The sequence below is a fragment of the Myzus persicae genome, unplaced genomic scaffold, assembly GCF_001856785.1.
Source record: "Myzus persicae strain clone G006 unplaced genomic scaffold, MPER_G0061.0, whole genome shotgun sequence".
Taxonomy (NCBI): Eukaryota; Metazoa; Arthropoda; class Insecta; order Hemiptera; family Aphididae; genus Myzus; species Myzus persicae.
Genome location: NW_019104211.1, coordinates 579,746 through 723,924, shown reverse-complemented (window position 1 = coordinate 723,924; position 144,179 = coordinate 579,746). Strand labels below are relative to the sequence as shown.

The 144,179-nt window shown below is 29.0% G+C and overlaps 12 protein-coding genes across 24 annotated transcripts in view; 5 read left to right on the top strand and 7 right to left on the bottom strand.

The window, feature by feature from the left end:
• The window catches only part of LOC111040058, a 51,223-nt gene extending 37,931 nt beyond the window's left edge, over nucleotides 1-13,292 (bottom strand). The window contains exon 1 of the mRNA XM_022323776.1: nucleotides 13,045-13,292. Coding sequence (XP_022179468.1) covers nucleotides 13,045-13,046 — 2 coding nt within the window. The 5' untranslated portion in view covers nucleotides 13,047-13,292. The remainder of the gene's footprint in view (nucleotides 1-13,044) is intronic.
• Nucleotides 13,293-36,595: 23,303 nt separating this feature from the next.
• Nucleotides 36,596-68,857, bottom strand: LOC111040054 (G protein-activated inward rectifier potassium channel 3-like). Of its 4 annotated transcripts, none has more exons than XM_022323766.1 (8): nucleotides 68,131-68,856; nucleotides 55,656-55,697; nucleotides 43,288-43,402; nucleotides 40,344-40,578; nucleotides 39,825-40,099; nucleotides 39,268-39,460; nucleotides 38,219-38,437; nucleotides 36,596-36,981 (listed from the first exon to the last, which is right to left on the bottom strand). In XM_022323766.1, the coding sequence occupies exons 1-8, from the start codon at nucleotides 68,364-68,366 to the stop codon at nucleotides 36,782-36,784; spliced, it is 1,515 nt and encodes a 504-aa protein (XP_022179458.1). In that variant the 5' UTR covers nucleotides 68,367-68,856; the 3' UTR covers nucleotides 36,596-36,781. The 4 variants fall into 4 exon arrangements, with proteins under 4 accessions (XP_022179458.1, XP_022179461.1, XP_022179460.1 ...); XM_022323769.1 differs by having other exon boundaries at nucleotides 68,123-68,191; XM_022323768.1 differs by lacking the exon at nucleotides 68,131-68,856 and adding an exon at nucleotides 56,087-56,252.
• A 14,433-nt stretch (nucleotides 68,858-83,290) lies between these two features.
• Nucleotides 83,291-88,854, bottom strand: LOC111040059 (DNA excision repair protein ERCC-6-like). The gene is given in 17 exon segments (XM_022323778.1): nucleotides 83,291-83,984; nucleotides 84,060-84,273; nucleotides 84,355-84,880; nucleotides 84,941-85,111; nucleotides 85,176-85,379; nucleotides 85,446-85,556; nucleotides 85,630-85,746; nucleotides 85,825-86,106; nucleotides 86,179-86,376; nucleotides 86,540-86,697; nucleotides 86,810-87,090; nucleotides 87,164-87,329; nucleotides 87,407-87,538; nucleotides 87,637-87,815; nucleotides 87,907-88,148; nucleotides 88,215-88,349; nucleotides 88,580-88,854. Coding segments are annotated over 17 exon segments (3,411 nt in total). The 5' UTR covers nucleotides 88,598-88,854; the 3' UTR covers nucleotides 83,291-83,707.
• A 103-nt stretch (nucleotides 88,855-88,957) lies between these two features.
• On the bottom strand, nucleotides 88,958-92,273 carry LOC111040060 (sarcolemmal membrane-associated protein). Its single transcript, XM_022323779.1, has one exon. It carries the CDS (start codon nucleotides 91,949-91,951, stop codon nucleotides 89,852-89,854), a length of 2,100 nt encoding a protein of 699 aa, XP_022179471.1. The 5' UTR covers nucleotides 91,952-92,273; the 3' UTR covers nucleotides 88,958-89,851.
• A 193-nt stretch (nucleotides 92,274-92,466) lies between these two features.
• LOC111040064 (protein KRTCAP2 homolog) lies at nucleotides 92,467-95,319 on the top strand. Of its 2 annotated transcripts, none has more exons than XM_022323784.1 (5): nucleotides 92,467-92,851; nucleotides 92,919-93,073; nucleotides 93,660-93,723; nucleotides 93,969-94,035; nucleotides 95,055-95,319. In XM_022323784.1, exons 2-5 carry the CDS (start codon nucleotides 92,933-92,935, stop codon nucleotides 95,167-95,169), a joined length of 387 nt encoding a protein of 128 aa, XP_022179476.1. In that variant the 5' UTR covers nucleotides 92,467-92,851; nucleotides 92,919-92,932; the 3' UTR covers nucleotides 95,170-95,319. The 2 variants fall into 2 exon arrangements, with proteins under 2 accessions (XP_022179476.1, XP_022179475.1); XM_022323783.1 differs by having other exon boundaries at nucleotides 92,468-92,784.
• Nucleotides 95,320-96,033: 714 nt separating this feature from the next.
• LOC111040065 lies at nucleotides 96,034-100,111 on the top strand. The gene has a single exon (XM_022323786.1). The coding sequence runs from the start codon at nucleotides 96,976-96,978 to the stop codon at nucleotides 97,276-97,278; it is 303 nt and encodes a 100-aa protein (XP_022179478.1). The 5' UTR covers nucleotides 96,034-96,975; the 3' UTR covers nucleotides 97,279-100,111.
• LOC111040062 (BLOC-1-related complex subunit 8 homolog) lies at nucleotides 99,556-101,575 on the bottom strand. Of its 2 annotated transcripts, none has more exons than XM_022323781.1 (4): nucleotides 101,184-101,574; nucleotides 100,927-101,104; nucleotides 100,732-100,839; nucleotides 99,556-100,314 (listed from the first exon to the last, which is right to left on the bottom strand). In XM_022323781.1, the coding sequence occupies exons 1-4, from the start codon at nucleotides 101,230-101,232 to the stop codon at nucleotides 100,164-100,166; spliced, it is 486 nt and encodes a 161-aa protein (XP_022179473.1). In that variant the 5' UTR covers nucleotides 101,233-101,574; the 3' UTR covers nucleotides 99,556-100,163. The 2 variants fall into 2 exon arrangements, with proteins under 2 accessions (XP_022179473.1, XP_022179474.1); XM_022323782.1 differs by lacking the exon at nucleotides 99,556-100,314 and adding an exon at nucleotides 100,321-100,525 and having other exon boundaries at nucleotides 101,184-101,575.
• A 127-nt stretch (nucleotides 101,576-101,702) lies between these two features.
• LOC111040061 (DNA methyltransferase 1-associated protein 1) lies at nucleotides 101,703-103,863 on the top strand. Its single transcript, XM_022323780.1, has 8 exons — nucleotides 101,703-102,171; nucleotides 102,233-102,396; nucleotides 102,466-102,693; nucleotides 102,758-102,859; nucleotides 102,920-103,129; nucleotides 103,192-103,333; nucleotides 103,390-103,544; nucleotides 103,612-103,863. Exons 1-8 carry the CDS (start codon nucleotides 101,958-101,960, stop codon nucleotides 103,780-103,782), a joined length of 1,386 nt encoding a protein of 461 aa, XP_022179472.1. The 5' UTR covers nucleotides 101,703-101,957; the 3' UTR covers nucleotides 103,783-103,863.
• Nucleotides 103,864-105,574: 1,711 nt separating this feature from the next.
• Nucleotides 105,575-108,322, bottom strand: LOC111040074 (mitotic spindle assembly checkpoint protein MAD2A). Its single transcript, XM_022323803.1, has 3 exons — nucleotides 108,037-108,322; nucleotides 107,101-107,247; nucleotides 105,575-106,130 (listed from the first exon to the last, which is right to left on the bottom strand). Exons 1-3 carry the CDS (start codon nucleotides 108,107-108,109, stop codon nucleotides 105,736-105,738), a joined length of 615 nt encoding a protein of 204 aa, XP_022179495.1. The 5' UTR covers nucleotides 108,110-108,322; the 3' UTR covers nucleotides 105,575-105,735.
• A 286-nt stretch (nucleotides 108,323-108,608) lies between these two features.
• Nucleotides 108,609-121,561, top strand: LOC111040077 (brachyury protein-like). 2 transcript variants are annotated; one of them, XM_022323807.1, is made up of 7 exons: nucleotides 108,614-108,849; nucleotides 116,804-117,071; nucleotides 117,203-117,312; nucleotides 118,298-118,562; nucleotides 119,374-119,505; nucleotides 120,181-120,301; nucleotides 120,368-121,561. In XM_022323807.1, exons 3-7 carry the CDS (start codon nucleotides 117,290-117,292, stop codon nucleotides 120,601-120,603), a joined length of 777 nt encoding a protein of 258 aa, XP_022179499.1. In that variant the 5' UTR covers nucleotides 108,614-108,849; nucleotides 116,804-117,071; nucleotides 117,203-117,289; the 3' UTR covers nucleotides 120,604-121,561. The 2 variants fall into 2 exon arrangements, with proteins under 2 accessions (XP_022179498.1, XP_022179499.1); XM_022323806.1 differs by having other exon boundaries at nucleotides 108,609-108,849; nucleotides 116,804-117,312.
• Nucleotides 121,562-123,208: 1,647 nt separating this feature from the next.
• On the bottom strand, nucleotides 123,209-128,972 carry LOC111040049 (CLK4-associating serine/arginine rich protein-like). Of its 5 annotated transcripts, none has more exons than XM_022323757.1 (17): nucleotides 128,793-128,972; nucleotides 128,225-128,351; nucleotides 128,062-128,159; nucleotides 127,812-127,984; nucleotides 127,522-127,749; nucleotides 127,278-127,453; nucleotides 126,996-127,069; nucleotides 126,750-126,911; nucleotides 126,460-126,600; nucleotides 126,122-126,169; nucleotides 125,958-126,050; nucleotides 125,858-125,894; nucleotides 125,604-125,679; nucleotides 125,351-125,456; nucleotides 125,184-125,288; nucleotides 124,631-125,122; nucleotides 123,209-123,414 (listed from the first exon to the last, which is right to left on the bottom strand). In XM_022323757.1, exons 2-17 carry the CDS (start codon nucleotides 128,321-128,323, stop codon nucleotides 123,393-123,395), a joined length of 2,130 nt encoding a protein of 709 aa, XP_022179449.1. In that variant the 5' UTR covers nucleotides 128,324-128,351; nucleotides 128,793-128,972; the 3' UTR covers nucleotides 123,209-123,392. The 5 variants fall into 5 exon arrangements, with proteins under 5 accessions (XP_022179449.1, XP_022179446.1, XP_022179445.1 ...); XM_022323753.1 differs by having other exon boundaries at nucleotides 123,393-123,414; nucleotides 125,184-125,291; XM_022323756.1 differs by having other exon boundaries at nucleotides 123,393-123,414; nucleotides 125,184-125,291; nucleotides 128,801-128,953.
• On the top strand, nucleotides 128,628-134,845 carry LOC111040050 (origin recognition complex subunit 3). 3 transcript variants are annotated; one of them, XM_022323759.1, is made up of 16 exons: nucleotides 128,628-128,706; nucleotides 129,399-129,607; nucleotides 130,050-130,196; nucleotides 130,302-130,410; nucleotides 130,475-130,647; nucleotides 130,726-130,901; nucleotides 130,990-131,149; nucleotides 131,429-131,542; nucleotides 131,606-131,770; nucleotides 131,845-131,961; nucleotides 132,038-132,157; nucleotides 132,237-132,419; nucleotides 132,501-132,743; nucleotides 132,806-132,928; nucleotides 133,254-133,324; nucleotides 134,189-134,845. In XM_022323759.1, the coding sequence occupies exons 2-16, from the start codon at nucleotides 129,581-129,583 to the stop codon at nucleotides 134,292-134,294; spliced, it is 2,034 nt and encodes a 677-aa protein (XP_022179451.1). In that variant the 5' UTR covers nucleotides 128,628-128,706; nucleotides 129,399-129,580; the 3' UTR covers nucleotides 134,295-134,845. The 3 variants fall into 3 exon arrangements, with proteins under 3 accessions (XP_022179451.1, XP_022179450.1, XP_022179452.1); XM_022323758.1 differs by lacking the exon at nucleotides 128,628-128,706 and having other exon boundaries at nucleotides 129,116-129,607; XM_022323760.1 differs by lacking the exons at nucleotides 128,628-128,706; nucleotides 131,429-131,542; nucleotides 131,606-131,770 and having other exon boundaries at nucleotides 129,116-129,607.
• Nucleotides 134,846-144,179: the final 9,334 nt, after the last annotated feature.

Below are 144,179 nucleotides of genomic sequence, written 5' to 3'. Positions count from 1 at the left end.
TGATCACAATTTATTGCATTGAATATGATAGGTAAGTAGCCAAAGTACCTGCCACCCGGTGTACGTATTGTACCTATTATGTATGATATATTTTATGAGAAAAGTGAAAAATATTTATGAAAAACCAAACTTCAATGAAAAATAGATAGGTAACCATTAGATAAGCAATATAAAAACAAGTGGTTAATAAAAAAATATTGATTATTGCACTTCAAAAAATACGATATAAAAACATTTTGTACTAAAATAAATAAAGGAAATGTTTTTATCAGGTTGGTTTTATGCAGGGCCGTTTCAAGGGGGTGGCAATTTGAGCAAGTATCCTAGGGTGGTAAAAGTTGTAACCTTTTAAAGGTTAGTAAATATTTACATGTGTATGTCTAATAATGGTGCCAATGAAGTTAGCACGACCCTAGCTTTATAGATATTTACAAAGTTTTTCTAACCACACAGAGTATTCAATATTCATTAACTTAGAGTTCACCACGCCTGCAAGTGTTGATTTCGCCTTATTACAAACGTCACAGTAATCATACAGTCAATTTGTGATCAGCTGAACCAATTTTTTGTGGTTAAATTTGAAAATGAATGTTGGGTCCTATCAAAACAACAATCAATATAAATTATTTCCCTCCTCAAGTAAATATCAAAAGATATGTGCATACACAACGCTATATATGTACAGTATGCAGTATACAGTATACACGTGCCCGAGTGGATCGTTGGTGACAAAAAACCAGTGTTTAAATAACGTGTACGGTGTACCACGTCTCAAGTGTAATATCAAAGAACCATCAGTATAAAAAAAAATTTGCAAGGGAATTTTTTAATTCACAAAATTCTTTTAAAAAAAGTTTTTAATGATCCTATGAGTCTCGTCGGATGTATGCGCACAAGTATAATATAGTTTAACGAATATTATTAAATGGCGCGGCGTTTACTGAGGGAAATAACAACAACGATATTATTATACGGTACAAATTGTTTCAGACATAGTGATGAAAATTACATGCAATATAATGGTTCTTATAGCTCGTGCTACGGATTGTAATAATATTTTCCATCAAATCGATTCTAACCTGGTTTGTGTCCCATAATAATAGTCGAAGTCAGACTTCCATTCAAAAAAAAAATATATATATATGTTATTATTATATTATATACATATTGTATGATATTAAAAACCGCTTTTGATTCCAGTGTGTGTGTGTGTGTGTTGTGTTTACCTTGTGATTAACATTATACCGGCTACCGTACATGCATCCAATGCACACACACACACACACACACACACGCACACACACACACACACACACCAGAACGCGCGTATTTATAAAATATATATCTTTATATATTCAAATATGTATATATTTATAGTATATACACACACGCGCGCGCGGGACACACACCTTAGGTATGGTGTGCATACTGCAGCACAGCATCTCATCAGGCCACCAGTGTTATTGTTTTACCTCCTTATTATAAATATATAAGGTACACACGGAATATTTCTTTCCCTCTTTGTTTTTCTTTTTATATACCTTACTTATATATACATATATATATATATACTGCACCTAAATAGCGGCCCATAATTATCATCGACCTTGGGCTCCGTTGGGTGGTCTCTGCCGGACCGGTTGTTTCGCTTTTGCCTTCTGGGGTACCCCCCGACCACTCGACACAGAGCGGGCAGGCGTGCTTGTGTGTCTGTTAGTATGTGTTTGTTGTGTGTACGCTGTACGGTGTATATTGTATGATATACATGTATACTACATCTAACCAAACATCACATACGCGAGGACGCTTCGTTTGCACGCGGATTCGGATTTTGCGGTGTGCACATCATTTGCACTCTTTTTGACACGATCAGTGATTGCGTATTTATTAATCGGTCCGGGGAAATCGTTTTATTCTCAAAACCACCGTCTGGTGTCCGTGTATAATAATTGCAGGACATCCCATCCTGCTATCCCCCTGCAGGCAGTGGAAACGACAACAAACGAAAATAAAAACGTGCACCGCACCAATAATAACACGCCGCACCGGTTTGTTGGCTCATAAAACACACAAGCTAGTATTCCGATGATAACATGCAGCTCGTTAAACAATGCGTGTTAGTTACACAGAATACAAATTACACTATGCGTGTAGACGCTGATGAGCCAGTCGGGAATTTTTTATACGTATCATTTATACATATAATATATTTTATATAAACATGTATGTTGTGCCTGTGGAATCTGCTCTGGAATTACGGGCAAACAGTGGCCATGTGACGTTATTGTTGCAGTATAGGTACAACATTTACAAATATTAAGGATACCTATACCCTATGTTTAGGTAGGCATAGGTAGGTTACATTGCAGCGCTCAAAGACGTAATTGGAAAATCGGAAAAACCATTAATGGTTCATCCGTATCTCCTGGTACAGCAACTGCAGGTGCGTTGACAAGGGTCTTGTTCAAAACCATAAAACATTTTTTAACTATAAAAGTTTTCCGAGAAATCCCACTACAGGCTATGAGTTTCATTTTCAGGTTTATTGCGCTATGCAAAAGTGGAAGTTTCACCGTGATTGCGTTGACTATAAGAGTCTTGTTCAAAATCGTTAAACATTCTTTAACTATTATATATATTATATGTATAGGTTTTCCGAATAGTAGCTCGCAGGCTATGTGAGTTTCATTTTCCCGTTTATTACGCTATTCAAAAGTGGAAGTTTCGCCGTGATTATTATAATATAGGCATCTATAAAATAAATTATATTAAATACGTAATAGGTATCTACTCGATTACTCGAAACGTTTATAGGCGTTTAGCAGATGATCAATGGCTGACTCACGGCGTGTCAATAAAAAACAGATGATGGTATAATGACGATGCAATAAACTATGGAAAATTATGTTTATAATCGTAATAAAATAATTATATGGTGTGATTTTATCTCGGCGGTGATATAAAAGCTCTTCCAGTGTAAAATTCTATAATCAACTGCATTTCGATAAACAGAGGGTCAGCACATCTTTGCGCGGTGAAAGTTAATTTTGTGTATTTACTTTAATTTTAAAGCTACTAATAATATAGATAAGCAAATTATAGTTGTAATATATAATATATATGTTATTACCAGGGCCGTAGACACGGAGGAGTAGGTAGAGGATTCAAAACCCCCTTACAACATGAAAAGTTATGTATTTATTATATAATATGGAATTATTATGATAGCCCGCCCTCACATTTTAAATTTCTGTCTACGGCTCTCACAATTACAATCTTGAAATGTTCCCTTATAAACTATCAACAATATAATAATTGTATCTACACGACTACACAATTAATATTTGTTTTGATAATAATATATGTAATGTACTTACACAGAAATAATTAATAATAAGTGATGAATACAACTTCAAACTATGGCATCTGTCGGTTTTAGATCTGAAGAACCATTATGTTCGAACTAAAAACATCTAAATATCTTCTTATATCTTATGAACAGTAATGAGGTAGTAAACAACAATTAGACATATTATCTTTCTGATAAGTCTCACATTAAAAATAAATGATGTGCTCTTCCTTCTCTGAGTAATCAGTACGAATTTATTGAAGTAGGTTTACAAATATTATAATTTATCGTGTAAGTTTAATACTAGAATAAAGTAATAACCATATATATTGTTACCTAAGTATAGTGTTAAGATGAATATAAATATATTTCTTCGACAATTTAAGTCTGGTGACACTTGATGTTCGTTCATAGCTTATATAAATCATTCATTATTAATTTTTAAATATTTTAAGACTATGTTATAAGGATTACATTAAAAAAAAGTAAAATTGTTAACATTTTAAATATTTAAGAGTTCGAAAAAAAACTGTTTTTAATATTATTGTGCTTAAAGAATTTTAAAACGTATAAATAAATAATGTTTATTTTAAGAAATGTTTTGTTGTAATATAAATTTTTCAGATGACATATATAATATATATATATTAATAATCTAACAATAAGATTTACTCGTTGATTGCATTTTTCTCCGACCAAAAGAAATGCCCATTGTAAGAACATATAATAGAAATACATAAAAATATTATTAGAGGGTATATAATATGGCATAAAAAACAGCTTCCGGGGTTGAAGGTAAAAACAATAAGAGATATTACGCGAGAACACGACGTGTGACGCGATAGTATATATTAATATAATATTATTATTTTCTTTCGTCTAAACCCGAACGCCACACAAAAAGAAGGAAATGCGATATTACTGCGGTTCAGTGGTTCTGTCATATTGCAGTTATATGCACATAAATAAATATATAAATTCTAATATATATATTATATATATATGTATATATATATTGTACGCTTCACAGCGTGTGGTATACCACTTTCCAGGTACAAATGTATAAAACACAAATGCTTCTCTCCGCGGCTGCAGTCGACCGTCCCCTGCGAACGACCACCGTACGAATGAACGCAATTACCGATAATGCAATATTATAATATATAATGTGTGACGTGTGTTGGTACGGCGCGGCGGCGTAGTTCGGTGAAAACTTCTAAAAAGCCAATAACGATCGAACGTGCGAACCAGTGGACACCGCGGCGACGTTCGACAATAGAAAGCAACACGAGCACGCGAGGTGAATGTTTTTTCTTCTTTTTCAAATGACCACCGGTGAAAGTTTTCTCAAATGTATATACATGTACATAATAATATTGGATATAATGTATACGGCGGCGAATGGGACACTTTTATTACGGCCGATTATTATTCCATACACGCGTTATCTCACGTATTGGGTTGTACTGCGCGTACGGCGACGACGACTGCAAGACGCAGCCGCAGCGAGAGAATAGAAAGATAGAAATAATAATATTAAAAAACATCGACACCGTCGAAAAACCGAAATGATATTTTAACACGACGAAATACCTGTACATGGTAACCGCCAGTGACAAGACGTTAACGCGGTTACGAATAAAATAATGCGGTTAATACCGTTAATATAATGTAACGTCGGGGGAGGAGGAAGAGAAGAAAAATAAAACATCGGCTGAATAAAACCCGTTTTCGATCTGTTCTATTTCAATATCACTATAATATATTATAGGTACCTATACTACTATTATAATACTCGTGCGTATACCTACGTATGTGAAGTATTTCTGTTTAATTAGCCGGCGTATTAATAATTGTTGGCCGCCGTATATTAAATAATCCCTGGCCGGCTGCCGCCTGTAATAATAATAATAATAATAATAATAATAATAATTGCTTTCGGTGGCTGAATTATGTGGCTACCTGAAGTTACGCCCGGTAGACGGTAGTCCCGAAAGGTGGAGCGTATATACCTACCTATATTCCGGCCCCGGGGGGAGATGCTCTCCGAGACGTGTTTCTCCGCGATCGAGAGTACACACGAGCCGACGGGCGGCGAGCGGGTTAACGTGCGTAGTATAATATATAATAATATTATATTATTATGTTGTATACACATTGCCGGAATATATGAGCCAGAAGATTTATCTTCGATTCGGGTAGTGCGTTAAACCGCGAAGTGTAATAACGTTTGGTGCGGTGCGGCGCGGTGTAGGCATAGGCAGGTACATATCTCGCGCACTGCAAGACACACGGAAATCGAATTTGTTTTTCATATAAAACACGCTGGCATCGGGCGGGCGAAAGGTGAAAAAAAAATAACCCGCAGATCCACGACCGCTTGTATTATAGAAACGTCGACTCATGCAGGTTTCTGACAAAGTGTTTTTTCAACAAACCGTATTGCGATGATGTACGCACCTTTATAGCAATATAATAATCGTAAAATTGTGTATACAGGGTGATTCAACAGGAATGTACACCCTCTTTTGCTTCTTCGAGATGATGCCATTATTCAAAATTTGATTTTCGGAATTCTTAAATATACTTAAAACTACGCTACACAGGTACCTATTTGTTGTCTCCTTCTTACAAGTGTGTAACACACCGCACATGTACGGTCATCAGATCACGTTTTGCTTTGTTAGTTTAAAAGTTAGAGTGAATCGATCTATTACGAAACTTGATGGTAAGAACATTATCTGCGTTCTTATGTTAGTTTTGTGCTATAATTCGGTTTTTAAGTGAATTATGAGCATTTTGTATTGACGTAGTATTATATACTCAAAACTTGCTAAAAAATTGAACTATCGTTAAAAACCCTCATACAAACACGAATAATATTCTTAGCATCAAGTTTAATAATAGATCTATCCATTCTAATATTTAAACTAACAAACCTAAAGGTGATTTGCTGAACATACGCTCAAATTTACATTTGGCATGTCACGCACTTGTAAGACGGGGACAACAAATGTCCGTGTAACGTCCTCTTAAGTAGGTTCCATAATATCAAATTCTTGAGATGTCTTGTGCTACTTTAGGTGTGTCTGGTGGAGATACAAAGTTCTATTTTTCAAATAACAACTCACCTCCCCCCTAACCCTTTTATATTTTATACTGTAAACTGTTCATATTTCGTGGATAATTTTTCTGAAAATGACAATGTGTCAAAATTTAAACTCGAGCTAGTGGTTTTTGAGTTATTGAACTTTACAATTCACGGTAAAAAAGCGGGGGGGGGGGATTCTTATTTTGAAAAACAGAAGTCTGTAACACCATAGAACAAACCCTTCAAGAGTTTGAATAAATTCATTGTTCAATAAAAAATAGGGGTAAGCGTGGTCAGTGAATCACCCTATATTATAGGTATGTTATATTATTTGTATGAGATTGACTGATTCGCGTGTGCTATCTCTCGCTTTTTTCACGAGCTCCTCGAGCGTCAGTGTTGTGTGCACTGCACATATTATTACGTTGCTGGAAATATTATAATATTGACGACCGCGAACGGCCAACGCGCATTCCGTTACGGCCAACAACGTTGTAGTGTTGCACACACCTTATAAGAGCCGCATGCTGCAGTGCGTATGCAGAAATCGAAATTTTACGTCGATATGCCCGTGTGTCTTTATTATGTACACTAATATATTTAGGTATATTATATAGTATCAGTATGCTATTATAATATATATTGACGTCCAAGAGGGCAATAGAATGAACAATATAAGAGTTGCTGGATTGCTCTGCTTATGAATTTAACTTAAGTATACATAATATAGTGTAATTGACAATTATTTTATAAGAAGATTTATGAATGTAATATCTCAAATTTATTATCAACAATTTAAACATAAATGCCTAGGTTTGAATTCACTATATAATAGTATAATATATCAACGTTGGAATCAAGATCATCAATACCACATACTGATATTCCTCGCCGCTTGTTTTCGAAAAACCTTTGCGAGGGTCGTCAAAAGACGCTCTTCGTCGTGCAATTGCATCATGATTAATTATCGTCAGTGGGTGGCTACCTGTATATGGAATAAAAATAAATACACCGTCCGTGTTCAACGCATATATGGATACATGGTTAGGCTGGAAATGTAATGGCTTGGACGAGTTTGAACGAAAATGATCGTGGGACGTGTGTTAGCTGCTGCGATAGGTGAATAGATTATAGATCTTTATCAGCGGGGGCGTCGATTTGAATTCGTATTAATTTTGGATTTAATAGCTGCGACTCCAGTATGGGTATCTCATGTATAGTGCGTATACCGTAAAAATCGTTTACGTTGACAAAAAACGGATTGTCGCGCGGTGCTCGGGAATGAAAATAATATAATATTATTAAATTGTATTTTTGTGTTCGATTCGTAGCTTTCGCCATTCGGTATAATATTATACATGTCTGATGCTGCGTCTGCTCCTGGTGGCAGTAAAAACGTTCGTGTACGGGTACGTTCCTTGAGAATCGACGTCGTCCATTGTCCCGTGTCCGATCATTAGTGGTCACGGCACAACGATGTATACTAATATTCTGTACCTAGCTATATATTATTATTATTATTATGTTCATGTATATATGATATCAGAAACTCAGAACTAAGAAGGTACACGTCTTCGATAATTTGGTATATTACCTATACAGGAAACTCGTTACGTGTTTTAGTGTTTATATATTAGATAGGTATTCGATCGATCGATTACGGTTGCAGCATATAATAATGACAGCAATGCGTTCCGTTTAAATACATACGCCGAGACTAACGTCATTTTTTTAGTTGTAATTCTGCCACACACACACACACCAGAGTTCCACATACAATCGCGAGAGTTTCGCGGAAATACGAAACGTGCTCACACGGTTACACCTCATGCTGTCCGCCACTGTCCTCATCTACATAGTACTTACAAATGGACAATTGATGTAATGCGCAGGGGACGATCAATTCGGTGAATGAATTTTTTTTTGTCCCTGTCATGTGTACAATAATATATAACGTTATTATTTTAGGTGCCGGTTAAATGAAAACGGCTGTATTTTTTACGCGGTCATCCTGCAGCGTATAATGTCGTTGTAGGCCGTAGCCGTGTTTCCGACTAATCCGGAAGCGACTTATTTTTTACGCACCCGTCGACCGATCACAGAAAGCGACAAACGTGTTGTTATACCGGTACACGAAACGCGGTGACGACACGAGCAACGAGAAGAAGAAGAAGAGGAAAAAGGAGTCGGTGGACCGTGAGATAAACGCGGGGAAAAAACCGTCTCGGCCGTTGTAGTCGTCTCGCTCGACGATAGATAATATTATTTAGGTACGTATATAAATTAGATTTTATTGTCGTGTTACAGGGTCGGCGTGTATTAGGTACGTTCTCGCGGTCGAGACGCATCGTTGCAGTTGTGGGAGGGACACATACGCGCGTACATCACGCTCGACACCACCTAGGGGTAGGTCACTGTGTATAGTGCGTGTAAGACGCATAATATAATAATAATGGAAATCGGTCGTTTTCGTTGTCGGCGGCCGCCGTCGCAGGCCGGTCGTGCAGTCGTCGTCGTCGTCGGTCGGGCTAATGACGACGACGCGGTCGTTACCAGCGGTATTATTATATACCTAGGTAGTGTTTGCACCGGGCGACGTGTGATCTATAGCGCGCGGGGTGTATATATAGGTACGCAAGGAGATCGATCTTTGACCGACCGTATCCGTCGACGTGCACACCGTATTATATATTGTGTTATATAGGTACGCATTATTGAGTAGATATATTATGTACAGTCTGGTAGTTGCTCCACCGCGATGCGGTTATCGACGCGATTATACCTCGCCGCAAACGCTTAATACGATATTATATATTATATACACAGGTATATACAGCATGTATATTACAGGCACATAACAGCCGTCAGTGCCGATCGTGATTCGTGGCTTACATATTATTATTATTACTATTATTATTATGCAGATAGGTACCTAGCTGCCCCGTGATAATGTAAAGTAATACCGCCCTCATAAGTGGCGATGTGCAGTCGTCTACAAACAAATAACGAATTTGACTTTTGAAAAAACGGGGATTTTTCACATTCCCTTTTCTTTTTCTTTTTTTTTTATTATTAAATCTCTGCAGTTGTGGTTAATACCTTTCGTCTTTTTTTATTTTTTATACACATATTACTCGGACTTACTGGCTGTTACGACGGTTGAAAAAATTGTTTAAACCTCTTGCGATAAATACTAAATAGATACTTTTTAATAATAAGATAACGAATCATTGGCACCGAATGTTAGGCACGGATTCAAAGCAGAGATCTGGGGGGGGGGAGGGGTGCAATTTTTTGTCAAAGTAAAATTACAATATTGGAATCACTGTCCACCATAAACTAAGATAGTATACTATATAAGTAGTGCACCAGAATGAAACGTATAATAGTATATTATATTATCAGACATACATGTAACTTGAATTATAGTAATATCAGGATCTGTAGAGTTATTAAAAAAATTTGGAAAATAATATTTTTGGGGGGCCTGGGCCCCTAGGCCCCCCCTGGATCCGTCCCTGCCGAGTGCAGAGTACGTGGGTACTTCAGGGCTCGCCCACTCACGGAGTGTCCTGTTTCTTAGTTTAAAGTACCATGTATTGCTTTCTTATTGCCAAAAAAACTAAAGTTCACCATAATACTTCAATCTAGGAAATTATTAAGATGTGATTAATTATATTATATGTGAACAACATAATCTTGGGGCCTTATTGTTCCTTCAAAATATACAAAAAAAAAATAAATAGATTTTATTAAATTCTACGTTCAACTATTTTATAGCTGCTCGATTATGAGTGTTGCATATTCACATTAAACCTAACAAAATTTCTTCAAAACCCAACTTTATACTAATAACTCGAAAAATGAATAAATATGTTCTTAAAATGACTAGAAAACTCTAAAAAAGCAAGATATAATTGTAATTTTTGAAGTATTTGTTAAGTAAACCAATGAATGTATTTGGAATTTCATTGTTCTAGAACGACCAAAAATAAAACATGATAGAAATGCTCTGTGCATTGAAATTCGAGTCCTAGTAATGGAATATTTTATACATCATATATGTATTAAAAAAATCAATGATTATAAATTACTTATTATATGAAGTGTAAAGTGGTGTATGATACTATCCTAAAACGTTATATCTCAAGTTACATATTATTATGTAAATTCCCAACTAAAGACACTCAAAATATTAATATTCAATATCTTTACGAAAAGCTTTATTTCTTAGCTTAGGTGTGATGTATTATGAGATACATTGTACTACATTAAACTAATGTAGACTATATACCTATACCTAAATATGTAACATAATATGGGCAGTATTTTAGTGGATATTATTATATAGCATTTTTTTAAAAGCATTTTTAGTTGTTTTTACTGCTGATGTTAAAAAGTTTTCATAATATAATAACCGTTTTCACTTTTCTTTAAAAGCCCCTGTCTCGTACTGCATTATACTGCACCCTCCGATGCTGCATTGCGGTACAATGTGACGGGAAACAAAGATCCGATAACCACCGAGTTATAATCGTATAGTATAGGCACCTATATATATATGTTTAAACATATTTATTATATATATATATAGTACGTAGGTTGACGACAACGCCGCCGTGGCCGTATAAGTCGTTTTGCGGTTTTTTCTTTATTTTATTATTATATATATATACATACATATATTTTTCCCTTCAGGGGGGCGTGGCGCGTTTGGAATAAAATCTTGGTTTATTTTCCAACCTGCTACATTCGAATTCCACCGGACCGGGTCATCGCGTTATGGGCCCACCTGTCCACCTGTTAAAAGGTGTACACACACACACACACAGACACACACACACACACACACACGGTACGTGAACATACGCGATCCAGGAGACATTCGATATGTTCGTCGAGTGGTACCACGCAGCAGCCAGCCACCTCGGCGGTTCAGAGATGTTGTTACTGTACCGCGATAACGTTGCGGCTCCAGTAATACACTCTTGTCGGGGGAAAAAAATCTCCAAACGCGATAATCATAGTAATAATAATAATAATAATAATAATAATGTTATGATATCAAATTGGCCAGGACACGCGTCCGTATATTGTATGACGCAACGTGGACCGGAAGCGTCAATCCGCATTCTTCAAATCGGATGTACATTTTTATTCAGTGGGTATACATACATTGTAACTACTATCGTCGTTCACCAATATTTTATCTCAATGTTTGTCTCTATATTTTATTTTTTTTGCTTTATTATCTATCTCCCTTCTTGGCGTTAACGCCATGCGTTTATCTATAAACATCATGATCACTGCGATATTGTAGTTATATTATTATAATATTATAGCACGTACTATTGACAAGATTGTTAATATCTCGGTTGTTGTTATTATTATTGGCATTTATATTATAGTTAACGAGTATATTATACGTCACCACCTTTGACATTGATCCTTTTTTAGTTGATCAAACCAATTTTTTGTTCTCGCGGTGAAAGATTCAAACCGTTTCTCGAAATGAATGAACGCAATTATTTAGAATTCATTAATTGTTTTGGAATGCATACGTGCAATACAAAGGATGCCGCCGAGAATTGTTTCGCCCACAGACATCAACGAAAAAAATTTGATCATCGATCAACTGACAAGTACAAAATAGGTTTACAAAAAAAAAAGAGCCAAATCACCGTTTGTCTTTTATTTTTTTCTTTAAATTTTGTATGTAAACATTTAGTTGTCCAGTAGTAAGTGCTTCTTTGTCGTAGAGAGGTAAGTATTTTTATTTTATTTTTGCTACTCTAAACGATTATATATAGTTAGATAGGTACTCAAATAACACAACGTCACACATAAATAATGTATTTTGACGGGGTCGTGCGTGTTACGCAATTCCATTGACAAATACAATTAAGTTTGATTTTTTTTTTTATCAAAAATGGGTATCTGATTGAAATTTAATTTTTTTATGTAATTAAATTTAAATAACTTCTTGTTTGACATACGTGCAGTAATTCGAAAGTGTAACAACATTAAGCGCCAATGTTGCGCACTGGTGCAAACTAGTGCACGTGTACATAGATTTCAATGTGTATAACAAATAATTAAGTCTACAGTAAAAATAAAAAACGTACACTGACACTAGTTATAAACTTATAAATAATTAGGTTATGTAGGTGCTATTACAGTTAGTAGTTTTAGTATTAATCAACGGGTTTACTGGACCCACAATACCTATACATAATATTATGCATTTGGTTGATATAACGATAAACAAGAGCGGATATAAAAAAGCAGTTGTATTAAAATTGCAAATAAATTTGAGTTTAATGTCAAGTATTATTATGTTACTGGGTTATAAAACCTTTAAATAGACTGTATATTTATTGGTTCGCTCGTAATCTTTAGCTTAGTGTCCTGGTGCTTCGTTAGACCATAATACCTATTACCTAGTTATACTATTGAAGATATTTTATTTGTTTATGAGATTATTTAGAAAACAAGGTTTGCGTTCATGGTCAAATAATAATTATTCTAATAGCGCCTTTAAGCGTTTAGCTTGCCAATCGATTATAATAAACAAAATTAAATTATAAATAAAGGCATTACTTACATTTATGAAGTAGTTAGCTCGAGTCTTGGCATTCGTTTCATAACTAGCACATTGCACAATTTGTTTTTAAAATATATTGCACTTCAATGGTACTATTAAAAAAAATATATATATATTTGAAATTAAAGCACTCGATCAGCGATATTAAAATACCTCGTATTTAAATCGTGTATGTACAATGACACAGAGACACAATCGACCGTGACAGACGAACACCGCCGGTGCGTGTGGAAGACTCAGCTCCACCATCAGACGCACATGCCACCATGAGTACATAATATTATAGTTGTCGAAGTAACAACCTTCGCGCCATCTGACGGATAAATGTAATTGAGATTTGAGAATATTGTTCTTTGGCGAAAATCATCAATCTTGTGGATACTTTTTTTTTAAATCCTGTGTTTTATACAATTTAATAATTTTAAGGTTTAAAAAAAATTTATACAATTTAAATATTTTTCATTATATGACCAATTATTTTACATAATATTACTAAAAATTAAAATACTAAATACTAAAGAACTAAAAAATTATAAAGAACTTTATAATCGTGGTATCTACATACTAAAATATTATTTAATAAATTAATCATCTCTTAAAAATAGCCTAATTCATAACACATCAAACATGAGTATTAAGAATTTATGTATATTAGTATTTGTAATCGCTAACTAAGATAGTTATACATAAACATTTTTAAGCTTAGTAAAGGTCAGAGATACATTTTAAATTGTAATATTTTAATTTATATGTGCTTCTATTAACGATTATTTAAATGTTTAAATATTTTGAACATAATATAGTACTGTTATCATTAAAATAAATAGTATCAAGATTAATGATTTAAACTAAGTACATAAATTAGACAACCAATAGCAATTACATACTGATAGGAATTTATTTATAGAAACTGGTATAAGATAACAATGAACTAAAAATTGTATATAATTTATTTAATGGGTATTGATTAAATTGTATTATTTTTATAAATAAAGAAACGACTTTTATAATGCGTATACATACTGCGTGTATAACTACAAGTAATTATCTTAATTTTGTGATTCGGCATTAGTTTTTAATATGTACTTTTAATGGTTTAACTTTAAAAATATCATAAATGTATGCCTTTCGAAAATACGAATATATTGATGCATTATTAATTGCTACTTATTAACATATTATTATTTCGTGTTATATACGTAAAAATATAGGTACTTAGTTATGTCACTTCAGATCGTTATTCTAAATACGTTATAACTACACATTATTAATGTAATAAATAAAAAATATAATTCATGAATATCATTATGTTTTTATAGGTTTATTGAATAAATTGTGGTACCAATATTCCCAACTACATATTTGTAAAAAAATACAGTACTATTTGTTTTTAAATTATAAAATTAAAATATTTGTATAAAAACGTCATTATTAATTTATTTTATATGTAAATTTCAATTTTTTTATTACTTAAGATAAACGGAAATGTCGGTAACACAGAATTGCATTGAACGATCAAATATTTTTATATTTTTAAATAGAAATCTTTGTCGAAGATCAAAAAATGTAATTTCACATTAAAAAAAAATCTGTAGTTCAATTATAGCTCAACAATTGATAAATACTTATATATATATATATATAAACATTTTTAAATAACCAACATCGCGAACATCAAATTTTCAATTCTTCAGAGAGTATAATTACACTTTAGTATACTATACTATTCTAAAAGTGTAATATTATTTATAATTTGTTTTATATACATCACCAAGAGCTAAGAGTATTAATAGTTAACATTTTAAAATGCAAAATTAGCCAAAATAAAAATATGTGCTTACTTGGTACTTTATAGAACACATCCAGTGCCTACCTACATATTATTGTAATTCATTCACAATCAATGCAAATGTAAAAATAATATTAAATCTAATTTATTTTATCATACTATAGAATCCAATTCACAAATCCCTGGTTAAAAAGCACAATATAATAATAATTGTTAAAATGCTTCGCTCATTCAATACAAATGTACATAATAGGTATTAGCAAAATATTAACCAATTGAACTTTTTTTTTTTGGAATTTTGACAAGGGCATGTAAAAGAAATGTATGTAATTGTATTTTTTTTTTAACCTGAAAGATATATAATTTATAATGACAAAAGTTAATAAAATAATAACTCTTAGGATAATGTATACCCTGCACACACCTATACTACATAGGCTGCAGGCTTGAATGGAGAAAACATTCATTAACATCACTCTATGGCTTTTATTTTATTTGAAACTTATCACTTGACATTTATGTATGTTTAAGATTTAAGTAATAGTTCTTTATTTTAATATAATTGATTTAAGGAGATTGAGATCTTTTTAACAATGATACTCTGTGGATTTGAAGATCCGGTTTTCGGTTGAAGTCGTTTTAAGTCATTGGGATGAATGATTATAAAATAGACTGAATATTATAGAATACACTTTATAGTAGCTACAAGGTCAGAATTGGTCAATTTTAAAATAATGGCAACGGATGTAACTATCCAAATATCGAGAGGGGCTCTGTCTCTCTGTCTTCCTTTGATCAGTAAGTAACAACAGCAACGATGACTTATAAGCAATAGAATAATAAGGGAATAGTTTAGGATACCGGGCATATTGTACCACCGAATGGTTTACAGCATAGGTATTAGGTGCCTACCGCTGAGCATACTCAGCGATTGTTAACTTTTATTACAATTAACACTATAGTGAATGGTAATACATTATATGCTTATATTGTTGTATAAATGTATTATTAGTACTTTGTTGTGTAGAATGATAATACTTGACGCAGTTTATAAAGATTCAGGTCAAGTGATGTTTGTTATTTTCTCGATAAAAGAGATTCTCGTATATTATTGTTAGCTCTAAGCACTAAGTCAACTTGCTTAATGAAATTGGGGTATTTTTATATGATTTTACATTTTAAAGTGTCAAAATGTTTTTAAGAAAATTTGTAGTTTTTAGGATAATATTGCTTATTTAATTGTTTGAATTATTTATTTATACAAAGCATGCAAAGGTACCAGCTATAGTATAGTTTAATATACTTTTCAAAATGTGTAGGTATCGGTGTATGTATCATAAATCATAATATTTCTATCTAAAATTATTTTATGAATCATATCATAATATGTTAAACAAGAATAGCTCTACGTCATGTTGTCATGTTTTCTGACAAATATAATATGATACACTACACTCACACAGTCACACATTTAAAAGTGTAGGTACTAGGTAATGGTAATGCATATACTTATTATAATATATGATACGTTTCTTTTCGGTTTTTATTATTTTTTAGCTAGAGAATACTACACTATCATCATTTATTCATGTTTCAGCAAACTATTCTGATATAACTTCCTTTTCATACAATTTTATTTTTGAAGATCATTTTCACTTCAACGAGTTTCGTATAGGCATATTACTTACAACCAACAAATACAAACATAATAGTATATGTATGGCAACATAACCACAAATTCTTACTTTATGACACAAGCTCACATTAAAATTCTACGAGTGTATATTACAGTACATCATAAAATATGATTTATAATTTACCTACTCGTTGGTTGTTTTATATTTTTGGCGCCCAATGTAGAAGTTTAATTCAATAAAAAAAAATACTTAAATATATTATACCTATCCTATTATCCACACCAAACCAGCATTGTCACGTTTATAAAGCGGAAAAGTAGGAATCTATAAACCTCGGCTGTATAATAGGTGTCGAGTGTACCTTGTCAATAAGTAAGTCACTGCAATTTGTGTTTCCCGACCTTTTTGATTCCACCGGACCCACTCAGAACATTAAATAACGGTCATTTCAGGACTCACTCGGGAAACCACCTTATATAGTAGGTATTCCGACAAAGATTACGTGAAACGAGTGACCAGCAATACGTGGTAACTGGTCATTATTAATTTTTCTCTTTTTTCCCCATTTATATAAATAATTAAAAACAATTTTAGGCCTCCGTGACGACTGCTTGCACCTCCTCGGCAATGGCATAGTGTCCGCAGAGAGCAGTTTGGAAGTCCCAGGGAATTATTACAACAAAATCGTTTTTTTTATTTTATTATTATTAAAACTGGGTTTGAGTAAAGATGTTGGTTTTTTCCAACTATTTTTTATTAATGTATTTTCTCATTATACAATATTTTTAAAAATGTAATAATGATGTTGATGTATATATCTATATTACCTATTATACCTACCTATAGTAGACACAAATAAATAATAGTATAATGATAGGTTATTATTCCAAATTTTACTTTGAAAATAAGACACCGCTGAAATTAATAAAATAAATAAAGATACCTTCAAGTTCGTGAAAAACGATCCTGATCGGATTTAAGTTACTAAAATCACAAGCAGAAAAAAAATTCTAAAAATAACATCGTTGTGAAATCAATACATTTTGCTGTTAATTAAAAGATGTAGGTAACTTGATCTTTCAATTTTACTTCTAATTAAATCCTTGAAAATCCGAACAGTGGACCCCTTGAAATTAAAATCCGTATTTTCATTCCATTAAACCAATATAATATTACAAGCAGTTTCTTTGCTATACCTATAGTATGAAACATATAAAACATATATTCTGTAAGTATGCCTATTACACAGTTTACTAAATAATTTTTATAATTTATTAAATAATCAATCCGTCAACTACTTTACTATACTTCACTATTGTGTTATATCTTATTACATATAATGTAAGTAAAAACTTTTTTTTTATTAAATAATAACTTGAAAAAAATCTTAAAATAATTTAATATCCATACAAATTATATTGTTAATGAAATGCTTAAGTATACTATTAAGATAATGTATATTCTAAATTTTTATATTTTTATGCGTTCGAGGATTGCAATTAAGTTTTCGTTTTTGGCATAATTGAAATCGTTGTTATTGGTGTAACTTAATTTTAGTTGTTTGAAAATCAATACAAATAGGTTTAAAATAATAAATACTTTTATCAAGTTTATCATGCACGCATATTGCAGTAGGCATATGTCAGCACGAGTACCTATAGGTATTTATAAAATCACTGGAAATACGACTACCTAGGTATAATATGAAGTTTTTGTTAAGATCCTGTTTAAGGCAACGGCGAATCGAATCAAAGAATTCTATCATTGTGCAAAAGAATCCGGGAATAAGTGTAGGAAAAAAAAATTATTACATTTATTACGAGCCGCAGTAATCAGCTGCAACAGTAACGTACCGCCGTGGTCTCTTCAATATTATACTTCAGTAAAGAAATTCAACGCCGCAGATTTATGACCAACCGCTTGGAAAATGTCACAGACACGACATGTCTATGATATGCCCCGTTTTTTTTTTCTTACCTGCCGTTATTGTGGCTCCCCCTCTTTATTATCCTTGAAGTTCCTGCCTTATGTGCGTCTCTATATATTGTACTTAAACGCCAATCTTTCTGCGAAATCATTACCTACGAGCTGGGGTAAAAACCTGTTTAATCATTATGTGAGTACCTATATATAATACACCACGCATATATATATATATATATATATGTAGATATATATATTATATAAATACATATACGATATACATGTATATATTATGTACTTCGCTAAACTGCAGGCCACCATATATCCGCCGCGCTTACAAAATTTTATCGCGTCATTTTTTTCAGTACCATCAAGTTTTAAGCTTAAGTACGTAATAATATAATAATAATATTATGATCATTGATAACATCGCCGGAAACGTCGTGTGCTCAGAGGAAATGTACGTCTTATAGGCTTGGTCGGCAAAGATGATTTAAAAAATAAATAACGATTTTTTTAATAAAAAAAGCTCTTAACCTTAATATATTATTTTATCGTATTATACACAGGTTTAAAATGTAAAAATTATACATTATTTTATATTATCAAGTTAATATAAATACAGTCTAGTCGCCATAACTCTAAGTCGTGAGGAGATGAAAATTCACTTTGAGATAATTGCTCCTCCAACTCGGTACATCCGTGCTTATAATAATAATATGTACCTGCAGGTACCTATGCAATAATTTTTGTAATTTTATTTTGTCGGATTTTATCGGAATATTTTTTATTATGTACAACGATAATACTTGCGTACAGTACCATAAATACGATACGTTTATTTATGTGTAACGGATTGCAGAATTGTCCCAATCACCATCGCACAGTTCATCAAAATCCTGAGGGCCTATATCTGCCGTGCGTCCGTGCTCACGGTGCAGAGACCATAATGGGCATTTTGCCACACGTTCTTATATAGGTATATACCTCGAAGCCAACTTATATCAGCACAACTTATAAAAATGAATTTTAAAACATATTTTTGGGCACTTTGCCATGTTTTTATAATAATATGTCATTGCACGGCCATCGGTTTATACGCGTATCGTGTTATGTGGCTGTTAATTATTAAATGTGATTAAATAAATTATGATATTACACATTATTCAAGAATATTTTAAATATATATTATCGACTGTAGATTGATGTATATTACTATATTATAATTATATAGGTACTAATAACAATGATGGCCTGCGCTTAACAGACTGCAGTGAACGCGTTTGGAACCAACCTGCAGGCTGCAACGTAATTTGTCAGTCACCGAATTATTCACAAAACATTTTGTCTCTTTTTCTTTTAATATCTAATTAAACTGGTAACAAATAAATCAGTTTTTAGATAAATATTAGGTGGTTTCGAATAATTATCACAAGTAAATATGTTTATTTTTCATGCTAATAATATTTCTTGTTTCATAGTAAATATTTATACATCTCAGTAATCTTATATCTACAAGCAATGCTATTGGTGTTCAAATTAATGAAAAAGCTTATTTATTTAATAGTATACTATTGTATAAAGTTTTGATTTAATAAATATATCTAAAAAAAATCCCTGAACATACGAATATTAATTTAACTAAATGACGTGCAACAAGTATAGACAATAAAAAAACATTGTTCGTTTTATAGATAACTACCAAGATAATTACTAATTTTTAATATGTCATTAAATTAAACCGATAAATAAGTGGCAGTCACTAGTACCTATTCATATAGACTACAATTGATTTAAAAAAAGAAGTGATCTATGGATAGGTAGGTACCTACTCAACTAACTAGTTTTTATAAAATAAGAGTTTATGGTTATACCGCTATTTCAATCAGTAAATAAGAACTACTGTTGTTACTTGTTACTCATCCTTTATATTGAACGTTTTACTGAAGGCTTATCTACAATTTTATTTTTATTTTTTTATAACTTTTAAGCCTATAGCTAATTGTTAGAATAAATAATTAAAATGAATACAATTATAATTGTTATAATTCGTGTCTAGTAATAAACGAATAACAACAATGGTTAATATAAAATAATGTAAGGTATTTTCCAGTGAGAATCAAGAAACTTTAGAATGTGATTAACAATTATCTTTATCCCTGTATGGATATTTATAATATTTTTCTTATAAATTTTCACTGAATTCTTCCTAAACGGTATAATAGTAATAGGAGATATTAGGTTGCTTTTTTTTTAAAAAATGTTTTTAAAAGATAAATGTTATGGTTGCCATTGGTTTCTCGGGCAGATGAGGTAAAAGCATGCATCAAATCGTCGAGTTAATGGTTTCGAATAAAATAATTATAATATCTTAAACAAATGTCAGCGTTGAATATGATGTTTGTAGCTCATATAGGTAGGTACCTACTCGAAAACTACTTATCATATTTTGAAAACATTTCAAAATAGTTTTTTTGGAGATATCAGGAGAGTTTAGAGAGTAGTTTTTTGGACACCATTCGGTGTATACTAAGTGCTGTATCCAATTGCCATTGGCGAATTATCCATCACAGCCGATTTAGTTCACAATGCGAGATTCACCGTTTGCCCGGAATTACACGAATTTGCCAATGAACTGAGATACATCAAGACTAAGATACACCCTTGTGCTATATTTTATACTTTTCGCAGGAGAAGTCGGGTTATACAACTAAAAATGGATGTTGGTTCGAAGTTAATAGACTCAAAAACTGCTGGACCGTTTTCAATAAAAATTATATCATTGGGCGCCGGGCGGTACAGCTATTATAGTTACCTATACAAATCATTACTATTGATGCCTGATGGCTGTTAAGAACATGGTACAGACACTGTAACACATTAACATGCTTGGTGACTTATGTTTAAATAATTAATAAATAATAAACAAATATCCAAGACTAAAAATTCTAATAAAATAAATCTAAAACTAATATTACCGCAATAGACAAACTTTCAAACTTTTGTAGCTAATAGTTGAAAAGTTAAAAGTTAAAAGAGTAATAAAAAATTATGTTTTTGAAATGTATAAATGGGTAGGTAGTGTTTAAAATATTAATTTTACAATTTACCATAGTTCAGATGATATACTAACATACAGGTACTTTTTATATTCCTACCTAATATAAAAATTACCTTTTTAACTAGAAAATGTGATGGCCACAGATTATACTAATTGCAGTTATCAAAGAATTATTTGTAATTCATAACAACTATAATTAAACAAAAATATAAGCTTATTACTTACTATAATATTATGTTTAAACTACAAGAACAAATAATTGTCCAGCTATAATTTTATCTAGCCACGATCAAAAGTATATGGTTGAAATTATTTTGCCTCTTTATATAGGTATATTATACGAAGTAATAAGTAAGAGCTAAGAAAAATGTTTGCCGACAAAGAATGTATTAACAGTTATCTCAGTAGATAATATAATGGGCTGAGAAAATTGTTAATGTCCCATATGACCACATAGTATGCTATTAATTATTATACGGTTGAATAGTTTATAAAATTGTTATATTTATCACATAATTGTTTTGAATAATTTAATTTACAACATTTAAATTATTTAAAATAATATAAATTTAAATAATTAAAAACAAATTATAACTCTTGAATTGGGTGTTAGGTTGAAAAAAAATAATTAAAAAATAGTAAAAGATAAGTTATAATAATATATATCATCACAATGAATACCGGTTGAATATACATACATTTTAATATGCGTGTAATATTTTACTATTTACTTATCTATTTAAGTAACTTTTCTAAACGTCTTAAAATGATATACCTTATATCGTACATGTTTATTGAATATAACATTTTTTTTTATAGAATTGGGTAGGTAGGTCATCATGTAGGTATATACTAAGTAATTACTATTATTAGTACCTACCACCTTTGTATTACGTCCTATACTGGCTATACTTACATGCATGTTATTATGGCGACCAATACATTCAAATACATCGTCTTAAAGTGCATCTTAAATTGTTTATGGTTATAAATAATTATACACAGGTTGATTAACCATTCGTGCTCACTCCCATTTATCCGTTAATATTGCATTTATTAAAATTCTGATAAGTAATTATAATTACGTATGGACAATATTATACTTAAAAAAACTTATTTTTAGAATTGTTATACCATTTAAGAGCTAAAGAGTATCCCGTGGCGGTGTGGCGATATTAACTTATTATATTCAAATTAGACCAGGTAAGTTGTTTAATTTAAAGTGTAAATGTTAGGCAGATTTTTTATATTGCTTAATGATCTTAAAAATCTACTTAAGATGTAATAATATTTAATCTTTATTAATATAAGTATTTATTATTTATTCATTAATACTCCTAAAATTTTAAAAATTAAAAGATTTTGATGAGGTGCTACTCTATACGACTATTAAACTCCATATGGACTGTAAGTCTTACAACTCAGGAGGAGGTGATTTGAAAATCCACTATACATACGGCTGCATCCGAATTGCATGCCAAAAAAAAAAAATTTCCGAATTGCATGCCGTCTCCTGTAGGGGTTTGTCCGAATTGCGTGCCATCTCTTGGAGGGGTCTGTCCGAATTGCATGCCATCTCTTAGAGGGCTTTGTCCGGATTGCATGCCGTAGGTACACCACACGTTTATTTACTATGCAGTATGCACTTAACAACTTAAACTTTTTTTTGGACTTTCCTAATTTTTTTAAAAAAATGCTATTATACTATTTTATTATTCAAAAAAAGATGTTTCTAAATTGACATATTATGTTATTATGAATTATTATTATATATTATTTTGTTTATTTAAATTGTAATATTGTGTGCAAAATGTCAAAAAACCACCAAATTTAAAAATAATATTTAAAATACACTCACTTGATTACCCTAAACTACAATAGTTTTATTTAACTAATGGCCTTTGTTGTCGATGAAAAAAAAATAGTTTTATTTTAAGATTCTTATTCACAGTGTCACTTACTACAATATTTATATGTTTTATTGTAATGTAACAAAATCCCGATCCTCCAGTTGAAAAGTAAGTTATTTATTCGGATATACCCCTCTAAGAGATGGCGTGCAATTCGGATATATCCCCCTCTAAGAGACGGCATAAAATTTGGACAGACCCCTTCAAGAGACGGCATGCAATTCGGACGACCCGATTTATATTTGTTTTTTTGGCATGCAATTCGGATGCACCGATACATACGTGTCTCTTATCTAAACAAAGAAATTATACATACATATTCAAAAAGCTGGATTTTTTTGCGATTTAAATATTATAATTAAAACATTTTAAATCAGCGTTGAACACATCAATTAATATTTATTAACAAATTTTAAATTTTAAAGCTTGAAACTTAACATTTAGTTAAATTAGTTTTAAACCCTTAGGGAAAAAAATATTTGATTAAAGATTTTTGATATTTTTGAACTGTAGTTAAATTAAAATATAATGCCATTCTACCATTAAAATGTTAAGTCCTATTGCAATTATAAATTGTCGTTTTGTGTACTGAAAAAGTTCGTTCGACGTCACAAGAAGTTATTTGGGCAAACTTCATAATATTTGTTATACGACCGCCGGTTAGTTCTTCAGATATATCGTCTCGAGTTGTTATATTTCCCTCCAAAATATTGGAAATATTTTTTATTGTTTCTTATCCTTTATTTTTTTCAATTACATTTTCAAATTTTTGATTTATAGGTTTCCTTATTTCATTCTTATCTATTCCGATTTCATTTCTTACTTTTCAATAATACCGATTGCATCAGCCAACAATAATCCAGGTACAGCTGCGGTACACCTCTCTCAATCAAACACATCATAACTGAATGCCTTTCATATGAAACGGATAGACGAGAATCAGGCATTTCAAACATTCTGTCAGAAGCCCTCCACCCAGACAACATAAGACACATGATAACCTTTATTACTAAGTCCAACCTTATCAATAGTATTTAATATGTAACTTATATAACATGTAAATGATTTATAGTTAAACTCTTAGTTGCCGAAGCTTAATTCAAATAAAAAAATAAAAAAAAATAATCCAGATTTTTCTAAAGTTGTTATATACTTAGGTAAAGTACAATAGTTTGCTTTTATAAACTCTAGATTTAATTCCAAACTATTATCGGCCAATGTACATTGTTCATGTAATGTATATTTTTGAAACTTTTATAATTCCTGCAAGCAACAAATTTGTATAAAAATGACTTAAAAACATAAATATGCACTAAAAATGTCAAAAAATTCAAAGTAAAAGTTACTGTTTTTAATTCCTTGATGTATGAAATGAACTTTGTGCTTGAAAGCAATGTTTTTGGACATTGAGAATGAAATGCAATTTGCATTCAAATCCGTTCCCTTGTTATTACTAAATCTTGAAGAAGTACTTCCACTGTGATATCTCTTCACTCTGTGATTCCTGTGTGCACTAATATTATATCAATTGAGCTTCTTGTTTTATTACTACAACGGATTGCCTAAAGAAAAATTATGTTAAAAAAAGCTACATAGTGGTGGCCCAAGGTTAGGCGGAGCATCAACGAATTAACAGTAAGAAGTCTTATACAGCCACAAGAAAATATTCTTCGCCGTTAATAACTATTATAGCTGAAGAGATGAAAAGTTATTTCCAATTTTTTCGTCGTAATAGTTTAATCTTACAATATTACTTATTAAACTTCCTTAAATATTAAAATATATTGTATTAATTGACTTTTGTAATAAAATAAAAGTCTTTTAAGGTCATTTTTAAGGGCCTTGCTAAGCAAAAGTTCAGTAAAAACAAATATACTAGTTTAGATTAGATATTGTGTGTTTTTTATTTTATTATTATTTTTATATTTTATATTTTCGTTTAGTATAGAACATAAAATTATCCAACTTTATATATTTTTTGATAAGGAATGCAATGAAAGAATAATGAATTAGTAGTATTCTCTTATTAGTTATTACACAAATAAAAGTTACCTTTATGTTTTTAGTAATTTTTATTTAGCGATACAAGCCGTATAATATAGGTCTATAATAAGAGAAAACGCTGCAAGTAAATTTTACGGGATTATTTTTTAATAATAATTATATTATTATAAATCATCTATACATTTATTTACTAGAATAAAATATCTTTATGTATTGCACAAACTTTCCAAATAATAATGAAGTTAACAGTTTAGAAACTATTATTATACTTATACAATGTCTTTTATTCAGAAAAAACGTAGAAAATATTTAATGCTTAGCAATAATGCAGTAACTTGAGATGGTAGATCATGAAAAGTCAAAACGTTGTAGGTGAAAATATTTACGGCTTTTATACTTGGTAAATGTAAGTAATTTGGCGTTCTTACTTAGTACTAATTTTTTTTGTTACTTCCGATATTTCCTGCGAAAAAACGATAATTGTGTTTATAGCTTGTTTAATGTAATTTCATGAATACATTTTCTAAAAAAACGTGTAAAATTGTTACACACAATGTATTTTGAAATATTATGAAAAAATGTACATTAGAAATACATTATAAAGACCGCAATCTACAATCTCCAAATACTAAAACCAAAAATGCTATTCAAAATAATTAGTTCATAAACAATGATTATTTAGAGTGCACCAGCTGGTTATGTTTAAAAAATGGGTATAAAAAATGAACAAGAATTAAATAAAGATATAAAAATGGAAAGGGGAACGTGGGCGCCGCGCCGCAGCTATTCTTGTTTTAAAAATCAAAAATTAATAATTAATTTAGTTTGGCACTAGAGACTGCAGATAATGGTAAAATCTATAATTACATAATCTGAATGTTAATTAATCTGAAACTCTATTCACAATTAGTTCATTAAGTAAAGAAACGATTAATCAGACGTCTCCTTGAAGTAGCTGGTTTAAGTTTAAAAAATGTTAGTAAATATGCCAACTTAAGTTATATCAATGATAATAAATTTAAAAAATGTGATCAGACGTCCACATTCCTTCAACGTATTAAAAAAAATGTATATAAATTAATGCAATTTATTGTGGACGCAAACAATTAAATTCGAAGTGGCCACGGTCTCTTATAATATGTAAATTCATTTTGTGAAAGAAATACAATTTTTAATTTAAAATTCTATTGTGTTTCAAACTGGGAATACCATAAATTTTGAATAACAAACTAAAAAGTTTAAATACAAATAAAAACACAATTATATCTATGTTTTGGTATTTATAAATATGTGGGAAAAATTAGATTTAGTACAATGTGAAAAGAATAAGTGGGAAGGATACTATTAGCACAAAACCATATTTTAGATTGTATCTAATGATTTTATATATTTTTTTTTAATCACTACTGGGTAACGCGCGACTAACAGAGGGTTAACTAGTACTAGGACACTTTGAATAAAAAAATCCTGAGTTGGTTTTCTATCTAAGTGTATGCTTATCAAATTGAACTTTTTATTATTACAACTTGAAGTATATACTATATGCGAAAGGCGATACAGACTTGTCGCCGCTTATATGTGCTTCAAGTTACCTGACATGTGTCCATTCATACTATATGATGTAATGTTACATTGTTACTACATATTTAACTGTAATCTAAACTTGAAAGTATGATTGGATGTACATTTTAAAAGTAAATTACATTTTTAAATTAATTTTTTAAGCTTCGTATGTTTTGTAATAATTCTAGGAAGATGTTGAGATTTGGAGCAACTTTATAATGTACTTGAATAATTTTATTGTGGATTTCTTGAAGTATGATTTGGAAGGTAAATTCAACAACTTCAACTATACCAAGAACCAACTCCACTAAAATAGTTTTAATTATTAACGGTTCTATAATTTATGTAATCTCAACATACATACGTATTGTTAATTATTTCCATGAACATTACTATAATATCCTTAATAATATAGGAGCTTATACTTTTTTTTTTGGTCTAAAGCATCGGCGACTATGGCCATAAGCATTTTGCCGGGTTGAAATTGAGTTTGAATAACACGTTTGTATGTGGAGGTGAGGATTTGTCGCTGAACACCCAGGTGATCACCCATCCGGGTTCTAGCGATGCCGGACGATGCTTATTGACACTCATTGGGAAATGCAGCCAACCACCGAGCCACATCAAACTACAAGTGTATTCTTAACATTTGTATTTATTGCATAATACATATTATTTTGTGTATCAATTTGATTATACATGAGTTATCAGCTTACGAATAGTGTTTCAACCATGCCAGAGGAAAATGACATACAAAAACCTTAACATAATTTATTACACAAGTAGAAGAGTACTCGTACGTCAATTTTACAATAATTTCAAATACTCGCGGGGTTTGTTTTTATATAATAATTACAGTTCGTATGGCATTTGAAATATACTACCTAATTTTACATACATGATAACTGAATATAATTTTTTTTTTTAATGATTCTAATCATTTAATACTGGTAGTATTTTTAGTAAAAAAAAAAATCCGTCATGGGACGCCTGGCAGATGTGAAACAACAAAATTGATGGTTATTGAAAGAATTTATAATTAAAGAAAAAAATTAATTAAATAAAAACATAAAGTTTGCTTTAATAAAATAAATATATTTTTCTTATAAATTACATGTTCAGAATATAAATACAAGACAAAGAAATATTTTTTATATAATTTTTGTTCAAGGAATTTCATCATAAGGATCGAATCGTTTGTTGCGGGATTACAAAGTACAAATTATTACTTATATAATAATAATAATAATTAAATTATTTTTTTTTACATGTAAATGAATGCCATTGGTTACAAATGTTTTATTATTATTTATTTTATGTAAGTAATGCAGTTAGTAGTCATGGGCACTGGCACTCATGACGTACAAGTTAGTCTTACCTCCAAGGTACGCCAAAAGATGTTTCATATCAAAAAATCAAAACGACCTTAAAAAGAATGTTTTTTTACTAAGAAAAAGATAGACAGATGTGTTTTAAAAAATATATACTGCTGAATACTCGTCCAAACAGGCACAGACTCCAACATGGTCCCCCACGACATTTTAAATCAACTTACTGTTATTATTTATATATTTGTATTGTATAATTTATTGTTTCGTATAATGTAAAAATTGTTATTCTTCTGTACATTTTACATCCATAGTTCTTACTTATACCATATTGCGATCTGATTTACAAAATGTCAACAAATTTAATTTTATATACCTAAGTTTAGATGATGAATATCAGGAAATCTTAAAAAAAAAAAAAGAAAAAAATTGTAGCTGATCAATTTTATTTGCCGCTTCAGATTTAAATAATTTATGTTTTAGAATTAAACATCCATTTGTAACGTAATGTTGGAGTATAAAGTGACCATCTTGGTATTGCTCTAATATTGTTTTAATTAAATTGTCTATAAATTACATTTTGTATTCATTAGTATGAAATAATTATTTTAAAATTTTTTACTTTAAATGAAATGTCCATCTATGAGTTGCTCACTGTCTGGAGAACTTTCTGTATCTGATACATCAAAAATGCTTCTGATAGTTATGGCTGGTTTTGGTATTATATCTGTTCAAAATTCAAATTAGGCGCAGAAAATATATAGGTAGATAACTTTATGTAGGTATAGTTAATTTGCTAATTGCAATAGTTATAATTTTAAGTAGGTACTTACCTTAATACCTTTAATCGCTGTTCACACTTCGCATGCTTGCCGAACTGCTGTAAGTTATAAACTTTGAATATTTTGTGGTAGGTACCTACTTTTATCTGCATACCACGTAAGTGTATAGTTTAGTATAGAATAGTTTATAATTATTACATACTTTCATATCATTTACTCGTGTAAAATCCAGAAGAACATAAGCTAAATCGTTTACGTTTTCAAAGAAAATTGTTGAAGATATATGATGATTAATAACTAATAAGTATTATAGGCCATATTTTAAAATAGTTCGTTTAAATTTTCAAAACTGTACCGTTTCTTCAGACCACTCAAATGCCGACTACAGACGATTTAACGACTTAAACGACTTAAACCTTACTGCAAACGACTTTAAATTAATTGAAAACTAATATTGGAAAATCGCTTTTTCCCGAATGATGTTACATATAATACATAATAATATTATAATATAATATATATTACCTACACCTAATTGTAGTCTTTTTAACTATTAATATTAGTAAAATATTTCAACAATATTTTTTAGTTAATTCAAAAACTGCAGTAACTTTAAAATGTATAGTTAACATTACAATAACAAGCAACTATACTTTTATGAATAGTCATAATAATTAAATTATTTTAGTTATTTTACCTATAAAATAGTTATATTTACTATATTTTGTTTAACTATAATATTTTAGTAATTTTTTTCCGTACATCGAAACCCGCGATACAGTGATATCGCGACTGCCGCGGCCGACCGAAACTGGTCCAACGCCTGTCGCGGCCCACTGAAACTCGTCCAATGCCTGTCGACTGTTGGACGTCATTGATTCCTAGTCGGCCTTCGCGACTAGCATAATAATACTATTGCATTCGAAAAACGCTGACTGACGAAGACTGCAGCCTGTCAGCCTATATTACTAGCCTATATTGTATTGTATTTTATTTGATCATTTTATGAGAAATCTTTAGCTTGGACGTGAATATCCAATTTCGTCAACATTTCAATTTCAGATACTCATTAAAACAATATCTGTGGATTGACTTTCAAATTTTATTTTTATATCTCAAACATAGTCTACAACTACTTACGGGGAACTTTGCATTTAACTGTCTTAATTAGTTTGATTCAGCAGAATAATTTTTATCGTTATTCATAGTTAAAAATTCTAAAAAAACTTATGTCTATAATATATAACTGTCAAAATATTTGGATATCTTATCATGTAAATAAAATTCAAATATAAAATTTTGATGTAAATTTAAAGTATTTACTGTTTTTGGGCTATTCAATTTTTAGTTACAACGAAAGAACAAAATCGATTCTGTGGAATGCCTACTAGTTTTGTGTAAAAATTCTGGTTTTTCCTTAATTTTTTTATGTTTTTCCCAATTATTTTGAAAAATATATATGAGAATTATCAGTTTTGACCTCTTAAAAGAACAAACTATGTCCAATTTTGATGTTGAATACCTAATTTGTACTACTATGATTCGTTTAAACAAACAAAAAAAAAGACAAGTAATTATAAGTTATGACAAATAATTTTAAAAGTTAACAATTGCGATGAATCCGCATCCATATTTCTCGAGATAAATATTTTATGGACACTAATTATTAATTAATATCAAAAAAACAAAAGTTGTTAAATTATTATTTCACAATTTATTTTATGACAGGACGGATCTTATATTCTTGTACAATATGAAATCAGGGAAATTTTTAATATTAATACCTAACAAATTTAATACAGATTTAGTACCTATATGAATTATGTATAAAGTTGTCAATGCTAAATAATATTATATTATTTTACATTTGTAAGACATATTCATAGTCTCGTACTGTGATAGGCGGCGAAATGTTATAATTTTATCGGGTAACGTCCTGTACGACATCGAACATATTATTATAATTGTATTGATAAAAACCGATATTTCAAAGGAATTGGTCGCTCCGCGCTGCAGACGATAATGACACTTTGACCGAAGGTAACAAAATATCAATTGCCCATACACCGCATACGACCAATACGGGTATAAGACGGACGGTGTGACCTGGTTTTCACGCGAAGTAAAAAATACCCGCGTTTGTCGCAGACGTTATGGCGCTAGGTATGATGAAAACAACAAACTGCAGCTACTTCAACGCTCGCGAATGCGTCTGGTCATCTTCCGGTGGCGCGTTTGCTGCCAACCTTTCTACCGGCCGGCCGTGGCCAATTCAATATTGCAATGGTATTGAGTATTGACACGGTTTCTTCGCGACGATGTATTAATATTGACAGTAATAATAATTATTGGTTACCCGGCATCCGACTTCCGACGCTATAATACATTTTTTAGGAAAAATTAAATTTTTATGAACTACATTGATTGCACCTATATACGTAATATGGAATAGTCAGGTATGTATACAGATTTATACTGTCCAGATACTTAAGGTATAACCATCTTGATCAAAAATCGACTGTTAAAAAAAATTCATATTCGTATGTTTCGAATAATAATAATAATTTTTTTATTTTTATTTTAGCCGTCTATAAGAGTGTATAACATAGTTTTATGATATAAAAACGTATAAACTAATAACCTTACCAATAACTGTTATTTTTTATAGAGGCATAGCTGGCGTCATGTTAGGTGTGAATGTGTGATTTATAGTGTTAACAGTTTTAAACTGGCTTAAGGCTTAGACTAAAGAGGTGATAAGTTATTGGAAGGTTTATAAATATATGTATTATCTAATATCCCTTCTGTATTAGTGTCTTACTGTACATAATATTTATGTATGTAACTAAAAAAACTTTGAATCAAAAATTAAAATGGAGAATGTAATTTGAATGTGCTTTTGGTACGCCAACTGATTAATACCACTTAGATAAATAAATTTAAAATTAATTGTTAAAAACTTGGGCTTTTAAATGTTTAGTATTTATTAATGTCAATTGTGATAGGTTGGTAAAATTTAGGTTTGGTAATCAAGTTTGACCGTTACGCTAAACTTTTTTACTATCATTATTCAATAATAAAATATTTAGTTCTACCAGATTGTGGTTCCATACTTTATGCTAGGTAAGTATGTAAAAGTACAAATATAATAGCATCGATTCATTTTTTCAAGATTATAGTATAGGTACAACAGTCAAATATTTGATAATTTTATTTGGGTGGTTATATTTATTTTTTTTATATTTTTAACAATGTTTCTAACATTTTAATTATAGTTCGTTAAGCTAAGTGGATTAGTATTTATTGATTTTTCAGTTTGTAAATATTCATGTTACTGTTTTCAAACTATGAGAATACCTATGAGTACCTATATATAGCAAATAATTTGTAATACCATTTAGCAGTACTTTTATAGTTTTGTGAAACCAAATAAAAGTAATTTTCACTCTTTTAGTAAAAAAAAAATGTTTTAAAAATTGTATTTTAATATAAATTATAAGTTTTCAGTAATATTAATTCTATTGTATATAATATAATTAGCAAATTAGATTATTCATGGATTGATAATAGGTTTTGTGTTGGCTCAGATTAGTTTGGATTTTTAATTTTTTAGAACAAAAATATTATTGCGTATGCGACTATAAAATAATATGCAACTGAATAGGCAACAATATTGTTTTTTATTGTAATAAAATTTATAAATTATTATTTCAACCACTTCAATCACTATTTACTATACATTACTGTTAATACGATTAAATGAATTAAAATTATATTTTTAAGTTTGTATACTATATCATTTTTAGACGTTCGTGGCTTTGGAGGATGATAGACGATAGTAGGTATATTTTTATAATAGAAATGCCTATGATTTGTGTACAAAATGTACAATTATGTACTTAAGGTCTTAAGATGATAAATTAATTTGTACGAGTATTTAAATGTTTCGTTTTACGTTAGGAAAATATGAATTTGTAACAACCAAACAAAAAAAAAAGACTTATCTCTGCTGTGCAGTAAGTTTCGATTATTCACAAAAAGATATGTTAAATTTGACGAAGGAGATTAATTATACGGTAGGTTGAAGCATGTAATTATTTTTTGGTTTGGTGCTTTTGCTAGATTAAGTGATAATTTTGATTTTAATTATTTAATGAACAAACGTTCTGATTAGTTTATATTTTTATAATATTCAAATACAAAAGTAAAACGTTATATTATGTGAAACCTCACACATAATTAATAATTTATATTTTATAACATCAACAGCGTATAAATTGCATGTTAGAAAATAAAAACTACATAGTTAGTTGTATCTTGTATTTGATATTGACAATTAAATATTATCTTCTCTACATTTTGCTATTTACGATATTTTACGGAACTTTTTAAAAATAACTTTTGCAGTCTGCGATTAAAAAATTTGTTTTAAAGAACGATATTTTAAATTGATGTTATTGTTTTGTGGTATAATATATATAATAATATATAAATACATAATAAAGAATATATATAAAGACATATATTATATAAATATACATATATTGCATATATTATATTATATTATATTTTATATATAGACATAATATTAAATTATACCTACCTATATTCTGACATAACATTATATTAATTCATCCGATCACAAAAGCTAATCATATTTTTTTTTTAGACCAAATCATGTAATTTAAATTATTTATTTATTTCATTGTCTACGTATAATTATTATATACCATAAATTAAATTAAATTATAAATGATGAAATAATAAAAATGTGTCGTCGGGGCTGTACTCATGCATTACTGTGGCTCACTCGTGTATTCAATATTGTGACTAGCTAGCTGATAACATTTATTGACCACGAGATCGCGCCTTGCTAATCAGATTGGAAAAATCGCCGGATTGTAAATATTGTAATATTGGTGTCCTTCAATAGTAAACAATGAGAATCTAGAAAATAATTAGCGTTTTTGTTAATAATTTAAACTGATAGTTTAGCCTATTCGACAATGAAATTAAAAAAAATTATTTGTTTTTGTTTGTGTTTAAATAAAAAATAAAAATTTGATTTAAATTCTAAATGGAAATTATTTTTTCTCCTGTAATTTACCAATGTCTTCATTAGGAAATACTATATATGTATTTCCCCAAATCAGAATGTTCGAGAAAATCTTTGAGCCAAAATATTTGTGTCTTCAGAAGAAAAACATAAATAATAAAAACAATAAACTAATAAAAAAAAACGATTCAGTCAACTTTCCCGTGGTGTCTCCTGGGTAACGCTAATAGGCTGATAATATCAAGTGGTAATTTATTATTATGTGGCCGCAATTTTAACATCTCACAAACACGAGCCGCAATCAATTCTTACGTGTCTTTAATAATTCTCTAATTAGCACTTGAATCGAAACCCTAAGTTTGGGCCGCAGTTCACCACCTTCAAATTTTTAGAAATTATAGTATCATTTTTTACATAGCTACAACATTCAATTATTTGTTCATGACAATGCGTAATTATTATCATTGCCAAATGCCAATAATATCCAGCATATTTTTATTAAATTACTAGTTTAGTATCTTAGATACTTAACTTTTAACAATATAAAACAAATATTTATTTTCAATTTCATCTACTTGTAGAAATTCAGTAATTTTTTATTGGTATTTATAAAAATGTTAGTTATAATTTATAACCTATGCCAGGCTGTTCCCAAATTGTGAGGTGCGAGCCGCTTGGTAAATATTGATATTTTGCAATCAACAATAATTTTGTTGAAACGTCTTAACTATTCTAAAAAAATATTTCACTATGTCAGTATTACTTTAATTCAAGTTATAGACTAATATACTTGATTCGGCGATTTCCGTTATATTTATTTATTAATGGGAGGCGCAATTTATTTTTTTAATTTTTAGGATAAAGTGAACCAAAAAAGTTTGGGAACCACAGACCTACGTTATATAATATAATGATATCTATAACCTATTCATCTAGAGAAAAAATGTTTTTAATCCTAACACTGCAGACTACAGTATAATACGTCTTAACTGAATTTATAGACGTATAGGTTTTTACTTATAGCTATATTTCTGCGTAATATCTTACTTATATCTGCTAAATTCCATCATAAAAAGACTATAGAAGGTATAATTCTTACCTTATCATGTACAATAAAATATTCAGGAAATTTAAATTATGTCTTTTATTCAAAATAAATTGTATACAATATTCATATCATGCTCAATTTTAGTCATTGCTCAATAATGTTTATAGATTTTGATTTTAAACATAGGAATTCATTATGTAATCAGTCGAGAATTGTTAAAATGTATAAACATATAAATACAAATTTATTTGTTAAATTTAAATGTTAATAAACCAATACCTATGGGGAAAAGTATGACATTTTTCGGTATTATATTATTATGCTCTACGTTCAGCATTCAGTAATTGATTGCATAATACACCAAATTATATTTTTAATAGTTTGAAACGTATTAAACTATTTTAAAAACAACACAAAACTATTAACAATGCTTAAAATATTAAAACAATAACTGTGTTCTTTACAACATCAATAGATTTTCTTACAATTAAAATGTTTTGACTTATGTTAAGGATTTGGGGGCACATATTTTGAGGTAGTGGGGATAAGCCGTATCTTACATTATTATGTATGATATTTTAGTATGAAGTCGAAAACAATTTAGTCCATATTAAATTAATAAGCCTCAGTGTTATATACAAAAGTTGTGAAATGCTAAAAATCAGACTAGCGAAGTAATGTTTTTGATTTGTATTCAATAATTGTCATACTATTATAAGCTTATCAAGCTCGATAAAGTATTGTGTCGCTGAGGGACCCTTTGCTCCGGGTTATCATTCTATTTTTTGTAATCCACGCCAAATATTTATTTTAACTGTGTAGATTGGAAATTATCATGTATACTTATTTAAAAATACCTAGTAAGTTTAATAAGGTATTGTTTAAAAAAAAATATTTATTGCAATACATGAAGTATCTTAAAATAAAAATATTTTTCTAGTAATCTTGGAGAAATGAGGCTTTATAACAATTTCCGAAACCATACAATACACATTAATTGCACAATGTAGATAGGAACACAAATGTGAAATGTCTATATAGTTAGTTAAAAAGTTGTTTGATGATTTCACATTTAATTATTTTTTATAACATTATGTTTGATGTGTGTATCTACTTATTTTAAGTACAGTTTAGTTGTAGAACTACTCCTGTTACGATAAATTTGTTTCAGCAATCAAAATAAACTAAAAAAATTTAAAAATATGTTTATTAATATATTTGTTAAACATTAATTTGGACTGATTTGTTTTTAAAATGTAAATGCATATATAATAAGGTGATAAGGAATACAGCTGGAAAATGTAATAATATATAAAGTGGCAACTTCCAGAAGGATTATTAGTTTGAGGACCTTCCAGTCAATGGAAGTAACCCGTTTCCAGATAATAATATTTATAAAACGAGAATATGTTTCTAAGTGATATCACATTAGAACCATAATGACATCAAATTAAAGTTTAAACTAATTTTATTAAAAACCAAAGTACAATAAATTATAATAATCAATAACGTCTAAGAAGATCACAATAATTTTGGGAGTGGAAGATGATTGGGATGCCTCTGCTTATTACGAAACGATGATGGTCCCGGGGTTCAGCTTAGGCGGCAGCAAATGATCGTTGAAGATCATTAATCGTCACAGGAATGATTCTGGCCCTGGCAGTTCGCCGGGTTTTATGAGGAAAGGCTCCAGTTGGGCCATCATCAGGTCACTGGTGGACAATTGCTTGTCGTGTAGTTCACTACGGGGCTTGAAAGTCCTAGACCCGGAAGTACTGTCCGACGGGTCACTGTAGTTGGTAGAGTGGTCCTGCAGGGGTTGCATATGGTGCATCTCTGAAAGTAAACCGACAATGACAGTTTCTAATAATGATCGAATATTCCAATATTTTTCTTTCAGATGAAATCATGCAGCATTAACACAAAATTACTACCATAGTTATTTTAAGGAAGTTTTAATTGTCCAAGAATATACAAGTAGAGTAATGGAATACATAAATAATGTCGTAAGCACAAAATTTGGTACTTTATTATTGTGTATAACTCGTGTTGCACAAATATAAGAATTATAATAATATGTGAAAGTATATATTGTCATATATATGATGATTAATAGTTTATTTAATATAATAATGAATAACATATTATATTCTTAACAATTAGGAGAATTAAAAATATAGTAACAAAATAAAAATTATTTTAAATGTTTATTGTTTATTGTTAATTAGTATTTATTTATTTATTGAAACAAAAATATTATAGTAAAATACTTGTGTTAAATAGTTTAAAAACGTATAGCTTTAACAAGCAAGCAACGTTTACATCACGTATTAGTAATGAAAATATATTAAAATGTACAATGTGATTTTAACTTTCTAGAATATTTGAAAGTACACAAAGTTGGTTAATTCATTTTATAATAGCTTATACAAAGAAATTATGTTTTAGTGCTTGAAGATAAAGAGTTATGTATCTTAAACTATATAATTATTTAGTTGAAACAATACATATGATATGTATGTACTCGTATAGCATATTATATTACTTAGGTATACTTAAGAAATATGATGATATTTTCATTATTAAAAATAATTTATATTTTTGGTAGTAAATTACACCACCTATTATAGTGCTATTATACACAAAAAATTATTTTGATTAAAATGAATAAGATAAAATATACAAACCTACATAAAATATAGATATTTAGTAACTACACTCTTATCGAAATATGCATATGACATGAAAAAAATAACACTTACGTTATATTTTCGATGTTATAGGTATCACCTAATGTTTTTATGTAGGTAGGTTACTTATCCGTTAACTTATCGTAATTATTCTGTATTGGAATGTTTGAAATATGTTAGTAGGTACGCTAACTGTTTATGAAGTATATTGTGCATGTTTAAATAATTGGTTAAAAAAATCTACACTAAATTATTTTAAAAAAGGTAATGATAGAAAACGAAATAAAATGTATATCATGTTACATAGTTTATAGGTACGTTAAAAAGCTGTAGGAATAGGTTAATTTTTTGCTTTTTCTCTAAAACCGAATCGTCAATTTTACCAGTATGAGCCCGAAGCGAAATGAGCTTTTTCAGATCGTGTGCACTGCAAAGCGGCGTGTCTACAACATAAGTATTGTTGAATAAACTATAATCCACTTCGTGTTCACCAGTTTCTTTTTTGAATGACACTAATGTATCAAACCTATGTCCCCAAAGTATTTCATTTGGCAGGTACGATGACCTAGCTTGTGTCGTCATTCCCGTGGACTCGATCACTCCTGTAAAATTTAATTTATATTTAAAAAAATATCATAACTTGTGTACTTTGAATAATTATTAATGATTATTATTATAATTTATTTAAAGCACATGCAAATAGTATGTAGTTCCATTGTGTAAATTAACGATAACTATATACGGTGTATCTACAATCTACGATAAAAGTGTTTATGAACGAAATACAATTTCTTTCACAGTCAGTAAAGCAGGAATAAATTGTTATTATGTAACTATTACTTAATATAATATATTTTTTACATTTCAACATTTGAAAATTTAATGGAATTGGCCGATTAAATTTTAAATTTATGGAGTTGAAATCTAGTTCAAATGAAATAAAGTTTAGAACATTTGCAATTTAATCGATAAATATAAAACGAAAATAAGGTACCAACAGTATATTCTTATTAGGTCGAGAATCGATATCTCAAATTTTTCGTGATCTTAATTTAATTCAATTGAAATCGCTTGACATAATAACCATTACAATAAAGCTTGATGCCTCGAATTTTTTTTCGTTGGATAGAACTAGAGTATACTGTAATTATAGTAGGTTGTAGGTATATAACAAAACAAAAATCGAATACGTATATGTCATATAGTTGTTTAAGGTTTCAGAGATGTGTAAGGATTTTACTAATTATCAAAAACCGTCTGTAATTACATTGATTCAAAAAGAAATATTCTATAAATAGGGAATGGTTTATTTTCTTAATATTATCTTTGTAAAATAATAAATAAAATGTTATTCCTGCATGTGGAGTAGCTTACTAATTGTAAAGTATTCTTATCAGCTGGTTTTATTTGTTTAAACGATGTATAGTATTACCTTCTAGGACGACGACAATTTCAAACTTCTGTTGTAGGAAATCTGCCGCCGAAAGCATGTATAGCGGTGACTGTGGAGTAATTTTGTGAACAATAGTCGTAGGCCATATGAAGAATATCCTGTCCTCTTCACCATCTCCACCGACTTTAAGTTCCTGTTGATGGAACGGTAACAGCTCACCTTCTATTGTCATCTAGTGAAATAATTCAAATTAGTGGGTTATTGAGCAATTGGTCATATTTTATCACATATGTTGTAGGCACAATATTTAATGTTATAATATTATTACACCCATGTATAAATATATATATATATGTACAATAAAACCTCATAATAAATTATGGACTCCCTATAGGGCCCGGCCACACTGCTGAATTTTTGCAGTCGATTCAAATATTCTAAGTAGGTTTTACTGTATTTAATTGTCCGCAGACAATATTTTATAGTATAAAATAATCACATAGTTGTGAATCTCTATATAGTATTTCTGATTTCATGATGCAAACAGTGTGGGTCGGTATCTGCAATAGTTGTAATATTATAACATAGATGCTCACTTTTTTCTTTATTAGCTGCGCCCTGACGTGCGCCTCAATAATGTGCGATTTTCTCATGTCACCCACGCGGAACATGAGACACAGAATGCCATCCCTTTGGCAGATGACAGCGTTTCTGCTAAACAACAACGTCTGTGTGCGCTTTTTCGGCCTGGACAACTTGGCGAACACCACGCCCACCATAAATGCCTGGATCATTACGCCTGCTATGCTCTGTAGACACATAATGAATATTGCTTCAGGACATTCTTCGGTCGTGTGTTTGGAACCATAACCTGATAATATATACAGCGCAAACAACAAGTTGGTATTACAGACAAATTATTATTATTATTATTATTATTATTGTTGTGTTTATCGAATGTCAAGACCATCACAGAACGGTAACGGTCGTGTACGTTGGTCGGCTTTATAGTCTCAAGTATATGCAAAAAAATCGTCCGATTTCAAGGCAAACGATGAGAAAAATAGCATATCATCATCGTCTATCCGTCCAAACAATTTGGTTTAGATTTTTACCTATTGTGTGCTGAGTTTCGACGCTGAACAGAAAGCACGCGGTGAAAGAATACATTTCTCGAACACATGGTACCCACGTTGAGTTATTATCCCTTACCGAGAATTCCAAATCGCCGTGGTTTAGTGCAATCAGCCACCATACGATGGCAAACCCTAACCAGCTGAGCATGAAGTTCATTGAAAACACTAACAACGTCCACCGCCATTGAGCATCGACGAGTGTCGTAAATATGTCCTAGAATATTATAGAAAAAATATATACATGTTGTAAACATATTTTGTAACGATCTAATAAATAAAATGATCTCAAATCAAGCTCTGTAATAATAAATAATAAAATAAGAACATTGTATAATATAATATTATCTATTAAATCGCAAAACAATAATATATAAATACATAATTAAGCGGCGCTTAAAATATTATTATTAGGGTAAAAAATATTTTTTGATAGAAATTTGTGATTTTTGAAACCTGAATAATATATTTTTAAGAGTATTAAAAATGATTATCCTATTAATAAATAATTTGAAAATAGTATCTTGTAGTAATTTATAGATTATGTAATTTATATTAAGCATAACTATTTGCGTTCAAGGTGAATCCGTGGGAGCATAGAAAAATGTCGTAGAAATAATTTTTGTGACTTTTATAAGTGCACAATATGAACAAACAAACTGTTGTTTTAAAACAATAATGTGCAATGCTCTATGAACACAATTTATACATCCAATTAAATAGTATCCATTTATTATAGCGATGATACTGCATTTTGTACAGCTGTTTTTTTACATTTTTTATTTTAAGTTAAATTTATTTCAATGAAGTATTTATTTTTATTAAGCTTAAATTTATTAGTGTAATGGGTTTGACCGAAAAAAATTACACATTAATGTAAAACCAATATATCGAAACTACTTCTATCCTTATAAAACTAAAAGTAAATTTATAAGACGAACCAAAATATCTCTTCCTTGATTTTGTGTAATTATACAAATCAGTCATCAGTATTATTTCTAAACGTGCCGTTTCGGTTTTAATGAACGGTGATAAATTATATTATACCTACGTTACAAAGTTGTGAGTGTCAGGAGAAAGCTGTAGATCTAACAGTATAATTAGGTATGTAGGTAATTTTAATTCACATAGAGTCTGAATAATATATAATATATAAAGATATATTGCAAATGTTTATCAACCTAAAGTTATCTATTGTGTTTATCTATACAAATGAAACGTAAGTATTTCTAAAAACGTATGTGCGAATAACGGCAAATTATGGTAATATATTGTGTTAGTGTTAGGTATTGGGATATTGGGACATCGCCATCACCATACTACATGGTGTTAAGAAATTTATGCTTCATCGCGTCAATCTAAAATCGATTGTGCTTAACCGTCAGAAGATAATAATAATATATTGGCTCTTTTGATACATTTTCATGTGTGATGCGCTTTGAATTAGGTATAGATAGGTACTTGTTGGTTTCCATTTTGCAGGGGTTTGACGAGATAAAATGATTTTTTTTATTACACACGGCCATTGTCACGCTCTAGATTTCAAATACAGCAGTGACAGCAGGCTGGTAAAAAAAATACATTTAAAAAATAGTGTGCTATGTCAACACTAAAAATAGGCTAGTGATTTAGACTCCAAGATGACAAGGAAATCGGTGTGCAGTGCACGGTGCCACAGTACTCAGTCGGAAGACGACATTAAATGTTTTTTTTTATATTATATAATGAAAAATAAAAACTATGAGGATCAGGGCTACTCTGCGTGCGCTATTAGGACGGGTCTGTTACGTCTGTGTTAAAATGTGGAATGTTAAAAAATCGCATTCAAAAACAATTCCCATCGAAGCTCATTAAAACCCGCTTAGCCTTAACACTTACTTAAAAACTTTCTCAAGTTTCGTGTAGACTGTCTATGCATTTGTGACGTGTATACGGAGACCATTTTATGAATAATTTATTTTTAGTGTTGAATCAACTATTTGTGGCCACTATTTTATCGCTGTTTTGATAAAAGTCTACCTGATAGAAGACTTTTACCGTTACTACCATTAAATTAAAACATCATAATATGAATTATATTATTCTAGTATTATAATTCATGATGTGTTTGTTCAGAGTTGACAATAAATCAAAGGAATGCATTTTTTTTTAGTGATTTAGATTAAACATTTACTGAATTTTTAAGTGTTGAACACATATTTTATATAATCAAATTCACATATTTCGTACGTGCTCACTGCTCTGCAGTGTACTATGGAATTAAAAAGTCAGTTCATTTATTATATATTACAGAACATTAAATATATATATATTAATATTGTTCTACAATAAACGAGGTAAATGAAAATTTTTGAAAATTTTTGAACAAATACATACTGAAGCACGATTATAATCGGAGACATGTCTTCAATATATAAACTATAATTAATAATTGTATTAATATAATATTATTATTATAATACATTTTCCTAACATTATTTTGGAACTCAAAAATAAATAAGAAAAATGTAATCAAAAAATGGAACGTATATTTATTATGCACCTTTATATTATAAATTACACACCTACACACCCATCATATTAATTACTTGTTTATAATTTTTTTTAACCAAATGAATTAGCATATTTTGAAATTTATATTTTACTTCGTATTTTTAATTATTTGCGTAAATGTTTATTACTCTAGCTAAATTTATTTTAAAAAAAAATATATATTGTTAAGTAGTATTTATGCCATATAGTATAGAGTATAGACTATATGGCGCAAGTGTGTAACTATTCAAAATTAATTAATTTCAAATTGCATTATCTTAGAAAAACTCTTAGGTACATTTACTAGAGCTACCGATGTGATAAATAAACCAACATTATCCACCTATAGGCTATAACATAGGTAGTTATTAATTTGTATTTAAATGATTTTTACCTGTAAATATTTTCTTCTTCTTTTAGCTACTTTTCCTTGAACGACATTACATTCACCGTGTTTGAATACTACTCTTCTGTACTGCCTTCTAGAGCTGAACCTTGGTTGTCGGTACCTGTCAAACAAAATAAAAGTTTTAATTAAAATTACAATTTAATAATACTTATTAAACTTTATTAAAGACTATAGAATATTATAACAAAATAGACAATCAAAGTAATATTATTTAAACGTATATACAATTATTAGAATCTTTATTAAATTACTTTAAGACTACTTATTATTCAACAATATTCTAATGATTCATTCAACGACTCCTTTATAGTTTATTGATTATTATGAATCTTTACCAAATAAAAGTTTAATTATAAATATGTATATAAGTATTGATATGTTTGCCATTACCTTCCTCATTTTAAATTAACATTAACATGTTAATAATTATTTATTTAGGTGTTATTATTTTTGAGATAGGGTAAACCAAGTCATTAATATTATGATTAACTTTGTGTGAAAGTAAACAGTACATATTTCTACTATTTATATTGAAACCGATATCAACTAATAAAGAACATAGGTAAATCATCTTATCATTGAATAAATTTTATTGGTAACTTGCCACGTTATAAACAACATTTTCCCTCGTTTTCAATAGTTTATGTACAAACTAATGATCCAATTCCATAAAATATTAATTTGTCCTCCCGCGGTCCCACGTATTGAACGAAATCATACGTTAATCATTTATGAGACTTTACAAGGCCATTGACAAAACTGTCACTTTTATTTTATTTGAGTTCTTGTTTTTTTTTCATAAGATGAGAGTAAGTATATTTTTAAATATGTTAAAAAGGTTCATGAAATGAAAACATACTAAATTGCTTTACAATTTTAAATGAACCGAGACAGTTACATTATATTTATTTGAGTAAGGCCCAACGAACTCATTATGTCATGAGTGAAAAATGAAAATGTTAAATTTTTTGTAAAGTAATTTACCTTATCTTAACATATTATGTAAGTACGAATATTTTGGTTATTAAAAACGAAATACCTTTAGGTATAAATATGTAGTTATGTTTTGTTTTACTCTATTATTTATAACAAGTTAAAATAAAGTTACTTATTAAAAAATAATACACATTTAATTTTAATTTTTAATCTTCTGATTTAGTCACAACATTGTCACTATGAATATTTTTTTTTTTTTTTGTATAAAATGTATTTGTAGACATTTTGTTTTATGGGTAAATCTTAAATTATAAATAATTGTTGATAAAAAATATAATTTAAATAATTATCTGTATTGTACACAATAACCGTTATAGTTTATTTATATTTTTGAACACATGATCAAATGTATTGTATAGTCATATTCTTAATCATCCTCATACTCTTATATAATAATCAAATAAATAATAACAATAATTTTTGATGGATAGATAGGCTAAATTATGTAATATTAATAGATATAATTCAAAAAATAAGGTAACTATTAATGAACGACTCATTAATGGCCATAGCATGGGTTTAATAATTTCCCTTTTTTGAAATATCTGTAATTTTTCTTCTCATTGCGAAAATGAATCACTGTTAATAGCTAAACGGGTCAAAGTAATATTTTAATAATGTAACAGCTTTTAAATTCTTATATTAATACAAAAATTGATGATTTATTTAATGTAATTATCTTGACGATTTAAAAATAATATTATTCTCGAACATGATCGCATTTATCACTTAGAATATAAATACAGGTTTGTAATATTATGTAGGTACCTTTTATAATATACTATGGTGACATATATGTATACTATCAACATATTACCCAAAATCAGTTTAAATTTATGAACAGTAAACTCACACACACTTCATATAGTCAAAAAAACATTTAGTTTAATATTAAGTAAACATGTACATTGTACAGTGCGTGTTCTATGTATTTAGATCTATGGACTATGGTCTACTTAGATTATCTATATAACTTTTATTGAATTATGTTGTGTTTGTAGGTACTTACCTAGTTAAACACATATTTATTTTCACATGCTCGATACTTAATGTATATTTTTTTTTAGGCAATAACAATGTTAAAGTAGAAAATTTTTAGAAGCATATATAGATAGATCTTCGAATAAATTCGTATACATTTACTCAGTGCGTCGTAGGTAGGTTAGGTTAGGTAAACATACGAAACGTAACAAAAACAATTTCATTAAATCTTACTAAAAAAAATTTATATTGATTTCACAAAAATATAAAGCCTAAATTAAATATTGGAAAAGTTTAAGAAAAAGTTGGCATAGATAATAATCCAAGGTGTTATTCCTCTTTATACTAAATTAAATACTGTATGTTTTAATAGAACTTGGAAAACTTTTTACTATGTCTACGTTTTTTATGTTATATTTAAATTGTTAACCAAATATTGCAATTATAATCATTTTACAATTTATTTTATTTTTAAATACATCAATCACACAATCTTATATTTAGGGTTATTTTAATAACTAAATAGGGATTTTATTCTCGAAGACGCTTAGACCTAACCTATAATGGTCATAATAGCATAAGATTTATAAAACGTATTAAGATATTTTATCATTTTCTACAAAATACCTTCTTTTAAAAATGTATATTTAATACTTATCCGATGTGACAATAGTTTCATATAGTTTTTTTTTATTTAATGAAAATAGTCTAAATATAATATTAATTAAATATTAAATCTAAGTTAAACTACCCATGACAAGTCTGTATTATTCCTAAAATTAAAATGATGGTAATCAGTAGATCCTAATTTTTAACATATTTTTAAGATTATTTAATAATGACAAAATGAGCTATTTATAAAATAACAAATACATGCATACTTTATAATATCTTTGTATACGTGTCACAATGTTGCATCCACCAATTGTGTAAAGTATTCAATTCATTCACAAACATAAATTTTCAGGTCACAAAAATTACAGTAGAAAATAAAACGAAAGTCATCTGAATCCTAAATATGGTTAACCTAATGAAAATTTAGAACAATAATATTTCATTAATTTGAAAACTTTTTAAGAAGAATAGAAAGTTCTGTTCTAGTTTGGGTCAGATACTGTCTCACCAATATGTGAAATTTATACCAATGGAATTTTAATATCGAGGTCTGGTCTGTTATTTTATTACCTATACAGGAAGATTACTAACCTACATCATAACCTAATTGGATGGCAGCAAAGTGTTTCTTTTTTATGTGCTTTTGATTAAAAAATATTAAAATAGAATATAAAGTGCAATAATATACTGAATGCTTAGTGAAGTATTTACAGGATATCTCTAGGAGTCAGGAATCTATGTAGTTCAAAATTGTAAACCAAATCATTTTTAAATTAATATAAAGTATAATAATCAATAGTAAAAGTATACGTTTTGTATACTAATAAAATTGGTTAATATATATATACTTCATACCGTTATATTATGTTATATTGAGAATAAAAAATATTCTAAAAATATAGTATACTTTTGCAAATTAAGACATTAGAATAATTTATGTACTCGCCTACCTAAAGGAATTAAAAGTATTTATTGCCCATAGCACATTTATATTAATAATAACTATTAATAAGTATATTACAAATAAAGATCTAGTGCTCTAGTCAACGCTATTGAAAGTAACTGATATCTATTGCATTGCGATAATAAGTCAATACATCTATTCGTGTTAAATAGTTAAAATGTATATCACATTAATTTCTTGCAATGGATCAATAGGAAATTATTTTGTTACTCAGTATTTCTCTAAAATTAATTGACTTTCCAGTGTATCATTCGTTACTCATTCGGTATTCCCAGTAGATCAGATGAGAATTCTTTGAACTGAATAATATTATACTCATGTTGACGAGATTTCAAATTTTTGAAACCTTATTAAATAACATTCAATAATTGTAGGATTATCTTATACCTATAGTTAACGTTATAGTTACAGGCTTACAGCGTATAGGTTATAAACTTTAAATCATAGGACACAGGTGCAAGAAAAATTTTTTTAAAAAAAATAGAAGTGAAAGGACACATTTAATTTTATCACAATGTCGAAGGTAGGCACCAATTTAACTGTGTGAGTAATTAGGAGTAATTAAACAGAAATTCAAAAAAATAAAATAGATTTCGTTTAACAAATTGCATTAACGAACCGTATATTTTTATTGGAAAATCGAATGCTGATAATTTTTTAAATATATAAGAATTTGAATTTCTTGGATATTATGTTCGTCGGTATAAAACATAATATAATACCTATCGACTATCACCTATGTAATGCTTCAAACCCGTTCTTACCCTGCAGTCTGCACGTTATCCGCAGGACATGTAAATCTTTTGCGTGTGTCTATATGTGTTTATATTAAATCAGTTAGTTCATTAAAACTTTATATTATCATAATATATAGTATGTGATTCAAGCGTTTCTTATGCTAACAATCAGACGTCGTTATATAGTTTCGTGGTATTTAAAAGTGCAATGTACATAATAACTATATAAAAAAATAATACATTACAGATTTAGCCTGCAGCCATAAACAAAATATGGCTGTTAGTCAATAGATTGTTAAAATGTAAAATATTGTAACACATTTATTGTACTCGTTGATTCGTATGGGGTTGGACCTATACTTAAAATGAACTAGTGTCTGATTATTTATATATTTTTTTTTTGGTTAACTTTCTAAGGTCTTAATAAAATACATTATATAAAATTATAAAACACAGTTTAGGTATTAAGTACAGCGACATATAGATGTCTGTAATTTCCAGTATATCAAAGTATTTTCGGTAGGCTCCCACAATTATTGCCACATTAGGATAGGGAATTTACCACGGGCAATACCCATTATCCTTATAATATTATGCAAATGGCCCCGTTGCTGCAGTGATGGTGGAGGATGGTTGTCAAAGTCCATGAACTTTACTAAAAATTCGATATGCCTACCGGTATTTCTTAAATAATACCGGAAATACTGGATACCTACGGATATTTATCAAAAGTGTGAGCTTCCGGAGTAGTTGGGGCAGGCAGCTGTTGCTTGACTATACAACGTGAACTTTTTTTCAGTTCCACAAGATTATAAATTATATAATATACATATATAAAGTGTTACAAGGATTAAGTGCCTAATAAAAGTGTGATGTATATATAAGAATATTAAGTGTGTTGTATAAATAATATACGTACAATGTTTTACATTATAAATTAATTGTTAATTTTAACATTTGATTTCGAAAAAAAAATGTGAACTCATATAGGTACGTCGTCTGCCGTGCGTCTTTTAATCGTATTCTGATTGGTCGTTTTATTCATGGTTTATCAAATAATAATCATCAGGGTCTACCGGAAAATATCCAGAGTTAGGCCAAGCTCAACTTTTGAATATCAAAAACACGACAAACGATGATGCCTGTATTTACCATTTTTCCAACACCACGGAAAATGTCCACGATAATACGATAGGTAAGATACTAGCACTAGCCCAATAGTGGCAATAGTATTTGAATACGCCTTGCCGAAAGGAGCTGCTCGTTCGTTGTTTTTTATTATACCGAAACTCGCGTCTATATTTTGCACGTCATCTCGGTCGTATACGTAATAATTATAATAACTACAAATTATGAAATGCGACAAATGCGAGTTGTGAGTGCATAATATAATATATGCGATGCACGCGCATTTTCCTCGGGACGCTCTGCAGTCTGCACACATAGTAATAATAATAATAATAATAATAATAATATATACACATATTGCAATTACATATATTCACATAAACGTCAGCCGTTTTTTCTTATTTATTTTGTCTCACACCGACTTAAATAGTAATAATAATAATAATAATAATAATATGCAAGGCTAACATCAAAGGGGGGTCGACCTAGTTCACGCTCAACACTCGATTTATGATTAACCTACACTCCGATATAGGCCCACTGTACTACACGCGAGCGCCATACTGCAGCAGCAGTCGCTTCGTTATATAGCACCGCGCCGGTTGCCAAATTGTTATAATTTCGAGACTCTTGGCTTTCGGAAACGGGACAAACGAGACAGCCTGTGACGCACGCAATGTCGCGCATATCCTGGACGGCGGCCAGAGGACTCTGTGCGACTTCTCCTCTCGCCCAACCACACCTCCCCCCTTCGGCCTACAAAACACCCCTTCGCCGCACTCCGACACTATACAACCACACACACTCCATTCTCACCCACTGAGCGCGATACGCATACGGTATAGACCTATACTGTATACATGCACATAATATGTCACGCGTATATATCCACAATAATAATATAGAATAATATATTATAATGATGTTGTACGGAGTGATCCGTTCGCTGTCTAGAACCCACTTCTGTGATTGTATTTATTTATTTGAGAATAACACCAAAAACGCAATCAGCACAGTTTTAAGTACAAACATTTATAACGATTACCAGCAAACAGATTAAAACAAAGATTACAAATTATAGTTAATATGAATATCAACGAAAAAATTGGGTGACCTTAACTTGGTTTCAGAATCATAGAAAGATTAAAACATTTCAACTCGTCTCAAGAGATCTAATAAGTGGTGACTTTTGGCCTAGAACAATGTGAAGATGTACCTATAGAACAAGGTAGAAGAACCAAGGAAAAACACATAAATTACCTTTCTCCTTAACTCTTGAAGTTTCAATTTAAATTCACTAGTATTTACACATTAACCTCTTAACCGGGGCTTGAAACCAATATTGGATACCGTTTTTGAAAACACGTCAAAACCGGTAAAAACAAAAATCGAAACTGAAAGCAAAATCGAAAAAAATAAATACTAATATCCGAAAACGACATCAAAATTGGAAAAAATTAACACCGGTATCCGAAATCGAAATCGGAAAAACTATTTTTGGTTTCAAACCCTGGTCTAAACTATCATCTGATCTATCAAATTTCTGCCGTAAGGCACGAAGAAAACATGTCTTCAAGGACTCAACTTTTTTGGTATGGGTTTTAAATCAGGGATCCGTATTTTTATTCAGACTTTACTAGCGCAGAATACTACAAAACTTAAAAGGTTTAAAGCACAATAATTTATCGTTGAATTCCAAACAATTCTTCACTATGTATCTCCGAGTTCGTAGAGCCTCAAAGAAAGATAAATAATTGGAAAACTGCAGCATCACTAGATCGTCTAGATCCTTAACTTATGAAATAACTGTTCAGAACTAATTAAAAATTCACAAGCTCATTGAAGAGTGAAAAATATTTGGGTAAAGCATTGTAGTGTAAAGAAAATATGTTGTCATATGAATATATTATTATTAAATATATTTAAACAACTTTAAGCAATATATACAATTTGATGAAAAATCTATTGTTTTTTTTTAAACAACCAACATTGTGAACATCCCGAGTTCTTGATATCAGAGACAGTTACTTGTTATCATGTGAGACAATTAATATAGTTTTCATTTTTATTATGACATAATATAAATCATACATATTGTATGATACCTTAGGAGAAGGAAGTAGTATAAAACGGCTAGGGCAGGTACCAGCAGTAAAAGTTGTGGTTAGTTCGTCTTAACTTCAAATGTTATTTTAAATTTAAAAAAAACTATTCGATATTTAAGCATCAATATTTTTAGAAAATATGTAGGTTGGTATAGGCCGGTACTGCTATATCTACTTACTGCAGTTTCCGTTTCGTAAATGCTTAAAATATATAATTAATTTTTCAAAGTCACTAAGAGAATTAGTGACAGTCAGTTAAATGGACCACTCTGTATGAATATATATATATATATTATAGTATACACGCGTGAGACGCAAATAAAAATATATATTTCGGGCACGAAGCGTAATAGGGGAAACGTCCGCGGCTCCCGTCTACTGCAGCTACGGCCGGACCAAGCGTCTGTCCCTCAGCGCGGACGCTCGCGAAACCTCGAGAACAGAAGAAAAAATTCTATACCTATACCTACCTACGACAAAATATTATGACAATTATGAAAGGAGTTTCGTATTTTAATTATATAATATAATATTATGTATGTCGTGATAATAAAATTATATCATAAATATAATATCTACATCCAATGTTGGAAGTGTTACCATAAAAAAAGTTCTATACATTTTACGTAATTTTTTCACAGGTACATTAGTCTGTATTTAATTTAGTAAATTTATTACGCAGTCAACGATATTAATTGTATCATTTATTATATCAGTGGGTAACACCAACGGAAAGCGATGTTTCGTTGCTATTAATTATTATAATCATAATATGTTCACCTGCAGTACCTACTCGTGAACCAAATATTAATTAAATACAAAATCGGCTATAGATAACCCCTTTCGCCAAGTCAATGGCAACAAAACAATTGAGATGAGGGGTTACTCAACTTTATGAACGGTACCGAATGAAATAAATATCGGTTAAATTTATCTTACCGGTATACAATTTAAAGAGCTCCCATCTCTAAGATTAGGTTAATAATAGTACAATACCACCGAACTATAACTAAATTATTGAGATTTTACAGAACAATTCGGTCGTTATATCACCGCCACTGCGGCGTCAGTGTACCGTGGCTGCTTACGTCACCGCGGCTCGTGGTCGGTTTTTTTCGTTTTCCCATTTATTGGTTTCCGGTATTTCTCGCTGGTGTACCAGCTTACCGCAATTCATTTTACACCACAAGTCTTATATATTTGTGTTGTATACAATAAATACCGACCACATGCGCATAATATATTATACAGAGTCGTCAACGTCGACTGCAGTGTCACATTGCCGCGGGACCTCAATGAAGTAATGTGTCGAGTGGTGTCGCCAGGGGGGTGTCTTGTGTGTTGAAACAACCCCTATCGGCTGTTTATTTATGTATGAAATATATAATATAGTATGTGCTATATGTTTCAGATTTCTACAAAATATTTCGTCTTGCGGATCTTTACAAAATTTAAGACACCCCCCTAAAAAGTCTCATACAAGAACGCTACGTGCCTAAATTTGGTTGCGTCCTGAGATGTATAGAATTATTAGAAATTACTAAAATACATATTGACATCGCTGACTAAGAAACGGTTTCGAGTCTTTAAAACAAGGTTCATAGACTTTGACAACCATCCTCCGCCACCACTGCAGCAACGGGGTCCGTTTGCATAATATTATAAGGATAATGGGCATTGCCCGTGGAAAATTCCCTATCCTAATGTGGCAATAATTGTGGGAGCCTACCGAAAATACTTTGATATACTGGAAATTACAGACATCTATAAGTCGCTGTACTTTGTACCTAACCCGTGTTTTATGTAATATATTTTATTAAGACCTTAGAAAGTTAACCAAAAAAAAATATATATAATCAGACACTAGTACATTTTACTGAGTATTATAGTATAATTCTTATTTATTCATTAGCTATCGCACATTCACATTTTTTTTTTAAACTAAACCAAAATAATAAATATCTTAATATTATAAGTACTCACAATATTATATGGGTACTTATATAGTTATACCTATATATCATAAAATACAAACATTTATATTTTATTATAAACTTTGGTGACTTTTTCTGATATCACAGAAAATGAAACAATGCAAGTGTAGTCACGTTTCACTAGATTATGCTGTGCACAATTTTTCAACGATGTAATATTAAATAATTGTAATTTCTAATCATTCTAGACCATTTAAATATTAACAAATTATTGATCTCTCGAACAGAACTGTGCACCTACTGAGTGTCTGAGTAGATATTATTTTATGATATATAGGTCTCAACTTTTGAATACTTATCGGCTATTATTGTACAATGTATATACTATTATTATATTCACATAATTTTTATTAAAATTTAAAAGGAACACACCTACTCAAACGAACTACTGTGTTTTGTCAAAGCTAACGAATTATAGCATAATATATGACCCTATACAGTAAACATGATCAAAATCCGAATTTAATGTCACAATTAAAAATAATATGTACCTAGTAAAAGTTTTACAATGTTGAATGTATTCTACTGTATAGGTTTTATGTACTCATAATATACCGATAAAAAAAAACTGTGCAGATACCTACCTACCTTTCCAATTGCATTAATGGAGGGGGTGTAAATTATTTATATTTATATTTATATGGGTATAAATCAAAGTGCCTACAGATAAATGTTTAAAATAAATCATTTGTCGTGTTGAATGAGTTATAACTTGTGATAATATTAAACGTTTACTTTTCAAGTTTTTCTAACCCTGCCAGTACCTATTTCTATTTTGTAGCACACATTTGTATACATTTGCACACTTGTATACAGTTGTACTTACCTATTGTGATATTTTACACGTGCCCTTATTGTTAGAACTATAGAAACTGCTATAATAATTGCAGGTATATAATTCAATATTTTATAACCACGTCTTCAATTAATATTTATTGTATTCTAATTTATCATGCAAATTATACATTACAATTAATAAATTACATTAATCTTACGATGATGAAGAAATCTTACATTTATCAACTGGCGATTGCATTAATTTTAAATTTCTTTTTACTATCATGATATTCATTATTAACGATAAATAATTTTGCATCACCTACTAAGAAATGATTATGATTTATGAATATAAATACAACATGATTAAAACCCAATAAAAAGGGTAATGTGTAATTATATTATATTGCATTTTCCTCTCCTCTTTAAACTTTGTTCAATTGAACGTCAATGCCAAGGTCAACAAAATTTTATCACGCACATCTGCGTATAAGCATTTATGTTCTGTGCACCGTATGCAATGAATTTGAATTTAAGAAAAAAAGACCATAAATAATATTCATCAATAATTTTATTAAATTTTCGCAATACAATGTTTCTAATATTTAATATAGAAATTAAGACCTACGTCATAGTGGTTTTTGTTTAAACAATCAATTTTAGTAATTGGTTATCATTCTCCAAATCACATTTTATGGGAGATTGTGTAAACAGATAATTTGAAGAAAAAAAATGTGTAGTAATAAATCATGAATGATAAATTTATATTTATTTATACTATTGATCGGATATCAGATGTTATACAGTTATTTGAAAATGTATCATATTTAATAATTGATACAAACAACCATCTTTCATCTGGATAATAGTAAAAACTCGGAACTAAAAAGTTACACATAATATTATGCTATACATTTTTCAATAACTCAAATGTCTATATATTTGACTTTAAATTTTCAACATTTTATTGAATACACAATTCATTAAATTTTAAATTTATTTAAAAGTTTATTGTTATAATAAAAACTTTGTGGATATGTGGCTTACATTTAGAACATATACACTAGGTTTGAGAAATACTGAGAGCATCGTGGAATCGTATATAGACGACAGACGTATTGTATTGAAAATTGTAAGTAACTATTTTGATGCTGAAATATATTTGGAAAAATACTTAATAATTTAATTGTATTATTTAAATATTTTAAAAATATGATAAATAAGTAATTACATAGTTAATAGTTTCAAAATAAAATTCAAAAATCCAAATTTTTTTATTTGTGTATATATTACATATTCCAATTGATATATGCATATACTTGAATGAATAATACAAAATAATAGGTACACAAGGAAAAAGGTCAGGAATAGATAGTAGTACATTATAGTATCAAAAAAGGTACATAAAATAACCATAAAAAAATGATTGATACTATAAAATATAGGTACATCATAGAATATAAATATCAGATAAGTGATAACATGTGAATGCAAATATTAGACAATAAGTAGAGCAAATTTCATGACCCAATTAACGCACCTAGTTAATTTCCAATCAAGTGATATCTTTTTTATGTTTTCAAATATCTTACACAAATTACATTAAACTTAATCAATATGAGCATTGATATTTTGTAATTAGTGTCTTTTACCTACAAATCGTTTATATTTTTTATGTATTTAATAATTTGTAATATTTGTTGTGAAATTGTCACTTGCTTAACAAATAAAAAAATTTCAATTTAATTTTAAATTTGAGTTAATTAAGCATATCCTCAAATATGGCAAACCTACAATAGTGTTTACAACGTATCATTAATGAGCTAGAATTTGTCACTGCAAGTGTAATTTATGTATTATCAAATGTTAAAGCTTTTAAAAAAATATATAGCAATTGCAAATGAGCTTGCACATTCTGTAACAGCAGAAAAGTTAAAATAAGACATATTTATAGGTAACAAGATAATATAAGCCAGCCGTAACTACATAATATAAAATGTTCAAGCATATATGACAATACAGACAAAATGCGCAAAACAATTGAAAGCGGACTCACATTGGTTGAGATTGTCCATTACACTTGACGTGATCCACATTTCTGAAACCAGAAAATAATGATTTTTAAACAAACATGTACCTACATGGTTTTAATGATAATTCCTGTAATTTTTTTATTACGACCACTCAAAATTTAAGTACAGTTTTTAAATATATATTTATTACAGTGTGTCCTAATAGCTAATAAGTATTAGAATAAATTATTTTATGACAAGTACACGGAACAACATAAATTAGTGTAGGCAAGGCGCGTCCACTTGCGCAGCACAAGCTAAGTAGGTAATCATATTATAGAGGACATAAAATTGACGGACAGTTTAAATTTTTGCTCTCGAAAATGTTGAATTTTCGTTTTAATTTTCGTATCTATAAAATATGACATTGAAATAATTAAAATATAACAAATACTTGTTTTAAGTTATAACTCACTGAGTCCCATCCATCTCTCAAAAAATGTTTTCCACATCAATCATTGGTGTGCACTAAACACTAATTAACTGTAATTAACTGTATAAGTAACTATGCATACATTAAAGAAGGAACACACATACGCGGTGAAATCGACGGAAGAACTGATACTAAATAAACAATATTTCTTGGTACAAACATTTGTCGGTATTGACTTGGTTAGTTTGTTATCTCTAATAAGTTTCTTCAAACAAGACCAAAGACCTTTCGTTAAATATAAATATATACCTTTTGGCTATTCGGCTATTTGATAATATTCAACGTATGTAGAAAAATATTTTCTTTTGCTCGAGATAATAGATAATTAATTTAAATAAAAAACAACATTGCTAGTAAAAAATATATAACCAACAAAAAAATAAGTTGATAGTGAAACAATTGAAAAAAATTCAAAAATTCAAAAAAACAATTCAAACACATTTGTAAAATAATTTTAACGAATTAAATAATATATTTTACACACCAAATTATTTTTAATCTTACCGATGTGCGTGCTAGAATTGAAACTTACAATCAGGTTGATAGAAGGGAAACGAAAACAATTTGAGTGATTACTGCGATTACTATTTTGTATCGTATGTCATTGAACAATTCTATTTTTTGCACAAATATCGTTGTGATGTATTGTGACTTATACAATAATGAGAATGGATAATAATTTTTTTTATTGATCTTAAGCTGTAGTAAAATGTATAAGTTGTATGAAAATTACGAACTCAGATAGTGTGGACTGGAAACTGCCGATCAAAACGTCGTTTGTTCGTAAATACGTTGTTGAATTAATAAACCTAACAGTTATGAAATAAAATATACTAAATTTGATGTGACTATACTTTTCTGTGTAAAATGAAATAAAATAAGTACCTACGTTAAAATTGTGGCCCATGAAATATTCATTTTTTGACACTTGCATAAAAAAAAAAATGTTGCCGACTCTTAATCTTAAGCATCGGCAACTGTGGCCATTAGCATTTTCTGAGGAATTATGGTTGGTCGAGGGACACGTGTATGTGGGGTTAGGATTTATCACTAAAAACCCAGGTTGTCACCCATACTTGAACTAGAAATGCCGGTCGAAGCTTGACCACAGAACACGTTAGTGACTGAGGCCAATCACAGAGCTACTTCGGGCTCCAGGGATAATGGTTTAAAAGAATATTGAAGCTTAACCGACTGAACATGATTTTGGCAGAACAAGTAGATATTCTTAGCTCGCAATTAGAATATTGCTGGTACCTACCTATTGAATTAAACCAAAATTGTGGGGAAAAGCATTCAAAAAAAAACTTCAAAATCGTGAAATATACAATGTACAAAGACAGACGTTATAAGATTAGATAATATTCATAAATATTATATTATAAATTGCATATAAGTAGTACCTTTAATATAGATAGGTACCTACACACAGTAATCTGTATTATACCATATGTTTGACGTTCGTCGCGAATACGCGTGATTAGAACACTGGACTCACATTGTAATAATTGTACGTATCCTGTTTGATTATCATGTTGGATGTTAAAAACAAAAAAAAAAAACAGAAAAATAAATATCTATAATTGCACATTACAACTCACAAGGAATTCATCAAATACCTGTATAATATAATATATAATATAAGTTATTATTAAGTTGACTATTAGGTACGTATTTAGTTTTGCGTTACACAACAAGTAACAAACGCCTCTTTTATGATGATTATATACAAAAAATTATTATTCTTGTTTGCTCATAGATTCTTCAGATACCCTCGTTTTTTTTTTTTGGTTGGAATATTTAAATACTTATATATAATAATGCTAGTGTTGGACTGCTGTATATTATACGGAGTGATTAATAAAGCATAATTAACCCCATTTTATCATGTATATACCATGCATTTAAGCAAATTTAAATTTTTTTCAAATTACTTATACTAGAGACTGTTTTTTAAATACTTCGATTTTATGTATTTTTTTTTTAACGTTGTGCGTTAATCGAAATACAAATGAGTAGTTTTTGAGTTTTTATAATATTCATTTACTTTATAAGTCTATGATAATATGTTAAGAAAATATGGGGACTATTATGATTTGAAAATAATTATCATCAATATTAATCTATTAGCATTTTATTATTTATAAACATTGTCCGATGAATATAATTATTAAACGTAGGTACCAGACTAAAAAGTGAAATGTTTCAGGCACATCTATTTTGCTCGAATATTGATTTAGATATACAAAAATAAATATGTTGTCAAAAAAAAAGAATCTGTTTAATCAACAATTTACAACAGAGAAAGGGGTGTTATTGTATCGCCACACGATACTCCTTAAATATAGCATAAACAATCTATGTAATCGAAAACATTATGGTTTTCAACTTTTTTAAGTACTTATAGAGTTATCCACTAAAATATTCAATAAATCAGAATATAAAATCATACATAATTAAAGAATAAAATGAGGGTGAGCACGCTTGGAAAATCACCCTGTATAAAAGTATAAACATTCTAACTGCAGCGGTCACGGCAATGATTGAAAGTGACACGCAAACCGTAACACGACGAGGTACATAAAATAAAATAAACTCGTGATTGATCACATAAATACATAATTTTTATTTTGTTATTTTCCTCGTCGTCGTGTGACTTGGGGGCAAACCCATCATCATTATCCGGGATCACTCGTCTCCTTCGGTGTAATATAAACAATATGCACGTATTAAGTATAATATTAACTAATAAGTAGTTTGTGTCTATAACCGTTTACCATAAATTATAGTATCGTCTGTAGGCAAGAAAAAAAACGAAATGCGTAACATATAATTACTGTAGTCCTTTTTTCGTTCGTTGTAGGATATTACAGATAATACTGCAGATCGACGTGTACCCATACATACCTAGTAGGTACCTATACTATATTATGATATGTCTACAGATAGTTTTGCTCACCATCACTTGCTAAGCGAAAAGGGTGAAATCTTTTTTATGAAAACCTCTGGAAACGTTAATTGTATTTTCCACGTACATTATTATTTATTTTTATTGGACACTGCAGACTATTATATAATAATATGATAAGTGTAGACCATATAGATACGTCCTAAATATATTTAAATACTATACGATAACCACACTATTCCACTCGTTGGCGGCGAAACACGCAAAGATAGTTTTTCGAGTCCCGGGGCTCAGGTCGGTTAATCGGTTAACGGATTTTTCAGAGGGGTCTCAGCTAGGGAAAAGCCCTTCGGGGCTCACAAAGTACAAAAACTCACGCCATCACTGCGGTGACTCGATTAATGATTATACGCACGACACGATATATTATATTAAACGGTATAATAAAATTAATAATATGATATTATAATATGTTAAGTATATTATAAAATGATATTATTATCATAATTTCCGATAGTTGGCAAAACGGAAAGTCATTTATTTATATAAACCTTTTAAATTACATTTCGTTAAACGTTAAACTATAGAAGAAAACTTTTCATCCACATTATGATAAAATAAATGTTATCCATAATAACTCTTCGTCGTATTTTAAAACTACTCATCAAGTTAACGTTAAATTGCTATAAAAAATAGTAACACTCTGTAATAAAATATATTATACAGGCTGTGGCCCAAATCAATTTTTTTTTTCAGGAAGGTAAAAAAGAATTTAGGGCAGGTGAATAAATAAGTTATATTTGGCTATTTTTTATTTTACAATTTCAAATCCAAAACAACATCTTAGTTGAAAAATAATATAGTATCAAAAACAAATAATGAGTTATTTAGTGTTTAATAAATATAAATTTAGTAAAAAATAGTAAAGTTCTAATAATATAAAAATGAATGAGTTTATCTATACCATATTAATGCCATAATTTCTAGCATCGATGAAAACGTTTAATGAATGCCGTTGTCAGGTAGCTCACCTAGCCTATTATTATTTTGTTTTTAATATTTTGCGATTATTGGAAACCTCGAGTGTTTTCAAAAATCTACTAGAGGCAATTTTTTTCTTAGCTACGTATAATTTACAACTGATAATTATTATAATGTAGTATTTAAGTTTATCGTGTATTTAGTGATTTTGTATACACCTATATTATAATTGTTGTAATTCTGCAGCTATAATATTACACTACGATGATGTCGGGTTGTGCATAGGTAGGCAGCCGAAGAACTGTACTTAATTGTTTTGACGGAGACCTGCACAAAACGTTTTAATTTGTCATCTTTAAGAGGCAGTGAATGCAACTCATTATAAGCTCAATGTCAATCAATTTCACCATATGTCTATAATCTATTAACATAACATTTTCAACAAAATAATTATCATATAAATTCTGCATTATTGCTTAATTTCGGAAAGTTATACACTTAATTCTGCACTTGACTTATCGAATCGATGCAACGAGAAAAAATTAACTAGTTTGTATTTTGAGAGACCATAAGGAAGGGCAATTGTTTTGACACAAATTACTCATTAGTGTAATACGTTGTCACAAGGAATATAGTACGTGTAATAATAATATGACATATGGTAATTTTATTATAACTCCACAGTCTTCAAAATGACAACTAACAGAGCTAGAAAACAATTGTAGCAGTCGTTAAAAAATGTAAATAAAAAACAAACTGATACGTTTGAAAACAAAACCGAAACCGAGCAATATCCTACAGTCTTAGACAAGAGAACAGAATTAGAAATCGTAAATTGGTAGGTATATAATTTATTATCACATTATATTATATAGTCATATTTGTTCATGTACGTGGGATATCGGTGTATGAAACCTATACTTAAGTATTTTCAGTGAACGGACTATCAATAGTATATTATGCAATTATTCACACCTAATAAATATAGACAATGGTGATAAAAATTCTATTTTTTCATAGCTCAGATTAAATAGTTTATAATTGGTGCTTCCTGTAAATATTGACCACCAATACAATAGGTAGTCAATAGTTGATTATTTTTTATTGACCACAAAGCGCAATCGGCAAGAGCAAAGTCTACAGACTACAATAACATACATAATATATTCAATTGTGTCTGTCCATCACATATAATAGGTACAATATTGTACCCAAGTATAATTTATATTAATTGTTTAAAAATATTATGTTATACGAGATTGACGTATTTCTCCGTTTTATTAAAACAGTATTGTACGAGTATGAGCTTGTGTGTTTTGTTTGGTAACCACGTGAGTGTTGATCTAAAAATTTCACTATGTAACATACGTATAAATGTATAATAGACTTCAATTGAAATTATAGCCAGCCAAATAAAAACAATTTTATACCTATAATCTTTTTGGACCCAGACACCCAGTTATTGTTGCACATCATAAAAAAGGGCGATTGTAAACTCTCCCGATGGTAAACTCTCCCGGGTCTACTCCAGTACTACCTGACGAAAACGTGTAAACTCTCCCGGGTCTACTCCAGTACTACCTGACGAAAACGTGTAAACTCTCCCGGGTCTAGTTGAGTACTACCTGAAGAGAACATGTAAACTCTCCCGGGTCTAGTAAAAATCATAAAATAAATTTAATATACATTTAAGTTGCGTTTAAAAATAGTCAATCATATATAATAATAATAATAATAATAATAATAACAATATAAATTAATGTCTTTAGCTGCTATGAACATGATATTATAGTCAAAATACAATAAAAAATAAAATATCAAAAAATTCAATATACATTTAAGTTTCTATTAAAAATAGTCAATCACAATCTCTGCAGTGTAGCCAACTCGTAGTGTAGCAATAACATTTAAAACAACTCGGGAGAGCTTACATACTTCCTACAGGTAACTATAAAGTTGACCCGGGAGAGTTTACACATTTACTTCAGGTAAACATAATATTAACCCGGGAGAGTTTACCATCGGGAGAATTTACTATTTTGAAAAATCGGGAGAGTTTACCATAAAATCGGGAGAGTTTACCACCGCCCATAAAAAATGGAAATTCAAATTCAACTACATCCAAATTGTAGGTAACATTTCTATAATCTTGTAAAATAAATAGAACTTATCGATTTTAAAGCATATAATAATAAATACTAAATAGTTGAATTCAGTGTCGGTGGTAAGGTAATGCAAATTACAAATATGAAATTACTTTTGCAGTAACGCTGTAGTGATTTAATTATATTTTATTTTAATTAATTAATTTCTGTGGGGTGACTTGTTATTTTCCAATTTTTTTAAATACGTTGTGAATGTAGAGTGTATAAAAAAACTAGGGGCTAGGATATTTAAGAAAAATTAAAAATCGGTACAATTGATTTACGGTTCTGAAAAATTTAGATAAAAATCAACAATATTGTTGAAAATCTCAGGAATTAATACTTATACATTTTGTTCATGCGTGACATAAGTCATTAACAATGTACCTATATCATCAATGGTACGCCTACCTATACTATACTACTATACAATAATTTATATAATAATTCATACTTTAATAGTATACCTACTACTTATTAGTCGTTATGGACTGATTTTATAATTAATTTTTAAATAGGTAATTACTTTATTTGTAATGCCCTACTTTTTAAATGAAAAAATAACAAACGTGATTAAAATAATGTCGAATAACTCGAATGCAATTTATATAAGAATATTTAATGTAACGAGTAACGTAATTTTATTACTTTTCAAAAGTAATTTACCCAACACTGTAGTTTATACGTTACCTACCTAACTTAAATTACAACGTCTAGACTATACGAAACAGTCTATAGTAACTGTATCTCTTTCCGATAAATCATATTTGTTGTTTTATCAAATCACTTGATTATAATTATAAACTTAAAGGTTAGCTAGTTAGCAGGTTAGGACTCTTTTAAATTCGAGGTTACTTACTTTTATCCTTTTTGTTATCTTATGAAAAGTAAAATTATTTTTTTTATACTTGGACATAAACTATAGTTATAATTTACGAATAGTGGTAGATTTATTATTTTTTGAAAATGTAATCAATTTATTATTAAATAATTAAACTTTTGAACTGTACATTTTTTATTTTCATATACTATTTGTGAATATAATATACATAATTTCTTATATTCTTCAAAGAGGGGGAACAAATAATAAATACTCAAGTTCTATTACTATTATTATTATTTATTACCTAGCTATATGGGCGAGTATAACAAGATGTTTACTGACATCAAATATCAATAATTAATAACCCTAATAATTACTGTAATTGAAACCAAATTATGCACTGCATATTATCTAATGAATTCGATATAGTTCTTATAAAATAAAAATATGATAAGTATTCATTATCTAAAGAATTAATTAAATTGAAACATGATGATTACTATACAAATTATTTTTTTATTTTACAATTTAAAATAATTTGCAGCCATAATTTCTTAAAAGTACCCATTTATAGAGCCAATGTGAACAATATAAGTTTAGAATAGGTACTAATAGTTGAGTAATTGTAAGTTTGTTAAATTTCAAAGAGCTTACAATATTCTGAAATTGGATAGGTACTTATTAATTTGCAAGTGTTTTCAGTATATGGTCAGTGTAAACTACTGCTTGTTATTTTTCCCTATTTAAATATCATGAACTACCTACTTAATTTATAAAAACCATGATTCCTAATAATATTATGTTATTATTTTTATTAACTAAAATCAGGAGCAAGATCGGTAACTTATAACGTACTTTTTAAATTTAAGGATCCAATATAACGAACGTGCGGTTTACCGAAAAACGGCGATGTATTTCAACATCATATTTTATAATTGTGTAATTTATTGTTATACCTATGACAGGGATGAGCAACTCAATGTCACTAAATGGCCAATTATTAGAAAATCTAAATCTAGCAGGCCAGAGCATAGAAATCAAAAAGAAGTCATTTAAAATTTTAAAATTTTAAAATATACATTTTAATTAGTATTTATTTTGTTTATAATGTAATTTAAAATGTAGTTGAGGCCAGAAAAAAAAGGCTTGCGGGCCACCAGTTGCCCACAACCCACCGCTTTTATATGACATCGTTATGCAATTTATCTAATTAGGTATCCAACATAATATTGTATGTATGGTTGAGTTTAAAAATTAGTTCCTTAATATACACTATCAGTGGTGTAGCACTGTAGCCCCCCTGCATTTAGGTGTTTAAACCACTCACCCTCATTGACATTTGTTTCCATATTAAATATATTATTTATGAACGAAAACTGTAAAAACTCGGGTTCATTTATGCTTGACCTCCTCTTCCCAATTTCATAATCATGTCTACGCTGATGTACACTATATATATATATATATATATATATATATATACGTTTGGTATACATTCAGTTAGTTGATTAATGTGCATCGTGATTTTTAATTACTTATTAATTATTAGGGGTGTTTTGCAGTATACATTTAGGTACATACAGAAATACTATTTGTACATTTGTAATGAAGTCAGGTGCGTCAATAACATTAATTGTAATAATTAACTTAACAATTAACACCAACCATACTATTTGAAGAAGTGTCAATAGACTCCCCCAAGTCATTCTGTCTTTATACCTTTAGTATATTATAGATTCTTAATATAAAAATAAATAAAAAAATGCAGTCCAAATGCAAAAACCAAACCTACATAAACCTCCCCGGACATTATAGCTGTTCAATGGAGTCGAACTAAGAATATTGTCCTATATTTACACACCACTGAAACTATTGTATTGCCTATTAATTCAATAGGCACAGGAAATTTGTCTAAGAAGGAGAAGGGCAAGTGTGCTTATACATAGTAAATAATAATATATTTTGTTAACTTGGCTTAACAGGATATTGTATCATGCATGATTTTCGTATAATGCTTTTTCAATTTGTTATAGGTATAGCAATTATTTAATACAAAAACTCAATATAAAAAAAATTTAGGATTGGAAAATGCCTCATCCGGGCGTTCGCTTCATCGTAATTTTTGGTAATTTTATGCAGATTTAACTATTCGTTTCTAATTAAAAAAATAGATGTCATAATAAAATTTGCTCAAAAATAAAAGACTAAGGTTAAAGTAATTATGGTGAGGAATTTTAATCTAAATTTGAAACAACTTGGAATATAGTAGAAAAATAATTCAATAAAATTGATACATAGTAACATGGTACATCACTTCTTGAATCGAGAATTTTTTAGTATTGTTCAATATAATGAAAATAATACATGTACCTACCTACTTGAAAAATAGGTATAATGTACCTATATAATATAATTTTCGGAGTTATTATTTTATTATATACTTACAATCATAAACAAAGTGATAATTTTAAAAACAGAACTCTTGTGTTGTTTGTGTTTTAAAAAAAAATACAAATATTTTATACAATTTTAAGTACTTATAATACATGCATTTTTGTTTAACATTTTGTATATCACCGTGATTATTTTTTTTTTTTTTGTTTCAGTATACTATGAGACAAAAAATATGGGTTAACAACTTGACATGTAATATAAAAAAAAAAATAATAATAATTCACCATGAATAAATGCAAAAAATAGATATACATAATTACGCAAAATTATTTATCACAAAAATTCAAAAAATGTATAGGATTATATTGAGTGTTCTTTAAAATAATCACTTTTTATATAAACCACATATAATATTGGTTTGTATTATATGTAAATTTTTGTATCAATTTTATTATTTCTCCAAGCAATATTAATGTTTTTAACTGAAAACGCGTATAGGCACTTACACGTGTCAATGACCTGAAAAATCAAGAAACACGTTGTGTAAAATTCATATATTTTACACATCATTAATGTCACTAAAATTTATTTTTTGGACATGTTTTCAAAAAAAAAAGATAAAATTAGGTAGGTATATATTATATGTAAAAAAAAAAAAACAATGAAATCTTTACTACAGGTTCATGTATTATATAAATTGAACGTTGTCTGAAAAACGAATTTAAAATTTAATGAGTTTACTACTAATAAATAATAATAATAAAAAAAACAATACACAATAAATCAACGTCACAACGGAATTCGTATCATTCGCCTTATCGATATAATGTTATTATACCCTAGGTCGTCCAGAAGTCAATTATTATTATTATGAAACACGGAAGATGATTCTTTCAAATTCAATAAAAAAATTAATTCGAATCTAAACGTACTTGCTTCATCTGCAGTATAGATAATGTATTAAAATTGGAACAGTGCAGAAACGATTAATATGGTGGCCCCTGCAGTGCAGGTTGCAAAAAAAGTGATTCAAAGGAAACACGCTGTACTAAGAATACGGAAAATCTATATTAAAATTTTATAATATTGGAAGGTATCTACTATAAATATTAAAAATTGCACACATATAATAAACAATTTTGTACGTTCAAATTAAATCAAATTATTAATGAAATCAAAGTGTTAAGTGAACAATATTGTCTAATAGATATATGTGCATAATATATTATTATATATTATTAGTTACTTCAATGATTTAAAACGATTTAATATAATATTTCCATGGTCCTTGTAGTGTATTATAGTCTATAGGTTTTAATATAATTGACTGTTGGCCTTTTATTTGATTTTAAATATAACATCAACTATCTTGTACGCTGATACGTTGTAACGGAAGCAAATATTGTTGGCTTTAAAAAAAAAATGCAATTCTTCTCTAGTTGAGGCTCAATAAAATATCTTAAATTATATAAACTATTACAGTATAGGTGTTATTTGATAGTAAAAAAAAAGGGGAGAGCGTTAGATTCATTGTAATGCAACACTATCACTGTCATCGTGTTTTAGTAAATTACATCACACACCAGAATGACGGTTTGACAAGTTTCCGGTTTTACAATCTGCATGATTTAACTATCAAATCTCAATTCACTTGACGCAAATCAATCACTATAATATAATATAATTATCGTGGCAAATGTACAGTATTGCAAAAAAATATATCGCTTGAGGATTCACGAAATGCATATAATATTATATCATTAATTATTATAAATGATAAACTGTTCAAATGTAACACCGAATTTGTTTTACAGCCATAGTGCCATATGCGCCAGCTTTAAAACCAACCATTATCGTTTTTTTTCACTATTATACAATGTTTTGCAGATACAATAAATATTTATTCATTATTCTCATTACCAAATATTTCTAAGCATTAATTTTAGGTATTTTATTAGATAGTACCACGTAAAAAAAATAAGTAATACAAATACGAGTAATATAAATGATAAATTAATAAATAATACATATAGTTACATGATGATTTATCATCAGTTATGACGAATATAAAGTGACTCATATTATTGTTCATTGGTTTTTACATTTTTTTATAGATTTGATTCACTAGAAACTAGAATGATTTTATTCATTATAATTTTATGTTTTTACTGTATAACTTAAAAAAAAATATTTTAGTATTATATAATGTATACCTACTGTATAGTACTGTGTGGGTTCAATAAACTTTTTATACCTTACAATAATTATTAAGAGTTTGTCTTTATGGTTAAATTTAAATTTTTTTTGTCATTTTCGATTAAAATACTGTGAAAACTCCAATTTAATGAACACCAAAATCATGTAACCTAACAATGGCAGTTTTGCAACCAGAAAGCCACAATCGTGGCTTCTCCCTCATCACAATCCGCCGTATTTTGTGTATTGAGATTTTTTATGATCAACATTTCAAAAGAAACCTGCTAATGAAGGTTAGAGTTAAAACGTATGGGGTGTGTTAGAACAGGTAAAAGAGCCCTTGGATAAATGAGGGAGACGATAAAATCATTAGGTTTTGAACTCGTCCCGAAAAAATGACATACGTTTTCGAATAGAACATAATGACATAACAGCGGTGCAGTGGATAGGTACGAAATTCATCGATTCAAACAAAAACCAATTGAAGGAAAAGAATAATAATAAGTTTCACGAAGGGATTAGATCGTGGGGGAGGGTTGGGTGCGACGGGAACGTGCTAGGTATGTAGTTACCTACTAACCTGCAGTGCGCCTTGTCGGACTTGTTCGACGACAGCCTGGACAGTATTGGTATGTGCCTGTGCAGGGTACCGAATATGCCACCTGTCGTGCTGGCGGAGGCCGCCGAACCGCCGGGCAGCACGGTGCCGTTAGGATCCGTCGGTTCCGGCGGCTCGTCCGTGACGGCCAGCTTGACCGCCACCGCGGTGGTCGGCGTCATCGTCGAGCTGATCAGCTGTTCCCATGGCGTCGACATCCGGCAACCGGTGGCCGACCGCGGCCACGCGCATTTACCACGGTCCCGGTACGGCGGGTCCGCCTCCACGCGCGATTCACACTGCACGCGGCGGTCGGGGAGCGCGCGCGCACACGCACAAACTGGCACTCACGCACGTGAACGCACTACACGTTGGTACTTAGACGGTGAACGATATAGTAATAAAAATAATTATAATTATTGTTATTATTATTACTATTATTATTATTATTGTAAATTATTGCACTACGACGACGGACACGACGTCTTCTTCCGGCCGTTCATCGCGACAAAAAATAATAATAATTATTAATAATTATAATAATAAAAAGTAAATGGTTTCTTTTTATTATTATCACTATTATTGTTTGACGTCGCGAAATTCTAAAACATCACGGCCGTGTGTGTGTGTGTGTGTGTGTATGTGATGTGTACACGCGACGTGACGAACGGATTAACAAGACCGTCGACCCGAGATTAACGTGCACTAATAACGCGCGGCGACGGATTCGCGCAGCAGCCGACGGCTAACATCGGCGGCGGCGGTCCCCGTATATGCATGTGCGTGCGGGAGTGCGCGCGCGCCCGCCCAGCTGGAAGTGGTCGGGGGGGAAATAGAGCCAGCCCCGCTGGTACGAAATGTATTATTATTATTATTATTATTATATTTAGTAAGTACTAGATAGGATATATATATTGTAATACGTATTACACCTGGTAACTCCTGGTGGGGGAGGGGGGTGATCTTTCCCTTCAAAGTTACATATCAATACGACACGCCGCCTATCATGTTTTAAATATTAATATATTATTATTTATTATTAGTATTCGTCTAACCCGAGTCTAACAATACATGATAGCCTTTAGGCTATATAAGATTCTAAATATTTAAATTTTTAAGTATTAAATTTTTTTCTGTAATAGAGCGAACAACAACTGTAATTTAAAAACGTATAAACTTAAAACAAATTATAATATTTACTTCAAAAATGTTGTGTTGTGCGTTTTATACTCAAATGACTTCGAATCACATATAAAAATACTTACAACACGACGTGTTACATGAATGATATAAATGTACCGAGAAAATGTAGAAGCTCCAAGTAAATTGCAAATTACTAAAAAAAGTATAGGAGGTAGGTCTCATATACAGATTATCTACCCGAATAACCTTATAGTGGTCCAAACAAATACTGCTCATAACATTGGCACGAGGTACCGGAAAATCGGTTTTCCGGGAAAATGCGACAAATATAACATAGTAATATACATTGGTTTGCTACAGTATATTAGTCGTTTATAAATGGTCTATTATAATTTATAACCATTTTGTATGTGCACATGTCAATGCTCCGAGTATAATGATATGTGTGTGTGACTGTGTGTGTGTGTGTGTGTGTGTGTGTGTGTACGTGTGTGTGAGTGCCAAGAGACGCCTCCACTAACCCGGTATAGGTGTGCATCACATTATTATAATAATTCATAACTATATAATACGTCTACTCGGCCAAATTTAGTGACATACAAAATGGTAGATGCGGAAGATCCCAAAGCTGCAGGTTCTTTGCAAAGAATCTCACGCATAAATTGTATTATTAGTTTATATTACGGAGACGTATCGGTTAAAAGTTAGGTAATATATTATTATTAATATCATCATAATATGAACTATCGGCCGTCGCTATTTATTTTATTCTATTATTTTTATACTCTGTATCTTTGCGGATTATCCATAATCATAAAACGTATTATAGTTTACATTTTGTACGTAAAATATACAGTGAGGCATATTCGAGGGTATAGGTACTCACTATAAAATATAAATCAATCATCATTCATCCCACATTAATTAATAATTACAATATATACTAATATAGTATATAACTGTTTAATATGTAAATATGCATACCATAAGATATGAACGCATTAATTGTGTGTATGTAAGTGTATTATACAACTATATTATACTTATGTTTTATGTACATATTATAAGAATCGGTGTAGAATAATTCGCAGAATATAACCAAGAATTTACAGGTACTATATTCATATTGATATACTAAACAGCCGATTGTCTCAGTATTTTTTTTCGTATTTGAAACACCGTGTATTATAAGTACATTAATCTTAGATTGCCACATTGTCATAAATGGGATACTATGTAGAATTGGATAAATTAAATGATAAAACAATATAATACTGTACATATAGACATATAAGTTTACCGTATTACTATATTATGTATAGACATCGGTAAGTACGTTACTGATTCAAAAAACGTGAATAAATACAGTACAGAGAAAAATATTACTGTCTATAATTAATAATACTGTAATATTATTACAATCATGGTGCGTTTTATCTATACTGTCGAATTATTGAAAATTTAACGAGTCGGTACTTATTTTTTTCTATGAAAACTTAAATTTTAAACATTATTCAACGGCATTTTGATAAAGCTAGCTAATCTAACTGTTAAAAATAATGATAAATAAATAATAATACATCGTTCGATAACATATTTTTCGGGGTTTCTAACACATAATAAAACGACCTATCCATAATATCTTTTATTTTATAACATTATACTTGTCACTATAGCATTTTTGGATTTAGTTTTTTTTTTTAAATAACAATTATAATAATAATGAAGATGATAGTCAAATGGGGTGGTAATGTAGTTTATGGGAGGGGGCTGTAACTTCTGTTGCCAAAATAGTTGTAACATCTGACACCGTCTGTTACATTTAGTCATATAATATGTATAGGTTGTATAGGTACAGTCGAGTCTCAATAACTCGATTTTTTTTTACCCCTTTAAGTGTTTTTAAGTTGTGTTTGAGGTATGTAACTCGAAAAATACAGTGGTCGAATTTAGTTTTATTCACCTTGAGATCTAAACTATCGAGACTGGACTGTATACAGAATATAGATGGATCGCTGATAATAGACAAAAGATAAACATAATTTTAATTCGCATTCTATATTTATACAATTTGTATATTTGTTCAAGTATAGCATAATATCATAATCACGTGTAGTTTGGTTGTTAAAACTTAATGAATTGATTTCTAGTTTAACTCTCACTGATGCCATAAGATGTTGAAATGCTTTATAACTTTGGTTTTTTTGACCACGAATGTTCGGTGGACCATCGGCCAGCTTGGAAAGTTTGTGAATTACGTAAACTGGTATATTTAAATAAAACCAATAAATGTTAGTACAAATTGGAACTGAGCCATGCAATTTTACGTTCACCGCAAATTATATATAAAAATATAATATTTCCACATCGAGCTTATACTTACATATAAATGCATAGGTATAACCTATTTGATAAAAAAAGGGTGAAATTATAATGCAACTAAAAATTGATATTTTTGAATTACGAAGAATTTTTCCTTTTTATATTTTTAAATATTTACTTACTCTCGTGAGATTTATTAATTTTTCACCATTTTTATCATTATTGATTAAATTATACACTATATTATTATAATATGGTGGGTATGTCGTATGTATAATGATAATACTATGTAGCTGGGCTTAAGGCAAAGTTGTATACTTTGCATCTTTACAGGATTAGATACAGTGAAACCTCAATAAGTCGAAAAAATTACATTTCCGTTGAATTTCGGATTATCGACGTTCCACTGTAGTAAGAATGATTTTTCAATGGTGGTTAATAATAGCAAACTATTAGATCTAGTTGGTGCTTTGGAGGTCGAAAGCAAAAAATGCCAGGCACTTTTCAAAATAATCTAGAAAATAAATTAGTGCCATGCGAGAGTTTTAAATTTTTGAGCAAACTTAATTTTCAACACAGTATATTTTGTTTCTTGTCGTAATAAAAAAATGAATAAATGTAGAACCTTCAAATTTCCATTAAATATTTGTATTAAAACGTATTATTAGACATAATACAATTTTCAAAATATTTTGTCTTATTTATAAATGCTTACAATTTTTGATTTTTTTTAGTTTTTTTTTGTGTTTATGTATGATTGAACTTCTGTTTAAAAAACCTACAAGATTAATTACAAGGTGAATTCTTATTAGGCATATTCCAACTAAAAAATTTAAAAAGACAGTCACGTTTTTTTTTTTAATGAGCATTTTAAGTTAAATTTTTTAAAATTCATTAAAATATGTGCATTTTATGCATAACATTTGTTTTATTTAAACACCACAAGTTAAATATTTAATGAAAGATTCTCCATAAATTTAATACCTAGAAACTCAAAAAAACTTAGCTTAAATTGTTTTATTAGCTATTGAATTCCACAAATGTAACAAAAAACTCTTTCTATACATATTTCTCATGTATATATGTGCGTGTGTTGAAGAATGCAATTAATTCTGTTAAAATAAACCAATACTCATAGCATACACAATATATTATTATATAAGAACAATAGCTGAACAGCATATACAATTCATTAAACGTAGGTACACTAACCTCATAGTTTAATAAATATATATACAGGTATATTGCATTTATATAAATTCAATTTAAATTTTGGATTGTCATTTGCTTCAGGGTCTTCGTGACCGGAGAACTTTAATTTTTATTTTCTCATAAATATATAGGTACAGTTATTTTTGGTTAACAATGAATTTTTTATACTTACATAAAAATATGATAATATTCTCTCAAATTGTATAAACTAAAGAATTTAAGTTTATTGAAGTTTTAAAAAATTAATACGATTTTATTAGTTTGTAAGTTGTAACCTATGTACACCATAATTATAGTCAAGTATTCTTTATTTCGTTTTTAATATAATGAGTTTGTAGTGCGATATTTAAAAATATTATGATTAGAAATTAGGAGTATTATTAAGATTGTCTCCAATAACTATAAAACTGAAAAATTACATTTGCAGAAGTCGTGTCAAAGTCACTCTTTTCACTCAATTCAAAATCTATCCTATTATAGTATATTTTTTAATGTATTACTTATTGCACTATTTATACAGAAATACATAGATAGATTCGTTTTTTAATGAAATAATAAAAATTTTGTATGATAATGTGATTTTTAGTCAAACAAAAGTTTTTGCTCAGCATTATGGCATATTACATTAATGTTTTTAAATAGACGACCTTTGGAAAGATAATAGTAAAATACACTTTATGTCATATACATTTTGTTTATGCTACAAATGTGGTATCATTCAGCACTGTTTTGTTTGTAGGAACATAATTTTTTTAATCCACCCATCTGTCACAGTTGTACTCCAATAATACCCACTTATTACATGACAAAATGAACTTTATTACTGTTATTAGGTGAACAGCTAACATTATTTAATTCTCCACATTACTTCAAAATTGCATTTTCACATTTCAATCACGCCAACAGAATCAAAATAAATAATAAACTCACAAAAGTAAGTAATGCATATCATAAAAGTTTGAAAATTGAAATATATTAAAAACGACGTTAACAAAAATGCCATTGTATGAACTATAGAATATTCAAATTTATTTAGATTCAAATTATATAAATAATAAATAATAAATATAAACATTTTATTTATAAGTTATAACCCTTGATTGGTGCCACGAATAATAGATTTATCATATTATTGAACATACAATTTTGATTTTATTCTTCAAAAATCATAAATTAATTAAAACATTTGACAATATATAAATATAATAATGTAAGTAAACAATTCATTTACTACATGCACAGTTCGGTATAAATAAATATGTCTTTCTATTCAAAGTAATTTGCTGTCCAACTATAAGTAATAAGTATGTTTGTGTATATGTGTTAATAAACGATATATTTTAAAAATTCTCTTATTTATTTGCATGGAGTATTAAACACTCAACATAAAACATACTATATAGGTATCTGGTATACCTATAGTAAATATATTAAACGATTAGGTCTATTGTGAATCATGGTATTATTATGTGTGGTAAATTTAAATAATATTTTAGTTTATAAATTCTATAATATTTTTAAAAGTAATAGGTTAGGTTATAGGTAACAGTAAATTATCATAATACAATGTTGTGTATTTGGGTATTCTTATACATAAATGGAGTAACTTACCTATATTTGAATATATGGCTTATACATTGCATAAACCACAAAAATATTATTGAAATCTATTTAGGTATTCTGATTATTGAATGATATATATATATATAGGTACCTAAGAATATTATAAAAAATACAATATCTGATATCTAAACTGTCATTTGACCATCTATATTAGGTATGTACCTTTAAGTTATTAAACTGTCTTAAGTCTAAACTCTTAACTATAACTCAAAGGTTAGCCTCAATACTCATAATTTACCGATATGCTCTCTTATCAAGATTAAATCATTTAAATTACTTTTATTGTATTCAACATTTCAGTAAGTAAGATTCTGAGATGTATAGTGAAAGCTATTTGTTTTACTCTTATGAGTTTTTTTTGTCAAACGCACGATTTTTGGGCGAAGGGCTCCTAAAACTGCTTACATCAATCGCTTAACCGTGTAAATTATTAATAGTCACCATTACGTATTTCAGGTGGGTTTGATTAAATGTTAAAACCAGAAACATCATTGTTCATTTTTCAGTTAAGGTATATATTTCACTTGTTTTTGCCAAAATAATCTATTTAAGATACGTAGGTACGTTTACACAAAAGAAAAAAATGATGTTCTTTATTTGAATACTCGTGTGTTCGTCTGTTGTAAATACTAAATACAACAGTACTAGGCGACCAGCCAGTATTTTTTTTCTTCGTGTAAAAGTAGATAAAGAACAAAAGTAAAAAACATTTAAGGCAAACAATATATGTCAAAAAACGTTTTAATAAGTAGTTTTTTAACATACTTTAAATCATAAATATAGTTTTATGGTTTCATAAAATATAATATTTTTGTTATTCTCATGCAATATTGTTACAACTTACAAGTCTTGACTGTACACAATACATCTTTAAAAATATCACTTTAGAACGAGTCCCACTAAGTTTGTAATTATTATGTGTACTAAGTTTATAAATGAAAAAGTGAAGAAATATTTAAAATATCGAGTTAACTTTATCCATAGGTACTGTAATTACTAATTACTAATTTATTAATTTATCTACTACAATAATATGTATAAATCCAATTTTATACTATACGTAGGTACTTGGTACTTATTAAGAGTATTCTTTTGAAATGATTGCCAGTTTTGTTTTAATCACATTTTAGATGTGTGTGTAATTTATTTTCTAAATAATTTATGCCCGCAATAACACATTTATGTTTATATTATAGTCATATATGTACAACTATTAGTTTTTTAAAAGAAATATACTTAAGTATCCAAATTATTTTTTTATTTTTAATTACCTACCAATATCAAAGTATCTTTATCTAAATATTCATAAACCCATAAAAAATAAATGCCTAGTCTAAAATAATCATTTACAATATTCTAATTATTTTAATTCAAACTGGCAATTTAGTTAGCAAATGGTTTTTAAATAATTTAAATAATATAAAATGTGTAATACCTAATTAATACTTAATAAATAATAACTATGTAATAAAAATAAGAAGCGGAGAATACAGTACCTCTGGCCTCTGCTAGAACTTTTAATTGTAAGTACCAAATGCTTAGACTTTTTTTCTACAAGGAATTATGTAGTAACTAATATTTAGTGAACAATATTCAAAATATAGCTGAAATGTTGAGAATATTAAACAAATTAAATGTATTACAATTTTCACAGAAAGGACAACACTTTAAATTACAACGTGCTTATGTATTCCCTTAGAAATTGAACCTTGGTTTTCTTTTATAATTGTATGTACTTGAGTTATACCTCTATAATAATCAAATAAGAATATAAAATTAGTTTAGCATTAAAAATAATAAGAATAAATATTAAGTAGGTAGGTATTCTTGACAACGTTTTAAAAAGTCAATCTTTCCCTGTTTCCCTCCCAGAGCTTTTTTCTTGTTCAGGTCTACGTTGATAATTATATATTTTAGTCCGTAATAATTTTGATAACATTTAATTTTTATGAAATTATTCTTAGCGTTTAATCTCCAATTATCAGTCTTAGAGTATAATATGGTTGAGCCGTGCTTAAAATAATGTTCTTTTATTGTAGGTACTAATATTGACATTTTTAAGGCGCTATTATAACTACGGATTAGGTACTTAATAGGTACCTTGGAGCAATACTAGGGCGCCTACCAATGTCGTTTACTTGTTTTGTTGATACATAAATAAGTTTTTTAACTATCTACTTATTAAACTTATTATTGTTAATACTTATATTATGAACAAAATATTGATAACTATGACTGTTTTAAAATTGTCCTTCCAATAGATGAACTCTCTGCAAATACACGGTATAATAAATACAATGTGCAGCAATATAAGTAGATGTTAGGTTACGGCGTTACGCTCTTGAGTTTTGGTGCGTTTAGGCATATTTTGATCATATAAACGGACATTTGATTGAATTTTTTTATTTTGTGTGTGTGGTGGTTGTTGACTATCAGTATTCAAAGTAAACATTGGTTCGTACAATCGTACCTCTATTACTTTTTACATGATTCACAAATGTTTGATGGGGGAGGGAGAGTATATTGAAATTTCTGGATGCTAAGCCGATGTCTGGCAATGCATTTGATTTTATACTTTAACCAGGAAAGTCACTAATGTCGTATTTCTCAACAGTGCAAATAATACAATTGTATGATATAAATGTTGTAGAAACCATATCAACTTTATGTACGCGGTGTTGCTGCAGCTATATAATTAATACCTATTATATACAATATTAACCATGATTACTGTAATTATTGCAATTTATAGGCATTTTTGTTGAAATCGGTCCTAATATAATACTAGAAAACGCTGCAGCGGTGGTGGTAGTATATTTTTGTCTTTGCTCCTGGCGGGGGCGGTAAATTGTGTTAAGACTCATTTTACCGCCACCGCCGCAGTGTGTGTCTTGATAAGAACGTACCTACAACGATGGATAACGATATTAACGATTATATTCAATTTTCCGCTGTTGAACAGTATTTAACCAACGAAGACGAGCCGCGAGTACCTATTTAGGAATAATAGAGCGGTCAAAATACGTGCGAGAAGTGAGTCAAAATAAAAATGCGAAAAACGTAAGGAAAAGTTGTATTGCTTTATCACGGCCATATTATACTCGTACAGTACTACTTCTATTATGGGTACTTACCATACATGCATACGTCAAACGTTATAGTCGCGTTGTTTGGCAATGTTGAGACGCACGTGAAAAATCGCCCGACATGATCATTATTATTGCTCTCTATTTATAAAGTTCCCAGTAACGGCCGTACATACCCGCCGTTTGGCCATACGTCCGATTTGACAGTGGATTTGGCAAATAATATTATTTTTAATGTATATAGGAGTACTGTACCTTTACGAATGTACAATATAATAATATTGCAATAATAGGTATATTAAATACTAGCCGAATTACCCGTCTTCGCCCGTGTGTATTTTGGTTTTTTCCATATTTACAATATATCCCTATAACTTCTCGGAACAATTCTTATCTACACCAAGAACAAAAATGGTAAGTTGCAGGCGGCTAGAAGACCGCGGGCAGCCGTGCCGCACAATTCAAATATAATTGTTAATTACTCCACTAATAGGCAACATCTTTGAAAATCCTTTCTTAATGCACCGTGAAAATATGAGAAGAACCTCTATTTTCCAAATTTCAAGTTCGTATACGTTGCGTAGTTTTTGAGTTACAGCGATCAGTGACTAAGTGGTATTTGGATTATATATATATATAGATTATCACGTAATATAATATGCTGTACGCAGAGCCGTTGTATTAATTTAACACATTGGTAAAATAATAAATAGGTACGTACCTATATGACTATATGTATTGGTACTTGGTGGGTACCTCTGTACATGACCTCATGGCTATACACGGTATATGGTATACATGCATAATATTATACTACTATACTAGTATGGTTTATACCTATGGATTACTGTAGCCATCTTATTAACTCCTACACTGGTGGCGGGTTACTGTTTAAATAACTGTTTGAAATAATGCTCATGATGATAATTATAACTTCCAGCAATCCATTATTTGATTCAATGGATTTTTTTTAATACTGATTTTTAAAAAGGTTTATTATACTTAAAACGATATTTATTATTTTCAGATTTCTCCATACTATTATGAAGTGTTCTATAGCGTTGCAAACATTACAGACCCCTTTAATTCAAATGAACACCAAACGTTTTACCGCAGTCGTAATAATTTTACATAAAATAACATTATATACCTATATAATAGATATTTACCAAATATTTAGTCTAGTACCCACCTACTTAAAATTATTTCGCTATGCCGTGTTAGTAGTTATTATTGCAGTTAATTATAATTTATAATTTACCTATTCTTGTTACATAATATAATAGGCGTAGTAACTGTATGTTTGTAGGTACCCGACACCAGTACAAATAAAATTATGAGGTTGCGCTTGAGTTTCAGTACGTGACGTTTAAACACAGAACGATATATGACATTTACATAATATATTATATTATTATAGTAGGTATTTAATTTAGTATTTTTTATTAAACGGCTATTCCGCTATTATATTACCCGTATTTAAAAAGTGTCACTCATTTGCATATAATTGCATCTGAATAAACATTCGGATATTATATTACGCGTATATATATATATAGAGTAATCAAGGAGACAAGGACTTATATAAATACCTATAATATATAATTAATCATCTAAAGGCTGAGATTATTGTCAATTGCGCAACTAGAGATGAATTACATTATTTCAGGGGGTGCTAAAATTATGTACTAAAAATTATAATATTAGAGAGTCGTTTTTAATTTGATGTGTTGACTGGGCCCTGATTTACATAATTATTTAAGCATAGGTAGTAGGTACCTACCTACATCTGAACTGGGCAGAAATAGTTTTTTATTTTAAGAATCGTATAACATTGTCTATAGGCCATCTCGATAAAGGGACAATAAATATTGTCAATTTACACTATCCGAACAATTTTATGTTTTTTATTGAATCATAAAAATATATTTTACAATTATTACTGAATTACGCATTTAAACAACGTTCTCGTATACTTCGATTAAGGTTTTTTTTATGGTTTACCATTCAATGCAATAAATAATAATTAATTATACGGCTTATCCTGTCCCAAAGGCATTATAGATTTATATGGCGTGAAGATAATTCGGCCCACAATCGCCGAGACGAATAAGTATATTCTAGGTAGGTAGGTACCATCGATTAGAGATTGCTTATTGTTCATTTCAAGTGGGGCGTTTCTCGTTTTTCCTTTCTTCTCTGCTCATGGTGCACTAGAGAGACCAGAGCGTTTTGTAATTGTGATTAAACGTAATTGCATGTGCTGGGAAGACAATTATTCGGATATAGGTAATAGGAGGGTAGTCGATAGGTATACCTACCTTTACTTATTATAAGTAGGCGTGGCTGTAGGAGAGAACCTAATCATAATCTTGATTCTTGATCCCTGTTCGGTAATTGGATATCTAATTTTCTAATAAATACACTATAACTATATTATAGGTTCAGATTACCGGTAGGAACCTGCAATTTATAGACAATTTTAAAATTTGACTAATGTCTCTAGTTAAACTCCGTAGTTAGGTCCCCCATAAGTTATAACTCATAACTATAACTAGGGATAGGGACTTCATGCCCTTAAAAACTTTAAAATATATGCATGCATTTATGCCCTAAAGAATCAATAAATAGGCTATTGCCTATTAATTATGCATTTTAAAAAAATTATATTCTTTTACCAAATCGTTAAGCCGATCATAAGGTTTTGGTTTAAGCATTTTTAAATTATTTTATTATGGGCTCACTCGAAAGAAAAAACACTTCACGTCTTCACGAAACCAAAATACGAAGAACGAAGAACTCACGACACCAACTGTCAACTATTACTATTTAAGGGATCGTCTGGTCTCTATCTACAGCTATTCATAATTTTTTTTGGTATCATTATCGGCTTATCGCCTATCGGGAATCACGAGTGTGGTATACCGATAAATAATAATACAGTTATGATAGGCAAGAAAAACGCAAACATTAATTTTTAAATATTTATATCCGGTCCAGGAAATATATTTAAAATACAATTTTTTTTTATAAAACTAAAAGCTTACTCCTCGTATAAATAATATTGTCAAATATGCAAGATTTTCAAGAAGAAAAATTCGATACGTATCGATACGTACCACCTCGTATCGAAGTCCGAGTCCGATACGGGTCGGTACGTATCGCTTGTATACTGCACGTGTAACTTCTTGAACGCTCAAAATTGCCTCGATACGTATCGATACACTCCAAATTCTTCCTTGAAAATCTTGATACACTAACAACATGAAAAATGGTCAAATATGCACTTATAAATTGAAATATGGTCAAATATGCAGAATATGCAACTATAAATTTTAAATATAAACTTGTAATGCTATGAAACAAATTTCTATTTTACTTAGCTATGTTTTTAATGATTATTTTAGAAGTCCCAAGCCCTACTCATAACGTTCACGCCCCTATTATATTTATGGCTGCATCGCTCTTACCGTGGTGTCCGGGATGGAGATATTTGTTATACAGGTATATGGTACGGCAGGCACCAATCTGGTAACTGCCAACTGGTAAGGGTTGGGATGGGAGTTGGCACTTGGTGGTTTCCAATATTGGTAATAAATAATAATTTATAGCAATATTATAGGTGAGTATAAATAATCGTTTAATAAATTAGTAATTATAAATCATTTATTGATATGTACCTAGTAGATAGATGTCTGCCATACTATAATATCATATGTGCCTACCATACTTACATTATATGTAAACGCATGATATAGGTATGTATGTGTTATGTAAACACAATGTGTTGATGCAGAGGTGAGAAAAACTGCAGTTTTGAACACTTTAAGCATAGATATAACTTACTATAAATTATAATTATACCTACCGATCCAGGTTAATTGTCTTTTTCAAACTTCAATTTTGGTATAGGTAGCACTGCAGCAGATAGTGGTTAAAGTGGGGCACTCGTGTGGACGGGGTACCCTACTTTTGGCCTACGTACTTTTATTTCTGAGTGAATTATGAACATTTTTAAATACAAACATTTTACATACCTGCCTATTACCTGCTCACAATTTAATAGTTCACATTAAAATAAAAATATCGTAAAAAACAAACGAACGCAGACAATATTCTTACATTTAAGTACCTATGTTAATAAATTAATTCGCTCTAATATTTAAGCCAACAACACAAATTTGGAACTGCAGAAGCTGGACCCTGGAGGTACATTTTAATAGGTACCTATATATTATGTGTTTAAGACGGTGACAACACATGTGGTTACATCACCGTTAGGTACTTCAAAAAGCATTAATAGTACCAAGTCACCCAATTAATAAAAATATTTAGGACATTTTTGATAATTAATATGTTAATTACTGAAGTAGTTAGTATTAGCTCAAGCTTTGAAGTTGAACCAGAAGAATGTCATCATTAAAAATAGCTTTTAATGTGTGGGCCTTAAGAAATGCAAGGCCTATAGGCTATAGCTAGGATTATTACTCACTATAGGACCTTTAATTATAATAGCAATATAATTAATGTCTCTATTAATTTATTACCTAAGTAGCAGTAGACAGTAGAATAATCATTAATATTGGTTCAGATATATTTGATTTCACCAACTACAAATATCGGGTTAAGGTAGATAAAAAATAAAACCCATGCCTAATAGGTTTGTTATAAAACAATTATTTTTATAGCAATACTAGTTGGAACTGTATAATGTAGAAATAGATTACGAATTAGATGACCATTAGGCCATTTGTTGCTTTAATTTCAATGTGCTTTTTGTGCACAATGACAATATTGATAATAAAATGTAAAAACTAAAATTTTATTAAATGTTCTTTATTTTATAATAAAAAATCATTATATATCAGATTTTTAACATATTACTGTATTAATCTAAATAATTATTATTTTAACCAATGATTTAGATCATAAATTAAATTAAATATAAATGAAATCGCATACAACTTACAAGTATAGTATTCGTAACATTTTAAAGTAATAAATTCTTTAATATTAAAGCTTGAAATTAGTACAGGTTATTCTTCATATTTAAGACAATGCTTGTACAAGATTTCAAGTTTTTCAGTCTATTTTTTAATAATGCAAATATCAATCAATCCTTAGGTTTGTCAACTTACCAACTCTTCCCTACTGCTGCATATAGAGATAGGGAGAGATTTTATTAAAGCCTATAGGTGTAATCGGTCATAATTCAATATAATTGTGTCCTGTATGGCTGTACTATTATTTATTAATTATTCCTGCTTGACTTGAGACCTGTTCAACCTTTTACAAAATAATATAGAGTTGGGTAAGTTCTACTTGACTCTACTTAACTTAAATTGAGTACTCCACTATTTAATTATTTTAAATTAAAATTTTCTTATTCCCATTTACTATTAGTTGTTATACCAATTACTAATTAAACAAATAAACTAATATAAGTTAATAATAGAACCTGGCAATTTCAGTGTACTCATTTCTTCCAAGTTAGGTTAGGTATTCGTGAAATTTGAACTCTACTTGACTCGACGTCAAAAAAAACCAATGCCTGCCTAACTTTTCAAAATATAGTTTATATAATTATATTTAATAAAAGTTAAGAAAAATTTGTAGAACAATAAAACTTTTATTGTATTTCATATAAATGTATAATAATTGCTTACATTACACTTTTAATTAAATGCTAATAAAATGTAATATCAAAAATAACAATATAGTATATATGGGGTTGCATGACAATTTGATTAGTTTAATTAATCAATCGTGGGCCTCACGTTTAAGGAACCATTAGCTCACTATTAATTCAATAAAATATGTCTAGTAATTATTCATGCAACCCAGCAATAGTATCTTAAAATTACTAATACATACTAAAAGTACCTAAAATATTTAATAAACTCGAATTGACAGTGTTACAAATATTGCAAGGTACAATATTACTATACATATTAGACAGTCAAATATATCATGAACAATGTTATATCTCTCATTTCAGAACCTAAATAATGACACATTGAATAAAATAATTATTCACAGATAAATTTTGAAGGCATAAATAGGTAATAGGTAGTTAAAATAAATACCTATATAACAAAGGAACAGTTAAAAGTTGTTTGTGTTGGTAAACTTTTATCGTAAAATAAATATTGTTTGTACTTAATTTAAATGGTTTAACAATATTTTGGTTTCAACGTCCAAACACCGGTTTTATCAGGGCACCTGTTGAATGTGCAAACTTCACTTAACAATGACTTGAAGAGTGGCGTATCTTCGGCTGAATATTTATTCTTGAATTGATTAACTATTTGATCAGTGCTTACACTTTGATTGTTCTCTAACAAATATTCTCTAATACTGTTTAACATCTGCATTTCTCGCTGTGTGGCTTCCACAAATCCATTACGCTTTTTCATTAAAGAAAGTATTGATGGACCACTTGATTCATTGCTAATATTAAGCAAAAAAAATCTTGATAATTATTATCTAATCATTTTGAAAAAATTAAAACAATAGTTTGCTTACTTAGTCTCCATATTGTTAAATAACTTAGGCCTAACTGTTCCTTGATTGCCAGTCCAGTTTAATCTACCAGATCCTGACTCCCAACACTGTGAACGGGATGCTTCAAGATCTTCAATTGCTTTTTTAGCTAATTTTTGAGCTTCGTTTTCTATTATAACATAATCAGATTTCGAAGATTCCATAATTTTATCATGTCTCATAGCTGCCTTTATACCTTTATTAAACAAAAATTATATTATATTATTTATTTTCTAGATAAGTGAATTGCTATAAATAACTATTTGATAAAACCTACCTGATTTATTGAATAATTTTTCAAGAACGTAATCATCTTGTTTTTTGGATGTGAGATCATCAACATGTTCTTCTTGATAAACATCACACTTCACTAAATATGGTATTTTAGGTTTTTTGTGTTTGGAATTTAAATGTTTACTTTTTGTTCTTTTAAAGGCAAAGTTTGGGGCTTCAATAATTTTAAGTGATGTATTTTCCATTGCACTTTTACTACAAGATGGAATATTTGAACTCTCATTGTTCACAAAGGCAAAAGGTTCATCATTATTTTTAAAGGTTTCAGTATCATTTTGAGATGGGTTAATTATATCAGCATCAGTGCAATGTTCACTATTAATACACATTTCTGATGGTATTATTTGTTGATTTATAACTGTTTTTGAATTTTGACCAATCATTTTACTAAGTTCACGCGCTTTTTGTTTCATAGCTTCGATTTTATCATCAGAAAATGAACAGGTTGAAGATGTTTTTTTAGACTTCTTTCTTTCACGCCGAGCTGTCATCATTTTTTTTAAATTGATCTAGAAAAATAAAAATGTCTATAAAATATGTCCAAGAAATATTATTCATAATTTTATTACTTCCGAGCCTGTTCCAGCAAATAAATCTGTTGTTTCTACTACACCGTTATCATCTACATCTTGAAGTGTGAAAAGTTCATATAAATAATTTGACTTGAAAAAACGACGTTGTTTAGGATCCACTAATACTTTATTGCTTATAAACTGTTTGAAGATCTGACGATGATATATCTAAAATAAAAAATAATATAGTTATCATTTAAATAAAAATGTTGTTTGCTAAAAAATTATATACCTTTTCTTCTATAGTTCCAGCAGTAAGCAATCTATAAATAGTGACTGAATTTGTTTGTCCAATTCTCCAAGCTCTTTCTCTAGCTTGTAAATCTGTAGCTGGATTCCAATCTGGATCAAATATAATCACACGATCAGCTCCGATAAGGTTAACACCTAATCCACCAACTTTTGTAGTCAAAATCATAACAAATATTGACGGGTCCTAGATAAAAAATAGCATTTGTCATTTATTTCATAAACAAAAAAGTATAAAAAAAACTTTTGCTACTTTATTGAATTTGTTAATAATAGGTTGACGGGAACCAATGGATGTGGCACCTTCTAGTTTCAAATATGAGTAATTTTGCTCAATAATAAATTTTTGAAAAATGTTAAGCATCTTAAAACAAAAAAAAATAATCAAATCAATACATAGTTTAGTAAAAATTTTGTTATGAACATTTGTATCTTACTTTTACACTTTGAGTAAAGAGCAGTACCCGATGGCCTTGTTTTTTCCACATTTTTAATAAAGCTTCAACTACGATCATTTTACCAGATTTTTTCCAATAGCCAAAAGCACCAGTTTCCTATTAATAACAAAAATTAATAAAAAAATTGATACAATTTATTTATTTATCATTATAATAAATGTATATATATTTTACAAGATTTGGCTGGAATATATCAGGATGATTGCAGATTGTCCTTAATCGAGATATGCCAACAAAGACTTTACAACTTCCATTCATTATTTCGGACACTATATCCGAATTTTCAAGATATCCTCGATACATTGTTTTTTGTTCTTCAGTTAAACGGCAAAATAGTACTTGCTCATTTTTGTCTGGTAGAGATATGTGTGACTGAATATCAGCTTTCATGCGTCTTAAAAGATACGGAGTTATTGTGTCTTTAAGTATTGTAGCACATTTATAAGCTGTAGTTATCTAGTTCATATGCAACAATTATATTTATTAGTAAAAAAATGTATTAACTAAGTATTAATTAAACAAATGTACTTGTAATTCAGTAGCATTTGCATAACCTCCATGAGTGATTGGTACAGCAAAGCTTTTAATAAATGCAGGTAAAGTCCCTAGTTTGCTAGGGAAAATAAAATCAAACAGCGACCATAATTCCTTCAAATGGTTTTGAATAGGTGAACCAGATATAATAATTCTATGACTAGATTTCAATTGTTTTGCGGCTACTGTTATCTAAAAAATTGAATTTTATTTTAAGTATCTAACCATACATTCAGATTGAATAGTACTCAATAGCAAATAAATAACTACATTATTTCTTAACGAAAATATAACGATAAATATGATACAAAGTTAAAAATTTTAATTAATAAAAATAAAGAATACATGTACTTACTTTAGAATCAGGATTTCTAATTTTATGTCCTTCATCTAAAATAACATAGTGCCAATTATTTTTTAACAAATTGTTTATATGTTGAAGCAAACCATTATATGTGGTAATTAAAACTCCTTTACTAGACCACACTTCTTTAATTAAGGTCCCAGGTTTACCTTGAATCAAAATGAATAAGTATAAATACAGTGGGCTTATGCTTCTAAATAATTGGTAAGGGTCCATAATATATACTTTTTTTTTACTGCAATTTAATAGAAAATTACCAACCTTTATAAGCTCCAGTTTCATGTAAAACAGCAACACGAATGGGTGGACACCATTTGTGGAATTCGTCAACCCATTGATGCATCAAAGTTGCTGGACAAACAATTAAACTAGGGCCTAAGCCACGTATACCAGTTATTTTATCTTTTAAGCGACTCCAATACAGAGCACCAAAAAATACAATCATTTGTATGGTTTTGCCTAATCCCATTTCATCTCCTAATATTCCACCAGAACCTTGTTGATGTAATTCCCATAACCATTTTATGCCAATTTTTTGGTACCTAATGACAACAACAATATTGCACACATAAATTATAGAATATTATGTTATGCTACACTAAATAAGTCATTTACTTGTATAATTTTTCCCAAATTTCTTTTGGAACTTTAAAATAATCTCCATCAATAGCATGAAATACATCTTCATTATCAGTGGCTATTTCAGGATTATTTTTTTCATACTCTCTTAATCGATACTCATAATTTTCTTCTATTCCATCATCAGATGATTTGTACTGACCTTGAAAAAAAATTGGGTTATAGGAGTTTTTGTTCCGAACACAAAATTAAAACCAATATAGAGATTATTCTATTTACTTGAACAACGTGTAGCCTCAAAATACTCATCATCAGAACCATCATTATAATCTGAATATTGATTACATATTTTTTTGTTATTATTTGATTTTTTTTTTCTTTTAATTTTAACCAAGGTAGATTATTCGTTTTCTTAAATTGAAAAATTTTTAGATATTAACTAGGAAAAGTAACGGTATAGGAACACTTTAACATACTACTATACTATAGACTGAGGATTTTTTATTTACCAGAATCTGTTGATGGAAAATATTCACTCCCAGATTCATTTGACTTTTCAATTGGTTCTTTTCTTTCCGTATTTATTTTCAATTCTTTTTTTGTACTGGATGTTTTAATTTTAGGTTTATGAACCATTGTTGAAAGTTTGGATTGAGATAACAAATACTTTTCCAACATACCTTCAGAGCTAAAAGTTTTTAGATCCAAATACATTTTTAAAAATATTTCAAATACTATATGAACAGCAATGATGTAGGTACATTACAACAATAATATACCTTTTGGACTTTTTTTGTGAAACATCTGTTGAACCAAATGGTGTCATTTCTCCTGTTCTAATTTTACGTTCATATTCAGTTTCTTCGATTCCTAATACTCCTAAAGTCATTGCAGGGACCTCACCAGTGTTTAAAATAGTTTTACTATCCAATACATCATTGGTAACTTGTTGTAAAACTTCTTGTTCAAAATGATTCACATCATACACAGTTAAACCCTCTAGATCTTGCAATTCTATAGGCTACAAAAAATATACAAACATTTGCATATTATTTATAATTTAATTTTTACATGTATTTGTAAATACTTGGTTAGTTCTAGGAATAGCTTCAATTTTGTTCCTGTCAATGTTCATTACACTACTATTAATGGTACCTCTTTCTACATCCATGACTTCTAAATTATTAATAGTTAACTGATCCAATGATTCCATCATTAAATACTGAAAAATAAAAATGTTGTTTGGTGATTTAATATTTTTTTCTCTTCACTTAACAAAACATGTTCTCATATACAATCATCAGGGAATCAAACCACACCTGATGAAATTGCATATACATATTAAAGAACACCTCCACCAAATTGTACACAAAGATTTTTTACATATTAAATGTTGTATGTTATCCTTGGTTTGATATCCTGACAATTGATTATATCATTGCTAATGATTACCTTCTATTGGAAGGACATTCCGTTTCAAAAATGATTGTCGACATATAAAGTTAATAAAAGAAACAAACATTTGAAAATAAAAAGAACAATATAGGTAATAATTTAATAAACGTACTATTTTTTGTCTAAAAATTACAACAATAATAATTAATGACTACAATGATTTATGTTTATAATAATTCAATAACATACAACATTAACTATAACAAATAGATTTTTTACAGTATTAATTGAATTTCGATGGTTCAGTCAATGAGTACATAATTTGCATAAAATACAACTTATTAAAAAAAAAAAAACAATGTGACAATATAAATGTATAAGAAATTTAGAAGAATAATTTTTAAATAAAGTACTGAGATAAAAATGAATAGCACTCCTGTCATCAAAATAAACCATCATTTTTTGAGAATAGAATTCACACACACTACATTGTCTTATAACACATTTTACATTATATAATAAGCATACACTTATAAAACAATCCCGAATAATAATTGAAAATGCATTGTTACAAACAGAAATCACTACAACTTAAATATTGTAGTAAATCAATTTATAGTAATTTAAAAATAATTTAATGCAACACTACAGTATTCGATGGTTAGATTAATTAAATAATTTTAAAAATTCTTAGATTAAACTATTACAGATCTAAAATTATAAAACTCAATAATTCAAAAATAATAAATATAATTTAGTATCATAATAATAGGATATATAGCTGATAGATCAATTTTGCCCAAGAGAACAACAAAAAGCTGAGAAAATTATAACAAAATGTTAAACAATTAATGTAAAAAATAAAAATAAATTTTAATACTTTCACAGTATTGAAAATGTAAGGATGTTAATTGATGTTTTATGAAAAAACATAAATGTATAAATATATATATATATTTTATTTTTTAAGTTAAAGTAAAAAAACATGTTTAATTTCAAAAAATATATTATTATATGGATGGAATCACATATTAAGTAATATCAGTTTATAATTATAAAATAATACATAGCTACTAATGGCAATATAACAGAAAGCTGGAGGATAAATTTAATTATTTTAAAAGATATTTGATCCAGTTTTACAGTTTGATAAAATTGTGTTGTTTTTAACAAAGATTCATTTTATAAATTAATATAAATTTTTGTTTATGACAGGTATTTGGTCTTAGAATTCAATGTTTTCAAATACAATAATACCTGAGCTCAAAAAACATTCATCAATTCTATAACTAATAATAATAAAATTATAAATAATATTGTTAATTGCACTTATTCAGCTGTTCCTGTTAAATAGGACAAATATGAATAAAATCTAATTACTAAGACTAAAAATAATACTATTGATGGTAACGCAAAAAATAAGTGGAAATTTGGAGTTTGTTCTAACTCTTTGCATCTCAATGTGATTTGCTCTAATTCATATTTCAGATTGTTTTTTTCCGTTAAACATAAATCATATTCATTACGAATTTGATCTAATTCATTTTGGTCAAATACTGAATCTTCTTTAGTGTCCACTGTATCAGAGCTGATTTCTTGAATCAAGACTTCATTTACAACATCATTTTTTTGTATTTGGGATGCATCATTTAAAGTTTCTGTTTGAGACACTTTTAAATCATCTAAACTATGGTCAAGAATTTTTGAGTTACTAAACGAGCAAAGATTTTTTTGTAGTATATCTGGTATATTATGTATATTATTAGAGTCAATACTTGATACTTGACATAAATATTCAGACATCAACAACAGTACAATATCTTTACAAGAAATCTCTTTCTTAAGATGTTTTATAGTAGATTCTTGATCATCCAAATTAGTTATACAATCCAGCAGTACATCTTTTGCTTCAGATAGTCTAAATTCAATAACATCAGATTTCTGTTTGTAAAAATCTGTTTGAATCTCAATATCTTTAGATAATACTTCAATATTTTTTAAACTATCATCATTTAATATAATCATTTTTAGTTGATCAGGATCTGTATTATCTGTTTCATTAACATTTTTTATCTTGGTACAGTTCACTAACAATTCATGATTAAGATCAAGTTCTGTCTGTAACTGGCATACTTGGTTTTCTAAATCAGCTTTTTGTTTTATGTGTTTTTGCATTTGACTTTGTAGCGAGTTCATTTGATTTAGATATGTCTGACGGTCTTGTAATATATGTATAATATAAGACATTATATCATTGAAGTACTTATTTAGAGAAATATCTTCAGTGAGCTCATGTTCATTTTGTAAGGTCAAAAGAAGTACATTGCGTGTATTGATCTCATGATTCATTTTAGCTATTTCCGCTCGTAATCTTTCAATTTCTTCACATTTATTATGAAAGTTCATTTCTATTTCATTTTTTGATTCTTGTAGTGTTTTTAATTCGGTTACATGTAATTCTTTTGATGCATCAAATTCTTTCATACTGTTTTCATGATTAGCGACTTCTATATTTAGCTTAGAACACACTTCTTTGATTTCATCTTGTGCATCATTCAGATGCTTCATCAAGGCACTTTGTTCAGTTATGGAATGTTTCAACAGATTTTCTAATTCTTGACATTTCTGCATCAATTTCAACTTTTCTTCCATTTCTTTTTTCAAACAATCTTTAGCCATTCCTTGGTATGAATATTTATATTGTTTTAAATCACATATTTCCTGTTTCATCTCATCTTCCCCATGATCTTTTTTGTAGTACTGCAGTTGATTTTCTAAAAATTCAATTTTGGATAATAAACGATCCTCAGCAACGAGGGCTTTCCAACTATTATCTGTTTCTCCAATTATGTTGGATAACAGCCTTTCTAAATTAAATAATTTGTTTTCTAAATTTGCCTCCCTATGCATTGCATCTCGTATATAAGCATCTATGGTGTATAAATCTTGAGTAGATACATCACTGATGAAATTTTCAACAGGATTCGATTTAGCCTCTGTACCGTCAGCATGATATAGTTTTAAGACAGCTGTAATACAGCCGTGAGATATGTTTTTAGAATTCTCTATCACGTCAACACCGAACTGGACTACATCTCCACTGAACACTTCTTGTGGTTTAGACTCTTCGCCACTTTTACTGAGTCTGTGATTGTTAACAAACGTGCCATTACTACTTTTTGTGTCTTGTAAAAAAAATTTTCCATTTTCATGCCATAGCAGGGCGTGGTTTCTAGACAAGACTTTACAATCAAAAATCCCATTATGTGGACTTACTTTGGCTTTAGCCAACAGACGTCCAATCTTGACTGGTTGATCGAGGGCGAGTGTACGCTCTTCAAACGGATGCGAGTTGGCACAATACTGAAGGATTGCTTTGCAAACAGAATTGATAACCGTTATTGTATCGTAATTCATAATTTCAATCATCACGGTTGGTTAATGTACATTTTTTAGTTTTTAAACCTAAATGACTGTTACTATAAATATATAGTCTTAAGTTACCTTATCGTAGTATTAATTAGTATTTTCAAACAATGCGATTTGACAAGAATTTTAGAGTATATTTTACACGTCAACTACAAAACGGTAATAGAAACAGACAGAATCTACGCCACAATAATAATTATGAAATGCAAGAAAAAAAAGAATAACTAGAAGAGCCAAGAAACGATTAATAGAATAACAATTACGCGAAATATCTATCGTATATCGATGGAATTTGTCTCTTGATAACGTAATTATAGTAATAATATTGTGTCAACATATTATTATTTTTTAATATATATATATATACATATGTAAGACACAAAAACCATAGATTGAGGAATTTTGCAGTGTAACCAACATTACCGAGTTCCACACAAAATAAAGTATTATATTATTATTATCATAGTTCACTATTATTGGCTTTCTATAAATTGTTTTACGTTATCACGAATTCGGGAGTTCGATTCTAGAATCTCAAATCTGGCATATTCTATTCTCTGAATAGTGGAGACTACGACTGGCGATTGCCGACGAGTGCATTATTTTCGAATATCAATATATTGCCCGGCAAATCAAAACGCTACACACGAGTGTCGTGTACGCCGTACACGACGATTTTTGTTGTATTGATAAAAAAAAATTGGCCTCTTTATTTTACTTTTCATTAAGACACCGTTCACGAGTGGCGTTGAATTGTTATTCGAAGGCGACTTCTTTCTCATTACGTACTCAAAACTTAAAAAATTAGAACACGATTCCGGAGTCGAATATGGGTAAATCTGACTTTCTATAGATATGGTTGATTGTTTGAACATGCAAATTGAATATGACGACCGTCTGGTACTCTGGCCTAGCCACAGTGAAAATAACAATCAATGCAGTCTTAACTATTGCTTTTTAATTTCAGCTGTTTCCACGGGCATGTCATTCCTTATATCAACGCTTCTAGCACTGTCACTGTTCTCAGTCATGCAGCTCAACAGCAAATGGTTGACGTCTAGTTCAGTGTTGGTCATAGGTACTGGATTTCTTGGCTCAGTGTTGTTTATGCTGTCCTTGACTGTATCCTTTATTGTTTTTAGTTGTGTACCTACGTACAATATTTGCATTATCGTTTAACAAGACATGTTAACACACTTTAACTAGTTTGATAAAATGTTTTCACATACTTATTTCAAATAATCAAATCACATTTTTCAAGTACTTTTGCGATCTATTAACATGTTTATTACTTGGTTCCATTTTGGACTAATAGTTATTAATAATAAATAAATAAAATATTCCTAATAATAATTTTATCAATTTTAAGTAAATAAAAAAGTATATACAGTAATTGATTCAGAGTAAACTATAGTGGAGCCTCATAAATAATACTAAAAAACAATGGAATGTGTCATTTTTGTGTAATGTGTACTTACTACCTACACATTTGGAAATCAATTTGTAAATAAATTAATATTAAATCTTGTCTTAGATCAACAAAGGCTTAAGGAAAAATATAAATATTGTTATCTGTACTTACAATTATAAAATAAATAAATCTTTACAATATATTATCTACTTAGTACCTACAATTTTAAAGATTGTTTATAAAAAAAATAATAAATATTTAGTAGTCACAATTTTTCCTTTACTATATGATTTCTAGGCTGTAAGTAATCTAATGACATTACTTTTGGGAGAAGGATATCAAGCTAGCTTATTTCCAGAAAGTAAGTAGAATAAATATATTAAACAATACATAGACTATTGAATGTTAAATTGTATTTAAGTTATGTATTATTGTATGATTTTAAAAGTCAAATAGCTATATAAATATACATTTATTTTAAATCATTACTAATCAATACTATAGCAGATCAATTCTATGCTTTAAGTAACTTATTTAAGTATTAATTAATAACAATAATAACAAATAATTTTTTTATTGCTAATTTAAATAATTATTTTTTTTCAGTTATTTTGTCATTATTGTTCACTTTTTTCACATGTGTCTCTATCCACAGAGTATGTGCTACAACCGGGTAATTATTATGATTTATTTTTATATATTTTACTACAAAAATGAGATGGTTAATTAAATTTCGTTCCTCAAACATTTAAATTTAAAAATATTTATCTACTTGTTTCTTATTAAATGTATTCATATTGATTAATTAAACTTAACAGTAAAATAGTAAATAATCAAATGGAAAGTTCAATCAATTCAAATATTAACTTGAGTTACAAAATATTTTCAATTTTAAAATTTATTATTCTTTTAATTGTTTAATTAGACAGAGACCCCCCTCCCCCTTCCCAGTGTATTGACTCCATTTTTCTAATGCATAATATATCGATTTTTTTACACTAATCAGAACTCATTGTACTATTATTTTAAATGTTGAAGTGAACCGACATATTTTTAAATTTAAAGTTAAGAATATCAATCATGGTCCCTCATAGGTTTTAATTTTTAAGCAAGTTATGAGCATTATAAAACCGTAAATGTTGATAAAAACCAACAAAGGACTCTTAATAATATTTTTACCTACAAATTTGATAATAGGTTAGTAATTCACTCTAATATTTAAAACAATGGAGTACAATGGATCCTTTTAAATATAAAAATTGGTATGTTATATGTTTATAATTTGGAGTCAATACATGCGCCTCTTGATTTAGAAGTTACCACAAGGGCGTCCCTAATTTGTTTTTCGAGGGAAGGAGAGTGAACCTGTTATAATCTATAAATTTATCATTTTTTTATAATATATGATAGGAAAAATATACATTAAAAAAATTAATTTGTATAGTACCTGCATATTTTTTTCTCATAATGTAATAACTAATAACATTTTAATCATTGCTATTTTAAACACAACATATTAATTTGTTTATTCCAAAAATTGGCTGTAGGAAGTTTAGTGCTTACCCCCTTATTACCGTTGAGGATGTACTTGACATATTAAGAATGTATTTCTAATTTTTATGCTAGTTAATACCCAGCCTTAAAGACTTGTGTTGTAATAACTAATAATATTGATGTATTTACATTTTTCAGTCTGCTGTTTTCTTTATTCGCACTTTACAATATTTATAATATTTCTCAAAAGACATACAATTCCAGTTCATTGCTCAAACAGCCCATTGTACAGAACAAAAAGAAGAAACATTAAGTATAAAAATACAAATTGGTTTGTACCATGTTCATAATGTACCGAACATTTGATGTTTTATACCTACTATTTATTTTTTATTGTCATTCCCTAAGTTAAAAAATTAACATAAATTATTTGTATTAAAAGTAAGTTTCAATTACTTCTAAATCCGACTGGTTTCTTTATTTGATAATATTATTATTATTTATGTGTATTGTACGCTATGCGGTGATTTTACATATTATAACATAATATGATAATTATGGAAGTAGTAGTAGTTCGGTACAACATGTTAATGTACATAGTTACCTAGTTATTGTGCAGAGAAAACTGGGTACGAAACTTACATAATATTATTATAGTTAACAGGTACATATTTCTCTGTTCAGAATAAAAATAGTAGGCAGTGGCCGTGTTGTGCACATGAATGTGGCAATATTACATGATAGGTATATAGATTGATGACTCGGTGGAGATAACAGACTTCACAAAAATTTGTCACCGCCAAATACTATTCTTATTATGAACAGAGTATAGGTAAGGTGTTGGGTGGTTGAGTGGCCAGAGGATTAATAATAATTATTTGTAGCTTTCAGCATATAATGCAGAACATTAGCATACCTATATTTTGGAATAATGAAAACTGTCATCTACCGATTTATATATATTTATATTAATGGTTTTTTCTTTTTCCTCTATGTATTCAGTAACTACTAGTATGATTTCAATCAAGTTACATCATTATAATATATTACTTGAAACTCTGAGGGTGTTTCTAACATATTTTTCAACTGATTAAGGATGGCTTGCATTTATATTTAGTTTTAGCACAGGAAAATAAAATATTTTTGATACAATTTATATTTTAAATATCAGCTACCAATTATAATACTTTTATAATTGGTAGAAATAAATATTAAAATAAAAAATATATAAGACAACAAAATTAGAAGATTTGAGAATAAATCAAAGTTTGCGAAGAAACCTACGTATCACACAAGTTATCACTCTAGTGCCCCACATAGGTAGCCAAGTAGGTACCGTATTACTGTCATACTGACAATCGTAGAAGGAAAAGTAAGTACCTACTCAATCGTAAAAAAGTTAATGTCTAATAGTGGTAATTTAAACTATTAAGTAGATATTTATTTAAATATTGACGAAAAATTCTAAAAGTTAACTGATTGAAATTCCGCCCCTGGAAAACAATACAAGTCTATTTTCTAAGTTTAAAAATATAAATTTTGACTAGTTTTTTCAGTCCACAAAAATAATTGAAAGTCTGACTGACGCTCTCGCTAGACCTAAGCTAACCTTGGAAAAAAATTGAGTAGGTATATGTCATGGGAGTTTTTGTTCTGAATGCAAAATTCAAACCAATATGATAAAGAAATTATTCAAATTATTTTCATAGATTTTTTGCCGTCTACAGATATATCTGTGGTACTCTAGTATATTAACTATTAAGGTCTATAGTGAAACGACAGAATAGATATAATGAAACACTGAAACGTGTTTAGTGTTGATCGCGCAAGTCTTCCCAACGGCCAACGATTCGTTGATTGCTGAATACAAAACTGATTACTGATTATTAGTCGTTTGTCAAGTGTCAGCAATTCAGCATTCAACAGTTGAAACTTGGAGTTTTTAAGTTATAACATTCTAATAAGTTAATAATTAATTATCGGTTAGACCATCCGTGAAATTGTTATTATTTCTATATCATCCATTATTCTGACTGAATTGAGTGTTAAGTGCATATATTTTTGGGAGGGAAACCAATCGTGTTTCGACATTTAACTTAGCATTACTTTAAAATAAATTATGCCACCCAAACGAACAGCGATCGGTAGATACACACGGCAAGCACGGAGGAAGAAGGCATTAAGAGCAAAACTAGCTTTAGAAACGGACGAGCAAAGGGAAGCAAGACTGGAAGCCGTTCGGGTGCGTGTTACTCGAGCAAACGCGTCTGTAACAGACGAGGAACGGAGAGCAACACCGGAAACTGATCAAGTACGCACTACTCAAGCATGTTCGTCTGGAACTGATGATCATCAGGAAACAACACTGGATACCGTTCGCGAATACACTGCTCAAGCCCGTTTGTCTAATACTGACTACTGAGTAGTGAAGAGACACGGTCCGGAGGGAAGCAAACTCAAAACAAACGCGACACGCTGATTTAATGCTCGTATGTCTGTTGTAGCCAGTGGCGCAACTAGGGGGGTGCAAAAAGGTCTTTAGCACCCCCAAGTTAAAATTTAGCACCCCCTGTTTTTGATATCTAACTTTTATTATTTTATTGAAATACCATGAATGTTATGTTTTTAAATATTATGATAAATTTCCTGAAAAAATATTTAATTATTTGGTCGTAAGTCTTATAATATAATTCATTCTAATTCATTCCATACACGGATATTCCCATAATAATAAAGCAAATAATAAAACTGGTTAAGATCAAGTATGCTTCAGCAAAGGTTTACCAATTTATCTTTGCTGAATATTGAAAAAGATTTATTAAATCAGCTTAACACTGAAACTATTTTAAATAAATATTGTATGAAACCTAGAAAAATTATGCTAATTTAAAATGTATTATAAATATATAAGTTATTTACTAACAAAATTATGAAATTATAATGTATCCTTATGTTACTGAAATTTTAGCAAAAAAAGTATTATAAATTTATTTTCTTTTATTTATGTGAAGTGTGTTAATATATGTTTTAAAATGTTGAATTATCGAGCATTGCAGGCTCATGTGTAGGGGGTGTGGGGGGCAAAGCCCCCCACGGCTCTGTGGTTCATTCACATATTTAGCACCCCCTGTTTTAGAGGTCTAGTTGCGCCTATGGTTGTAGCTATTATAGAGTCAAAACCTTCTCGGCCGATATTAGAGATAATTTCAGATATTGTTCTCACGAGACATCAGGAAACTTTTGTTAATATACCAAGTGCTAAATTATCCAATTCACCACAAATGGATTGCCCAACTCATTGAAATTAGTTCAAAATAGTGATGGTAAGAAATAGCAATAGCATTGTTAATAGTATTGCCATATACTAAAGGGCTTTGCCCCGACCATCCATCTTCAACAGTAGGTAGTTAATATATAATAATATACCAATACTATAGTAACATTTACCACCCCTTATAGTCGGGTCGATAGCCATGGACGGTAAGAAGGGCATAAGCCCTATTTGACCTAATTGTACCCCACCCTGGCGCCCTCACACAAATATTGAATGCGTGTATGCAGTAGTACGTTGTAGTAAATAAAATATGAATTTTATTTCCCCCCCCCACCCACCCTAAAGTATGGTTTACCCCATTTTAAGATCTGATCTGGTTTCGGGTCTGATTATAATAAATATTATTTTACTTGTCATAAATTGATATAAAAATAAATGACAACATAAAAGTATATTTAAAAAATTAAAACATTCCTTTCCTTGTTTTAATGAAAACAATTAAAAAGGGTGGTCTCAAAACTTAAGAAAATTGAAGAGGAGCTCCATGCCCCCTCAATTTGAGCTCTGGCCACTAATCTAATTTTTACTTAAACACTAGGTACCTTTCATTTTTCTGGTAAATTATTTAATACTTAAAGAGATTTAGTCTAGTTATTGCTAAAATTACTGTGCAATGAAGTTCAGTGAATATTAGAATAAACATATTAATAGATAGTTAATATTTCATAGAAAAAAAAATATTGTTTTAAATGGAAAAATATATTTTAATTCTTACTCATACCGTTTTATGGTAATTGTGATTATTATGTCATCATGTACGACTTAATTTTAATATTATGTACTCATTTTTTGTTTGACACTGGAAGTTGGAAATTAGTAATCTCATTAAAATAAAGGAAACTAGATTATTTGGTATTTATTTTTTTTAATCAACCTTTCATTTTAACAAAAAAAACAATGTAGCAATTCTAGCAATGGTTTGCGCGGACTTTATTTTAACTACTAATATAACTATGACAGCTAAACAATTATAATATACAAGATAGAATGAAAACAAATATATTGAGTAATCAAGCCACTTCCTAAATAAATGTAATTTTAATGGCAGATTCAGTTAATACATTTGTAATATATAATCAACTGTGGATTGTTGTGGAATGTTAACAAGAAGTACTTTTGAACTATTGAATATTTTCATTAAAATAAATTTATACATCAAATTCACCAACAACTATTTGGTATCGCACTATTGACACTTACAGTGATCAGGGCCTAACTTAAGGGTCTCAGGGCCTCAAGGCAGCTTTTAAAGAAAGGCCCTTTTAAATATATATTAATAAAAACTGTTTTTAATTTGTATATTTTCAACATACTAATAGATAAAACAAATATTATAACAATATTGCTCGCACCGAAATAAAAAATTTTAGTGTTTACGGTTATACATTTATTTAAGGGTTTCGGCTATAAATATAATCGAATAGAAAGAAACAATCACTGATAAACACCACGAAATGTATTTATTTATGTTTATACACGGTTCCATATTACTAAAACACAATATAATAATATTAATTTCTAAATTACTTCCTCTCAATAATATTCTATATTATACATGAACTATTTTCCGTGTTAATCAATTTATGTATGTGATACCTTTTTTTTGTGTGTGTTTCCCTGAGGGCCTCAGGAAGACAAGGGCCCCTAGGCGGCTGCCTAGTTGGCCTAGGCGGAAGTTCGGCCCTGACAGTGATTTAATTTTATTCCAATGTATGGTACATAAATTATTAATAAATTACCAAAAAGTGTCTCAATTATCTACATATATATTACCTGTATAGTATACAAATATATACACATTTAAAACGTGAGACAATTTCTTTGAACAGCTATATCTGAAGTTCACAATGGATTTGAATGGTTTGATTTTTAAACACAAGTGTTATGATAGAAGATGAGCCTTTTAATACGAAATATTCATAATGTATTAATGGTACCACTATTATACAGTCTTATACTCTTTTTATTCAATATTAATATATATTAGAATGTCGTGCACTGTTCACCATAGATTCCACTTTGTTGGCTGTATCTCTAATAGCTTCTGGTAATTCAGGTAGGTCTAGAGTGGTAGTCAAGTGTGCAGATAACCGTTTATACATAGAATCTTTTTTAGATTTCCCACTAAAATATCAAAATAAATAAATACAATTATAAAACAGAATATTACGAAAGGAAAGGAAACATCAACAATAAGCTCAAGGTTGAATATCGACATCCAACTAGAAATGTCTTACCTGATATATCTACAGTAAGCACACGCTATATAAACAATCATACTGGTACGTTATTATTAGGCTTGGATGGTGCATCGTCTATTTGTGAAGTTTTCAATCTACATAATATTATAATATGCACATAAAAAAAACATATGCCTAGATGTCTCAACAAAAATCTTATAAAACAAAATCAAATCATACAATAATCTTAGTATAAGCATGCATTGAATGTTGTATTTGTAAGTACCTATAACTATAGGTACACACTATACACTTTGAAGAAGTATCTAGTATCTACTTGACAATCTAAAATGTAACTCACCGCCTAGTATGCTCATACTTGATTTGTTGACTTAGGAATAAAGCATTTTTAAGTTGTTCTTGAATACTATTCAATGGTTCTTCACAATTCTTAATCGAATTTATAGCTCTAATTTACAACATGAATCCATAATATGAGTCATAAAAATATAATTATTAATTACCTAATCTAAAAGTGGAAAAAATGTCTTATTACCCTATTGCATATTCCACATCATAATAGTGGCCTTGTAAATCCTTATGAAGTTTTTGAACTTGTACTCGTTTTTCTATCATGGGCGGTACAGATTTCCGTACATGTTCTTGAAGCCGATAAAACGCCAGGGATGGTTCATTTGCAACAAAATGAAGATTTTCTGACAAAATTCCAGTGGCTTATTTTAAAATGAAACAAACATAAAATAATGTAAATAATTAAATTTGAATACTGCACACATAATAATATACACATACCACGTCTTGACTTAGCTTGTAAATCTGGGTCATGCATTTCTGCCATCATCAGTTAGTTTTAAATTCTAAATTTTATAATTATTTATTGTTAGGTGTACGGTAGTGCACTAGTATTTTAGCATAGAACAATATAATCTTTCGATACCAAAATTATGATTTCGTAAAAACCACAGATATATAAAATCACGGGCCAACTATAATAATGCCTCAATTGTCTGTAGATTATTATTTATTATATTTTACTAATTCGGATCATAGCTTATCTTAAGCCATGTTTTAGACTATAAAGTAAATAGTAAAATATATTATTAGTAATAGACAAACTTACAAAAAAATAGAACAATAATAATAATTATTACTCTATGCACCAAACCCAGATGAAATTTTAAATTTCATTGATAACCGCAATCAAAAGCTTGATAAAACAAAATTTAATTCTGTGATAAAACACCGTTGATAATATTGTCTCTACTTTCCGTGAACAACCACTGGTACAAGTGGTACAACAACATTACAACAATCATGGTCTTAGATAAACTTTTTATAATATCTTATATCACAGATTTGAGATTATTACAAAGTGTGTAAACCTTAGATCATATTAATATGATGATGTATGTGTACATGATCTAAGGTGTAAACACTAAACAGACAATATTATAATCAAAATTAAAAATTATAATTTATAGTAACTACTTAATTGACTTTAGTACTATAGGACTGACTACTTATTAGTTTTTACTTATTGACATTTGCCTACTGAAATCGTTCAAGATGACTGAAGATATTCGTGATATTATGGACATAGAAAGGGGACCCGCTCCTCAGGTATCTAAAGAAGAAATACTTGGTACACAGACCAAGAAGAAAATCTCACTACCATCGGGTAATCGTCAGACTCGTAGACCGGAAGGAATGGCTCGTGAGGTGTTTGCCTTACTGTATAATGATAAGAAGGATGTGCCGCCTGTTATTGAAACCGAAACTGGTAATAAGTTTATCTGATTGATTTTTCTACAGATTATTAATTGTCTACATTCAATTGTTAGGTCCCGCTTATAAGCTCCAAAAGGCTAGATTGGGTATGCGACGTGTTCGTCCTTGGGTATGGGCTCCTTTTACCAACCCAGCTCGGACAGATAATGTTTCTTTTTGTCATTGGCGGAGAGTTGCCGATGAGGGTAAAGAATACCCATTTGCAAAGTTTAATAAGGTATTATTTATAAAGATTGAATTATTGTTCATTTACACAATGTATGATTATATTATTATTGTTAAATAGAAAATAGACATACCCAAGTATACGGATATTGAATATAAAGAACATTTAGTATCGGAAACGTGGACTCGAGAAGAGACTGATCGTCTTTTTGACATGTGTGAATGGTTTGATTTACGTTTCATAATCATTCAGGCTAGATGGAACCTAGGAGAATATGAGAGCGCCGTTAAACGATCTACTGAGGATCTTAAAGATAGATATTATTCAGTGTGTAACACACTAACAAAGGTTGTGGACACAAAAAAAAAAGTTTTAAATCATGTTTACCAATAATTTGTTTTTATTATTTTAGATTAGAGGTGGAAGTGTCAATGAATCAAAAATGTTTGATGCTGAACATGAAACTCGTAGAAAACAACAACTTGAAAGGCTTTACAGTAGAACTCCTAAACAAGTATTTATAAATATACAATTGTACAGTTTCTACAGTTTTGTGCATATATATAATGTTTAGATTGAAGAAGAACAAATGTTAATACAAGAAATGCGTAAGATTGAAGCACGGAAACGTGATAGAGACCGTAAAACACAAGACCTACAAAAATTAATAAGTGCTGTTGATAAACAAAATGATAGTCGGAAAAGTTTAAAAATTGACAAAAAAACCACTCATCACCGTAAACGTGTTACTGTTCCAGTCAGGCCAACCCGAGTTGATCCAAATGTAATGTTTGATAGTTAATTTATTTGTTAACTTATAATTTTTAATTGAATGTTATTTTTTAGAACTTTGAAGCTACTACCATTAAATTTCCGGATATTAAAAATAGTGGAGTTTCTACTCGTTCACAAAGGATGAAAATACCAGCTAATGTTAGTCAAAAGAAAGTCAAAAATGTTGAACAGGCCTTAGAATCACTAAAAATTAGTATGTATTACAATATATTTAAAATCATATTTATTATAACTAACTTTTTTTTTTAGAATTAAATCCCATTCCAACTGAAGACATATGCCAAAATTACAATGATCTCCGTAATGAAATTGTATTGTTGAATGAATTAAAGGCGGCTTGTAGCTCCAGTGATTTTGAACTGCAAACATTAAAACATCAGTATGAAACGTTAAATCCTGATGGGGTATGTAATTGTTTATCAGTAATTAAAACATACTAATCATTTATTTAATATCTGTACTATTTGATAGGTTTTAAAAATTGATCCCCACCTTATGGAAGAAATGGCTAGTTTAAGTGTTGATGATGAAGAGAATGAAGAAGTACCAGAAGTAAAAATAAAAATAGAAATTAACGACCAAGAAATGGAAGATGTTACAGATCCCAATCTTTTGCCTAAAAATGTTTTGGATATAATATAATTTAAAATGCTGTGATGTTTATAAATCAATTTGATTTCATTATAATTATACTTTGTATTACATTTTCCTTGTAGATAATGCTGTTAAATTGTATTTATATTTTTTAAACAATATAAACTATGTCATTTGTATATAATATAACTATTGCAAATCGTTTTGGTAAATATTATTTAGGTTATTCTTACTGATTGCGATATACATTATACTTAATACATATCATAAATGCATAACTCTTAGACGTATAGTAAATTCAGGCACATAACTGAATCTCTATTTCAAGTCAGACAAATAATACAAATGAGCATTTTGTATTATTTTAAAAATTTAACTTTATTGTCTATTAATTTTTTATTGCTATTTTACATTAAAAAAAACTATGTATTACTTATTAATATGTAAAATACGTAGGTACATGAAATATTTTTAACTTTGTGTCTATAGGTACTAGTATAAAAAATGAATAAAAAGGTTATATTACAAATACAAATTTTTGTTAATTTTTAGTCATTACTTGTTGCATGTTATTATTTAGTGGCATTTCTGATTCCGGAACATTTAACATTTTTTTTTTTAACAAAAACACTGACCAAGAAATATAGATAAGGTTCTCATACAACTAATTAAAAATTAACAAGTTATATTAATGAAAAAAGATGGTGAGAGGACGTGGGCGCCTAACCTAACCATTCTCGTTCTAAAAAAGCAAAATAAAAAAAATAATGGGCTGGAAACTATAGACTGCAGTCTATAATCTCCAGGACAATTAACCTGAAATAGTTTATTGGATAACAAATGATTAATCACTTATCAGAATAGATGTCTCCTTGAAGTATCTGGCTTAACTTTAAAAAGTGTATATAAAAATGGCAACTTATATGTCAATGAAAATAAATGAAAAAAATATGATCAGAGGTCCATATTGCTTCAATGCATTAAAAAATGTATGTAAATTAATGAAATTTATTAGGAATACAAATAATTGAGTAGGAAGAAGGCCATGGGCTCTTATGTGTAAAAACATTTTATGTAGGAAATAAAGAAATTTTTAATTTAAAATTCTATTGCGTAATAAGTTGAGACTAGTCAATTTATAATCACAAACCAAAAAGTTTAAATAGATACAAATAAAAACATAATTTTTCATTATTTTCAGTTATATATTTATAAATAATGTTTTGAAGCACTGGCTAGAACTCAAATTACACTGCATATAGCATATCGTTCAAATAATTGTTATGACACAAAATAAATGTACTATGCGGCATGTTTGTTTTAAATTATCATAGTAAACCAATATTTAGTTTCCATCTATAGTATTTTTTTAAATAATTTTAATTTACCATTATTTATATTGGTGAAAAATTAAATATTTCAATATAGAAAATCCATGTCAATCTAATAAATATATTATACTATACATATAAAAATGATTCTGTATATTATAAAATACAATTTTTTATTTGAATACATGTGTCAAGTAACATAGAACATTATATGATTATAGTATTATTATTAATCTTTACTATAAAATAAAAACATCAAAAATCAATGTAAATGTCCATGTCATACAAATACATTTTAATTAAATTTTTACTTTTAATGCATACAACTAAACGACTAAAAATATAATAATAAAACATTATTAAAAGGAAAACACAAATTGATGATCTAATACTATAGGATAGAGTAAGGAGGTACTTAAACCAAAGTAAAAAATGATTAACAATATTGTGATTAAGAAAAATAGTTTAATAAAATAAACAAAAACAATTATTATTTAACTTATAATTAACTAAGAGTAGTTTAATAAAAGTATTAGCTTTTAAAATAAGAAAGCTAATTATTTTTTAACTTGAAATTCATAGTATACAAAATTATTAAAAAATAGTTTATTTTAAAATTAAGTATAAAAAAACTTAATTAGTTTGATTACCAATTCAACGGGTGTTCTTTTTAAAAGTCTGCTTTATAACTAACAACAGTGTCCATTCTATGCAATGAAGTTGAAAATGATCGTAACTGTAACTCTTGAGAATTAGCAATATAACTAGGAGCAGTTTCAGACCATTCTTGTGGTACATCTACATCAGGTTTAGTGTATATTTGCAAATCGAAAGCACATGGACAGTCAAGTAAAGGTAAAAAACTAACAGTAGAACAAATTTGCCTCAGTACATCTCTAATTTCTTTTTGGATTGTTGTTAGCTCTTTATTCCCAACTGAGTCTGGATTTGAATCACCAGATCCTTCATACTGCAATTTAAAATCCCAGCGTTCCATTACTTCTTTGGTGTTAACATTGGATATTACCATTGACATCTTTTGAATTTTTTGTTCTAACAGCCAATCTAAAAAATATGTATAAATAAATTGTTATCTAAAAAATACAAGTTCAGAATAAAAAAAATATTGAATGTTTATCTTTTTAATGTATGTTGTATTATTTATTTTTTAAAAAGCTAACTATATTTTATTAAATACAATTGTACCATGGTATAGCTTGTAAATATGTTTTTAGTCTACAATTTGCATATCTATACAACTTTTAACTACTGAAAACTGATTTATTAAAATCCAAGATAAAAATCTCAAGAAATAGTATAGATACAATCTAAAATTACTAATTAAGTATAAAATGATTAATTAGTTTGTTCATATAAAAAATATATTTATAGCTGTTGGTATAAGGAACTAATAATTTCCTATAAAAGGTACCTCTTAATAAGCCTAACCAAATTATCTGAAATGGAAGGGTTAAAAAAATCCAATATTACTCAAATTATCACTTAAAAGTTTATTCATTAATCCAATTTTAAATCAGAGACATTTTTAGGATGTATACTGTTATTATTAAAATACCAAAATATGGTTTGTTTGTTAAATTTATTCCTAAATTTATAAATATTGAACAATTATTTCATCTTTTAAGAAGTCTCAGCTATTGTCTCTTTCTTAATAATGCATAACATAGTAAATTGATTCTCAGAAGAATAAGTTTTACTCAGGTGTTTATAATATAATAGTGAATTGATCTATGACCAAATGTAAAGGTAAAAATATTATCTAGGACCCCACCACAAAATTTTAAATTTTAAAATGATCATAACTTTCTTTTGAATAAAAAAAATTATATGTGAATAATATTTTTACTTTTAAAATAGACCGTAGGTAGGAAATTTCATCTAATAATAAAAAAAAAAAACAGAGTAAAGATTATTTTGAATGTACAGATTAGTATATTTTGTGTTACTAAAATGAATTATTTTTGTAAAAATATTATCAACCACAAACTATAATAAGTTATAATTAAATGTATACCTTTCATTTGATTAAGGACGGGTTGTAGGAACTGTTGAATTTTACTATCGGTTGACACAAGAATCGACAGACCAAAATGTTCTTCTGTTTTGAACGATTCTGGGGGGTATATTCCCCTTTGAAAAAGAATACTGTTAATTCCAAAATCTAGAATGAATGATTAATGTCATTATAACTACATTATATGGCAAGTAAAAAATCATAATATGTATTATTTTAGTATGTGACCTAGGTATTCATTTAGCACTTCTAGTCAAATTAAAAACCAAAAATTGTATGAAATATTTAAAAAATGTCATAATTATTTTTTTATAAAAAATGTACCTATCTTGCCTGTAAACATGATGTTACTCGGACATTTGTTGTTTCTCTCTTACAGGTGTGCAGCATGGCAAATTTAAGCTCAGCAGATCATGTTTAGCTCTGTTAGTTAAAGAAATAGAGTAAATTGACCTCTTTAAAATTTAAAGATTATTCTCTAGGTCATCTCATGTGCTAATTGTTATATTTTAATTTTAAATTGAGTTAAAAGTATTTTAAAATTGTTAATTGTCTGTACATCTTAAAATACTCATAACTCTCTTTTAAATTAAAATATAATAAATAGCATACGAGATGCCCTAGGGAATAACCTTACCTTTAAATTTTATAACAGATCAATTCACTCTATTTCTTAACTATTAGAGCTAAACATGATATGCTGAGCGTAAAATTTGCTATGTTACACACTTGTAGGAAAGAAACAACAAAATATGTCGGTGTAACATCCTCATAACAGATCGGTACCAGTACGTTTTTCGAAACATAATATAAATTATTGTCTTCGTAGGTCACATACTAAACTCGATTTTAGCTCGGCAGGTCACATATTCAATGAGTACCTAATGTCCTAATAACAATAATTATTATTATTATTATTAGGCTATTTATGCTCACTTAAATAGTCCATAACCAATTTCGCAGACCCTTTGAGAGTGATGGCGTTTTGGCTCTGTTGTTTGGTAGCCATTGTGTTATGTTTGTATAGTATAGATTATTACAACAACAAATTACGAATAGTACATTCAGTCTCGATGGAAGAAAAGCTTAAAAGTGAAGTTGTGAAAGTGAATTTAGAAACACACAATATTTACAATTCAAAATAGCAAATAGGTAATCATAATATATTGAAAATCATAAATAACGGAAAATCCTGAAACCGCAGAACTCGATTTGTGTTTTGTATTGTGATCGTTTTCTAGGTTAAGATTGATAACGATTTTTTGGCGGCAAAACCATTCATATCAGTTTTAATCTCTTTTCTATGAACGAACCACGATGTAGACTGTAGAGAAATATAAGAAAATATCTTTCTGGGGATATCACCATTACCACGACAAGACGTGATTAGTACGAATTCGATAATACACGTAAATAGATTTCCCAATCAGGTTTTTACTAATCTTACAATTATATCTTATATTATTTAAGATATGTTTGTACAAAGAAAAACTACGTTCTGAGATGTAGAATGTACTTAACTCAGACAAGTCAGACAGATATTTATACAACACAATATTTGATCAGATTTGATTTATCTTGTGTGCAAACAATGGTGCAATATCAATTAAAGCCGGTATTAAGTTACCTATAATTATGATAACTTATAAGCAGGGCTGGAGACTTGCAGCATTTGCTAATTATTTTTGGCTCTAGCAGATAATGTCACGGAAACTCATGTCAATATGTCACAATGATCTCAAATATTAGGTAAATTTGAATTGTTGTTTTTTTATTGAACTTGTATTATTTTAAAAATTAGGGACATATCACATATTATTATGTAGCTAGGGATATATCTTAATATGTTGTGGTATTTATCAAATGATTATATTAGTGTCATCTTAGATAGTAAAATATTATAGTTAATTATCATTAAGTAATGAAGTCTGTGTCAGACCATATGAGGTAAAAATGTATAATCTTGTTAAATGTTATTTAAATAAATGTATTCTTAAATAAACTAGCGAGTGTTGATTTGAATGAGAACACACGAATAAAATTGTTTTATTGAAATAGTATTTGTATTAGACATTTGCACAATTTAAAAATTAAAGAAAGATTTTTAGGTTTTGTCGAATTGGACGAATTAAATGCTCAAGCACTGTGTGATGGCATAATATTTTTTTAAAATAATGTTGGTTTAGATATTTCAAATTGTGTAAGTAAATCATATGATGGTGCGTCAAGTGTAAGTTATGGATGTACAAAAAAGTGGGTAAGTGGGTGACACTCTGCAGTTTATTAGGTATTTAGAGAATCACTGTAATACCTAGATGTGTTAAATTTGAATTCGTGATATAAAATCATTGTAGGTAAACGAAAAACGATTCTGAGCGAAGACAGCCTGTAATATTATGATGGCCTATAATATTACTATTTACGTACATAAATATATTTGTCATTTGATGGTATTGTGATTAAAGTAGGTAGGTAATTTATTTTACTATACCTATACAATGTAAATATGTAATAACACTAATAACTAATAATCATCAGAACAAATATAGTAAACATAATTCGTTTTTGTCCAAAAAATTACATTTAAAAACATCATTGTGTGTATGAAAATATGAAATACAATAATATATCTAATCTGAAAGTCTTAAGTACCCACGAATAATATTTTTACATTACTACAAAATAACTAAAATCGTTATTCATAGTTTAGATACGTAATTTAGTCCAAATTTTAACTTAAACAAATTATAAAAAAAAACTGTGTTTGTGTATTTTTAAATTTATTCTACAGAATTAAGTACTTACGTGCAACTTTATTTTAAAGTTTTATCGAATCCAAAGGTTTGTCGGTTTTAAATGTGCGTGGTATAAATATATGCTCCACCCACATCGCGACACCTTCGGCCTCGTGATCTCGGCTTTTACCACGACATTTCAAGTTCAAATAAATTAAAAACAAGATAAGTTGGGTCTTTTGATTTTGTTAAGTAATTATTTCTATCTTACATTCTATTTATTTTTTGTAATAACTAAATAACTACTCACTTTATGAGATAACTAATTTTTTGTAATATATTCGACAACGGGGCACCCAATTCCTTTACTAATCCAATAAACAATAAAGAGTACGGTGTTGTGTTATAAAAAAAAGACGTATTCATTCCTCCCATATAAAAAATGATATGTATATATTAAAAATTAAAAAATTATATTAATATAGAGATAAGAGACATATTCTACCACTAGAATATCTGTCTGTAAAGATGGTAGACGGAAAAAAAGATAAAAAATGAAAACCAAAATGTTATATTTTACTATATTACGTCATATTTCATTAGATATAAGTTCTAACTTTCTAATTAAACATTAATTAGATAAATAATCTAATTTACCTGGTATCCTTTGACTCGTACTTGCATCAATAAATAATAGGAAATAACAGGAAAAAGTCAAGATAATTGTATGATATTATATCACAAATTAAAATATATAAATATGTATATTATTTATTGAATTTCGCTTGGTTTATAATATATGTCATAATAAGTTATAAGTTTAAAATAACTGTAAGATCGATAATTTGATAAGGCGATTAAAGTAAAAATAATAATAAAGAATAAGAGTTATCGATATCTTATGCCTTATGATATAACAGATGGTATTTAAAAAGTTTTCAATATTCCGTATACCATTATCACAATCTTCCCTTATTTGTTTTAGTTGAATTTCTATTTTACTGTACACCATTTTTTGTCGTTTCTATTGTGATACTCGTAATTGGATTTGGGCTAGCTTCGTTAGCAAAGTGATGCACGTGAGCCTGTATTATCTTAACAGTCTAAATAAGTCAAAATGTATAATCAGAGCCGGCACAGGTCCTCGCGCATTGAAAGGGCCCCGCGGACCGCGGTCTGTTAGCTGTTGCATAAATAAATTATCGGATATTAATTTAATATCCCATAATAATTTATTCAGATATTAAAAAAATAAATACAAATAGGTAATGTTTGTATAAATATAATAACAGCTAAAACGTTTTGATACATTTTGTCGTGTGCGAACATTTAATTATTTCTCTCGGATAGGAACTTATACAGTTTTATATAATATTAAATGTTTTTAATATGTAACATTAATGTATTTTTCATTGTAATTTTAACATATTTTTAACGTGATTTATCAGGTCTTTAATTTTAATGCACCGTGTAATTTTAATTACACGCAAATGTGTGTAATTGTATGCTTGCGGGTATAAGCCACGAATCACGATCTTATGAGGACCTCACACCCGCGTGTGTTGTCTCCGTCTTACACACGTACGAGTGTACCACATAGACAAAATGCGTTTACGAAGTCCGAGTAGAACTATAAATTCTATTTTGGTTATAAAGTAAAAATACCTATTATTATAAAATTGAATTGTGACAATATTTCTCAGGGCCAAAAGATGCGAATTTTCCATTATTCCCAATATAACGTCCATTATCATTATACGTTTGGAAATAGAGAAAATGTCAACATTTAGAAATTACCTTAATTTTTTTAAAAAAAAAACACAGTTAATTAATTTTTAAAAGTATTTTTTTTAACAATCCCCATTCTTATTGATAGCTATGCATGAATTATTTTATTCTATAATTATTTCAGTAGTGTTTAAGTTCTTAAAACGTATTTAAGTGTATTAATAAGAATATTAATATAATCCTTTTTTTATTTCGACACATCAATTATCACACTGAACTTAGCTTGAACGATATGGGTCCATATTTTTTTTTATCTTTGGTTTTCTTTTCATGGTTTTGTTCCGTGATTCTAATAGTATTAATTAATTAATTTATATTACATATAATACATTTTATTAGTTAGTTTTAATTCAATTTAATGTGAGTCACATATTATTTAAATTCCATAATCATTAAATAACATAAAAATACATAATATGAAATTGTATCTATAAACTTTTACATTCAATTTATAATAAATAATCAATAACAGTCAAAAACAGTCAAAAACTCAAAAACAACTATTTTTTAAAGTAATATGATATAGTTTGTACAAAATCAAACTTATCCTTTTCTCCTTCGTATTTCTATAATTTATTAATTTTGAATATAATACTTTCTAATTAAAATGTATTTCATACTTTCACGGCCTTCTATGTTCTACGGTAGTACGGTGTACCTATGTTAAAATTTTTTAATTGTAATGTAAATATTTGTTTGTACTTCAAATTCAAATATTGAGGATGTTTGGATGTTTAGGTGTGGCATATTCAAAAATAAAATATTTTAAACGTGAATGAAAAGATTCGACGACATTTGCTGTTCGTATTATCGCTTATGAACGCTTATGTGGACAATGTGCTATATAATATAACTAAAATAATGACATGCGGAGGAAACCTCGCATCTTCACAAATAAAATCGTCCAAATCTGTTGTTAATTTATCGTTTTTTTACATATAATTCAAAAATTCATTCACAAAGGTCACTAACTTCGTCTGGACTTAAAAATGACCTACACTGCAATGGATCTTTTAAAAACATATTTTTTTAGTTCGGTTAAGTTACACACCCCATGGCCCATGGTACAAACAAATAGAAGAAGTTGGTTCTATATGTATATAATTTATTATTATATTTTAATTTTTTGTAAATTTTTAGTGGCAAAAGTTGTAGTTTTGATAAGTTTTTTTTAAGTTTTTTAGTTTTAGTTCATTGTGATTTGGGTCATTCCCGGTCACCCATAAGTATATTTATTACTGGATATTTATATGTTATAGATACTGGGAATTTTTTTTGGGTGGATTCACCCCAATTTTTTGTACTATGTGTGACTGTGCACATATTGGCCCATTTCAGTGTTTGCTTTGAAAGTAATGTATTTTAAATGTGTATTATATATTATATTTTAAATTGTAATGAGAAACGTATGCCCACTGAAATACCATCGGAAACAATTATATAGTAAATATTATGGCTCCATAATATAAACATATATGTGCATCATATAGATTATAGGCTATAGAGTAGGTACAGACTATAGTGGCTACACTACTATAGGTACAGTGTTTTTAAAAAAAGTCACTGTTACGAAAATCATTCTCTGATATCCGGGGTTATCTCAAAAAAAACATTTCTGAATTTTTTCCATCTCGTGGTTTTTAAATTTTTATTCTTAAATACAAAAACTTTTTTGTTTTTGAATTGTTTTCGTATTGATTCTGCGACATATTATGTTCGCGATGATACCAGCCTAATATAATTACAAATAATAATATTCCTCGTAATATTCAGTGCCCGTGGGCTTGTGGTTCGCAAAGTCTTCATATTATATACTATTATGTTTGGGGCGTTTGGCTTTATGTGCTTATTATTTATCCAGCCAACTATATCTACTATTCTACTTATATATATCCATATATATATCTTTACTTATTGCAGTGCCAGCTATATATAGATGTACCTAATGCAATAATACGTCGAACTGTGCTGTGTGTGTTCTGTATACTCTGTACATACTGATGGATGGTGGTATAGTAGCCGTCGTACCTATACAGTTTTAAGTCGTGTTTTCATATGTGGCAACGTTTATGGTTTTATGGTCGCGTGTACATAGTATGATACATGCGTACCCGCAACGCATTTATGAATCATTTCTTATTTTCGTGTACACAGAGGACAGAGATGCACCTGCCGACAAAAGGAACTGACGTCTTGTGTAATTACTTTATACTACGTTTTAGTCCGTGGTCGGGGGACGTTTGTATACATATAATAATAGTATAATAATATAACAGATACAATAACACATAATCCCGTACATAAAGGATAAACGATTGGACCACACGTGGGGTATGTGTGCGCACACGTACTCACGCATGTGCATGTATAAGCACCTTACTAAAAGGTATAGGATATACGCCGGGCTGCGAAGACTGTTGTATCCTGCAGGAGTCATCCTGGCAGTTATTGTGGTTATTGTTCGTAGACAGAGGTAGGGGTGAATATATCCTGCAACGCAAGTTCCTTAGAACACGGGCTTTGCTGATATTTAATGGGGCGGCCCGGCGGGGAACAAAGGAGTGTGCGTGTATGATGTGCATATTATCATGACGTACATACATAATGTTCCTATGTAGATAGGATTTATTTCCAAGGCGAGTTGTGAAAGACTATTATTAATTGTTCATCTTGAGCCTTTTCAGTTGTGTTTACAAAATAATTGATAAAATACTCACATTTCAGTCAGAAAGGTACTAAACTTACTTAGGTACTCATTACCAGAAAATACCCAAATCGAATCCAGGAAAAAAAGACCAAGAAAAAAAAGAACAATTTGTAAAAATTTAAAATACATTAATTATTGATTATGAAAATTAAAAAAAATACGTATATTTGCAATTAGTATGTAACGTGATCACTTACTACACACACATTTACACGGGCCACGGCCAGAATGTACCTCAAAATTGCTTGTATTGAACTCAATAAAAACAGTCGGTATTCAATCTTCTTAAGAAAAATGTTTATTTAATTAAATATTTAAAATATTGAGATAAAAAAAATGTATTTCTTTAGAAAATCTTGTTGTTTTTATTTTATAAAATGATGCGAAAAATAAAATTTATAATATCTTTCATTCTTCATCTTTACATAGGTAACATTTTTTGTAATAGGTAGTTATTTGTAATATTTTTTTTGAAAAATATATTTTAAATGTTTAAACATGTGCATAATAAGTGATCACTATTACACATTAATAAAAAATGTATGTGTTATTTTAATTTTCATAACTAATCAATTAGTATCAAATTTTAAGTTTTTTTTTTTAAATTGTTCTTTTTTTCCTTGGTATTTTTTGCCTATTACCCTCAAATCAATCTATACAAGAAAATAATATGTAAAGAGCAATATTATGGTATTAGGTGGGAAAGTATCTTTTTTTAAATTATATTTTTTTGGTTCTTGCTGTAATGATTAAATAGTGTTATATAATTTGAAATAATGAAATCAATAACTATACAATACTCAGTCGAATAAGGTGTCCTATTAGAAAATAATATTTTCTATTACAACAATATATTTTTCTGCGCTAATACCTTAGAGTAGATTAGTGGTCGATTATTGAAGCAGGTAGACGCTTATTCTCCAATTTGAGTGGGTCATTACGAATATATTATAAGTTATATTTTATTGTATGTGTTTAGAAACAAAAATTAAATGTAAAAACAAACATAATAAAATTAAAATGCTGTAACATAGTAGGTAAATGATATTACAAGGTCCATTATTACCTACATAGAATGACATAACGAAATAATTGATTTTAGAATATATACATATTTTATATACTTACATAATATAATATAATATGAAAAATGTGTACCTATTCGTTTTAATAACATGACTTTCTAAGAATGCATTGCAATTTACAACTGATTCCCAGAAAGGATTGAAATAATAATTAATTTCGTTTTCACGGTATTGAAACAATTTCTTACGGTAGTATATACTCTATTAAGTATGTAGAATATTTTAAATTACCTTCAGATGTTTATTAAATCTCAATTATCAGTTATCGGGTTATGTGACATAAATTGATGGATTACAAACAACAAAGACTAAACAAAATGTGAAGATGTATACTGTATTAGGTAGTAGGTACTGTATTACTGCATACCATAATACCGCTGCGTTTATGTAAAAAACCAATAGACACAACTTTTTTAGTAGAATATACCTATTATGTATTATGTATCTATAAGTACATTCAAAGATCAGTATGTTATTACAATATCTATGGTTTTTAAATATTTTTATTCCGGCTATGTGCCTATGCAGTATGGTTTGGGTTAGGCCGGTTAGGGTTCTCGACGTCTAATTTCACAACAAATGTATATATAATTATGAAACATTTTATTTTGCTTAAAAATACATACTTCTTTAAAATATTGATATGTTAGTATGTTACTATACTTATAATTTCATTTTATATAACTATTCAAAAGACTGAATAATGAACGTAGAACTTTGTGACTTCCTTCAAATGAGTATTGAGTTGCTCATTTTAATTGTCGTTTTTTAAATTTTTAACCTAGTAATTGTACAATCTGTAAAGTATTATTTTTTTACAATAAGCAAAAGTGATTCATCAGAATATCAGATAAATTAGAAAAAAAAATAAAATTAAAGGTACAATAATCCAGGCAGATGGCTTGTGTGAAGTGACCATTCATTGATAGAAATTCATATTATTGTTGTTGTAAAACATAAACCATAATAAATAATAATTATTTTTGTAAATTTATTATATTACCTAAAACTTATAATGTGTTGGTAAATTATATTTATTATGATAAATCAAACAGAAAACATCTTATTTGTCCTTATTATTGTAGAACATACAAATCCGGTCTGTAGTCATCGGTGTATGGTTGCATTTTATAGTAAGTTATAGATATTATATTATATTATATTAAATTTAAAAAATAATCTTCTGAACGGAAAATTATATATTATATAGGTATAGATCGTCCTTGTAGCTGCATAAGATAATTAATAATAATAATCAAGTAATTTTATTAAAACGCAGATATTTATTAAAAGAAAAAAATATTTATAAAAATTATTACATTAGTGTTAATTTAAGTATCACGATTCTTAGTAATGTTTAAGGTGTAAATTGATCACAATATTCACAGGCCCAAAGGATATATTATATTCAAGCGGTACCCATTGATGAGGAATAATAATATATCTCTTTTCACACAACAATAAAACGCACGCGTTTACAACAAACAATTGGTATAATGTACTATAATGGGTGCAATAAAATAAAAGAAGTCTCCACCTACTGACCATCGAGTCATTTCTGTCGGCGGGACCGTTCGAAAATTTCTAAAATTTTACCTGCCCAGTCACTGGGCACTCAGGTGTGAACGAGACAACACTAATGTGAGAAACAAAAATGTGCGTTACCTGTTAATTGTGTTTTCGTGTATTGAATATTTCTTGGTCCAATTGTGTTTGTATCGAGAAAACAAAAAACAAAACAAAAAATGAATATGAATACGAGAGAAATGACTTCTTCCGAATTACAGAACTTGACTTGGGGCAAAAGGCATCCAGTGCGATCAAGATTGTTGGATGCTCAACTTTGGTCCGAATTCTTAGCGATCAACAATGAAATGATTGTCACAAAAACAGGAAGGTGAGTCCATTGTAATATTTATAAATTATTTGCAACAGTTCTAAATATTTACACATTATTATATTGTTTTTTTTTTTTTTATAAATTAACTTAAAAAAACACGTAATAATTAGCAGTCATAATTAATAGGTACATATAATACAATTGTGTTATTATAATTATTTATATCTACTGTACTTACCTACCTACCTATAGTCTTATCATTCGAACCGTTCTAAATTTGCCGGAAAATAAAATAATAATATTATGTAGGTACTAAATGTCTAAACTCTAAATTAACATTAATGCTATTGCAATGCTATAGGTATTTGGTATTTATTTACCTAAAAATAAATTGTGTATGTTAGACGATTCATAATATCTGTTTGTAAAAATTCACAACATTGTGATTTGATCATTTGGACGAATTCTGTAATATTTTAAAGCACGCATATACAAAAAAATATGACCTAAAAATAAACATCATAAATAGGTAACCAAACAATTTTATTTAAGATATGTCTATTTTATACTATATGATAAAAAAATTACTTTTTGATTTTATTATTTATTCGAAAATATTTCGTACCTATACCTACCTACTCGTACCTATTTCAACTAGAACCTACAAAACCTATCGATCAATAATGTATAAGGTTTCAGAGAAGCTTAGGAAAATAAAGGGAGACTTATACTCAAAACTCAACCAAGTCTCACAAGTCCATATCAAGTATAAGTAGGCACTAAGTAGGTAAATATTATTTTTTTCTACAATTTTTTAAATTGTACTCAAGAAATAAAATTGAATAGTCATCTGTTTTTACTTAATTATTGCTTAATAATGGATAGATATTCAATGTAAATAATAATTTTTATTTGTCGGGGATGGGCTATGCCCTACGTTTCTTTATTTATCTTTCCCAAAAAACTGGTCGACCTATTTGCAGCGAGGTTGAACCTAAACATAATCTAAGATCTAAAAAAATAACTTACAACTGTATATTAGGAGAATGTTTCCGGTGATCAAAACGCAAGTTACCGGATTATGTCCAGGAGACATGTACACTGTATTTTTGGAGTTTGTGCAAGTGGTTGGTCAACGATGGAAGTACATTAACAGTGAATGGTCTCCGACTACCACGTCGGACCCAGCCACAAAGAATCCATTTTATAAACACCCAGAATCACCAAATTTTGGCAAACATTGGATGGATCAACCAATTTCATTTGCTAAAATCAAACTCACCAACAGACCGGATAACCCGGGACAGGTATGTCGCATTGCCGCTACCTACATCTACACGTATTATAATTTATAGAGTTGAAAAGTGAAAAATCTTCTAGTTTGTAGGTACCTACTTAATTACTAGTTAAATATAGGTACCTATCACTAGTAAGACATAAATGTGTAATGTACTGATGTATCTATTTAATCGAAATTCTAAGAACATACGTCGGGTATCATCTCATCTCAGTCGTAAATATTTTTTTTTCATCTTTGGACATTTATCAATTTTAATTTTTTGCATAATACAAATAATTTAAAATTTCATTCCACATAAGCATAGGTTGTTTGTATCCAAGTTTGACGTCTTGTATAGCCTTGGCATGTTTACTGGGTTTTTTTCTGATCTTGACCGGGATCACAAAAATTTAAAATTATATTTGTTTAAGTGTTTTATAGTTAAAAATTAATAAATTTAAGTTAAATTATTACATAACATTATTAAATAAATATTTTGAATATCAAGGCTATATGTACGAAACGCTTTTGAGTCTTTGAGGGGCCTATTTAGTGGGTGTTGCGTGTTACTCTGGGGCCTCGGACTCTCAGAGACAGTAATAAGACTTCAATCTTATCAATGAATATGATTCATTATTCATTATAAATGAATACGTCTCGAACTATGTACTAGATAATTTATTTTTGCAAAGCTCGAACGGCCTTCAAGCCGGCCCCGATTGCATAAAAAAACACAACTTGTTAGGTACCTATTTCATATTTTGAAGTGGAGTTAAAAACTCAGCCTAAAATGAATTGACTAATAGATATGACATACTAATATGCTTTGTATTTTATAGACTCACTTAAATTCGTTACACCAATATGAGACCAAACTTCATATAGTCAAAGTTGGAGATCCGGATGACGTACAAATTTTTGCGATGCCGCAGACCAGGTTTATGGCAGTCACGGCATATCAAAACGAAGAGGTAACATCAACAAATTAAAACTTTTCACCTTATTTGAATATTTGAGTACTAGACAACCAGATAAACCTAGTAGTACCTAGGTACCGAAAATTAAAAAGTCCATTAGTAATTTAATTAGAATGCATGTAAAGGTACTTATTCATTGTATCAAATAGTAGTATAGAAGCCAGTAGGTATTAAATAGTAAAGAATATTGGCTTAGGTACCTTATTAAATATTGATACCTATCCGAAAATGTAATTTTAATATATTAATACAAGAGTACAATAATACCTTACCTATTGGCTATTATATTAAGTACTTCCATATGGAGACTTCATCACTCTTTTATTTTCGTGTCATTATTTAATATAATTTTATTAATAATTTGGATACCATAAGGTTTATTGATAGCTCCATAACAAATGACCTAATTAAGGATTTTGTTTGTTAAACAAATAAATAAAATGTATTATTATTTTACAGAAATTTCTAAAACATAAAGGGGTTTATGATTTTGTGCAATATTACTTATTAGGTACCCATATATTGAATGTCTAGTGATGGCTATATGTACATATCGGATTAGTTGCAAACCTACCTATTACCTTTAATAATATGCATATGATTGTTAGTTGTAGAAAATCATGTCGGAAATTTTTTAAATGACTACACATGGAAACATTTTTTCTTTAGGTGACTAAACTTAAAATCAAATATAATCCATTTGCCAAAGCGTTTAAAGACACTAAAGTCAAAGTTGAGGAAAAGGATAGAAGAGAACACCAAGATGTTTATCAGCCTGCACTTGGATATGGTATGATACACTCTCATACAAGAATTATATTTAATATTTAATGTATTATTGTTTTTTTTAACGTAGAAAGTAGCTTGAACTTTTCCTACCAAGAGAATTATAATGCAACAACATCTGACGATTGGTTGTCTCAGTACGGAGGCCAAAGAGAACCGGTGAACCGATGTCAATGCACAGCTTGTTATTTCGTTAAGCCACAAGTAAATCATAAAAAGTGTGTAGTCATTAACAGTTCTGGTCAAGACTATGAACACGCCGCATATCAGCCATCATCCTATAGTTGGACTCAATTGGGAGGATAACGTAAAATATATATAGTTCACATATTTTCACAGCCTGATATGTTGACTGTTTTAATTTAATTTTTATTTGATTTGGGTTATATTTTGTATAAATTATATTATTAATTATTATCCATTGTTTTAGTTGATGTGAATGTATATCTATAGAAGGTACATATTCGATTTGGGGTGAATAAAAATATCTACTCATATTTGTCAATTAGTAATTAAAAAATTACTTTGTCTGAATGTGCATCAATGAAATCAATTTTTTTTTTCTAAAATCTAAGTAAAATAATTACTAACGTGCATATTATTCCTAAAACAGAGCTCGTAAGCTACCCAATTTAATAGAATAAATAACAATTTGTTTTTAAATAGAAAATAGTTTAACATGACTATTATTAAATACAACTAATCGATATTCAATATATTAATATCTTCAACAAAACAATCTTAACATAATAATTACTCAATTGATACATTTTTTAATATTTTGTTTAGAAGAGAGGTGGCCAACAGGTTGGTATCAACATGATTTTGAGTCAATTACAAGTCCCTTTCCTTACAACCTTTTTTTCATGATATAAACAATAATATGGTATGATCACAAAAGTATAGATATGGTTCAAATCCTGGCAAGACGTCATTTTGCTTATCTGTTTTATTATATCTTCATTAAATTATCATTTCTATATACTTCACTACGTCACGGGCTTACCGAAAAATCTGACAGTCAAAAAGTTACGACTTACCTTGTTTTTCATATCATGATTTTTTAGTAATTTATTCATTTATTTAATCTTCGTTCTATTACTGTGTGGTCTTTCGCGTATCGACATGTAGTCTTCCGCGTTCCACTAGTGGTACGCGCACCATAGTTTGAGAAACTCTGATCTAAACTATAGATAATATTTCTTCATGTCTTTTAAATTATGTATTTACATACATTTATTTTTATAATTGTCAAATACTTATTAAATACGCATTAATATAATATTTGTGTATAACTATTGAAGAATAATATAAACTTTTTGCAGTAAAAACTTTAAATCTCTACATTTTGTTTGTAAATATTTTAAAATACAACACTATAGATGACCAATAATAAACTGTTAATTTTTTTTCTCTTATTGGTTAATGCTTTTAATGGACACAATTGTCACAATTTAAAATAAATTATTATTTACAATTCAATTTAAAAGTTTTTTTTTAATATACTTGTTACCAGTAATAATAATAATTTAGGAAAAAACTAAGTTTCCTATGAAATGTTTAAAATGTCTAGAGTTGTTGGCCAATGATTAAAAATATGCATTGTTTATTAGTTATTGCAATATAGCAGTAATTTGACATAGGCAATATATTATATGGTAACTAGTAAGTTGTATGAACTTTTCTCCAGATTTTTTATAATATTTAAATCTTCATTGAAATAGTCTGGGCTCAAATAATTTGTTCTGCAGGCACATCTATGATATTATAACATTTGTTACTACCTAAACACTTTTACATGACATACAGTTTGTTTTAAACTTAAATCTATTTTAAAACATGCTCAACAAAAGAAGATAACTGCTGTCTGGGAAGTGGGTTAAAATAGAATCACTAGACTACAGTCATGCAACAGTGGTCAAAGTGGGGGGGGGGGGGAGATTGATATAGTGGTATGGCATCTCTCCACTTTTTAAAATTCATATTTTCCATCCCTTCACTTATTTTATTTGACTGTTAAGCTATACATGAGAAGTATATAAATGATGAAAGACATCCCTCCACTTTGATCACTGCATGCTAATCATAAATATGTAATTACAATTAAATGATAATTAATTTAGTAGTATAAATATTTTTCTATTACCACATTGTTTAAAGAGCATTAGACATTAACAGGATATTATACTCGTGTGTGTCGTCTCTGTCTTACAAGAGTGTAACTTATCAAATTGTACGTTCAGCAGACCAAGTTTAGCTCTATCACTTTAAAATTAGTGTGAATAGACCTCCTATTAAGACTAAAGGTAAAATTATTACAGAGGGCATTTCATGGGCTTTTTATTATATTTTAATTTTAAAGAGAGTTGTGAGTATTTTACAGTTGTGAGATGTACAAACAATTTATAATTTTAAAATACTCATAACTCGTTTTAAAATTAAAATGTAATAAAAAGCCCACGAGATGCATTCCATAATAATCTTACCTTTAGTTTTAATAAGAGGTCAATTATCTCTAATTTTTAAAGTGACAGAGCTAAACGTTATCTGCTGAAGGTAAAATTTGATACGTTATGCTCTTGTAAGACGCAGACAACACATGTGGGTATAAGTTCTCTTAATGATAGTGCCTAGTCAATATTTATATTTTTATAAATCTTAATATAATTCCTTTGATTCATTTATAGTTTAGACATTAAACAGCCAATTTCATAATGGCTTAGAAATTCTCAACAGTGTCTAATTATCATCATTCGCGGTAACATAATATTATGGTATTATAAAATATACTTAGACCATATACTAATATAGACCATTTATCAATGGTCTAAATTTGTTGTTGTTGTTGTTGTTGTTGAGACATGACTTAAGAAGTCTATGCTTTTATAGAATTTGAAAAAAAAAACTTGAATAGTCTTATTTAAAAAGTTATAATAATATAAATAATGATACATATTTTTATATAAAAGTTATAATTAGATCAAGAGTTAATATCCTTGCTTAACAAAATCTATAAGACCAACATTTTACAAGAATTTAAATATTATTGATTACTTTTAATCCTGATAAATAACCTTTAAACTCACATCCAGCACTCAATCATAATCTACAAGTGGCCTGAAAAAAATAAAATTTTGTAAATAAAATGTATTCTAATAATTTATAAATAGGGAGTGTTGAAATTAATTGACAGATGTGCTATACACATTAGTACTACAATTAATAAATATAATGGGATAATAATAATTATTACCTATTTATTTTATACAAAACTATTTTAACAAAAAAAAAAAAACATATTGAATGATTATTTTAAGATCATTGTCACAATCAATTTTTGTGTTTTTTTTAAAGAATTATTGATTTAATTTCTAAGGGTTTGTTACCTTTTTAAACCGACAACACACAATTTTTTAATTTCATAACCTGTAACTTTAATGTAAAGATACTAATATTTATAATTAGAGCAGAGGACTTATAGCCATGGAAAGTAATCACACGCATCATACATGCAATCACTTACTCACTTGAAAACCCTATAAAAAGTGCTTTGATTTTTTCAAAAATAAATAGCATTAAAAATATAAAATTGTTTTTTTTATTGGTTAGGTAAAATACTATTACATTGATTGATTGATGAATGATTGCCTTCAAATAACAGAATAAACAGATAATCATTTTGATAAAAATTATCAATAAAACTGCAAAAATAAACCTGAACTCTCTATAACGAACCTGAAAGGACCAAGTGAAATTGTCACAGAAATTTTCCGTAATAGAGTGGGCTTAAAAAAAACAATTTTTAATATTTATGTATTAAGGTATGTATCAATGTATAATTATTTACCATACATATCATTATTTTTACATTACATAAGTAGTTAATTACATTTTTATTATTTTATTAAATTATATTAAATTATTAATACATTTTATACAATTATTTAAAATAGCCTGTCATTATTTGAACTTGTTTACTCTGTCTATTTTTTTGGTATTTTTTTATGGATTTGTCTCATGTTTTGGGATAAATTTACTTTACTTTATGTAATGTTTACGTAGTATGGTTTTTCGTTATAATGAGTTTTCATTGTAATATGTCAAAAAAAGCTATAGCTAAATATGTGTAAAAAGTCACAGATTTGTATTCATTGTAACATTACATTTGTAATCTAGCTGGCCTTTTTAACAATTATACAAAACAAATATGCAAATGCAAGAAACCCTCAGCTCTATTTATAAGAATTTAAAGTTCTAGTCAACTTACATGATTGTTCATTTTAGTCTTAATGTAATAGTAAAAATGATTGACTAGAGTTTAGACTATACTCACTTTAAATTGGATTGTACTTTGGTACTTGACACATAGCGTTTTGGACTTGCTTCATATGTTATTTTGACAATTGGACGAACCACATTTTCCTTTTTAATACGATCTGAAATTTCCCTTTGCTTAATTTCTTTCCTAACTGGACTTTCCCTCTGCTGTTTAATTTCTTTTTTAATGGGGCTCTCCCTTTGTTTTATTTCCTTTCTACTTGGACTGTCTCTTCTATTTACCCTTCTATCTCTTCTTTCGGGACTACGACGAGAACGATAATCATCTCTACGATCATAATCTCGTCTATCATCTCTTCTATATCTATCTCGTTCTTCACTCCTTCTAGACCATCTCTTATCATCACTTCTAGAACGACGACGTCTATCACTACTTTTAGACCTCCGACGTCCACCACTCCTTGATCTAGATCTATGTCCACCACTTCTTGATCTAGATCTACGTCCACCACTTCTTGATCTAGATCTACGTCTACGACTTCGATACCTAAAAATTAATATATATTAGAATATGAAAATTAACAATAACAATTTATACTACAGTATACCTAGAATAGTTCGAACTTGAACTTGAACTACTAGAACTACTAGATTTTGAACGCGATTTAGATCGAGATGATGAAGAACTATTTTCAGGATGACGTAACTGCCGTCTTCTAAAATAAGTTAATAATAAACAAAATAAATAAATATTGAATAAAAGTATAATACATACTTTCTTCTCATTTTTAATGACAACTCTTTGATTTCTTCTTCTCGTTCAATTTGCTCTCTTTCCATTTTTAGTTCTCGTTCTCTTTGTGCTTTTTTATCCGCTTTGTCTAATAACCAAATAAATGTATAATATATTAGGAAATAAAATAATAATCATTTATTAAAATTTACAAATAGTAAATGTATATATTAAAATGTTGACTTTAAAAGCAACTTCTTCACAATAAAAGTGAACTAATAGTAATACTACTGACATTGTTTGTTTAGCAAAACTTTCATTTTTCGTTTCATTAATTCTTGTGGAGTTGGTTTGCTGTCACTTGGGCCTTGCTGTAAACATATTATGTTACAATTACATCTAAATCTACAAACTTAAATTCATATCAAAGAGATTATTTATTATTATATATTTTCATTTGTTTTAAAATTCATAATCCCCTAGAATTCTGATTTATTTTTATTCGCAACATGCTAATGTACTCTTGCGATATATTAACAAATTACTGACTTTTTTGCTGGAAGAAGAAAGACTGAGATCTGGTAATCTGAAATATAATACATTTTCAATAAAAATTAGTATGTATTTTTAAAAGAACATATCAGCTTACGGAGGTTTAACGTTATTTGTATTTTTATCTTTATCATCATCATCAGAAATACTCAATTCTGATGATGAATCATTTCCTCTACGACCATAATATCTATGTGCATAAAAAAAACCAATGACAATACTATTTAAGGTATATGGGTTCCAATGAATTAATATTTTTACCGTTGAACAGGCGGTGGTTTTTGAGCAGCTGGCAACTGTGTGTTGTTCCTATTCATTTAAAAACATAAAATTACAAAATACATATAAATTTAATTTTAATCAACCTAACAATTAGTAATAAAGGAAATTGGTTATAACTTATGATGTACATGATATAAGATGTAATAGAACAGTTACACAATGCATAGTTATTTATGATCTACATATTGTTGCTGTTAAAAATATAGCAACCATTATGATTTAATTGTCTGATCAACACTATCTTATTAACAGTGACATCTAATTGAGAGTTAATTTTACATTATTCATTAAATTATTATAAACAAAAATATCTGAACCTGATAGGAGACACCGATTTATTTCGACTTCGCGATCTATGTCGACGACTATGACCCTTAGATAATGATCTAGATTTTCGACGGGGGGATCTTGAACGAGAGCTCCGTTTCTTTCTTGAATGATTTTTAGAAGTTTTAGACCTATGAATACAAATGATAAATATTAACTTAAATAATTAATACACATTGTTTGTTAAAACAAAAACATTTTGTGGATACAATGTTAATTTAAATATATTATAACATACAAATTAATAAAAACAAATAAGTAGGTAAATCACTGTTTTTACTTTGTACTTGTTTTTGATTTGTCATTGGTCGTAGGCTCTTCATCACCAAAACTAGTTATATAAGTTACTTGGCCTGAGTTTTCAGGAGTGGGTGAACGAGATGTCATCATTGATGATAGTTGATCAAAATCAGTATAACTGGGACTCTTCCTAGTTGCATAACTAAAAAAAGTAATTACAAATAATTTATAGCTGTAATTGTAACTGTTGCAATAACATAATAAATCCAAATTTAAAATTAAATACCTTAGTGGACTTAATGCTTTGCCTTCTAAAGCTTTTAACCGAAAAGCTCTACGTTCTCTTCTGGATCGCCGTCCCTAAGAACAAAATTTAAAATTGTTTGAAGTAATAAGATTTTGAAATTTGATTTAATGAATACAATTCCATTGATCATTTTTACTTTAAACCGTTTTGTTTTAATATAAATACTTAGAACATTTCCAGGAAAAAACAGACAAATAAAAAAGATTCAATACTAAAAAGCTTACAATTATAATAATTATTAATTTGAATATGAAAACTTACAGCAAACATAGCTTTTTCTTCTTCAGCTAAACGAGCTAATTGAATGTTTTCAGCCTCTTCCAAATCATTATTAAGAAAACTATAAAAATCATTAGTTGTCATGCCAAAACCATGCGCAGTAGTGTTCAACTCATTTGCTTGGTCAGTACCAATTTTGCTAACATCAATTGATAAATCTTTGAAGCAAAATAAAGCTATTAAATTACAATTTATATTCTATTTTATTTTTTAAACAAAATTTTACCAAAATCAACTTCGCTCTCCTCATCTGATTCATCAGAACCATCATTTTTAGGTTTTATATCCAAATATTTTCTGGAATCATCAGTTTGAATTGTGTCTTCATCGCTATATTTATATGGGATAGCAGCATTAGCAGTAGATTTTTTTTTAGCATCATCTGCATCTGTTTTAGTTACAGGGCCAAATTTCTCTTCCAGATAGAGTTGGTGTAAAAATTTACTTTCAGAAACTAAAATTTTAAAAATAAATGATTAAAATTAAATGATAATAGACGACTTGATAAAATATTACTGGTCAAGAACTCGTTTTGAACGAGAATACGATAACGTTCATAGTTTAAATGACGTTCTTCATAAGACATTTGTTCATCGTCATCATCTTTCCTAGGTTCTCTAATAAAATCTAAATGAGCTCGTGCATCAAATCGGTCAATCATTATTTCTTCATTTCCTTGCCAGGGCATCCTAATGTAAAAAAAATACATTCGATCCAATTATGAAAAAAACAAAAACTAAGAAAAAAAAAATTAGTAAATACTTACATAGTAGCAGGACTATTGGCGGCAATTGCAATACCTGGATCAATGTGTATTTTACATTGACGACCGTGCAGTTGTAAAAATTGTGTAGGATCAGCTCTCTGAGAATAAACAAGATACAATAATTGTTGTTGATATGTTTTGGAAAAGAAATAAAATCACTCACAATTTTTTCGTAATAATCCTTTCGTCGCTGAGCTCGCCTTTGATAGTCGACCAATAGGCCACGGATTTTTTTCTCTTGTTTTCTTGCTTCGTGCCACATGATATCTTCTTAATAGAAATATTCCAAACTAGAGAAAATAAACTAGAATTATCAGTGTGCACATGCGTCTTAATAACTTGAGTTAACTAAAACTATAATAGTTATTACGAATATATAATAGTAAAAGTTAACAGTCATTGGTCAGTAAATAATGCATACTAATGAATAATAATTATTAATTACTTAATTGTCTAACTTAAAATATGATAATAATGCTATTTAACCACGAACTTAGAATCCGTTTAATGTACGAGTATTTATACGGATACTACGGAGATTAGTATGAGTACTACTACCTAGGTATGAAACTACGAGTGTAAAATTGTTAAGATAAGGATAAACAAAATTTACACGAAGTCTCGAAGACGGAAATAGTAAACACAGTAAGTTGTGCGAGTTGAGTTTCATTGTAGTGTTATTTGTAATATCATTAAAATTTTTAATGCGTATTAGTAACATTCTTACTTACTAATTGTCTAATTTATTATATATTTCTCAATTTCTGACTTCTGTATCTACTCCAAACTCCTATGGTCATATTTTAATATTTTCTATGGCCAACTTCACGCTAAAAAATAACAGGTATATCCCAGATTTCTGATTAATCCACAATATGTCAATGTATCTACTTAATACATTATACAACACAGACATTAGACAATTTATATTATAACTTGTATATTATTATCTATGGATTTATCTTTAATAGTGGTTACCCATTTTTACATCGTTATCTATTTTATAATGTCTTACCTGGTATGTGGTAGTTAAATTATCAAATGTATTTCCCGCGTATTTTTACTCAGTAGATGCTGCCATGGATGCTGCTATCGCCTTTCAGATAAATATTCATTATTTTCAGTTAAGTACTTTTGTTTTTTACTCTGTTGCTCAATTATAGTCATTACTCATTTCTCAATAACCATTAGCGCGATATAAGATATAGGTATCTGAATCGTGATCATTAAACACTCAATATTGTATATGTATAGTCGGTTACAGTGACAGTGAGATTTAGTTAGTCAGTTGTCAGTACTTTCATTTCATATATTGTCCCGTGGTACTTCTATTACAGATTAGGTTTTAGATTACTTGAATACTTGATGCATTTGGCAGCAGCTGCAGCACTTACTATTTACTAAAATAGTTAATACTTACTACTACAGTGAAACTGCAGACAGCAGTTGCAATCGGATTGTTAAAAATAGTGAATTACGTTAACGGTACTACTCAACTGTTAGGCACTGTGTAACCACTATGGATTCTACGATTTCTGTGTCCAAGGTAAGTTTTTATATTTACTTTTGAATATGAAACTGTAAGTATGGTACTCACCTATATCAACCTAACAATACCACCAATGATTTCGATAAAATCAGTGAATCTATCTTGATAAGTTTGCATGTTTGCATTATATGATTTCACTAACTAAAAGTAATAACAATGACATAATGTTATGTTTTTAAATTCTAAATCATAATAGTATGATTATACATTTATTTTTCAATATAAGAAAATTCATAACTATAAGCTTTAACTCAAACAATTTTCATTTATTATTGTTTCAAATTTTTTAAACTATAAGACAATAATTGGTATGTTAGAAATTCAACTGTATTTATTTTAGAGTACTGTTTATTTGTTAGATATATTATCAATAGCTGATATATAAATTACCTTTATATAAGTAAGTTAAAAATAATGATTTTGATTGTTAATTGCTTAGGGATGTTTTGTGTTTAAAAAACCAAACAAGGAAAAGAACAAAAGAAAAAGCAAAAGCAAGAAACAATTGACAACCAATAAATCAGAAGATGAGTTATGGCATACTACGTACACTGATATTTGGAATGATGTTAAATCTAAAATTGATGTAATTATTGTTGAAATAATTTAACATTTAAATACTATATAGTATTTATAATCAATGGTATTATATACAACTAATACATTAACACACATGTATGAAATGTTATAGGATTTAAATGGATCAATATACTCCAAGTTTATTTCAGACACTGTTGATTTCCTGACAACATCAAACATCACTACAAATCAATATATTCCAACAGCATGTTTACTTACAGGTTTAGTTTTTAAAATTAAATTATTAATATGTTTTTCTATAGTAGTGTATTTTTATTTGTATAGGGGTGAATTTACCAGATCATGAATCACTATTTGGATTATTAGCAACCGATTTAGAAAAATCTCAGCCACCTGTTATTGTTGCAACTCTATTTTCTGAGCACTTTTCAAGTGTCAAAAATGCAGTTATAAGTATGGTGTCACAACTGTTAAACACAAATAATGATGATTCCGATGTATGACTACAATTATTCTTTAATATAATATGTATATTTATAAAAATAAAATTTAAGTAAATGAATATTGGATTTTAGTCTGATGAAGAAATCGATAAAAGTTTAAATTCAGTTGTTAAACCATCTGAATGTACTATATCTACTTTAATTGAATGGTTTAGTCATCAACCAACTGGAACTCGTATAGCAATTCTAGTAAAAGATTATGAAATGTGTCAACAAACAGTCTTACAAAATTTCATCCTACTTTTAAGGTTTTTTTGTTAAATTATTCATTATTATTACTTATAATATTATTGTTTACTTTTCTATTATTTTAAACACTTTGTTTTTGTTTTACAGTTGCTATATAAAAGAAATTCCAATTGTATTGGCTATTGGTATTGCAACTTCTATATCAAACTTACACAATTCTTTACCTCATCACGTGGTCACTAAACTTAAAGTGAAAATGTTTGTTAGTGAAGCATCTGTAGTATTTTTAAATAACATCATGGATCAGGTATAATCTATTAATATTTTTATCAAGTTATACCATAATTATTATTCGCCTATTTTAACCATGGTAATCTTGGTTACTAATGGTTTTATTACAATAATAGTAATGTTGTACAGTTATTATTAAATTATTACTATTATCAATTATACATGAGTATATTCTAGATGTGTATACTTTTATATATATTCATTAAAAACTATTAATTTGATGGTAGAAAAAATGCTATGATTTGTTAACCCACAGAATTCAAATGAAAAAATTATTTTTATAATTTGTATTTAGGTATTTTTAAAGCCAGACTGTTCATTCTACTTGGGTGGGCGGATCTTGGAATATGTGACTGAAGTATTTTTATATTATAATTTTTCTATTAAACAGTTTATAGAAAGTCTCAAGGTAATATTTATAAAACTTGATAACTTGATAATTTACAATTTTTACTATTAACAATTCTTACAGTTTTGCCTCATAGAACATTTTTATCTAAAGCCTCTTAATTGCATTTGTGTGGCTCATGAATCAGCACAAGAAGCTTTATTTGATTCTTTAGATAAAAAAACACTAGAAGAAATTACTAAACTGCGTTCAACTAATTATAAATTAAAAATCGACAACAATTTTAAAGTATACATCTCTTAGATAATTGTTCAAATATTCAATATATTTATGTAAACATTTATTTTCAATAACAATTCCAGGAAACATTTTTTCAATTAATTAGAGCATTGAAAGCTTGTATTGAAGATTTTCATATTGGACTAAGGGTTTTACACATTTTAGTGGCGGACTTACCACATTCGCCATTAGGAACTCAAGTATATAAATTGATAACATTTTATTTATAACTGTTTTTGTATTTGTTTTTAATGTATATTAATGTTACGTTCTTAGCTCAGAGAAATGTATTGCACTGGAATGAAGAAACACATAATTGACAATGCATCATACAAAATTTGTTTACAATTATTAAAATTTTTGTCTAAAGATGATTTACTTGCAAAATTTGACCAGGTAATTTTTATGTTCATACTTTTATATACTATTGTAATTTTTTTTTTACATATTATGTACTTTTCTTTATATTATTTAGATAATTCATATTTTAAAGAATATAAATAATAATAAACGGGCAAAAACTGCTTTAAAATTAATTCAAAGCTATGTAAAACGTTTAGAAGAGTCCCATTTAATTAATTTAGTTATTGTAGAAGATAAACCTCAAGAAAAACCTAAAGACAATTTACAAGCTATATCAAGATCACAATTTAAAAGAGTAAAATTTTAAATTTAACATAGTTAATTAGTTATTAAATTATATTATTTTTTATGGTTATTATTTTATCTTTTATAAAAGAAACTTATAGACAATGTAAAATATGAAGATACCCGGCCAATGACTGAGTTTGAAAAAGCACGTTCAGAGACTTTAGATCATTTAACGGAAGTAATATTAAAGCAATTTCTTGTACCTCCAACAACCATGCCCTTAAATGAATTGTTAATATTTGATGATTTACCGTCTATTAGACGCAAAATTGTTGGAGAAGATAGAGCTGCTCAATATACAGCATTTGTCAATCCTCAACATTATATAGATGTAAGAAATCTTCATACATAAATGATTTGCATAAACTCAAAGAATAAATATTATGTCTACAGTGTGATTGCTGTGAATTGGAATTTACAGAACAAATATTAAAAACCATGCCAGATATATCTATTGTATACAAATTACATTTAGAGTCAAGGTTTGACCAGATTAATATATATGATTGGTTACAGGTAACTTATTCTTAAGATTATGTATTCTAATAATGCAGTTAATTTTACATTTTTTTTCATTACATTTTCAAATATTATTTCATCTATATATTAGTAAAATATTTTTGAAAACCTCATTAAAGGTTGCCACACACAGCAATAGTAGCGGTGGCGGTAAAATGAGTCCGGATACAATTTGCCGCTCCAGTGTGTGGACCTTTAGTCTTATTAATTAAATTGTTTTAATATAATTATTGACTAGGTTTCAGGGTATTGGTAGTTGATAATATATATTAATTAAACCTTTCAAATTAATGTTTTAAAAAAGTATCGGTTTTTTTTTTAGAAATTTATTTCAATTGTTGGTCCTGATCAAAACGACGACGACAATAATGACGATATAGATCCAGTATTACAGTATCCTTTTAATCTAATGTAGTTTTGATGATTCTCTGTATACTGGTTTTTACTGACGTGACATGTTTTATTTATAAAACTTATAAGCTACTCAAGTTTATTTGTAGTCCATAGTCTGAACTCTCTTACATAAATTACATCTATTTGATGTTTCCGCCAAAAATTTGAAATTTTTAAGATTTAATGTTTATTATTTAGGGGCCGGTCCAATATGTGTTCTACCAACGAATTTGTAGCCTAACATTTAATCTACTGGAAAATGTGATCTACCAACTACATTTTTATGTATGCTATTTATTCATATACTTACTAAAATCTTATTTTAACAAAAATTTATAATCATATCATATTTAGTTTATTTAAGTTAATAACTGTTAGATTTATTAACTCAACGAGGTACATTTGTATACAAGTAAACCATGTTTTACTCTGTCATTTCTAGACCATAGCCAAGCTGCTATTATCTGCATATTCAAGTGTTCAAAGTTTATATAATTTGATAATTTTTCTTTTAAATATTTTTCTCTGCTTCTGATTAGCACTCATATTGATAGAATAGAGTTTTGCACTTTTGAAGTGTCAGCTGTGCTTACTGTAAAACTTCTTAACATATATTGAGTTGATGTTTTTTCATTATTCTTTATATTCAACATTTTAACCATCATAATATTTAGTTATTAAATGTACTAAAGCCTGCTGCTTAGATAGGTAGTTAAATATTTTTAATTTGACAAAATTATTTTTATAATATATTATTATTTTATGGGTATTGCTTTTGAATTGAATGGATTTCATCAGTAGGTCGATGAATATTTAATAATACATTAGAAAACTTTTTTTTTCCTTAAGAAGTTTGTGTATTAGATCTCGATTTGTGCGAGCTGTTAATGAATTGCAGCATTTGGGGTACATACGACCGTCTAAGTACAAAGCAGATCATGTGCAGCGCCTTACGTGTGGTTCTTGCTAATGTTTAATGATTGAGAGGACACTACGCCCGAATGTGTTGTCTCCAAATTACAAATGTAATACATAGTAAAAACGATTTTCGTGGGTAAGAACCACTTGGGCTGTAGTCCAAGCTAAGTAACTGAGTGTTCACACTTAAAAGAAGAACGCATATTTTACTGTACAACGTTGTTTTTATTTTTTTGTTATTATAATTTAAAAAAAAGTTATTCAAGTTTGAAACGCAATAGCCTATAATAATATACTTTCAAACAACAAGAACTTGTTTCGTATTTGTGATATCGAAAAACTAAAAACAACGTTGTCCAGTCAGTGTTCTTTTCTTTCTAGTGTGGACATTTAGTTATCTAACTTGGACTACAGCCTGAGTGGTTCTTTCCCGCATGAACTAGTGTTTGCTATGTTGTACATTTGTAAGACCACGACAACCCACGCGAGTGTAGCGTTCTCTTATAATACCTATTATTTATTAATCACTGGTTTTTAATACCTACTTCTTTTTTCTTACTTTGTATCCGAAAAAAAATTATTTGTATGTAATATTATTATTTTTTTAATGTGTGGTATTTAATAAATATTATTTTTATTCAATACAAAAAATAAGTCAACGTTGCTATTATGCTCAGAATGAGGACGTGCAAGCGACCCTATGGAGTCTAATAATTAACCACAAGTTCCTCGATAAAATCGTTTTGTTAATTATAAACTCGACACAGAATTGGGTCATTTCATAGTCTTTTATATATGTACAATATATGTACTTATGTATATTATACACACATATTATGATTTGTGATTAGGTATGTGTTTTATTGAAAGGAACAAACAATGAGACTGTGTCATAGGTGTTGGCACCTATGTTTTATTATGTACGTCATATTATGCTGCCACAAACGCCTGACACCACAAAACCTGTGGGCTGTCCGAAATACTGCTATAAAACGAGAGTGTACCACTGTACCTTCATGTTACCTATATTAATTGTCCCGGCCCAAACTATATAGGCTGTTTAAAATAAGACTCTTGAGTGTATCTATTCCACCACAGCAGCCGACTGCCGGAGCCCGGAGGTTAATTTATAGGCAATTAGGCGTGTACAGCGTATTAATATATGTTGATGCTTGCATTTAATAGATAGATCTTTTTGCAAATAAAGAGAATGTGGGGCCCAATAAACGTAGTAAAATAATAGTGTTAATAGTGGAATTTAAGGGGTTGAATTTAATCGTTTCTAATTATGACTCGTGTAGACATTCGTAATAACTTTTAATAAATAACAAAAATAAATTTAATCGTCATGTTAAGTATGAAGTTAAAAAGTTTTCATTAGGTGTAAATTGCTAATAAGTAATAATCACACAACTAAAAACTAAATTTGAATGAAATGTTCACATAACCAATTATTTTAAAATCAAAGCATTGCATGAGACTTACATTAAACTGTGGTCGGGGTGAGGGGCAAAGTAAAAGCTAAAGAGGCCTTTTATGGAGACTTAGACCTTGTGCTTTTTTCGGCAATTGTTATGCAGCAGATACCTATTTCTTGCCTATACCTATAGATCAGGGACAAGTTGATTCTTTTTAAAATAATGTAAGACGTTTGTTTTATCATTTGTTTTTTTCTGTGTGAGTAGAAAATCTGGACAATTAGGCAAATACCTGCAAGATTCTCAACAAGTTGTTGATCGTATACATAGTAATTTAAAATGTCCAAAATTCCTGGTACAATTATTTTTTAAAGCATTCGAAGAACATAATTGAGAAAAATTTGTTGTTAAAACAATGTATCCATGTAAAAATTTTCAATATATATTGTAACAGAAACACCACTCCGGCGCACAAGACTATTTTCTCTAGGAATCCGTTTATGATTTATTAAACGCGCACTGAGGTCCAAGAAATTGCTGAGTTTCTCGTGCTTTCGTGCTGAGTATATTGGTTGTTTAGTTTACTGGTATCCAGGTGCAAATATCCATGATTGTACTTTTTGTTGACTTGTACGTTCATTTATTGTTTGACAAAATCGATTTTATTATTTTTGTTCAACCGACTCGAAAAATATTAAGTAACCGTAGTTACTTTAAATTTTTATTGGATTTTAATGTGAACATTTTCCATACATGATACAGTATTAAAATTATTTTGACTCTGAGCTATTTATAGACATGTAAACATTTTAAAATTTGTAAAAAAAAAAATATTCGATAAACAATTGTTCACTTAATAAAAAAGCTTGAAAATGTAATGTCTCATTAGTTTTTTTGATAGCTGGTTTTTTGTGCAAACTTGCTGCAAGATACGGATGTTGTTACATATCTAATTATCCAAAGACCCGACGGTAATCACTAATCACGACCGCAGTTTAACCTAAACTACGATCATTTTGGTCACAAACTAAAAAAATTCCTTAGGCATGTGTTGTGCTGTCGCTGCGCGTAGTTCCGAGAAATAAACTGCTGTTGTGAACTTTACTTTATGTAGCTTATATACTGTATAGTTACCATCTACGGAAATAATAATTTTTGAGATTGTTTTGACAAAATTTCGATAATGTAAAAATTATAAATGTTTAAGATAATTGTACAAAATTTCAATAAGGGAGAAATGTTAAATTCATAATTTCAATCATACTTATATTAGAGGTATCTATGTACAGATTATATTATGCATTTCAGATACCGAGGATTCAAAGAGATCGGATTACGCAATGGCCCGGAACGGATGGGGGAGTATGCAAAAGGCCCTAATAGTCTGTTTAGCATAGAAAAAAAAATAAAGTATAGTATGATAATTTTTTAATTCATGTTCTATGACCCTAGATTATTTTCTAATTATTGGGAATTAATTTTAATTTTTTTAATTTAATAATATAACATGGTGAAGTCACGCATAAATTCATTTTTATATTCAAATATTTTTCTTTGTAAATATTTGTTTATAAAGAGAGTTGGAAAAAAAATGTTATCCGGGTTCTAAAATTCAGAATATGTTTCTGAGTGAGCATCATTGATTTTATAATATGCTATTCTATAAAAAATATTTTGTATTATGGTTTATTATAAAATCAATGGTGCAATTGGTACTAGGTTTACATAGGTATAGGTACACCACAAAACTGGTATAGTTTGGAGAAGCACTTATTCTCGAGGGGTTTTTCGTTTGCAGCTGCAGATGTAGAATTATATTTATATTTTTGTATGACAACTGTCTACAGTTCAAAATGAAGATAAAGTAAGAACCTTGAAATTGAATTATACATTTATACTTAAGCAATGAATGCATATTGTTAAAAATATTGTTCCTTTATTAATTGTAATCAATGGAAATTCATAAAAAAAATTACTAGGTATCACGAAAAAAATGACTTGGCAGTCTCGTCATAATATTATAGATAAAGAATAAATTCTATGTTGGCACCTATTATTATAGTATTATATTCAAAGATAAATAAACTAAATAAAATTGATTTTTACATTTTGTCCATTTTTCCAACTCACAAAAGCTGTTCAAATTAGAAAAAAATACCTTATTAGATTCCGAGTGAAGCTATAAATGTATTGATTTTACAGCGATGTGAGTTTGTTATGTGTGTGTAGACACGATACGTAGTTGAAATAATGATTTGATTTTTAACAATGAATGAATGTAGTTTCTGATGGAAAATTTTATCTAGTTCGTAGATACGTTTGAAGGGTCAAAGTTGAAAATTTGCAGTAGTTTTGTTAGGTAAAACAGAAAAAAAAATTTAGGAAAAACGGAAATTCTTATGCAAAAACAGTTTTTGACAAAATCGATTTTTTTTGTGTACCTAACTTAAAAATGAATAACATTAGATATATATAGCTGATCAGTACCCATTTGTCTAACATTTGTTTTATCAATATTACGAATATATTATACGTAGCTGAAATATGTAGGTACATTGACTACATTGTTCATATAGATAACTTGTCATATTACATACTGATTTAGGCGTCACAACAATATGTAATTAAAACAAACAAAGTGAGACTGACGATAACCTCAATATATTTTTTTAAAAACCTTATAAGTACCTATTAATATAATATACTAATAAATATATTAATAATATAATATTATAATTACCTACAGTGTGTACTACCTTTGAGAAACACTCGCAAAAGCAGGAGAAAAAGTCCTGTAACCTCCGTATTTTTCATAGACTGCAGGTTGAAAACGGAAATTATCATGGTTACGGTTACCCGATCGTGAGTATACCGTATACTGCAATCTGTCGATGTGGACCGTGGTCAGTGGTATACCACACTCGCCCTTTCAGATTTTATATCGCGGTAGGGACGGTGTCGGACTATTATTACCGCTGCCGTGGCGACTGTAATCCATAAATCGTACATGGTTCACCGTACTTGCGAACGGGTACCTAACTGTTCTAACTACGAAATTTTCAGTTGGTCTGCAGAAAACGGTGGCAGCCAACCATATTGGCCGCGCCGTTCGATTCTCTATCAGACAGTTTCCATTCTTAAGTGTATAAAGTGTTGTGCAATGCGACGACAGCCCGGCGAAACGGGTCTTGATAATCCAGTATTATTTACTCCCACAGTCCTACCATCAGCGTCATCTCTGTCACCCGTTCCCCGAGAATTATGAGTAGACTGAGTAGAGGGCGAAGCATCAAAATAAGACTTACATCAGTCACTTAGTAGCCTTGAAATGAGGGTGGTGGGCAATGGACCATGTCTTCCCCCCGTCTGTCGTATTTTTGCTGAGCATTACAATGTAGAAAAATAAATATTGACCGCTTTTATAAAAAATCTCCTAGAAGAATGAAAGTTTTATTATGGTCTTGGACACGATAATAATAATATAAATAAATTTTTGTTAGAAATATTATTCATTTCAGTACCTAGGTAGGATTTATTTATTGTTATTTTGTTATGTATTTGATCATATAATAAGTATTAAACTTATCTTACAAATTTAATTTTTATAAGGTTTTTTCTGTTGCACCCACTTTTCTCCCGCCAATCAGAAATCTTAGCTATGTCATTAAAGTTACCCATTTATATTATTATTACAGATCATAGGTTCCTCGCAGACACTATCTTGGACTCATCTATATATATTATACGACCGTCGTTTAGAATTCGTCGTAGTTGTACTTCGCAATGGAGTTTTGTGCTTGGATTTGTATAAAACTATACGGAACCCAAATAAAACCAATTGATAGTCCCATCGTGACCACAAACTACGTAAATATTAAAAAAAAAATAATAGTAATAATCTCTAGACTCAATAATGTTATAATATATAAGTATATAACCAACAATTCCAAAATTCAGGTGTTGGATGAATGCATGACTTGAGGTTAAGTTTCGTAGTAATAAAAAATTATACCCAATAAATTATGCAGACATTAGTGCGCCTATTGCAGCATTCCAGTATTATATTATTGAGTTACAACAATGTAACGAGCGACATAATTGTAATACGGACCGTTATTGTAGCGTATTGCGAATTACGAATGTCGTTTTCGAAATATACACCACGTCGTGTGTAATAAACGGCTCGCCTAGCTATTTGCTTATTAACATTTGCCATTTGACCCGATACATATTATTATTATTATTATTATTATTATTACGATTTTGCCGACACATACACTTGGCCCATTTGTTTTGACCGAAATTCGAGCGCGTGTGTAATTTACTACCTCACAGTGACGTTGTTTCTGTGACAGTGGTGTCACAATAATTATAATATTACCACGATTTTTCGCGCAACTGTGTTGTCCCTTGCCACGATTTCTGGTGGCTACTATAATATGCGTGTGTTTAATGAGGATAATCTATGTTTTCACAAGAATCTTAATGCCGTACGATACGTCATAAGTGGACACGAAATCGTATTTGTGATGTAATAACTTATTTATATAAATAATAATTATACACTTTATGCATCATGAATTATAATTTATTATATTATACCTATTGGAGTGTTTAGCTGGGCTTTATTTTTTTATTATAAACAAGTTAATGAATTTATGATGAATTTACCGCTATCATGTAATAATTTTCAATGATCAAAATATTTGAAAACCATTTCGTCGTCTACATGTACACAAAATAAAACTGAAAACAGGACAATATCTTTGATATAGTAATAGCTAGGGCCTAGGTTTATTAAGTAAGGAACACTTCAAAATCCATTCAAAGCTATTTGTATTTTTTACCACGTTTCTGCTCAGAATTTCTATGTATAATGTATAAAATGCAAAATGTAAAACAAGAGCTAATTTTGTCATTTACACAATTGGCAATAGTGTCCATTGCCCATGGCCTACACAGTCCACAGCTATATAATCAGATAAATTTGAATGTATCGAATGTATTCTAGTTTAATATGTTTATATTTGAAAAATCGGTGAAATATTAATTTTAACATTAAAGTAAATCCAACCTTTTGAGGATACGATGGGCGAAGGACAATAAAATTAACTTTTTTGGAACGATTCGTACAAATTACGAGGGCGCAGTTTCAATGAAAAAACTGTCAATACTAAGCACAATGAGCAATATCACCACCACATGTAGTAATCACAGAAGTATTTAATAATATAGCTGTAAAATGTGTAATTATAATTAATTAATATTAAAATAAAGCGACTAGTTAACCACAATAATGGCACAAATAATAAATATGGATGCTGATTTGAAAACTGAGGATGTTAAGTACGCGCCCAACCCCTCCAAAATGGCAGTTTTTAGTTTGATGTTTTTCGAAGAAATAATTTAAATTTGTAAATGCAATTAACATAATAATTATTATTAAAGAATTATGTAGGACAGTGGCAATTTGTTTACATCGATATTTAAAAAAAAAATTCTTATGATTCGGACCTATATCAATTTTATATAACAAGTAACTGTAATAATAACACAATACATGCGTGAAATATGATCAATCGCAGAGAATCGTGTATAATATTATAATAATAAATAATAATAAACTCTCGCATAAATCTGAATAGTAATCAACCACCGCGCGAAACGACACTGACTACATAATACTTCTGACGGAACGCGAAACGACATGTTACACTATACGTATTTTCCATTCGCATCGATAATATTAACATAATTCTCATAAATTCATAATAATAATATTTATTTACAACCGGATGGTTCCTTGCAGGTGTATAGAGTGCCGCGCGAAGTCTTGGGGTCAATGGCCGCAAAAGCTCTGTACAGGTTTGCCGGGTCGCCCGGATCCGAGAAACCGTTTTCGTACGCATCGTATAACACATCGTAAGTCATAATTCGTACGCAGATTGGAACAATATTAATCTTTTTCCTCTCTCATTTGCGAGAAAAAAGTCGGTCTGCAATCTGCATCATGGCCAACCACCCATAATATAATTGCACCTACACAATGCGAAAAAAAATCCAAAAATTACATCATCATCAACATCGTCCTCGCCGACGAGCGCTATACGGTGTGCGCAAGGTCAACGACCCGTTTATGTATAGACAGAATAGATACGTTTACGGAATAGTTTTCGCTCGGGGGAATAAAAAACGTATATTTAGAAATAAAAAAAAAGCCGTACCTACGCGAGATGCGTCTGTGTATAGTTAGATTCGAAAATGTGTTAATTACGTGGTCTGTATAAATCATACGTGTTCTAAGATTTTGTAGTTTTTTATATCATTATTTAGGCATGTTTAATAGCGGTGATTATACAATTATTGCATTAGTTTCGTCATTTGATGAAATAGCAGCAACATCTAATGTTTTTTTAAAATTATTATATAAAAAAATCAATAAAAAACTCGAACAGTTCAAAAGGAAAAATTATTACCTACTTAACTATTTATAAGATACTTACGTGGAATTTATAATTTTTTTAGTAGATATTTGTAGAATATATAGAATTAACTGCCTCAATAATGATATACGAAATCGGAATATTAAGATTTAAGATATTATAAATATTGTAAAATATTTAACACTTATTTAAAACAATTTCATTATTTATAATATCCAACAGTTTATGATACGACATTGTTACATTAACTAACAAATGGCTCGTAATTTAAAATTTTTGGAAAAACACACAGAAATTAGTTTGAAAAACTTGGCCATACAGAGAATAGATGAACAAGCTGTATAGATACTGCACCCATTGTGTTTCAATTTGGTGGCTACATAATGGCCAATGCTAAATTTGGAATAGTATACCTATCGACTTAAACCACGGTCTAGGAGCTCACAAACAACAGCCATCATGTAGAGATGAAAATTTAAATTCACTTATATTTTTAAACAAGCATTATAGTATATATGTGTTTTATATTCAGGCGGTTTATTGAAATAATAATTATTTAAAAACCTGTTGACTGTAAAGATTGATTCTGAATTTGGAACGAGTATTTTGCAATCAGTTATAGCGACGTATTTTTTACCATACGTATATAATATTATTTATAAATTAAAATACACGTCATGATGTATAATTAGATATACCAAAAGTTAACTCGATTCATTATTAAGAACAATTACTGCTGTGGCGAACGACGAACGGCAGGTTTTTGTCATACAGACGACGATTTGTACAAACTAAAATCCAGTAGCACCTGATGGTTTTGTAGTGTGCTTAGTTTAATGATATTATATTATATGACTAACTACCATCGCCGTAAATCGAATTATGCTTACAAGTAGGTATAAAATTATTTTATTACTCATACCATCGGGGGTGGCGACAAACTTGTTTTTACAATATTCCGAAATTCCATATCATAATAATTAGTAATATTACAGTCGCAGACTTGCAGTAGTTTTAGTTGTACTGCACCACCGTGATTTTCCGAGATGTTAAAGCTTACAAGTTATGATATCTACGCTATCTATTCGTATGCTCGCTCACTGCTAGATGACACTTGTTAAAATTCTAAAATATAATATAATATGTTTTTCTTTAAACTTCTAGACGTGCGAGTGAGTATCTGATGAGTAAGATATCGATAGTTTCTTATAAAACTAAAATATTATCTCTTTAGTAATGTAATAATTGATAAACCTATGAAACTACAGGTTATAGCTACCTGTTGTAATTTTTTATTTCGTTCATTTGTTGTAAAAATAAAATTCTCGATACTCCCGACAAAGGTATTGAGGTCAGTAACCCCGGTGTTTCGATTGGCAACTGTATAGAACAAACAACAGTGTTTGAACAGTTTATGCGCTGTTTTTTGAAAAGCTGTTTTTCCATTAAAATAAGCTAACCGCTTTTTTATTTACCATTTGCGGAGAATACGAAAACGGAGTTAGTAATCATAAACAGTGTGCCAAAATATGAAATGGTTAGATGAAGAAATAAATGTACATAAACAAGTTTTTATCCGTTCAATTCGTATAATCTAAGTTTATAGCTATTATGCCCATTGCCAACGTTACCTAAATAAATTATTTTTCTAAATTTATTGTTTGATGAATTTATTACAAGCGTTACAGGTTCCTTGCATCATGAATTCCGATAAATACTTTTTTTAAAGGTGTGCCATTAAGTATATCTAATATTCACAAGTATTAAAATATAATTTATAGGCAAGTGAGTATCTATATCCTCCCCCCTCAATCATCATTATTGCATGGTAAATTTGTCTCGGAAGCCAGTGGGATACCTTAGAAAAACATTAACAAATTCAAATTGTATATTGGATTTTGTTTGTATGTATTATTTCATCCAGCTCTCAAGTTTTAATTAAAGTTTTCTTAAAACATTGGAATGCACAACCAAAAATATACCTATACATTTTTAACTTTAAATGTAATTTATATTCTATTATTTAATGCAGATTAAATAGATAAAACAATTGTAACTATGTTGTATTTTATTTAA

Coding starts and splice junctions, on each gene's coding strand:
- LOC111040054 (XM_022323766.1), bottom strand. CDS start 68,366: ATGTCGACGCCATGGGAACAGCTGATCAGCTCGACGATGACGCCGACC. Junction 43,403..55,655: donor AATGGACAATCTCAACCAAT/GTGAGTCCGCTT, acceptor TTTGTTTGACAG/GTACCGACAACCAAGGTTCA. Junction 38,438..39,267: donor AATTGTCGTCGTCCTAGAAG/GTAATACTATAC, acceptor TAAATTTTACAG/GAGTGATCGAGTCCACGGGA.
- LOC111040060 (XM_022323779.1), bottom strand. CDS start 91,951: ATGATTGAAATTATGAATTACGATACAATAACGGTTATCAATTCTGTT.
- LOC111040064 (XM_022323783.1), top strand. Junction 93,724..93,968: donor AGCTAGCTTATTTCCAGAAA/GTAAGTAGAATA, acceptor ATTTTTTTTCAG/TTATTTTGTCATTATTGTTC. Junction 94,036..95,054: donor AGAGTATGTGCTACAACCGG/GTAATTATTATG, acceptor TACATTTTTCAG/TCTGCTGTTTTCTTTATTCG.
- LOC111040065 (XM_022323786.1), top strand. CDS start 96,976: ATGCCACCCAAACGAACAGCGATCGGTAGATACACACGGCAAGCACGG.
- LOC111040062 (XM_022323781.1), bottom strand. CDS start 101,232: ATGATGGCAGAAATGCATGACCCAGATTTACAAGCTAAGTCAAGACGT. Junction 101,105..101,183: donor ACAAGCTAAGTCAAGACGTG/GTATGTGTATAT, acceptor TTTTAAAATAAG/CCACTGGAATTTTGTCAGAA. Junction 100,315..100,731: donor AAGTATGAGCATACTAGGCG/GTGAGTTACATT, acceptor TTGATATTTTAG/TGGGAAATCTAAAAAAGATT.
- LOC111040061 (XM_022323780.1), top strand. CDS start 101,958: ATGACTGAAGATATTCGTGATATTATGGACATAGAAAGGGGACCCGCT. Junction 102,172..102,232: donor TGTTATTGAAACCGAAACTG/GTAATAAGTTTA, acceptor TTCAATTGTTAG/GTCCCGCTTATAAGCTCCAA. Junction 102,860..102,919: donor ACAGTAGAACTCCTAAACAA/GTATTTATAAAT, acceptor TATAATGTTTAG/ATTGAAGAAGAACAAATGTT.
- LOC111040074 (XM_022323803.1), bottom strand. CDS start 108,109: ATGGCTACCAAACAACAGAGCCAAAACGCCATCACTCTCAAAGGGTCT. Junction 107,248..108,036: donor ATTGGTTATGGACTATTTAA/GTGAGCATAAAT, acceptor CATTCATTCTAG/ATTTTGGAATTAACAGTATT. Junction 106,131..107,100: donor CGTCCTTAATCAAATGAAAG/GTATACATTTAA, acceptor CATATTTTTTAG/ATTGGCTGTTAGAACAAAAA.
- LOC111040077 (XM_022323806.1), top strand. CDS start 117,161: ATGAATATGAATACGAGAGAAATGACTTCTTCCGAATTACAGAACTTG. Junction 117,313..118,297: donor ATTGTCACAAAAACAGGAAG/GTGAGTCCATTG, acceptor ACTGTATATTAG/GAGAATGTTTCCGGTGATCA. Junction 118,563..119,373: donor GACCGGATAACCCGGGACAG/GTATGTCGCATT, acceptor TGTATTTTATAG/ACTCACTTAAATTCGTTACA.
- LOC111040049 (XM_022323753.1), bottom strand. CDS start 128,323: ATGTGGCACGAAGCAAGAAAACAAGAGAAAAAAATCCGTGGCCTATTG. Junction 125,895..125,957: donor ACAAATAACGTTAAACCTCC/GTAAGCTGATAT, acceptor ATTATATTTCAG/ATTACCAGATCTCAGTCTTT. Junction 125,457..125,603: donor AGTTTTGCTAAACAAACAAT/GTCAGTAGTATT, acceptor TTTGGTTATTAG/ACAAAGCGGATAAAAAAGCA.
- LOC111040050 (XM_022323759.1), top strand. CDS start 129,581: ATGGATTCTACGATTTCTGTGTCCAAG. Junction 130,197..130,301: donor ATGTTAAATCTAAAATTGAT/GTAATTATTGTT, acceptor GAAATGTTATAG/GATTTAAATGGATCAATATA. Junction 131,962..132,037: donor ATTCGCCATTAGGAACTCAA/GTATATAAATTG, acceptor TTACGTTCTTAG/CTCAGAGAAATGTATTGCAC.